Genomic DNA, 144,179 nt, shown 5'->3' on the forward strand with positions numbered 1-144,179 from the left:
CTTCCTGATGCAAAGTGCTTTTCTAAAGGGAACCCTGGCTTACTTCTTAGGGTTCTCCTTTATATACAGTGCCACTTTAGTGCTTTACTCATACATGTACAAGAAATAGATATGAGACTAGTTTTATTGCCACTTAAAACTGGAAATGGGCCATTTATCAGTCTACAGTCTACTACACACACTACTTGATTAATGCCTATTGTCAAAGCTGATAGGCCAACACTCAATAGTTTCGGATATAAAACAATTAATTGGCATTCCTGTATGTTTATCAGGATATGAATTCAAGTAGTTCACATTCGTGCAATTGAAACCCATTGCCTGTTACAAGCAGGTGGTCCCGACATGTATATTCAGTGTATGGGATTGAGAGTATTCATTAGTCTAAAGGTTAAAGATAAACTTGAGTTCTGGTAAAAAAAAGAAAATGAATTCTCACAGAATCTAACGAAACTTACACTGAATGTTCAAGATTACAAAAAAATGTCATGTGCCAAACAATTTGGGAAGAAAATGTATACTGGCTGAGAAATGAGATAAGGAAATCAGGGTAGTACTAGCCCTGACACCATGTGTGTTGGCCCATATACATCTTTCTGTGTAAGTGATTGTTACTTTACCAAGACTCTGCCAAATTTATGATGATTTTGATGACTCCAGAACCTTGCATTACACACCATTACTTACATGCTATATGATCAACTTTTCTGATCCATTCCACACCTTTTCTTTCACAATGCAATCGCATGACCAGAACTCAAGTTTATCTTTAATATACCCAGGGCCCTCTTGCATAAAAGTCAAGCTGCGATTGAACGCAACTCGGATCAAACGCAAATATCATATGCAACTGGCATTGCACTCAGAGAGTTGTGATTGAAATCAAGAGCAACTTTGCGTTTTGGTCATATTCATATATCATCATAAAGTTGCGTTTGATCTGGAAAAGTTGCGTTTGAAATCAAATGCAATTGAAAATGCAATGAAAATGCAATCAAACGTAAAGTTGCGTTTGATATTTAGGACATGCGTTTGATTTTTAGGACATGCATTTGATTTTCAGAGTTGCTTTTAAGAGGGCCCTGAATTTACAGCAAGGAAATGAACTTCACTTTATAGCTGTAAGTACAGGATATATAAAGCAGAAGCACGTTCATACTGCTCTTCAGCAAGGAAGTATCAATGACATGATCATGGAAGAAAAGAATTGACGGGTTATGAACTAGTGAGTAGCATGAAGGATACAATAGAATAACACAGTGAACTGTCGAGGATGATATACTTAACTAGACGCTAGATATGTGTTAAGATAAGAGAGGAATGGAAGAATAACAAATACATGTAGAAATAATAATTAATGGTATTGCATATTTTTACAGCTTCAAGGTGCTCAAGGCATTCCATTATTTACCCTGATTGTAGCTACGCTACAGATTTGGTGCTCACAGCATTCAAGGAAGTCTTTCCTTCAGGTACCCATCTAACACCTGGGTGGAGAGTGGCAAATGTAGATTAATGTCTTGCTAAAGGACACTAGTGCCCCTCCAGGGCTTGAATCCATGACCTTTGCATGCTTAATGCATAATGCAAGATAAACACACAAATACAATGCATTAGAAATGTGAAGAAAACATGAATAGCTTTGTAAAGGTAGAGAGGTGCACAGAATACCGGTATGTCCCGAGAGAGGGTAAACAAAATAAATAACATGTTTAACACATTTAAAGAGAAGGTTGAGTTCTGGTTCTGATTGCATTGTGAAAGAAACGTTGTGGAATCGATCAGAAAAGATTGATCATCTAGCATATAAGAAGGTATGTGTATTGCAAGGTTCTGGAATCATCAAAATGATAACAAAATTGGCCCAGTCTTGGTAAAGTTACAAGCACTGTACACAGAAGATTTATATGAGACTACACAAACAAGCAGTGAAACATTCTGTCCCGATTTTTATGATGTTACATGCCATATTTAGAATATTAAGGCATTTGAAGAGCCATGCTTTTCAGGGAACATTTGTTATCTGATGTTCTTCCACACTTGCATAAACAATGATAACACTCACACATTATTTTTTACCTCTTCCCAGAACTCAACCTTCTCTTTAAGAAATAAACAGTCACATTCAAGGTGGGAAATATTCCTGCGGAATCACCAAGAGAGGCCTTTCAGATTCAGATGCATTCTTCCAGATTTCAGCTTGGTTCACATCATGCCTTGCTTCATAGATGAGACTGACTTTCTTACAGGTTGTCCTCACCAAATCTATCCCACGTGCGCCTTCATCTAGGTGCCCTTCTGCATCCTCCGACAGATGCTGCAAGCACATCTTCAAGCACTTCTGGTGTACTTCCAGAGCCTCCTCCGCCTCACCCACTTCAAAGCACGTATCAGCCAAGGCATCCAGCGATTCCACCGTGCAGAAGTTTGGTCCGATGCCGTAAGCCGCCAGACGCATGTCAACAGCCTTTTGGTAGTGCCTCTGGGCCTCCCTGTGGTTACTGCAGAAGCGATAGACGTTACCCATGCTGTGGTGGAGCAGAGCCATGTCCGGGTGTGTTGGTCCAAGCTCCTCCCTCATCTCCACGGCTTCCTGGAGTAATCTCAAGCTACGCTGCCAATCACCGTTGTGATCTAGTATTGCCATGGCAACCATGCTCAGAGACTGTATGGTAGTGTGTGAGGCACCTTTTGTCAGGAACATCCTCAGGCTGAGTCCCTTGTTGCCGTACCTAACCCCCCCCCAAAATAAAGAATGGAGAGATCCATCAAAGCAAGATCGTTATATTTCCTTCTCTTTTACATCAATTAAAAAATGTCCACTATTTAACAATTTTTTTCAATGCAGAACTGAATGGAACATGAGGATACAATAGATACATGTAAATGACCAAAATCATAGAAACATCCTCAGGCTGGGTCCCTTAGTACCGTACCTATCCCCCAAAAAAAATATGGAATGGAGAAATCCATCAAAACAAGATCGCTATATTTCCTTCTCTTTTACATAAATTAAAAAATGTCCACTTTTTAACCATTTTTTCAATGCAGAACTGAATGGAACATGAGGATACAATGGATAAATGACCAAAATCATTTACCTTTATAGTGTTATCTCTGTAAGAGTTTTTTAATTGGTTCACGTACATATTAGTTTGTTTCATATGACAGAAAATTATTTGGTTACCGTTTTTCAGAGCATGTTTAAAACTAAGAACTAAATTAATCTCTCCCTCCCGCTTCAAAGGACTACTCACACAAAAGGGAGAGTATTGACAAGGGGTTGTACCACTTGGTGGTGGTTAGGGGGGGGGGGGTATTTTCTTTTGTCTAATGGGGCTATGGGGTGTATCCATGGGGTGTATCCAAAAGGTGATTATCCAAAAGGGATTGTTGTCTGGAATCAAGTTGTCAGGGTGGGGTTAGTATTTAGGGGGGGGGGGGGGTACTATCACTTACTTCAGAGCATTAGCAAAGTCTTTACTCAGCAGGTATGTGAGCCCTAGCTTGTGATTGGTCAATGCCGAGTGTGGATGTCGCTCAGTCCACAATGTGTTCTGAAGCTGAAGGTTCTGCTTGAAGTGGCTGATAGCAGCCTCAAAGTTACCTAGAATAAGACAATCATAAAAAATGTTTGATCAACATGATGATGATAGCGATGATGAGAGGAGGAGGAGAAGGAGGAGGAGGAGGAGGAGGAGGAGGAGGAGGAGGAGGAGGAGGAGGAGGAGGAGGATGAGACATTTCTCACAATCTTTACTTGTATTTTGATTGAATGTGTGGCGCGCGCGCTGTATCAATAGAGATTGATATTTTGTTTTGGTTTGCATGTTTTATCGGAATCGCCCAATAACACCCACATGTATATGCCTATGTGGGTGCACTCCGCAGACATGGGCACTAGCTCCAGGGGGCATTTCACAAACATCATAAGATGAAATTAACTCTAAGTTGGACTTGAAAATTAAGGAGAGCCATTTGTAGCCTTAAAATAAAATGTATTCAAAAGCGAAAATTGAAGTATTTTAGACTTTTTATAAATTCCACATCAAGAACATGAAATCTCCTTGAAAATAGAAAATATGAATTATTTGAATCAACATTTTATGCCTTTAAAAAATTACTTTTACAAAATATTTCCATAGATGCTAATGGCTTTCTATAATAGTTAAGTCCAACTTAGAGATAAGTTCAACTTAGGATCTTTGTGAAGCACTCCCCCCCCCCCCCAAGTCTCCAGCAATACTGCTCACTTACACATACACGTATAGATGGTGGCAATGTTGGTGTTGACAGAGGACAATACCCACAGGTGGAGGCTTCCTTTATCCATCATCTTCGCTTTTTCCAAGAGGAACTTGGGGTCCGGAAGGCTCTCGTTCTCCGCCTCGCCAGTAATGATGTGAAGCAGAATCCTTCTTGCTTCTTCGTAAGAGCTGGAATAATTCAAATCAAATAATCAATCAATATCCTAATGAACTATATTTTAGTAATAGCAAATCAATGTATTTACCTGTGCATATACAAGGAAAAGCAAGCCAAAGATTGATTGTTTTAATCAACAGGATGCTTTTTACTTAGTATTCATAAAGAAGAACAATATATTGCAAATAAAAAATGCTGGCTATCATTTCACCGTAGCATTCAAAGTACATAATCAATCAATGATTTCAAGTTTTCAAGGAAAATGATTTCCAATTAGTAAACTATTCTGCAAAAAAACATGTGAAAATCCTACCAAACGTGCAATCAAGGGTACCAAGCACAATTAGGTACATCTTAAAGCTTATCAGTACTAGTTTACAGGAGGGATTAGACCGCTCTGCAAGGTCACTGGACAGGTGGTTATCTCATCAACCCAGCTCTCAGTTAACATAAGAAAAAGAGGATCATGGGGGACCAATGGTCACCGATTCGGCATTTTTAAATACCGGTATAGAGAGGGCGCAAGTAGCTACAAGTAGTGCAGTGGGCCTTTAACAAGTAACTTACTTTCTCATTTGAATAATGAAATAAATCAGGAAGGAAACAGACAAGTCTTCATGACATCCGGGTTGTTGGTTTACATGTTTCAGTTTTGAATCCCTGATTAGCCCATTAAGACAAGTATGATTTAATATTCAATATATATGATTCAATTGAATTGAAACTAAATTACAAAAGTTTTCAAATTTGATAACACATTTCTTGTCCCTATCTTGTCCAGATTGATTAAAGAAAACACATCTACACATTTATTTATAATGGCCTAATGAAATTTGCAAAGTTGAGCAAGTGAAACTGGGAAACTGAAAAACAATGAGATTCATGGGACATACTGAATGCAAATAAAAGAATATCTACAGCACAGTTTATTATAATTAATCTCTTCTATAAACGCTGTGCAATATCAAAAGATGTAGCTTCATACTTTTACACCTACCTCAATGCCTCCCGATGCTTGGCACATTTATAATTGTACCATCCCTTTTCCAAATGAAGTCTGACCGTGTCAAGGGTATCCATCTCACCAATCCTCTCTAAGATTTCCTGTGCCTCTGAAAGGTATCCCTCTACATGATCAAAGTCATTGTGAAGCATCACAACAGCATGTGACAAAGCAATGAGCACGTAAGCTAGCCGACGTTCGTCACTCCTCTGTCGAGCTGCTCTGACGCAGCTCTCGTAGAACGGTATCACTTCTTTCTTCTGAAGAAAGTCGTAGATGATCTCCTGCGAGTTGTGGGCGATGTCCATGATCAACTCGTACATAAAGTCTTCAGAGGTGGCAAATGTTGCCATTTCAAGCAGTTTCTGCAGATTGATAAAATCTGCCTGGTACAATGGGAGGTTGTCAGGTTGATAGCTGTGCATGAGCGGTGTCATCCGCTGTAAGAGTTGTGCGTAGAACAAGCAGAAGCGATTGCGACTCTGCACCAATCCATCAAGGCATCCCCATTTCTGATTCAACGTAAACTTCATCAGCTCGTTCATGCAGAACAACCTTCCACTTCCAGTATCGGCTGTTGCAAAGAGGTGGCTTGAGAGGAAAGGACGAATGCTGCGGACTGCGAGACCACATTGCGATGCATCCTTCCCAGTTATTGCACAGAATGCCTTCTCATCAAAATGGCCATCCACTACAGCCAGAGCCTTCAAGGCCTTCCTGTCAGCATCAGTCCTCACCTTTCGAACCACAACATCTCCAAATCTTCCAGCTCCCGCTTCAGCTTCAGCTTTTGGCAGGATTGATAGAGGGTTCTCCTTCACTGAATCCCAAATGGTAGAAATTGGAACATTGTCCTTGAGCATGTCACCAACTTGGGCCACTAATTTAGGAAGTTGTCCACACTTCTTCAGAATGTCGCTTATTCTGAAGGGCAGCACAGGTACAAGGCATTCTAGATAATTCTCAATGGGCAAGTGTGGTGCAAAGGATTCCAGGTATCTCCTTGCTTCTGCTTCACTGGGTGGCTGCAAGACATACAGGAAGAACTTGGGACCAAGTCTTGCAAATCCACAATCCTCTCCACTGGTCATTAAAACAGTGACATTGGGAAATCTCACCAGACTTTCCGCCTCACTTAGAATCTTTGGTAACTCATCCTCTGCAGCATTGGTGATACCAAAAATGATTATCACTGTCTCTGATGTTTTGTGTTCAAGCTTGTCCAGGAATTCTTCTTGCAAGCAGTAAGACACCGTGAAATCCAAATTCCTTATCTCTAAAAACTTGCTTGCGATATCTTGAACAATATCTTGGTGAGAAGCCCCTTTGGGAGTGTGAATCGTGATGGTGGTTGTGGAATCATTTCTTTGAAGTCTCTTTGCTAACTCGACAGCAAATGAGGCCTTACCGATGCCTGGCAGTCCAGAAATAAGAAAAAGTTGTGGCCTCGTCTCTCTACTTTTCACATCTTGAGAAACTTTGTCCAACTTTCCCTGATAAAGATCAAAGTAGGTTTGTTGAGTCCTGGCATAGTCCAGAGATCTCTCCTTGTCCGGATCCATGATCATCGACCCATTTTCAAGAGCTTTGAAGGGTTACATCATGATGATCTAGAAATGATGAAAAAAGTATTAAAAAATTAGAGTTTAAAGCCCACCTGTACTAGTTTCGACTGGAGGGACTACACCACCCAGCGGGCTCACTGCTCACTGACAAGTGGCTATCTCACCAACTCAGCTCTCAATTAACATAAGAAAAAAAGGATCATGGGGGACCAATGGTCACCGCTTAGGCATTGTTTACTACATACTGTACAAGTAGCTACAAGTTTTAGAAGTACAGTGGGGCTTTAAATATTTACAAAATGAAGTAAGATTGGTCACAAGATAATAATTTGATGATTTGAAGATTAATAAAGTATGTTTACAATCATAACCTCTTAGAAAGCAAACAAACACAATGTGTTATACGGCTGAGAAATTGTTAAAATCAATATTTTTTTTTTTCTTTAATAAAATCATCTTAATTCAATATTGCTTTCGACTTTACAAAACATAACAAAACATATATGAATATACATACATAATATAACCAATAGAATCAACAACAAGAATATAGCTGATTATACAAGATAATTTTTTTTTTTTTTTAATTTAATTTTTTTAAAGCAACACAATCGATTTTGCAGGGCTGCCAACTCTTACGCAATCTGCGTGAGTCTCACGCAATTCACCCAATTCTCACGCTCTCACGCTGATCATAGGAATTCTCACGCTGAACCCCGAAAATAGAAACTAAAAATAAAAAAGTCTATTATATCGGATATTCAATATCCCTGCCGACATTTTTTTAACCACACATGCGCAAAGCTAAACCATCAATGTAAATTGGTTTCGGTTTGCCGCGCAAAGACAAGATAGTGAATTGCGATTGGCTTATCCTGCGTGTGCGAGTGACGTCGTCACTTTACTATGAAGCGGGGTTTTTGTGCGAGACACGACAAGCGAGTGTCAATGCCATGGCCTGTCATCGCTGTACATCGCGCCCGGCCCCCAGCCCAGACCGGCCCGGGTGGCTCAGTGTTTGCGAGCGGATAATGGGCCTGGGCCGTCCTCTTTAGCCCTCTACGACCAGATCGGCCATAGTTATGGTACAGTACTTCGATCAGGCTTCAGCCGGTACAGGTGAGTTTAAACTCTTGTCTTGAAATATTGAAATTCATGGTTTCGATCGTTTATACGAGAGTAATAATAATAATAATAGTACAGTTCTTATAAAGCGCATAAGAATGATTTTGGAAGGGTGCTTGTATATAATTGCAGTTGTATTAACTATGTTCTGTATATTCTATTGAGAACGAAATTTTGATTTAATTATTTTCCAAAAAGAGTGTGTTGAGAGTGTGACTGTGTCTGTGACCAGAGAGTAAGGTCATCCTGAAGTGCAAATTATCTCAAGATTAACTGGATGAGTATTATACTTATTTTGAGGAATGAATGACACCCAGTATGGACAGACATCATAATGATCATTTGTTCTAGTATCATCTTGGGAAGCAGCAGCCCAGCCTTGCTTCAAGTTTGAGCTACCAGCAGAGAGTAAGGTCATCCTGAAGTGCAAATTATCTCAAGATTAACTGGATGAGAGGTATACTTATTTTGAAGAATGAAAATTGTGCAGTATTGATTTATTTATTTTTAGTATTTTTTTATATATTCATTATATATCTATTTATTAATTTTTATATTCTTTTTTTTATATATTACATGTATATATCTATTTATTATTTTTAGTATGCATGTTCCTGTTGAGTGAGGATTTGTCCATTTTGTTACAGATAATCATAGGTTGAGGTTCAACTGCTAAGCTTATAAAGACAGTTGATTTGGAATAATGCACTTACAAAAGTGGAAGTTTGTATTTTTTCAAGGTCAGTGTACTTCATGAAATCAACTAACCTATTTGAATCCTGCCTTATGTATTTGTGGAATCAGGGTTAAAGTATGCACCAGATTGCACCATTTCAATTGCAAAATTGTAAAAGCTCCCTACCGTGGAAGGGGGGGACACCCCCTTCCACACCATCCCCCCTCGGGCGCTTTGCGCCCTCGGGCTTGGTCGCTTCGCTCCCTCGCAATGTCTCACTCCAAACTTTTTCTAAAGGTTGGCAGCCCTGAATATTGATTAAAATAAACAATGCATGACGTCAAATGAAAGCTCAATATCTAAAGAAAGTGAACATACTGGTAGGTGAAATGTGACAACAATCAGACATTCAAAATTGAATCTTGGCACAAAACTTGATTAAAATAAACATTGCATGTCAATGAAAGCTCATCATAAAAGAAATTAAGTGAAAGGTGAAATGTGTCCCACAATCAGACATTTAAAAAGTAAAAAGATGGGCGCTTCCATGAAAATTAGGCGATTGCAATGTCACTTCCTGATTCACACAATGCCAGATTAATTAAGGCATGCTAGACGATAGATAGCCATACAGTATTATCATAAATTTTAATGATTTATTAGGGGGTCAAATTAAGTATTACACAAATCTGAAACTCACTTACCCCCCCCCCCCCCCCCCCTCCCTTTCCATTCAGGATCTAGGAGTTGATAAAAAAAACTAGTCATGCAATGATGCAAGACTTTGTATGAATATGATGTACTTAACATGTATTTTACATGAATTTCAGGAGGTGTGAAAAACTCCTTGACATGAAATGATGTGTTCAGGGAGGAGAGTACGTTGGCTCAGTCGGTAAAGCGTCTGTCTGTCGAACCAAAGATCTTGGGTTCAAATCCCACCCAGGCGAATGACAGAAACTGCGCTGTGCATTAACGTGCCCCTCCCATTGTTTCATAGATGCAGACTATGTACAGTTAAGTGGAAAATACTCCATCCTTTGGATAGGACGTTAAATGGAAACCCTGGTGTAGTGGTCAACATGCATGCTGCACATGCACACTAGGCAGTAGCCAGTAACAATGGCGTCTACTAGTACTCCATTCAATTTAGAAAAAGACAGCAAATGAGCAAGTGCAGTTTAAAAATGAAAAATAGGAAACCACTCATTCACCTGTTCACTCCATGCTCTGTGAAGCGCGACTGCAGCTATTCTAGGGAAACTGCTTAACCGATCCGCCACGGCCCGTTGCACTGCATTGGGATAAGCCGACCGCAGCCCGGAGCAAGAAGCGAAGTCATGCTACCTGGCTACTAGTGGGGCAATATACTTTGGTTTAGAAAGCAATATAGATTAAATTCATTGTACTGACCTGTACTGTAGCTTCTCGTTCTACAGTAAGTTGGTGATCTATACCCGGATCTATACTGTCTTCAACGACAAAAGAATTAATGAATGGTCCCACATCGTCATTGTCTTCAACATGGTCACTCGACACGACCCTCTATATTCACATGTTGTTGTTGTTGTTGTTGTTGTTGACTCAAGGGGGGATTCCCTGAGAGCTTTCCAATCAGTACCTGTCCAGCGCACGCAGTCATGCAGTGTGCAGTGTTTCATCATTGTGCTTGATAATGTTATGATGTAAATAAAGGATTCTTCCCATGCGACAAGCGATCTGATGATTTTGTCAATGGCACATTCATGTCTTTTTTTAGGTGAGGTATGAATAATGAATAATTGCTTATTCTCCAGAGATTCCACATGTTACTCAACAGATTATAAGCACTGGTATATTCAGAAAGGAAGGAAAAAGATAGTCTTCTAGCTGAGTTCTGTCTATTTTGAAAAGACCTTGTACAGAAGAATGTGAAAACTATACTTCCCTGATCAGTGAAAACAAATCAGAATAACATTTCAAGAATAATTGCCAAATAGACTTTTATTCATATTTTTTATCTTGATGCAAAAATCATTTATGTATTAATTACAATCTTTTATGAGGAAATCATGTTAAAGTTTCCTTCAATATATGAAGGGATCGATGGCCATATAACTAAAAGAGATAGTAATCTGCCCTTGACTAGTGCTCAAATCGAGGGAGAGGGGAGGGGTGGGGTGACATATAGCTATAGAGAACCTATATAGGGGCACATGCCCCCCTCTCTCTCTCTCCACTGTTTTTTAAATTTTTAATAAACAGATACTTTGACATATATATAAAAAAAAACCATGGTAACCTTATTTTCTTTGGTTCAAATTACCATCCACCATGGTAACCATGGTATCAAACAATAATAATTGTATAGAATGTCGTTGTTTGACCGGCCATGCTTACGATACATCCCATCTTTAGATTTTCATGTGCATGCCCTGTCTCTCTACACTGGCTTTATATATGATCGCCCCCTCCCATGCACTGAAATAATCCTGGCTATGCCATATGGCTCACAAATCCAATTTCTTATCCTAACTATCACTTTATTCACATGCCACCAACAAAACCTGAATGATACAGTAAAATTAAAGGCTATTAGTATATAGCAGGGAGTTGTCTGAATAGAAATCTGTCTAAGAGTTTGATCAACTTACTCTTTGTTCAAACCAATTTTGCTAAAGTATGTGTATCAACATGAAGAGTTGTTGGGTTCATGGGGTCAGATATCAAAGGTCACAGGGATCATCAAATAATTGAACACAGGTAGAGGAACATTATAGAACTGCAAATGTCTTCATCTTGTTATATTTCTTGCTTCTCCATTTAGATTCCGGGATGTTCTATCCCTCTACATCATACAACCACAATCACATTTAATTTGTCAAAGGTCTCGACCTTCCATATACTTTTAAAATCGTTCTGTTATTCTATCACACTTTCATTTGGTAATTCAAATATTCTCCGCCCGCCCCCTCTCTCTCTAACTGTCTTTCTGAGTCTATTTTCTCTCCCACAACTACCCCTCTAGGATGTTATTTATTTTCATTTTTTTAAGGGGGAGGCTTATCTCTACATGTCACATTTTGTCTACCGGTACTTGCCTCCTCCCCACTCTCTCATCCTTTCTTCCTGTGCCTCTTTGTCGTCATTTCCCTTCTCCATCTCTTCACCTTCTTTCACTCCCTCTCTCTCTCTCTCTCTCTCTCTCTCTCTCTCTCTTTCTTTCTGTCTCTCCTTTAGTCCTTTAGTTGCCTTCATTCTACATGCCCCCCGGCCCACTATACTACACTACACTACTGCCATTGTAGATTATATGCTGATAATACAGATGATAATGATATGATAATAATTATAATAATACTACTTATATTAATTGTCACCATAATCTTCATGTTCATATTCATCATAATGATGATAATAATGACAATAATAATAATATTAACGATAATAATATTTTTTTTATTTTTTATAAAAGTAATGATAATAATTACAAAAATAACATTAGTAACACCACCAACAATAATAATAGTTATAATGATAATTTTTATCATTATTATTGTGATACTGCTGTTAATACTTCTCCTACTAGGAAGAAGGAGGTTAAGAGGAAGAATCTTATTGTTTATTTTCTGTATTATCGAGGCATACAAATACACAGGGAGGTAAGAGAGGGAAAAGTAGGCGATGAAGAAGAAGAGAGAGGAGAGAGAGAGAGAGAGAGAGAGAGAGAGAGAGAGAACGAGAGGGGGTAGCCTATGGGCTGGGTTCAAATTCATTTTATTAGACCCAGTACTGATGATCATAATTGTAGCTACCATGTGATTGCCATGTGCACGTCTATTGTTGTAAAGAACTTATTGACATGCACCCAGTCGATTTTCATCATGTGTTTGATCTTGTATTGAAAACAAGTTCAAACACATCATCATAATCTACAGAGTGCAACCAAAAAATTCTTAACCACAATTGAAATTTCTTTCAGGAAGCCTAACAATAAAAGCTGTTTTTGATTCAAAGAGCATCTTAGAGACGATGAACAAACAAGAATATTTACAACGTCGTTAAGCGTGAGACCGTTCACGTCTATCTCTCCTGTCACTCTCTCTCTCTTTTCTCTCTTTCTTTTTACTCTCTCTCTCTCTTCTCTCTCTCTCCCTCTCTTTTCTCTCTCTCTCTTTTCACTCTCCGTCTGTCTCTCTCTCTCTCTCCTTCTCCTTTAGTCGCCTTCATTTGATATGACCCCCCCCCCCATCTGTCTCTCTCTCTCCCCCTCCTCTCTCTCTCTTTTTCTCTCTTTCACTCTCTCTCTATCTCTCTCTCTCCTTTAGTCACCTTCATTCTACATGACCCCCTCCCTCTCTCTCTTTCTCTCATTTAGGCGCATTCATTCTACATAGCCCCCATCTGTCACTCTCTCTTTTCACACACACTCGCTCTCTCTCTCTCTCTCATTTAGTCACCTTCATCCTACATGTCCCTCCCATCTTTCACTCTCTCTCTCTCTCCCTCTTTTCTCTCTCTCTCTTCTCTATCTCTCTCTCTCTCTCTCTCTCTCTCTCTCTCTCTCTCTCTCCTTTTAATAGTCGCCTTCACTTTACAAGATCTCTCTCCCAATCTTTCATTGTCTATCTTCATCCCAAGCATACCCATAATATGTTACCAAACACACATCACCCACACTTTAGCTATAAAGCAGATACATTCATATCAAAACCCCTTTGAAAATGACAAAATATGCAGGCTGAGGATGAACATCAAAATAATATTTCAAGCTTTGATAGCTTCCTTTATTGCAAAAAAAGGGTCTTAAAGTCAATAGTAAGACTGATAGTTAAGTTGAGAATCAAGTGTCAGCAATCAAAATTACAATAGTACAATATATAAAAAAGTGATAAGTGTTATCATTTGTTTGAATTGGTTATTTGCTATTTTCATTGTAAACATTACTAGTCTTGATTAGCAGACTTTTACCTCCTGAAAATGCATAGTGTCATTTTAACTGACACATATTGTAACTGTCATGTGTAGTTATCTACCCATGCCATTTTTTATTCACTTTACAATACAAGGATCAGTAAAGGGTTCTGGGCTGTTTAATAATTATTGAAAGAAAGTTCAGTCTAAAAAAAAATCAACTTTTTGCCCAAAACACTGTGAAGGGCTTTTTTCGTCATAACTGTCACTATCCAACCTTCACAAAGAGCACAGATATATATAGAGAGAGATTTCAATCTTTTTCAAGTAGCACGGCGCAATTAAAACAATGCTGAATTATATACAGTAGGCGGATACATAGAAATCATTACTTTGGCATATGTATAATACACATAGTACAAGGTCAGTCGTCAACAATAAACAAATATAATTTTCATACATTTTCATTCAAATTGATGCTTTAAATGCTGGCTTGAATACACACAATAGATGAAACAATAATAAGGAATTATGCACTTGAACATTCAATATGGTGGACTCACAACTGGTCAATTTTTCAGCTTGTGGTCGACATTTTTCGACCAGTGCAGCGCAGCAAAATGCTAGCCACCGATCGAATTGACCAAAGCGGTCCGAACTGTGTAACTTTCATTCAATGAGATTCATTGTTCCAATATCCGTCAGTGCACATTTTTATATTGAATTTCGATGTCAACCCCCCCCCCCCCCCTCCCCCAATCAGTTAATTCTGACTGAAAATTTGGCCTGATTTTGGATAAAAAATGATACAAATGGTTGTTTTGGGGTAAAAAGATAACAGAAATTACCATTTTAATAATTGCAGATGGGATTCGATCTGACCACTTTTTTTTAGCACCGGGACATAATTTAACATAAAAGAGCCCTATCAAATCTCCTATGATGATAATGACAATTAGAAAAATTTATCCCTGACCAAAAGTGACCTTAATGATTAGTTCGGGCCAAAAAGTGGCCAAAATGACCGAAACGAAGTGAGTTGACTGATGCTTTTGGAATCGGTGCAATTTTTTCCCCCCTGATAAGCCATTCATTTTAAAACCTTCCCCACCAAAAATTTCTGATTAAATCCCCTCATCTCCAAGGGTATATAACAACGCCCCAGCTGACATTTTTCTTAAATTTTTCCCACAATGAATCACATGAAATAGACCAAACACTGATGTCACCAGATGGGGCTCTGGACTGTGAATCCACCGTATTGCCAAGTCAAGTCTAATTCTGTACTTTTTTCAAAAGTACATGTACAGTCAAACCTGTCTATAGCGACCACCCAAGGGAAACACAAAAAGCGGCCTTTGTAGACAAGTGGTCTTTGAAGACAGGTTCCTTTAGTACATGATTCAATGAGAAACCATTTTCAAGGGAAAAAACAAATGTGGCCTTTGTAGACAGGTGGTCACTAAAGCAGGTTTGACTGTATTAATAAGCAATATGTGATAGTCTTCAGAAGAAGGGAGTCGAAAGGGCAAAATACAAGTAGCAATTCTGCCCCTCACATGTTTTGTTTCAAACAAAATGGAAAAGGACATTATCAAGTAGTTAATAACAATATTTTTTTCAGACCTGTTCACAATTATTCATAAAATATACTTTATGTTTGATATGAAGCGAAATTCCCTTTCAAAAATGGAATAGATTGTTTTGATCAAAAATTCAAATTCTTATATCTTAAAGAATTTAAGAAGTATTTGTGGTGCCAGTTCAGCCGATCCGTAAAATAATTTCATCAAAAATTCAAAACAACGAAGTGCAACTTTGGGAAAGCGTTCTATTCTACATTACAAATGAAACCATTATTTATGTGCATAATCGCATCAATAACAAATATCAACATCAAAAATACACAATGATATACAGTATCGTGCATTTACTAGCAATATCTTGAGTTGCACAGTGCTGGGATAAATCATAAAAGAAAAGGAAAAAGAGTGAAATATACATTTAAATCATGTATATTCATCAATTTAATAAACAGCACACATGGAATGCAAGCAACAATTTGTTTATTTCATTAATAAACCAAACAAACATACACTAAATGAGTACTTCTTTATATCAATTTGTTTTCAGATTAAATACACCATACATACTTACAAGCATTACCTACAGAACTTTTTTGTCCAAAATATGACCAATATTCACATTCCATTATCTTTAAATCTGGTTTTACATTATTATTTTCATCTCTTTCAATATACACAACAAAGGCAGTATAAAAAAGCTAAATCCATGATGTTTTTTTTTCTTTATTTGTGCTATTGTATGTTACACCGTATTCGATACAAACTTGCAAGAATATATACAGCCTCCATAAAAAAAAGAAAATTAATCTTGGAAAATATCTTGTAGGCACAAAAAAGCATTCATAAGACCATTTATACATCACAACTCATTTGAACCTTTCCTTTCCAATTTTAAGAACTGCCCCCATACTTCACGTGTACTGGTAGATAAAATAAGCAATTAAAGGAACCATTTAACTTTTGAAACGTACATGTGGAGAAAAATAATTCCAAAAGTAGATTGGAAGCAAAATCAATAGCTACCATGGTTTGAAATCAGGTCAGTTATGATGAAATCTAAATTGATTTAATAATTCATAACTTGGTTCAAAAGGATTTGATTCATTTTTAATAAAACCAATACAACTCCCCCCCCCCCCCCCCCACCCATATCTCCATGTTTTTAACTTTCAGGGATGGTATTTTTAATTTCTGGTAAAGCCATTAATAATCAACTTTCATAACAATGTCAAAATGTTTAAATAGTACCTTTAGACAACATTCAAACACTGCTTGCCAATCCCACAAAGATGCTGTTTGGAACATCAATATAGACCTTGAAATTCATCTATTTAAAAAAAAAAATTCTTCATGAAAACATGTTCCAATAAAATTCAATTGTCGTGACTTGATATGAAATTCCACTAGTTTTTCAAATGTTTTTTGCAAGGAATATAGATAATGAAAGCATTGCTGATTGAGAACAGATAGAGATCAATGGTGTATCCATTATCATTTCGGAAGGGGGGGGGGGGCATGTACTGGTATGGAAACAAATATCTGACAAACAAAACATGCCTTCTGTGAAACAATCATTTGTTTTTAGAGTTAGTGAAAGGGGGGCGAATGAGTGAGAGAAGGTTGTCAAAAATATATAATATTTATTGAATGGTCAACTTTCATGAATCTGTATCGTAGTAAAAAGTACTGGACCTAACATGCCATCTGAAATTTTAATCGTTCGATAAACAGATAGATATCTTAGTCTGGTGGGGTTGGTTATCTAGATAACGTACATTAAAAAGAAAAGAATTGTCTTTTCAATGATGCAAGCACCATAGAATGTCATGAGGAATTTCATTCTGGAATTGTCATGGTGTTTCAAAATGCTGTAAAACTGTGTTTGATAGTATAGGACAGCAAGAAATGATTCAATAATAAAGTATTATCAAATTTTACAATATCTAGTCTGATATTCACTAGAATGAATTAGGTCATAAACAAGTTCTAGAAAAAGCATCATCTCGAATAGGACTTATCTCTCGTCAAAGAGCATAAGGAATACTCAATAGAAACTGCTTGTCAAAAGCACAGAAATTCTGATGTAGACAATTGCTTTAATATATTCTACTGTGATAGTAGTTTTATGAAACGGGGCCCTGGTGGGTACAGTTGATCATCATCATCATTTCTTAAAGTTAGCATTTTTCCTCTTACAATAAACACGTATTTCCTGATTACATAATCAATATAACTCCCAATGATTGTGAGAGAGAGAGAGATAAAGATTCATCAGAAGTTCTAGTCCTGTCTATTTGTCTTCTGAATATAGTACTTATAGTTTTCTGTTCTCCTTCTTTTCTCCAAAACATTTAACACATTGTCACAAAGAACATCCATGACCAAAGAATGCACTTGTCCAAGATGACATCATCGTTGGCAAAATAACGAGTGGCTATCGGAGGGAGAGTCCCTACAACGACACCGGTGGCTCGTAACCGATATTCCGCGCCTGGAGGAACGTGTGGAGAAAGTCAAACGTAGGTCGCTGGCCGGGTTCGCTGGTCCAGCACCGTTTCATGAGGTTGTGAATGTCTTTAGGGCATTGTGGCGGCTTGGCCAGGTACACGGGCGTGCCGTCCTTCTCGAAGAACTGACCGGTGTTCTCGATGACCTGCTCGTCGGTGAGCCTTGAGTAAGGTTGCTCTCGACATAGCATCATCACCTCCCACAGCGTCACACCAAAAGCCCATACGTCTGTTTTGGATGTGAACTTGCCCTAGTAGGAGTGAATGAAAAATAAAATTACGAAAGATTAGGACTTGATGAATAAGACCGATGGCTTGTTAATAATGCAGTAAATCACAACAGGTGTTCTAATTAATTACGTACGCATAATAGACTTTACTTTTCTATATCTTATAACACAAGAATATTGAGTACAAAATAGGACCTTTGCTCAACATAGAGATGGGATGACTCACTCCATTTTCAAATTCTTTTTTTTGCTCATATCTATATTATTAAACATTTTTAGTATTGAACAATCATTGTAAGTTGGTTTGGATCTCTGACATTTTATTTTCCATCATTTCAAGGCCTCAAGGTCAACGATGTAGCCCAACTTACCAGTAATATACTTTCCCATGCCATCCACCTGATGGGCAGCACGGCTCTCCCTTCTATCCTGTAGTAATTGGACGAATAGAGATTCCGACTCATGCCGAAGTCGGCGATGCGTATCGTGTAAGATTTCCCGACGAGGCAGTTTCGGGTGGCAAGATCTCGATGGACAAAGTTCATATTTGAGAGGTATTTCATACCGGATGCTATCTGGGTGATCATGTAGACAAGGGCACCAACACTGTAAACATTGGAAGAAAAAAATAAATAATAAGATACGATGTAATAATAATATTCAGCTTTTATATAATGCTTAATGTCTCTTAGCGCTTTACAGATATACTATTACCACGTCCATTGGATTCAGTGCTAGCTCGCACACACTCCACTCCCTGGGGAGTATTCCTGCCACGCGTTACTTGACGCTCAAAAACTGTTTGACCAACATTTGTATTGAACCCTTTCAGGAGAGGATTTATTTTTAGGACTGAATAGATCATATTTTGTCCTTCAAATTCGCAACATTGACATTTTTCTTGTATTTGTAGATCATTGAAATCAAATGCAATGTCTCAAAAAACAATATACATGGGTAGGAATGTCAAAAATTTGAAAAATGGCACATTTTCATTGAAAAACAATGATTTTTGATTTCTCAATGATTTGGTGTTTTTCTTAAACATATATTTTTTTTAATTGCTAAGTTTTTAATTAATTAATTTGCCTTTGATTGGCACCCCCACAAATGGGCAAAACAAACATCTTTGACTCACCTAATTGAACTTTTATTACAATTGGATAGATTAGCATTGCAGTTATTGAGGCCGACCTCGAATCCTTCCCTCTCGTAAAGGAACTGATTGAGGTCACCGTTCTCCATGTACTCCACTATCATGCAGTACGGCTCGTCCTCCGTGCATGCCGCCAGCAGACGGACGATGTTGGGATCGCGGAGCTGTGACATGATCTTCATCTCCTTCATGAAATCGGCCCTGTGGATGGAAAGGAAAATGAAACAAAGATTAGTTTAGCATGAACATTGATAAACTCATTAAACTCATTAAAAACACTTGTTAAAACATTTCAAAATATATCTTTATCCTCTAAAATTATAAAAAATACTACTTTTCAATAAGAATGTCTATATTACTGTTATATCGATACCCATACAGAAGTAGGGGTGATGAGTCCGGTATTATCCCATAAAAATACAGTTAAATATTTCCACATTATACTCTTCACCTATATCTTGCCATTACATTATGTTGTTTATGCATGCCATACACTATGTTGCAGTCCTCTTCTTTTCTCTTTCTCCATGCTCTCTATCCTCTTCTCCTCCTTTCCTATCCCTTTCTTCCTTTCTTCTGTTTATAATGTATGTTTTGTATTTGTGTATTAGGGCGTACCCAATACAACCTATGCTTATCGGGATTCGCGCCTTCTTCTTTGTAATACAAGTTCTTTAATTATATTTATGTTCCTACGTATCAATTGTATTGTTTGAACAGATGTCAAATATGTTGTCAAATTGAATGGAAGAAAAAAAATGTTCGTTTAAATTGAATTGAATTGAATAGCTGCCTCTTTGACAGCTCCATCAAACAGCTCTTACACTGAAAAAGTGAAATTTGGACATATTAACTCTTTACCTACCTTAGTCAACTAATGGGACAGATGGTGAATTGCCTCAGTTGATTTTTGTCACACAGTGTGAATATTTACTATTACAGTGAAACCTGTCTATAAAGACTACCCAAAGGAGACAATAATAGTGGTCTTTATGTATAGGTTCCTTCAGTACATGTTTCAATGAGAAAACATTTTCAAGGGAAACAAAGAATGTGGTCTTTGTAGACAGGTGGTCACTAAACCAGGTTTGACTGTATTTGTTTGTTTGTTTTACCTGACTGCAATGAAAGCATGTGTATGCTTGTAAGTAAGCAAACAGGGGCCTGTTTCTTGAAACCGTCATAAGTCTAGTTTCTTGACTATCCCATTGAAACGTGTGTTATACATTTAACACATGTTTAAATGGGGTAGTCCAGAAGTTAGAATTATGACTGTTTGGAGAAAAGGGCCCCAGGGGAATGACGGCTTTAGGTCCTCTCTGAGGGACTTGGTAATGAGGATTCATGCCCTTACTAGAGGGCACCAGCGCATCAACTCGGTTTCGAACCCTGGACCTCCCGGTTACAAAACCACTGCTCTACCACTGAGCAAACCAAACACTGTGGCAGCAGCCTAGAGTGACTTCCAATCCATACCGAATAAAAGATAATTTGCAATGGTGCAGTTATTCAGAAAAAATGTCTCGAGTAAGCTTGGGAAAGGAGGGGGGGGGGGGGATGTGTAAATTTACACAGAATTGAGAAATCAGGAGTTACTTTTGGTGGTAAAATATCAAATATAATACTACTACTACTACCTCTACTATGATCAGTTCAAGCAAAATATGTTGACAATAAGACACAAATCACAAAACAATGATACATCATAAGAGAGGAAGGAATGTAAAATCTTCTCTTCTCGCGTATTTTAAGTTTTTATTATTTCCTTTTTCTTCTCAGAACCCGACTATGATGTGTCTTTGTTACCAATGCATTCCAATTCTCCTCCGTCTTCAAAGCTAAAATTATTTCTACCAAAACCACTGCAACTCTTACTGACAAAAAAAAAAAAAGAGGATCTTCTCCACATTTTGAAAACAAGGGTTGTTTGTCAAAACTTCTGAAATGGTGAGTGATATGGCAAAGCTATTAGCAACACGTTTCTTGAATTTTGCCTAATAAATTAGATCACAGAGACAAATTTGATCCAACTTGGTATCCTAAAGAGGAAATTGGTAGAATGAGTGACATTTATTTGAAACATATTACAACATCAGACAGAAATCGAGGTACATGATCAATGGCATGTAGTTTAGACTTTCGTCTGACCCGGGGATGATACAGAGAATTTCCAGAGAAGGAGGAAGATTAAATGGGGGTCCTGACGGCAGAAAATTTAGAATATATTTACGTCAAAGGACACGTTTCCTTGCATTTAAGTTCTAAATTTGAGATATACTTGTTACCCCATCTTGCTCAAAGGGACATTGTTCAGAAGAATCTCATCCCTGCTGACCATAACCTTTCAATCCATCAGGAGAAAATGGATCAACCAAGAGCATACAATTATATTAACATATCATTTTTGGGAAGAAAAAAACGCAATAAGATTTTCGACCAATCAGGATCCCATACTATACTCAAACTTGAGTGTAATTAAGAGGATCCCATACTATACTCAAACTTGAGTGTAATTAATTCCTCTTAAATGCAACTTTTACTCTGTAAACAACTATCCTTCTTGTCTTCTCTCTCTCAAATTTGATTTGTTATCAGGGAATTACTTATCAATTTCGTCGACTAAAACCAGTTCCGCCGCTGTATGAAAGCACAATAACAAGGATCCTAACCACATCCCTCTATCATAGCTTCTCAATCGCATGTTATAGTCATCATGTTCAGGTCATGCTATCATTCCAGCACGTAACATCCACCAATCAAACATTAACCAGAAATCAGCAATCTTCCCATGCCGGCTGGCCGGGCGGGCGATACACAATGTGCCTTGTGTACTCAGGGATCTGGCTAAACAATCCCATCCAGATTTGAGCGTTTTCACACAAATCAAGCAACGTCTGGATGTCGCATGGTAAAACAATCAACGTTAAAAAAAAGGGACTTGTTGTGATTCAACAACAATTTCCTGGATTTTTGTGAGGGAAATCACGTCTTCTGGGAGAGGAGAGCCTGGTAGCTAAATTGGTACAGATGGGTGAGAGTTGAGGCTAATTACTGGGAGGTGACCCCTCGTAGACCTTAGGATTTAGATTCGTCTAGCGTGTGCAGCCATCATGGTTAACAACACACTTGACAGCTCCTCGTGAGAGATGCACCGAGATGGACAGAAATATAGTCCTGGGGGGTGTTTCACAAAGATCCTAAGTTGAACGTAACTCCAAGTTGGACTTAACAATTATGGAAAGCTGTTAGCATCTTTGAAAGTATTTTGTAAAAGTAATTTTAAAAGGCATTAAATGTTGATTCAAACCATTCATGATTTCTATTATCAAAGAGATTTCATGGTCTAGATGTGGAATTTATCAAAAGGCTAAAATATTTGAATTTTCACTATCAAATATATTTTATTTTAAGGCTACAAATGGCTCTCCATAATTTTTATTACTAAAAGGGGGTATTCTTTGTTTGATTACAAGTATGTACCTAGATTAAAATTATGTATAAGTTGAAGAAATGATAGAGTAAGTAAGTGTAACAACATAAAGCAGCCAGAAGTGTGTGCATATCGAGTGGCAGTGGTGAAAGTAGAAGGAAAGCTGAAATACAAGTGATAGAAAGATGGGGGGGGGGGGGGGGGGGGCAACAAAGAAATTCAGAAGAAGAAACAAAATCGGTAGAAGGCAAAGGAAAGGAATAGTACAATAATGATATGAAGGTATGGAGATTTAAAGGAGGTTCAAACACACATGTATGTCAGGATGAGAAGAAAGTCTGTGTTTGGACCCAGTAGGGCATTATTTCAGTGTAAAATGGTACCCCTTTAAGCCCTTCTTACTTCTCACATCTACAAAAATAATGATTGTACTGGGCCACGTTGCATAAAATTTACCATTGATGGTAACTTTGCCATCAATGGCAATTACCATGGTACAGGGCTCAACAGCCAATCAAAATCAAGGTTTCCATGGTCGTTACCATTGATGGCAAAGTTACCATCAATGGTAAGTTTTTTGCAACGAGGCCCAGGTCTACTGGAGAAATCCTGTGTCACCTTAGTGGCTCAATAAAGTCAACTCACCTGGCATTTTTTGAGGCATCTTTTCTAAGCATTTTCACAGCAACCAGCGTTCGTTCGCCCTTGTTTTTATTTTCAAAAGGAAATCCGTTCCTAATGTAATCTTGAATATCCTCAGCCTCACATAGATGAACCTGCACAGATGACAGAAGAAGACAACAATGCTAAGTACAAGCACATCAGGGGGGCATTTCACAAAACTTGTCATCAGTGACAAATGACAATTTGTGTTATAAGCTACTGAAATCCTTGCTTCTGATTGATTATCAGTAGATTTGTCACTGATTTGTGTTATTTATCATTGAAAAAAGGCTTTGTGAAATGCTCTCAGAATCACTATATGTAACTGGTATATAATTTGTTCAATTGTATGTATGAAAACGAACCCCATTTTCAAGTTGAGCTGGTCTATTTGAAAAATTGGTTCCCAAAGCTGTGAAAATTCATGGAAGTCCAAGAACAGAATAGGCAGGAAACAAGTACAGTAAACATCAGGGATATATTAGAGACGGGACAACAATTTCTTTCTTTGCTTTTTTTCTGTAAGAAGTGGAAGTGTGAAATAAATGCAGTCCCACATTACAATCTCTACATGAAGGATGGATATTAAAGGAGGGTGAGGAATTGGCTTGGCCTAGGGAGGGGCGCATCCCCTCTGTACCCCCCCCCCCCCCCCCCCCCCCCGATCCTGGATTGCCCCATGAACGCTGATAAAGACTTATTTCTTTCATCTATACTAAAGATTAATGGGTCTGAGTACAGGGGTGATAGTGAGCACTAAAAAAATAAAAGAGGATTCGGGAAAAAATGGCATCTAACAACATTCCCTCCTTCTGAGTAAGAAAAATTGGGAAATAATAGGGAAGAATAGAGGAAATAAGGGAAAAATCAGGATAAAATTGGGAAGAAAAAAAAAATTGGGTTAAAAAAAAAAAAAGAAATCAGGAAGGAAAAAAAAAATCAAGAAAAAAAATAATTGGGAAGCTGATTTAATTCTGTTTTTTATCAGGCCTGTGAGTAGAACACATCACACCTACCTCGCCAAACATCCCTTCTCCAAGTAACTCCAGAAAGTTGAGCTGCGATCTGGGATACTCTGGGCAGCATGTTCGACTGTTGTTTAGCTTCTCCATGCACTGTGATGGCACTCCGTATATCGTGTTTCCTGAGACACCCTGTAGTCATACAAGGAAAACATTTGTTGGTCCTCTCCATACCACAAGCAAATATAGATAGTACTTTCCACATTGGCTTAAACAATGATAAAGTCATAGTCAGACAACATTTATCAAAGGTAAAGACCAGTTTTGGAAACGCCCCCCTCTCAAAAATGAATAGGGGGCTCTTATTACCAATCATGGGAAAGAATATGTTTTGACTAATACGTGATCGTACAAATTTTGCCAGGAAACCGCCTTCTAATTAATATATTTGGTAAATTATTTTATCTATTTGGACCGGATAGATATCACGCACGTGTCACGCACGTGTCGCGTAGTCCCATATCAGTGTTTGTAACTTTACCAAACTGGGCCAAATTTCTTATCATTTTGATGATTCCAGAACCTTGCAGTACACACGAATACTTATATGCTAGATGATCAACCTTTTCTGATCGATTCCACGTTTCTTTCACGTGACCAGAACTGATCTTTACCTTTAATTCTTACATACACAAAACCAATTGCGTGCAGCAGTAGGTCTCCTGCAACAACAGAAACTTGTTCTTGCATATGAAATTTACCGATCATGTCTTGTCGACAACTTTCAAAATCGGTCACAAATTCAACCCACCGTGTCAACCAAAGTAAACATGGAATTCGACAACAGCTCTAACTTCTACATATTTAAAAAAAAAAAATTATTTAAATATCAAATACAAAATATTCAAATAACAATAATAGCATAAAATTGATTTACATAACAAGTGACAACTGAAATACATACACAAAAATTGAAAATTTGAAAGTATGAAGGTGAGTCAAAGAATCAAGATAAATGCAGAGGCCAAATATCATAAAGCATGAATACTCGAGTCGATAGCAGGTTATTTTCACAGAAACAGTTTTTAACAAAGGTGGCATTTCAGTCAGAATTTAAGTAGTTACCTGTATATTAATAAGATCCGTTTCAGCATAATGTTGTAGCATGTTGTGTTTGTCTTTGTATGTACAGGTTGGGTTCTCAGGCTCCGCATATATTCTAGATGACTCGGAAACTACGGGGAAAAAAGAAGCGTAACAATTTTTTTATACAAATTGGCACTATGTCTTTCTTCTTAGAAATTGGAGTGATACAGTGATAATTAAAATTTCTCTAAACAAAGACTTTGGAATTGATATAAAAACAGACTACGAAGGAAATAAATCTTCCAGCAATTTAAGAATCATAAAATCATAAGATTGCTATTATAATGAAGAAAAACAATTTAGTTTGACTCAATTAGGCTCAAGAGACCTAGAGATACTCAAGCCCAATATATAGCATGAGGCCTAAAAAATACTGAAAAAAGAATAATTCAAAACCTGAAATCTGTTCAGTGGTCCCTCAAACAAAAGGGAAAATAAAGAGACCTCTCTTTCAAACATGAGAAACTGAGAAACTCTACATTATTAGCTAAGAATATCTTGCTTTATTATACCTCTCTTACACACTTTGGAGGGAAATCTTGTAGATTAATAATTATAATAATAATAATAGGCATTTCTATAGCGCCGTCTATCTAGATAATTCTATTCCGAGGCACATTTATTATTACCAAGAATACAATAAACCTCTCAGAATAAAAAAAGTTATTTCTTGGGGCGAGATTTCCTTTCAAATGTACTGCCTACTGCGGTATTGGGAAATCGTACAAGAATGGGTCGACACTTTATTATTTTCTACATAAAACCAGCATTCACGTCTCAAGATCGCATTCAAAGGGGCTCATCAAGCAGGAAAACGATCTCACCATTATCCAATTCGTCTTCACTTTCCACCATCATGTTATCAATCACATGGTACTGCGGTTCATCATCGGGGTGCGTGATCTGGTACGTCGGGTTGGACCGCCGACTCGGTACCGTCGTCATGGTCGCGATCGTGGGGCAGTTGTTGATGGTGGCCCCGCCCCCATTGCAGTTGGCCTCAAAGGCAAGGGTTGGGAGGCGGTGCTTGAGCTTGATGTACTTGCGTCGGTAGAGGAAGAGGAGGAGGGCGAAGAGGAGGACGAGGAGGAGAAGGACGGTCACGACGACGCTGATGACGGTACCGATCGGTGATCTCTGGGCCGGGGTGTTGGATACTCCTCCTGTTGTTCATAGAAGAAGAGCAATTACGATGTAAATACAGTCAAACCTGCTTTAGTGACCACCTGTCTACAAAGACCACCTGTCTACAAAGACCACATTATTTGTTTCCCTTGAAAATGGTTCCGTATTGAAACATGTACTAAATGAACCTGTCTACAAAGACCACTTTTTGTGTTTCCCTTGTGTGGTCGCTATAGACAGGTTTGACTGTATTACCAATAAACAGAAAGTTATGTGGCATTGGTCATGGCGTTACTTATCTTTCAAAAAATACATTATTGCATTTTGTTTCTAGATGAATAAATCAGAAATAATAATTGTAAACAAAGGAAAAAATATATAGGTCACAAAGGAGATGCCCAGTTCATGACTTAGTCTGAACAATTCAGGGCTTTGATAATCGATTCATTTCTTTAAACTACTGATGTTTAATATCAAATAGAGACCTACGGACCCAGGTGACCCTGTTACTACTGCAGAACAACCATCGCATTACCTATTCAATTGCCGAAGTACTGGAAAATGTTACCCTTAATTTGAAATCGCTTTTCTGTTTCCTTTCATAACATACACATTCATCAAAAGAATAAATTGGAAACGCCGAATGTAAAAGTGAATGAACAGAAATTTTACCTAATTATCAACTTATCTACACCTCTACTAAAATCTAAAATCATATTCTGGCATAGAATGTATTTTTGCTTCGGACAAAACAGGACTTATGTTGGAATTGAAGAAGGACCAAAGAATACCATAATAATAATAATATAATGATAATACAGCATCCATCATGCGCCATTGATCTAGTGAACTATTCCGAGATGCAGAGGGATAGAATTAGAATGAGAAAGAAAAAGAAGGAAAAAAAAGGAAAGAGGATCTTACCACCGGCTTTCTTGGTAGAGCTGATCAGATTTGGTTTCTGGGTTCCATTCCCTGTCTGTGGAATAACATGGTCAGCGTCTGTAGTGGACACTGTCGTGTGGTCAACAGGACCTGATCAATACAAAGTGGACAAACTCTAATTGGATTTCATATCAAAACCAAAGTAAACATCACAATTTTTTCAAGTATTGGCAGGTGCTATTTATCGCTATTTCCTGCTGTAAACTTTAATCTCCATCTTACAAAAGATCGGTTTATAAACATATTTAAATGTTATTCATACTTTTTAAACAAAGGTTATTCTTGACAACCTGAAAGCTTGCCCGACATAGCAACAAGTAACGTTTGCAGACTGGATTTTTTCAAGTATTGGCAGGTGCTATTTATCGCTGTTTCCTGCTGTAAACTGTAATCTCCATCTTACAAAAGATCGGTTTATAAACATATTTAAATGTTATTCATACTTTTTAAACAAAGGTTATTCTTGACAACCTGAAAGCTTGCCCAACATAGCAACAAGTAACGTTTGCAGACTGGATTCCAAGTATTGTAGTTCATTCATTAATTCATTCGTTAATGGATAACTCGTCACAAGGTCCCCAGGAAAGAAACATCCATAAATTTGAATATATGTTAGTAAACTGGTCTATCAAAAGCTACTTCATCTGTCAGGTCCTTTTAATATATAGGTTGAACATTTTATATCACAACAATTGACCACACCCCCCCCCCCCCTCTCCTCTACCTAGCAATGTTCCCCTCTTATTTCTGCACTGCATGTTCTAATTGTCCGTAATTCAATGATGCATGTTTTTTCCACTGTAATAACTTGTGGTCTTTAACAACATTTATCTCTGATTAAACACACTGGCCCAAATTCACAAAGGAGGTTTGTAGACAAACCTAGATTTATGTGCGTCATATGACGCGTTTCAGACCAAGGTTTGTCTGAACCTTGGTCTGAAACGCATCGAAAAGCATCATATGATGCACATAAACCTAGGTTTGTCGACAAACCTCCTTTGTGAATTCGGGCCACTAAATACACTGCTGTACCCAATAGAAGTAATAACATCAAGAAATAAGAAAGCAGGACTATGAAACAACAAATAAAACATGAAGAAGAAAAAACTATATATCTAATATATGGAAATAAATAGACAATACATCATGTTGTGAAATCTGTGTTAGTTTGAAAGAGAAGATTTTTTTAAATAAATAAAATGGTTAGTACAATAACGGAGTGAAAAGAACAGGGAGATACATGTACTAAGCACCCTTTCACCCAAAACTGAAAGAAAAGAATGTGATTAAATCCAAGCACCATTTGCAGAATTAATGGGAGAAAAATCAAACATTTCAATAACTTGTTCATAGCTGCAATGGAAAATAATTTGTGAAAACTATTTGTTATGATTACAGGCGATAAGAAAATGCAAAAAACATGGTTGGTTTTCTTTAATAGAGTTTGGTTTTTCTTAAAGGTAAAGACCAGTTTTGGAAATGCCTCTATTTCAAAATATGAAATGGAAGCTCTTATTACCAATCATGTGAAAGAATATGTTTTTACTAATACATGTACGTCCTTATACAAACTTTGCTGGGACACTAATTGATATATTTGGTAAATGATAATATCTATCTGGACTGGATAGATAAAGGGTAGTCCCATATACATCTTTCTGTGTACAGTGCTTGTAACTTTACCAAGACTGGGCCAAATTTCTTATCATTTTGATTGATATCAGAACATTGCAGTAGACAACAATACTTATATGCTAGATGATCAACCTTTTCTGATCGATTCCACACCGTTTCTTTCACAATGCAATCGCATGACCAGAACTGGTCTATTCCTTTAAGTCGTATATCTAGATATCGGTAAAAGTGCAATATATGTCAGAGATCTGACAGGAACTATGTCATGAACTTGGCATGCTATTCCCAAGGTCACAGCCAATGAAAGTTGGCAGCAGGAATCCCTAATGAAAGATGTCCCATACTTCACATCACCCTGATGGAAAGGTTTCTTTTTGAGTAAAAGTAGAATCATGGGTACAACAGGTTTGTGATGTCTGAGGCAAATCTGTTACCAGATGATTTATAATAGTTCAATTTCAATTATCAATTTCAGGACTGCTATTTGTTATTTCTCTAGATAAGATTCATCATTTCAAAAATGAAATATGCGCAATAGCAAGTTTCTAATATTATATTTAGACTAAAATTTCAGTTACAGAGGGAGCGAGAGAAAGAGAAAGAGGGAAAGAGAGGGATGAAAAGAGGGAGAGAGGGAGGAAGAGAGAGAGAGAGAGAGAGAGAGAGAATTTAAAAATTTAATTCAAGTAAAAATAAAATATACAATACTAATTGCTTCATTTAATTTCATTAGTCTATTGCTTCAACCAATGTCTAAGTTAAAAAGTCCATTTATTTCAATGATAAACAATTATTTAAAGCATGCAGTAAAAGAAGAAGATGGAAAGGGGGAAAAAGAGAAAGTAAGAAAGAGAATGGGAGAGAGGAGGAGGAGGAGGAGGAGGAGGAGGAGGAGGAGGAGGAGGAGGAGGAGGAGGAGGAGGAGGAGGAGGAATGTGAGGGAATGAGAGAAGAAAGATACAACAAAGACAGACACAGCTAACAAAGGCCCTGAGAAAGTGGGACAAAGAGACAACGGGAAGACAGAGACCGAGACAGGGAGACAGAGAATACTCAGGATGTAGAGTAATCCACACAAAACGTAAAATAAATCGTGAAAATGCAGGAAAGAGCAAACAGTTACACATACAATACCAACAAGCTACTGAAGCTATAAACGCAAGTCAGTAAAGTACACATCACCATGAATACACTACCTTTAAAATGTCATTAACAATACTCATTAATAGTGATACATGTACGTCCACCGAACGCAATCAAGAAAAACTCATTACAGTCTACGGGCTAGAAAGCAATTAGCAAATGCACAAACCTGCAGAGGGCGGACCAACTACGGGGGTGTCATAGGTGGCCGTGCTAGTGTCAAAGTTGTCTGGGATATCCTCTGTGTGAGTGAGTTAAGGGTAAGTGGTCATAGCAAAACAGAAACAGGACACGGAATATAGTATGTGGTATCCACAGGTGAAATGCACATTTTGGAGATGGATGCGATTGGGACTTTGAGGTCGCGGATCAGGTCATCCCTGATTTTGGTCTGTAAGGCTTTGACTCTTTGAGAATAGCCAAGTTTAATTGATGAAAATAATCAAATTTCGGCACAAAGGGTTCATCCCAGTACTAAAAGAAATGTCAAAATATGGGGAAATCAAGACCATTGAAATATAAACTTTTTTGGTTTGTACAGGTAAAAGAAATGCAGGATTGATTGCTGAAGAATTGAGACAAGCGATGCACATCAAATGCTGTTAAATTTTGGGCAAAAAAAATGCCAACGCAATGAAATAATTGTCAATTTTCTTCAGCATTCTCTCGGTTGTAAGTTTCCCCTGCTAACACTGACCGTCACTTTTCCGCATCATGATCATTTTTAAAAACTTCCACAATGAAAATGATTCATGATTATATTGACAATGTGCTGTTTAAAGCAACTTTACATAGATTTTAACTTTAAGACAATAACAGCTGACAGCATTCAATCCATTTCATTACAATTTGTGTGCTGCGCAATGTGCATTTCACCATTTCTACATGAACGAGGCAATATATATTCATATTAACAATCACAAAATGCATAATAAAGCAATACAACATCTGATATATATATTAAAAAAGAAGGATAAGATATACGGTAACAAGAAAAATAGCAGTTTAACATGCATACATAATCTAACAAGGATTCATTAAATGGTCAATCACATATATTTCAGATCCAAATGCAATTCAATATCAATTTGTCAAATATCATTTTCTCATAGTCATTTCTTTCTTACTCATATGATGCAATCTATACATAATCATGCCCAAGATAATAAATATCATAAGAAGAAATGATAGGTGATGAAGTAAAAATATTCAGTCTCATCAATTTAATTCTACACTGTGTTGAATTAATTGTATACTGTTAAACGTTAGGATTTTAGTTTGAATACTGTGGTGCATGTACAAATCCTAAACATTAATTATATAAAAGTATCTACATTAATACTACAAATAAAGCAACTAATGTTAAGTTATATAAAAAAAAACAATGCTGTACACAGAAACTTATTGAAATATATATACCTAGGAATATCTCATACATGCTACATTAATTGCCAACTCCAGCATACGTATTATGATCAGTAAAAACCTGCTAGGTTGGAGTGGAAGGTTCAAGCATTCCATGGTATATGTTTTTTCGGGGGATACATTTTCTCTTTCATTTGAAACTTTGTAGTTCATCTATCCTCTTTATTTTTTATTTTTTTAAGTTTATTTATTTTTTCTTCTTCTTGTGAGCAGAGAGCAGTAAAATTATCGGATGAATGTCTCAAACAGATGAAATAGAATTAGGACATAAATTTATGTGCATGTTGTGTAAGTACATGTACAGGGTTTGCTTTCGAAAAGTAAGGTTTTATCTTCATTCGTACCGCCAAAAACAGGTTTTCACGTAGCGATAGTTGAGTCACAATATTAATGCAGACTACATAAATCTAGCAGATGCCCCACCAGGGAAGGTGTTGTTGTACTACTTTTAAGAAGTTTAAAAAAAAGTACAGGGGGGAGTTTCACAGAGAGTTTAAGTTGAACTTATCTCTAAGTAGGACTTAACAATTATGAAAAGCCGTTAGCATCTTTTAAAATATTATGTAAAAGTTATTTTAAAAGGCATGAAATGTTGAAACAAATCTTTCATATTTTCTATTATCATTAGGGGATTTCATGTTCTTGATACGGAATTTATAAAAGTTTAAAATACTTTAATTTCTGCTTTTGAATATATTTTATTTTAAGGTTACACATGGCTCTCCATAATTTTGAAGTCCAACTTAGAGTTAAGTTATACTTAGGATCTTTGTGAAACACCCCCCTGGTCTCTATAATACACTTTTCACTGCATTTGTTATCTGGTACTTATTATCATCACTTCATGAACATACCTGATTCGAACGACACTTCGCTGACCAGCACCCACTTTCCTCGGTGGACCAGCGCGACCTTGAGCCACTGCGCCACGCGGTTACCCAGATTGACCGTTATCCACCGGGCGTCCTGATGGTCACTGTCGGGCCGGATGGTGGTGTAGATGGACCGAGGCGAGAAGTGACCCTTGCGGATGCTGAACTGGACCTCGATGGCGTCGAAGATCTCCACGTTGTTGGTGAAGTAGTTGTTGACGTGGAAACCGAGGCTGGTGAAGTTGCGCAGCGAGTCGAACTCGAAGGTGATCTCGGGGTTGGGGTGGCTGGTGTTCCGCCATCCAACCCACTCGTAACTGAAGGAATAAGAATCAAAGGATCACAAATATTAAGTCGATCAGATTGATTTTGCTGCAAAACTGTGGAACCAGCTACCTACTGCTGTGCAAACGGCCTCATCTGTTGACCACTTCAAGAAACTACTCAAGTCACATCTATTCTGCTAGAAATTAGTTTATTACCAGCCTACATATATTTGACAGATCTTTGAGAAGTGACTAACTTTTTTTTTATCCAAAGCCAAATCACACTTTCCATGGAAACAAGCTGATTTCACCTACATAGGATTCATAAAGCCAGATTCTGTTTGCATCCTTGGCAAAGCTTGGCAAAACAAGCTAAGCTTTCCAGTAGGTTCCTTTTTCATTTCATAATTTTGAACTTGCTTTGTCAACTAAGTTCTTTATTGTGCAAACAATCGATATATGAAATGGAATAAATTTGAATCAATCAACAAGAACAAAACAAAAAAAAGCTTACCCTTGTGGTACGTTGTATGGGCTGAGCCGATAATTACTATGTCCAAGCATTCCATCGGTCAGCTGACCGAGTCCGTTCATCCTCTGACCCTCAAACGTGTAGCCGTCGTATGTGTCGTCCTCAAAGACGTATTCGCCACGAGTATCGCCGGTTGGCATCGAGTACGACTTCAAATGGTCTGCAGTTACAAAAACAAATTTGTACAAAAATTGGACTATCACTGTAAAACCAATAAATGATTGTAACATGAAACTTTTGCAAATAGGTGATAAATGATAATAATAATAATACATAAGATTTGTATGGCGCCAAATCCACTTGACAATCAAATGCTCAAGGCATAGCTTGCGCAAAAGATGAGGTACATGATAAATATATACAAAAGTGCAATAGGACAGGTACGGACATGGAAGGTAATCAATTACAGGCTAAATTAAACAGATATTTCTTAAGATTATTTTTTCGTGTCATAAAATGTGTACATGACTACATATGTCTGATTGTAACCCGCTTTATCAACACCTTGTAGAAAAAGACATTTTTGTTTCCCTTTGACAGAAATTTCCATTGAAACATTCAAGGAACCTGTACATAAAGACCATCTACCAGTACCTATAAACATGCCTCCCTTGTGTGGGCTTTAGATACAGGTTTCAATGTTTTAGGGTAACTCTTTTGCAGTGATTCTTTTGTCTTTCACTTACTCTTCCTTTCTAAATCAAACCAATCCACTTCACACAGCGTCTGTTGTGAGCAAAAAAGGCGTTACCTCTGCATCAAACAATATGAGTTAATGCCCTTCTGGCTCCAAACATGCGACATTTTGTTCAATCTTATTACGCATTAGTCACTCTCAAACAATTTCAGTGATATTTCCCATGTCCTTGTGAGGTGCATTTGCACTATTAGATTACAGTCTTGTTGTAACGGCCTTCTGAAGTAATCATCCTGGAGTCACATACAACCTTGTGCCTCTCCTGTAAGCTCTAACAGGTTCCTCTAGTCCTAGTCTCAAAGTACAGACTCTAATGTGATGCTTGACCACAATTTTGAAAGCCCAGAGACAAGCCTAGCTCTCTCAGTCTATGGTTGTGTCGGGAAAAGCTTAAGCACAGAGCCTATGGAGTGCAGTAGACCATGCGACTGCGTAGTCTCAGTGTACAGACACTTTGTTACCCACAACTGACTGATAAGGGTATGCGTTTGCAGACTACCCTAGCTCATTGTCCTATGGAAGGCCATAAATAATGCACTATGGGAACCAACCAATCCTCCCAGCCACATATATTTGACTTGGATCAAATATTACATATTTCAATGTGATTTAGAGCTCTGGTTCAGAGTCACCCATGAGAGTATTTAACAAGCTTAGTCTACAATCCAGACACAAGTTACAGTGAAGCACACAGGAAAAAAAAAAGGATGTATGTCGGAACTGTAAAGTGTGCCGAGTTTCGACAAATGATGTTGTTTTAAAAAGTTTATATCACAAGTCGAATAAAATCTAATCCCATTTTCATCCTGAAAATTATCATTGAATAGGACTATGAGAAAAGTTTTGTTTTGTCCCTCTCCACTCTGTACCAGTTCTATGAAAATAGTTCAGTAACCGTAGACAAATCATGAAGTGCATCACTTTAATGTCTTTATAAACAATAAAGGTCATATTTGTATAGCGTTTGATACTATGTTACTAAGCTCCTTACATTCAAATGATACACAGTCTAGTGACACATCCACTTGACCACAACATTTATATGAATGACTTAACAGAAATCAAATGACAAACAAGTGCTGTTCATAACAAAAATGAAAAGTATTGTAGATCTTTCAAATTGCCAGTTAATTCAATTCATGAAAGTTTCATGCCTGAAATCAAATGACAAATCAAATACTGTCCATAACAAAAATGTGAAGTATTATAGATCTTTCAAATTGCCAGTTAATTCAATTTATGAAAGTTTCACGCCACAAATTATTCAAATCCCTACTGACACAGCACTGAATTTTTGCAATTTACATAAGTTTCTTCTCAGCAGAAATGGTGGTGCTGTACAATTTAAAAGAGTCTTGAAAGTTGCTGATTTTACAGCGTGAAATGCGGTTTGAAAATGTCATCTCGTCACACACTGCCAACTGAGACTAGCTCCCTAATACATCATCCAATATCACAAAGGCCATGGTTCCTTTTAATATAGAATGCACTTTCACAAGAATGTAAAAATATCATGTTCCTAACAAAATAATTCAATTCGTTTGCAGTTCAAGGCAAAATTAGGGGGGGGGGTGGTGGAAAATGCTTAAAAAAATGACTTTGAACTAGTTCAGAGTATATTCCACTGCTGTATTGTTCACAATAATTATTTTGGGGAATGGGCCAATGGAAAGGAAATTATATAATAACATACTTGTTATATTCATAATATTTTAAATGTTTTCTCTTTTAAAGTAATGTAGATATAATTTTGTTTTTTTAAAGAAGATGAAGGACCAAGAGCAAAAAGAGATAACAAAGTCAAAATATAATAGAGCAAAAACCATGAGATTTCAAAAATGGCCACAGACAAATTATGAAAATGAAGTGGGAAAAAAAAAATGGTTTAAAATGAACAGAAATATGAGACAACTTGAAAACAGAGGTCATAAAATTCAGGGAAAGTTGCCCGAGCCCTAACCCCTGGAGGTCAAGGGGTCGGATAAGGTCAGCTTCATTTCATTTTCCTTGGAGATGAAATATCATCTCCTTTATCATCCCCAGACATAACAACCAGAATGCTTTTCTTTTTCTCTCCCCATATTTGGGTAGGTACGAGAAAACAAGCTGTACAAACTCGACAAGTGCAGCGCGGTGATATTTTCGGTGGTATTTTGGTAGAGTGCTACAGGAGAGTAAATTCCAATCTCTGGTTGGTCCGTGTCAACTAACAAGAGAATTAGGAAAGAGAATGAAGGGTTCTTTGACATGAGAGGGGGGGGGGGTCTTATGTTTCCTATTTCAGATGGTGTTATTTGTAGCGTCCTGTTTTACCTTTTGTGTCCAATGTCATGAGCATTGTCTCTTTTACACTTTACATGATTCTGTATATTCTGTCTCATCTCTGCCTTTATTCATCTTTTCTTTCTCTCTTTGCCCCTTTATGTCTCTGTCTCTGTCTCTGTCTCTTTTTGTCCAATTCCATTCTCTCATTTCTGCTCCCCTTCTTCCCTACCCCTAAAACAACCATTCAAACATTTCATTCAATGAATAACTTCCTTATTTTCATGAAACTTGATCTCAAAATCTCATCATCTCCTAATAACCATCCTCTCCCCTACTTCATCTCTTCATACATGTACCTTCTCTTCATCCCCCCCTCTCTCTCTCTCTCTCTCTCTCTCTCATCCAATCTTCTACCATGTTGACAAAGCCAACTCATATTTACTGACACTCAACATGCACACATCTCCACTAGCGCTCTCCTCCCTCTCCTATTCCATCCTCTCCCCAATTTCCTCTCTTCATACCTTCCCTTCATCTTCTCCTCTCTCTCTCTCTCTCTCTCTCTCTCTCCATCCTCTCTCTCTCTCATCCAATCTTCTACCATGTTGACAAAGCTAACTCATATTTACTGACACTCAACATGCACACATCTCCACTGGCGCTCTCCTCCCTCTCCTATTCCATCCTCTCCCCAATTTCCTCTCTTCATACCTTCCCTTCATCTTCTCCCTCTCTCTCTCTCTCTCTCTCTCTCTCTCTCTCCATCCTCTCTCTCTCTCATCCAATCTTCTACCATGTTGACAAAGCCAACTCGTATTTACCGACACTCAACATGCACTCACTTTCACCAGAGCTCTCCTCTCTCTCTCCCACCTACAATCCTCTCCCTATTTTCCTCCCTTCATACCTTTCCTTCATCTTCTCTCCCTCTCTCTCTCCCTCACTCTCTCTCTCTCTCTCTCTCCCACATACAATCCTCTCCCCAATTTCATCTCTTCATATCTTTTCTTCATCTCCCCCCCCCCCACTCTCTCTCTCTCTCTCTCTCTCTCTCTTTATCCATCCTCTCTCCTCTCTCCCTCTCTCATCCAAAATTCTACCATGTTGACAAAGCTAACTCATATTTACCGACACTCAACATGCACACATTTCCACCAGAGCTCTCCTCCCTCTCCTATTCCATCCTCTCCCCAATTTCCTCTCTTCATACCTTCCCTTCATCTTCTCCCTCTCTCTCTCTCTCTCTCTCTCTCCATCCTCTCTCTCTCTCTCTCATCCAATCTTCTGTCATGTTGACAAAGCCAACTCGTATTTACCGACACTCAACATGCACACATTTCCACTAGCACTCTAGCTCCTCTCATTTCCCCCGAGATTGAGAGACTCCATGTCCAAGGCAGATGAACCTAGCAAAAAAATACCGCGGCTCACTCGAGTCTCTCCGCTTCATTGCTTGCGCAAATGACAGACTATATTTTTAGAAGCAATCGCATGCATCATCTCATTTCTGCATCTTTAAAGTAGTTTTATTGATTTGTGAGGATGCATCACATGTCCATGTTAAATATTTCAATGTTTTTGAACGGCACATATTTTCAATGTGCAGTGTTATATTGTAAAGTATTTCCCCTAAATAATAATTTTGTTTACAAAGCGAACATAATTATTTCTTTCAGGATAGCTTTTTAATATTATCAAGATAGCTTTATAAGTTGATGTATTTGTTAAAAATTTGAAGAAATAACTGAAATATACAAAAATGTACATGGCCATTTCTTGTAGGATGAGAAATCAAGTTTTTCATGAACTCAGAAATACTAAAAATTCCATCACATTCATCCAAAATTCTCTACTAAGTCTTCTACTTGTTGTAAAGAATCTTTTTCACAATGTAACCTTTTCAATATAGTCTTTAATAAGTCTTCCACTTATCTTTTTTTTAATAGGAGACTCAACCAAGTAGACTTCTTTCTTTAAAAAAAAAAAACACTTGTAATCTTTAATAAGTCTGTTAAAACATTGCATCCACTCTTCCAAGTATCCCTTCAGACCTGATATTTGAAGCAAAAAATAAAACCTCCCTTGCCCAGGCAGACAGAGCTACATGTACATTGTACATATGACTTGAACTTGTCAGTCAACCGAAACTACATCACAGGTGGGGCTAATAGTCTGTGTTGCTAGGCAACGCAGACAGGTGAAGTAGGTCAGTCAATCACCTCTGTGTCAAGATGCCAACATTTCATTTTTTTCTTCTTTTCTCCCCTCCCCTAGTCATAAAAAAAAGGGCTGGTGTTGAATGTGATGTGTAAGCACAAAATGGGAGGGAAAATCTGTCCGGCAATTGCTACATGTAAATGTACTTGTAATTGTAAAATTGTCCTTTTATGTTAACTGCAAAATACCAGTTAACTGAAAACTACGGGCATACACATGTATACTGAAAGACTATAAACTTTAGCGAATTGTAAAGGGTAGTCATTTTTTTAGGCAAGAAACCTTTGTGAATTGCAAAACAAATGGTGTTGCGTCGGTTGTGATTCAGTTATTTGTTGCATGAAACTTCCACGTAAAACATAAAAACCACTCATTTTCATGTACTTGTAATCATAAAAATGTCCTTTCGTTATAACTGCAGAGGAATACCTGTCCGATTACAATACAGGCCTATGAAAGCTGATTGTCTTCAGAGAGGCCTATTCAAGTTTTTAGCAACATTTGTCAATAGTAATTTGTGAAAGCTTCAAATCAAGACTAGGAGCCATCTTTACGGTCCTGGAATTACCAAGCCATTTGCATCCTCGTACGGACCAGTGTTTGGACCTGGACTAAATCATGCCTGTACACCGCATTGAATGTGATACAGTCAAACCTGCCTTAGTTACCACTGTTTGTGTTTCCCTTGGACGGTCACTATAGACAGGTTTGAGTGTACTACTTTTCTAGCTCTGGACTAGGGACCATCAAATGGTCTTGGACTTACCCAGCCATTTGCATCCGTAGAGTTCTATCCTCATGCAGACTGGTGTCTGGATCAGGACCACCGGAATGATTCTCAGGACCTGGGCCACGATGGGAGGGCTGATATGGACTGTGATCTGGGAGTTGGTGTCACGGTTACCGACAAAAACCTGAACAGAGAGCGAGGGGAGGCATCCAAAATAAAACAAAATTATAAGACAAACACTGAATGTTTTTTGAGCGGGATAGTTAAACCCTCTCATGAGAAAAAAGATGAATTTAAAAGAAAAACATTAACTATATATGTGTTGTATAATCCTACAGATGTAGAGAAATCTTAGTGCATCAAATGGTAAATAAATGTAAGAGTTTATGGTGATTTCCACATGCAATTGTTTGTGTTGTCAAATCCATGATCAATTCATGAAAATAAAATTCCTGCAGAAATAACTTCTTATAAGGCGATGTTTCAATGCAAATAAAGAGAGAGAAAAGGACAGGAAATGACAGAAAATACATTGTTTCCTCCTTCTTTTCTCTATTTTCTTTATGACCCCCATTTTTCTGTTTGTGTAATATTGATATTATGTAAATTATGTACCAAAGTTATTGTTAAGTTGGATACTTTGTGAGGATTATTTTTAACATGACACTTCAGTTATCTCATAATACATGTTTGTATTTTGAAGATTATGTTATATTGTTTTTATCTTGATGTGGATATAAATAAATTAATAAAAATTATAATTAAAACGTACCTCCTCTCCTGTCATCTGTACATATCGGATCCACGTCTTTCCGCCGTCTCTCGATAACTCCAGCCTGAAACGACTTGTGTATTCATTCCCGAAGTTCGTGTCCCATCTACCCTGTGTGGACAGGGCTAGGATGACCGTTAGGTTGAGAAGGTCCACCTGGAGGTACTCGTAGTGACCACTGGACTCTGGCTGGGCGTTGACCGGGCACCAAGCTCCAGCACCCTGGTTCAGGTGCAACCTGCAAAGAATCAGGGTAAAAATATTTTTAAAATTTCGGGGGGTACTTTTCAAGCTTGCTTGCATGAAAATAACTTTCTTTTATTTGTTTTGCATGGAACTCTATGCAAATTTTTGGTGGCTCTTTTATGACTTTCAGGTGTAACCGGCAAAGATCAGGGGAAAAAATGTTTAAAAATTTGGGCGGCTACTTTTCAAGCTTGCTTGCATGAAAATAACACACTTTAATTTGTTTTGCATTGAAATCTAAGCAAATTTTGGGGGGCTCTTTTATGATTTCAGAGGCTCTTTTTAGCATTTCGGGGCTACTTCGTGGGCTACTTCGCCCTGAGCCCCCATGTATTATTTTTCCTGGCAAAGATTGAACATTTGAAATTCTATTGGTGATTATGATTAGAAGGAAAGTGGTTTCATAAAGGCACATACATGTATACAGGACATCTGTTTTGAGTTTGATAATCACAAGTCTATATTTCAAATATCATGCAAAAACATAGTTTGGGATGTCTCTCATTCAATCACACAAGAACCATTACAAAATGAAAACAAATGAAGAAAGCCTTCCTCGTGTACATATGTAGCACCATGCATGTCAGGTCTTAGCTGTGCTCTTTCAAAAGCAACAACATATATCAACACTTAAAGTAATGTGATTGGTTATGTAAACAAATTTAATGTAAATTTTGCATGTTTCCTGTAAAATATTCTCAACTTCACACTCCGTGATGCATGATTCTTTGATTCTGATTCTGATTCATTTCGTACAGTACATTGGCACCATTTGTGCCCAACAGGGAATGAAAAAGTGGGACGCTTTTATTTTCAGGCTACCATGAATAGTGCAGTATACATGTGCCTCACTTATCACGCAACTGAGATGGCTTAATAATCCAATCTAATTTGTGGAATTAGCACATTTCTCAACAGTGCCTTGCCTGTACTTCCTCCTATCCAAATTATCCAATTACGCTCTAACACGGGCAGATTAGCCTAGTACTGCTGTCATATTGCATCAGCGTTGCTGTCAGGAGAACTTAACCCTGGTTCCTCTCACTAGGGCGAGTGCCCTGACATACTACCTGTTTGGAGCCAGAAGGGCGTTACGGCAATCCAACCCCATGTAATATATAGTTCATTTGAATGAAAGCAGAAAAATCAGAGAAGCAGAATGGCTAAAGTTTGAAAAAATCGGACCATTGCGGGACCAATACGGTAATAAGAAAGTTATGAATGTTTGAAACATGAGATCAAGTCTATGTAAATCACAAAAATATTGTCAGTGGATTGTCCTGATTTTCATGTACAAAATATCACTAATTTCTGTTTTTCTCTCAAGTGCCTTCACCCTTGAGGCACTACTCAAAAAATATTATGGAGAGTATATTGTTATAGGTCCTCTAAAAAGAAAAGACCATTCCGAGTTATACATTTATTTTGTTGTTGTTGATATTTAAGTTATTTTGTGTGTTGGAAAAAGATTGGAAAGTTGTCCGTTACCACTTCACAGCAACATTAAACCTATTCAGCTAATTTGAAGGGCCTAAACCGATAGTGATTACAACTTTACAAAATTCAGAATTTTCTCATTTTTTGTCCGACTTCATTCAGAACTTTTTAACCAGTCTACTTCTCTAATATTCTTCTTTCCTCTACAATATAGTTTGCTATCAAGGTTAGATTTCCCTTTAAACACTTAACAGCACTCGGAATCCCACATGAATTTCATATTTTTAGTTGGCAGGAATAGCAATCATCCTTTTTGATCTCAGAAGCTTGATAACATTTCCTTGCCCTGGGGTTTTCTAAAGTGCTACACTTCCTTTTCTCAACACCTTCCCTGTGATTTGCACTATTCCAACTCGACTACAAAGAGAGACAATCCGGTAAATCAAATTGCTTCATTTTGCACAATTTCCTGTTAATAATAGAGGAATCTTTACATCTTCCACGCCTTGCACAATACATGAGCAATGGAAGTAAATTGGTTTAATATCTAGAGAACATTGAATAAAAAGAAAAAATGGGCTTTATAGGAAAAAGAGAAACACAAAATTACCCTTCGGTTATTTCTTACAACGACTGAAATGCCTAAAGGAGCTTTTTGAATAAGAATGGATTTATAAAAATTACCCTTTATAGAAAAACTTTTATTTCTATCAAAAATCCCAAAGGAGCTTATGGAATAAAAACGGATTTAAATACTTTATAGAAAAAGAGAAAGAAGTATTCATAAAGTCTAAATGACAATACAGCTGGACTGATGCTCATCAAAATAGTGCATCTTTACCTCATATTTCTCAATTTGTTTTAAATAGCACTACAAAGTTTTTAAATTTAAAATGATTTATAAGTTGTTGAGGTTTCCCTTTAAGTCTTACTCTTTTCCTTCCTTTCTTTCCTTCCTGCATCTTGATGTGGAGAAGAAACTGACCCTCTATCTCTCTCTCTCTCTCTCTCTCTCTCTCTCTCTCTCTCTCTCTCTCTCCCTCCCTCCCTCCCTCCCTCTCTCTTTCTCTCTCTCTCTCCCCCTCTCTCTCTCTCTCTCTCTTCCCCGTACATCATTCTTTTTTTTCTATAAGAACCTTGGCCCTTTTAGATTTACATGCCCTTCAGGAAACCGTAAGCTTTAGGCTTATTAGCTTAATAATGAGAACTTAGAGGCCTGAAATATATCTGGAATCATATCAAATTCTTCTTAGAAATTCTTGAAATATTTAAAAGGAATGGTTATTTAGGGCAGTATGACAAATCAGTCAGAGTTAACATGTTAACGTACCAGAACCCTGTTTCATAAAACCTATCGTTATTAAATAACAACTGTCCCACTTCTATAACAATTTTGCTCACAGCCAATCCAATGCAATGATTTCAGTAGCTCATAAAAGTATTACTGTAACTTATTATTTAAACAAGTTTTTATAAAACAGGGTCCAGGGCTGAATATCACTATTGTTCAAAGAGAGATAATAGTGACCCTCTAAAGTACAGTGTACATCCCATTTATTTCAAAATCATAATTCTATTGGAAGAAGTAACACGATGACAAGAACCTTCTCCACCTGCTGAAAGCCAGAAGGACGTTAACACCACCAGATAAATGCCCTTCTGGCTCTGAGTAGATATGTCTTCATCAGCTCGAGATTACCAAATAGCTCGCTATTTCTGATTTGGGAAATAAACCTGAAGTTACAAATCACGTCTTCATCAGCTCAATACTCGACCTCGAGAAATTGGCTCTAGATATGTTTCTCAGCGTTCGCGCATAGTGCGAGTCTTCGCACTGGTGAAGATGCATCAGACAAATAGCGGGATATTTTGCAAACTAGCCCAAGTTATCTTGGAATGATTATCTGGACTAAATATCCCGCTGATTGCGACTGCGGGCTGATGAAGACACAAATTAGCTGGATAATGGATAATTTGCGATAGGAATAGTTAATATAGCAGGTTATTTGGCAATCTCGAGCTGATGAATACAGGCCTAGTGGGTGTCTTTGTAACTCTAACTTTATATCCCATTCTTGGTTTTTTTATAAATGAAAGAATAAACTTAATATAGCATAAGTGACAGAACCTACTTCATTACAATAAAATCATAACATTCTAACAGACCTACTTCCCTCTAATTGCAATGCCAGGGATACAGCACATACACGTCTCTTCATTTCGATCCAAAAACAGGCAAATTTGCTGATTATCTAATCTAATAATCCCTCCTCCCACTTAGTCTAAATCATACCCCATTCATTGTTACAATAAAATCATAATGTTCTAACAGACCTTCTTTTACCCTCTGATTGCAATAACAGCACATAACAATTTTTCTCATTCAATCCCAAAACAGGCAAATTTGCTGATTATCTAATCTAATAATCCCTCCTCCCACTTAGTCTAAATCATACCCCATTGTTAGCGCCAACAATGATGACAAATACATCCTACATATAGACGTACACGTTGATTGCAAGACTGGCTGCAAACCCAATCAGGACCAATCTATTCTCCGTACAACGCTCCAATCATCCTACTCTGGGTTTAGACTAATCAATTAACGTTTTGTTGATGCGTCTCCTCATTAGTATTCACATCTGTGTAAGGGATTGGAGAGGATACCACTCAGTCTGTACTCACTGTCATTTATCTTGCGTTCAGACTACCAAAATCCATGGTATATTGTATAGCTACATGTATACGATAAGTGATTAAAATCTTCCTAGTCTGAAGTTCTGAACGTCGCATAAAGAAATACAGCATAACAAAACGTTGTATAGCGAAACGCTTGTTTGAGCATCATTTTGAAATGAAACTTTATAAAGAATCAGCCTCCCATTCTAATCTAAACGTTGTATCGTACAAACATGGACCCTACTACGGTACAAATATTGTATAACTGGGCGGGGCTTAATAGTGTGACGATAAGCACGTGATTGGCTACCTATCTCGTCAACACCTATTTCTCGGTACGTTTCTTTATACAATATTGTTATCTAGTCTGTACGTTCCTTTTCGCTATACGTTAATTCTTTATACAACGTTTCATTATACGAATTAAGTATAAATTCCCTGTAGTCTGAACGGGGTATAACATTTGTTCATATAACTCCTCATTAGTAGCCCCATCTGTGTGAAGGATCATTGGGAGGGAGGGAGGGAGGTTTGACTTCAGTCGCTATTGATTTGATCATTGGAGTCATAACCCCCAACGATTGAATGAAGAATGAATTACAACTAATTACCGCACTCTTTAATGGGTCGATCAGGCCCAACTGGCACGTGCATTACGATAACCGGGATTCACTTGGCTTTTTGATATGATGATGAGTAATTATGGGCACATCAGATTTGATGTCACCTCTGGATCAAGCATTTGGATATTTCATGATAAAAAGTGCTCGTAATCAACAGTTCTGAATTGTAAAGAGAATGTATACACTTGTAGTGTTCAATTGTAGCATTTCCTTTAAATAAAGGAATCCTAAAATGAACTTTTAAATTTACTGTACTTTATTTATTTTTATTTTTTTGAGTGCGAGGGTCGGGGTAAATTTCTAACCTTTTTTTCCCCAAGTGGGATGAAAAACATTGTGAATTATAATATCCAAATGGACAATTAAACAAAACAAAATAAAATATCCTACTACTGGTATTCTAAACAATGTTGCCATAATCTTATAGCATTCCCACAGTACCTGGAAGAATTATAACTGTCTCAAATTCTGGAGAATTTTTTTAAATAAAATCCTTAAGGAACCAAGATAGCAGAAAAAACACATCACAAACCTTGCATTTTGTGGTCCAAATGAGAGCGTGTTGTTCTCATAGACAGAGCTGGCTGAGAGTTGCTCATCCTTGATAGCCTTGTCATTCATGCCCAGGGGATAACGACATGTACCTATAAAATGATTAAAAATGAGAAAGGATTAATTCATATGAAATATACACGTGATCAATTTCATTTATTCCATCATAATTTACATTACTGTCGACTGATATTGTAATTTATAAAATAGTTTACAAGTATACACAATGTTCATCAGAAATACAATTGATTCAATAAATACATTTATACAATGTTAAACAAAAATGAGTATGTTATAACAATTTGTTCGTTTGAGGCTGTGAAAACTATTATAATTTAATGCCCAAATATGACTCCTAATATGGTAGATATTTTAGCAACAATTTTGCAGAGAGAGAGATGCAATGTTTTATTTATTTATCAAAACATAAAATCTTTCGAGAGAATATATCTTCAAAATGTTTATTTACAAATTATTCACATTATTTTCAATTACAATTCCAATATCAATTTTTATTTGAAAAATGTGTATACCACTGTAGCTATCATTTGAGAGAAAATCATATAAAATCCCATCAGAAAGTTGGCATTTGCCAAGTTCCGCAATCTCCCAATTTATTTTTATATGGTCTGGGGTAACCATGGCCTTTAAAAAAGAATTAAAGTCTGTGATCTCATACTTTTAGCAAATTAAATTTAAAGTTTTGGGCCATAATCTCATCTTCACATGATTAATCAGAACTGAAAGAACTAGTTCAGATAGGGGAAGAGGAGGGTTTAATCTATCCCAAAAGCGAAACACTTATACTGAAAAGTAATTTGTTCTTCTTTCTATTTATGGAAGTCCTGAGAACTAGATTACAGTAGTGGATTTAAGGATTTATACAAAGCCACACTCAAGTTTAAGGATGGTAAAAGAGGAACTAATCCAAAGCGTCAGATTGATAAAGAAGAGGAGCGGATCAAATGTCACATGATATGTGAAGATTTCGGAAAAGAGTTCCTCAAAAATCAGGATGTGATTAAAGGAGGCTCGGGGTCCTGAACCTAATGCTAAACTGAACATTCATCCATGATGTATGAAGTAGAGCAATGCTCTTTTAAATTCATAAATCTTATTTATGATATAAGAAATAAATCTATTTGATGCCTAGTGAACGAAATTAGGGAATTATAGAAATAAAGATAGGTACAGGCCAAGGCTGATCAGCTATCAAATGATTTTTTTTTTATTGATTTGATTTGATTTGATTTCTGCATTTTTCTAAATATAATAACTGAATAACAAAGAACATAAAAACGGAAAGTCAAAAGAAAGAAAAAAAAGGCGACTGGCGTAATGCCGTAAACCCGGACCTCGCTCAAGCCCTGTAAATATATTAATCAAACATGACTGATGAAACTGTACAGCTATTTAATTATAATCGTATCAAGACATGAATGCATTGATAGTGTTATCCACTACGATAATGAAATGAGGCAAACGGCAGTGAAAAATGAGAATTGGCTATCATTATTAAATGGCACAGAGATAGAATGAAGCTAGTGCTTCCTGAAGAGTTGGATGCAGATAATTGCAAGTGTGATGAGGCAGAGAAGAAAGCCATCAGGTACCCTAGATAAACCCGTGTCCACACACAACACTTTCCGTGATTAGAGGTGATTAGTTATACCGTTTTGGGATAGTTATACGATGAAATTGTGTGTGTGGACGCTTACTAACGACACGTCATGTATTAACGAAATGTCGTACAATGAAACGCCGGTTTGGGCATCGTTTCGAACTAGAACTCAATAAAGAATCACGCCTAATCATGAAATGTGTTGTGTGTGGACGTAACTAGTATAACTAGAAGGGTATAACTGGGCGGGGCTTAATGTGACCTCGCGCGAAAGGAGACCTGACCTCTCATTTCCGCTTCCATTTCATGACCGCAATAGCAAACTGCGCACCTATACGACGGTTTGCTGTACAGAGTTTCGGGATTACTTTCTTGTGTGTGTGGACACCCTGGAATTTATACATGTACAATGATTCTTTATACAACGTTTCTTGTGTGAGGACACCCTGGAATTTATATGATGATTCTTTATACAACGTTTCGTTACAGAGTTTCGGGGTAAATAATTTTGTGTGTGGACACGCTGATAACCTCCACAGAGCTCATCAGACTCTGGCACTCTGCGGTGAATCGCAGATGAGTTAGCTCAGTCATTATAGATAGATCATTACGGAGGAAAGAAAGAAAGAGATACTCGCGCAAACACACATGAGAGTGATACAAAATGGAGAGAGTGGGGGGGGGGGGGGTACCCAGAGAGGATCATGAGAAGGTGAGACAAGCGAACGAATAGAGAGAGGATTAGATTGGACAATATAGAAAGAGGGGATGGGAAGAACTGACACAGGGAGAAATGAGAGAAAGGGGTGGTAGAAAATATAATATTACTGGACAGAAAGTAGGATAAAGAGAAAGGGAAAGGAAAGTGTGTATTTATAGCATTGCAATACATTCAAAATATGATTTCAACACATGTACATTACATCAAAGGGCAAGTCGAAGTGATTACATATGATAATGAATAAAGCATCAAATATCCTGAGTTGATACATCAACACACTCCAATGCAATATCATTATTAATATGAAATGCTCTCACATTGATGTATGCATGAAGACAAAGTAAGTAGATTCTTGACAAATTAATTTACCGATCTACGTCTTATCCAGGAACCCGGAGCTCCAGCAATAAGCTATTAGATAACTCAACATGGATTTACATGTAATAGGAGCTGTATTTCTCCCTAGACTTCAAATAATGAAAAAATGAATTATATATCAAAAGTAAAGGAGGGAAATGTTCTGAAATATTGCTGGATTACTCTGATATTCAGTTGGATTAGAGTATTCCTGGTAAGCTGTCTTTATCTTTAAGCCGCAGAATCAATCAGAGGATTCGAGGGATGCTCACACAGAATCGAGGCCCATTTTGGATGATTGGAAACCAAAGCAGTATAGATTGTACCATGGCGCATAGAGTAACAGTACATGTCCATGTACAATGTAAGTACAGAATTATCATGTTTTATATTGTCTGCCGGGAGCCAGAGGGACGCTAACGCTGTGTAAAAGCATAACAGCAGATGAGTGAAGGCCCTTGTGGCTATCAAGAGACAATATGTAAGTTGCAGAAATTTTGATCTACTCTACAGTAGGTGCACAAACTGCCTGTAATGACTAAAATCCTAATATTATCGGGTGAGAGCCAGAGGGAGGCTAATGCTGTGTAAAACAAAAGTATAAAGGCAGATGAGTGAATGCCCTTCTGGCACTTAAAGGATAATATGTATAAAGTTGCAGTTCTGTTCTACTCTAGGGGCACAAACTGCATGCGATGACAAAAATCCTAATATAATCGGATGAGAGCCAGAGGGACGCTAATTCTGTTTAAAAGCATAAAAGCAGATGAGTGAATGCCCTTCTGGCACTGAAAGGACAATATCTTAATTGCACTTCTGTTCTACTCTAGGTACACAAATTGCCTGTAATGACTACAATCCTAATATTATCGGATGAGCGCCAGAGGGACGCTAACTCTGTGTAAAAGCATAAAAGCACATGAGTGAATGCCCTTCTGGCACTGAAAGAACAATATCTATGTTGCAGTTTTGTTCTACTCTAGGTGCACAAACTGCATGTAACGACTAAAATCCTAATATAATCGGATGAGAGCCAGAAAGGTGTTTAATAACTCTTTGTTAAAGTACTGTATATGACTTATCACCCTTTTGGCTGCAAACAGACAGTATATAGGAAAGCCCTCAGAGGGCCCTAAATCCAATTACCATCGCACTCAGGGACCTAAACATATTCTCATCAAAGTTAAATTGCTTGCAAGACTGAGCTATAAATATACCTTTATAATAATTCTGAATTTTTCCCCAATGATTTCAGCGACATGCATCTTTTATCGTCAGCTTCTGTTACTTGATGACTCATGCCCACGGCGATTCGGCAAAGGATAATTGGAACAAAATCCCCCATCACATTTATTTGCTAAATGACAACCTATTCAAATATTTAGGTACAGGGTACAAGACAACGATAAATCTGGTAGCTTAATGACTCAGTCATTACTATTTGGTATGGGGAATATATCATAAATTGGGTGAAAAGGGCATCAAAGAGATAGAGATTTTGAACACACTTACTAACAAAGATGGGGATTTAGAATAGAGATTTTAACAAAAACACATTTTAAAAAGTCTGAGGGAAGAATGTATACATGTACGTTGGGAGAGAGAATGAGATGAGGCCAGAGATGGGTGGAAGGAGGGGCGGAAGGAGAGTGGGAGGGATCATAATCAAGCAAATTTTGCCAAAATATTTCAATCCTTCCTTTTAACTACCGTAGCACTCCCAAATTTCCATCTCTGAAATAATCTACCTGATAAAATCTGAACTCTTGAATCCCATTAGAGGTACATCATGTCATCTCAAAAGGCGTGACTTCATCAGCTCGAGATTGCCAAATAGCCCGCTATTTCTGATTTTGGAAATAATCCCAAGTTACAAATCGTGTCTTCATCAGCTCAAGACTTGACCTCGAAACTCGAAACTCGAAACTCAAAACTCAAGCTCAAGAAATTAGCTCGAGATATTTTGCTCAGCGTTCGCGCATAGTGCGAGTCTTCGGGCTGGTGAAGACGCACCGGACAGATAGCGGGATATTTTGCAAACTAGCCCAAGATTTCTTGGGATGATTATCTTGACCAAATATCCCGCTAATTGCAACTTCGGGCTGATGAAGATGCAAATTAACTGGATAATTTGCGATCGGATTAGTTCAAATAGCGGGATATTTGGCAATCTCGAGCCGATGAAGACAGGCCTAAAGAGCATCACAAGAGCATTCCTGATTGTGCAGAAGATGCCCTCCTGATACCAACCCAAGCATCCTCATGTTCTCTTCCTCACATACCATCATGTCATCGGAGCAGGAAATCCCTATCCATTTGCCTCGATCATGGAAAACAAGGGACCACGGTAGTCCCCATGTACACAAAAACATCTCAGCGATTCAATGTTTTCCGCACAAGATGTCACATCGCGACTCCTAACGCATCGAACATGGGAGCATTAACACATTTTGGGGTGCATTATCTTTGGGTGGCATCTTTAAAGGTTGGATGGAAAAGTTTAGAAAAGTTTAGAATGAATATTGAATAACCTCTCCTCTTCTCTCAAAATGCAGCTATCAAATACAACTGAAAGTGTGTGCATGTATTTGATCTTTAAAATGGTGTTTTGAAAAGCAGGCTATTATTAGAGTTAAGAATGTTATTTTAAACATTCAACATTCTTTACAGGTTTCATTCCTTTCCAAGTGCACATTAATCGGCGTCAGTCACAACAATAATGTACCTTCTAAATCTGACAAGTTGATTTGCTATCAAATCTTGTTATTCTGCATGACCTACAAAGCTTGGATATATGTTTTTTTCTCTTTCGACATTAGATTTTTTAAACCACACAAAAATAATGTATTCTTCATTCATCATTTTTCATTTCATTACAAATTGTAGATGTTTGTGGATTCTCATACATGTGTACATGTCGGTGTCACTTTAGGCCAGTCTTCATCAGGACGAAGTTGCAAAATAACCCGCTATTTTCAGACTCTGGATATTTTCCTGAAGCTCGAAATTGTGTCTTCACCAGACCGATACACTCATCACAAACTAGCGCAAATTAGCTCGCTATTTCCCAAATAGCGGAATATTTTGGAAACAAGACCAAGATTTCTCAGGATATTTTCTCGACAAAATGTCTTGCTAATTGCAACCGCGTGCTGATGAAGACGCAAATTAGCTGGCTGATTTGAGATCGGGTTATTTTGCAACTTCGGTCTGATGAAGACGGGCCTTTTGATCCGGCTTCTCTTGTGAAAGCAGGATGACAAACACGCATCCTGGCAATGTTATGTTATTGCAGAGACATGACAAACTGGATCTCGAAACTAAGAAAACATGTGAAGACATCTTGCTGGCAAACACATACATGTACTGTACGCTTGGAGCCAGAAGGGCGCTTACTCTGTGCAAAATGATATACATATGAGTTAATGACCTTTTGACTCTAATTAGGTGATATCATGTATGAAGAAATCATTTAATATTTTAAAGAACTTTATATACATGTAAATTGAAGTCATCAATGTACATGTATCAAGATATTACATCTTTGTTTGGGGGATCTTTTTTAAGAAACCTAAAATCTACAAGCTGAGCTTTTCAATAGGTTCCCTTCATTTCACCCTGTATAACCTACTTTTCACTACAATTAATTTTGACGTTAAAGAATTGATTATATAATGTGACAGTTTTAATATATTTCATATTATGTTCTAATTTTGTCAATTATGTGAATTCTTTTTTGTGAAATGTGAAACAAAATAAACTTGAAACTTGAAGATGGTATCATCTCTGCATCACTCTTTACATTTTTTTCAAAGAGTTGTGAGGGGGCCTGGGGGCCTCATAATCTCCATAACTAGTATAAAGGGCCTATTTGACTTTGAAGAAGAGAAACTAACAAAACCAAATGTGACAATGTGACACAACTAAACCAAACAAGCTGACTAAACCAAAGACAACTTTACCCTCCCCCAGTCTCTATCAACACAATATCCATTTTCGCAAGCCTTGGTTTCATGTAACAAAATGAGGCTTCAGGACCTAATAATCCTAAATTGGGCACGATTGAGTCACTCTTATCAGCAAACTCTTGGGGGAAACTATAACTCATCTTTCAAAAACGTACATTGCTGTCCAGGTTTACAACATCAATACGAACTAGACACGATGATGAGTGATGACTGGATGTTTTTACTTCTTCAGATGTTGTGGTGATGGAGCTGTTTCTATAGTGACTGACAAGTTGACAACTGAAAAGAGAACTATTTGTTTGAGAATACATTAAGCGGATGTAACCTTGCTTTTATTTAGAAATGATGTTGTTATTCTATTAATGCTTTAAAATGTAAAATCTCATTTGTTCCAGACAAGCCTTCAAAATGGGAAACAGAGATTCGATGCTGCATTATGATAAATTGATAACCATTATCTGTGTTTCAAAACTTTCAACATTTGCTCCGAAAAGTTCCATACAGACAGCAATTTGAGATGTTGATATCTGGACAAAATTGTCAAACCTATTTTTGTAAATAAATATATCAAACCATGTTCACACAGCAATGTGAACTCCATGAACATGTATGTTAAACCATGGTTCATATGTGTCTAAAGCTCAATATGAACAAGCCCTCTGAGGTATTTGCTATGGATATGCCATCCTCTCCTCTCGCAATCATCCCATGTTTCCTGAAAACTTAATCACTGTGTACTGTTGACACTGTTCATGCCTCCTTTCTTCCAACAACCCCTAGTGGCCAACATCAAATAATAGACTATTCTGATTGCTCAAGTTACAAGCGCAATCCTTCCTGTTTTTCTTCCATCTCTCACCGCTTCCCAAAATATCAGGTGAGATGTGTCAGCTAACTTCGTTGAAAACATGTTTATTTTGGGATCTTCTGATTACTTAATAGCACTTACAATGTAGAGCACTAAGAGCAGGAGAAGAAGATTATTCTTGACTGACACTATCAGCGTGTCCACACACAAAACAATTTATCCCGAAACTCTATAACGAAACGTCGTATAAAGAATCATAGTATAAATTTCAAAGTGTCCACACACAAGAAACGTCATATAAATAATCATCGTATAAATTCAAGGATGTCCATAAACAGCAGAAAGTAATCCTGAAACTCTACAGTCTGGTCTCCTTTCGCTCGAGGTCACGTTAAGCCCCGCCCAGTTAGTTACACTAGTTACACTCCCCCTGTCCACACACAACATTTTCCGTGATTAGGCGTGATTCTTTATTGAGTTTCAGTTCGAAACGATGCCCAAACCTGCGTTTCGTTAGACTAGTTTCGTTATACGACGTATCGTTAGTGAGCGTCCACACACACAATTTCATTGTAAAACTAACGCGAAACGGTATAGCTAATCACGGAAAATGTTGTGTGTGGACAGGGGGTATAAGTGACAGCAGGGACAATTCAATCCAAGTCTAAAAAATGTATTTTTGAAAGAACGTGGTCTCCCATAGAGGGGCATCAAGGCTTTGTTGGAAAGTACATGTATTTAGTAAAGCTACTGTACCGGGTACATGTATTTTCGCACTGCACCATTGTGGTCTTAACTTCAAAGTTTTGAACAACAACAATGCAGGTTCACACTGCATTTAAACAACGACTGCTCAACGTTTTAAACTACAAATGTACATGTACAAGACAGGCAAGGAGTTGCCTACATCTACAATCTTGCAAAACTATGAAGTGCATCTGCATGACACAAAACATTGCAGGAGAACCCAACCCCCTACCCCCTCCCCGTTCTTCAGAGTGTACATTTTAGGGGTTGGGAAACATGGTTTGGCTCTCTTTTTCAAAAACAATGTCTGTTTGACGAAGACAAAAAAAAAATTAAACAACGTTTGCTGGTTCGCACTGCACTTTAAAAAAAAAAAAAAAAGTTCGGCTCAAAGTTTTATGTACATGTACATGTATAAAAACATGTTTTATACTACAACTTACAAGCCAGCAGTATTCTACAAGCTGATGAAACCTCAAAAGTTAATTACATCTGCACACCACATACATTTAGCACTAAAAGAGCCCCCCCCCCCACCTCTTCCAATTTCTTCAGTCTAAATTTAGGGGTTGGGAGACAAGGCTTGGCTCCTGTTTGGCCTTGTAGAGGTCAAAATGAGGACACCTGGGCCAACATCAAGGGAAAAAACAAATTCAGAGAAATATGGGTAAAAATGACCGGGTAGAGATTTATTAAATGAGAAAACAGGATACCAGTAAGTATATAAACAGGCTGGTAGAATGTGGAATAACAAATTGATTGTGTTCCATACACTTGAAATTTCACTTCTTGGCCAATCTTTTTGCAAGAAATATATGTGGACTGCAAAAAAATGTTACTAGTGAACTTGTGATTCAATTATTTTGCAAATTTACATTAACCACTTTTGAAATTGCAAGTTTCTGTTTTTGTTAGAGCTCCCGTCTTTTCTAAATTCAAACAGCAATAATAATAATTATGATTTTGTTCGACCAGCTTCTAAACCACAAACTTGCAGGAGACGGCCATTTTCTCTGCACAAAATATTCATGGACTGCAAAAAATACATACATGTATTAATCTTTTGTTCCACTCCTAAGGCCATGATGGCACTGCTCTCCGACTCAAGAGAGAGACTACGAAAAGTGCATCCTTTTGTGGACATATGGCAGCCGGCAGTCCTTCAATAAAGTACACAGCACGAGACTGAAATCAATTAGTTGGATGATGGGATGCTGTACAATCAATGCTGAAGGCAATAACACTGCCCCCTGGAATTAATCAGAAAATATGATCACTCGTCTTCTGAAATGGGGTCCAAGACAAAGAGGTTTCCTAAAAGCTTTGAATAGGATTGAGAATGGGACAATGATACATTAAAAATCTAATTTAATTGCAGCCTGCTTCAGAAAGTGCATTGTTATAGGTCTACGTGACATGCATTCACAATTATTTTCTCGGTAAAGCTGGAAGGGCGGCTTTGAATAGCATTGAGAATCAAAAAATGATACATTAAAAATCTAATTTGATTGCAGCCTGCTTCAGATAGGGCATTGTTAAAGGCCTACGTGTATATTCAATTCACAATCATTTTCTTGGTATTAAAGCTGTAAGGGCTACACTGAAAAATAGATGTAATTTTGTTGAGTATATTTCTCTATGGATATGGACATACAATGCACATGTACAGTACATGTAATGTACAATACATGTAGGCCTTAATATTAACATGAACATGTAACATATATATGCTAAACAAGCTTGCAAAATTTCCCTATTTTCAAGTTGTTAAATCTCATAATACATATTCAAATTCAGCACATGTTTGTAAACTCTGTTCAACGTTATCTCAGAAATCTAATCTTCCTGAAGCCCATTTACACATCCAAAACCATTTTGAAAAATTATAGATTATTTTGACTACCAGTATCTTGCTGGAAAAACCCTTTTGGGTAGTGCACATACATGTACGCTACTTGTCGGTGCTCTGTATTCGTCAGTACGGACGTGAGGAGGGGCACGTAAGCATATCGGTATCTTACCGAAGCTTGGATTTTTCTATGTGCAACTACCGGCGAAACACCGGAATGTGAGAAAAATCAATGATTTTTGGTTGCAGAGTAGATGAAACTTTTGTCTATAATTAGGATAGCGTAATCTTATGGTGGCCCTGAAGGGACATCGCGAATAGACTAAATCGTGAAAAATATGCGATAAAATTCACGATATCGTCAATTTTATCGCATATTTTTCACGAAGAAATTCACGAAATTGACGATATCGTGAACTTTATCGTGAACTTTTCACGATGAAATCGACGATATCGTGAATTTTATCGTGAAAAGTTCACGATATAAAGTTCACGATATCGTCAATTTTATCGTGTACTCTATCGTGTACTCTATCGTGTACTCTCCTGACGGGCGCTTCGTAAACAAAACCAGCCCTAGCTGGGGGAGACAGAGAGAAGGAAAAAAGGGAAAGGGAAAGAGAAGATAAAAGGAAAGAAAGAATAATAAGAAGAAAAGAGGGAAACGGGGGGGGGGGGGGCGAAGGGCTCTTGCCTCCTCCTCACTCCCCCCCCCCCTCCCCGCCAAAAAATAAATCAGAGAGAGAGAGAGAAGGGAAAGGGAAAGGGAAAGAGAAGATAAAAGGAAAGAAAGAAGAGGAAGAAGAAGAAAAGAGGAAAACGGGGGAAGGGCGAAGGACTCTTGCCCCCCTCCCCCCCCCCCCCGCCAAAAAATAAATCAGAGAGAGAGAGAGAGAAGGGAAAGGGAAAGGGAAAGAGAAGATAAAAGGAAAGAAAGAATAATAAGAAGAAAAGAGGGAAACGGGGGGGGGGCGAAGGGCTCTTGCCTCCTCCTCACTCCCCCCCCTCCCCGCCAAAAAATAAATCAGAGAGAGAGAGGGAAGGGAAAGGGAAAGGGAAAGAGAAGATAAAAGGAAAGAAAGAAGAGGAAGAAGAAGAAAAGAGGGAAACGGGGGCAAAGGGCTTTTGCCTCGTCCCCCCGCCCCCCGCCAAAAAATAAATAAGAGAGAGAGAGAGAAGGAAAGGGAAAGAGAAGAAAGAAAGAGAAAAACGAAAAAGAGGGAGAATAGGAAAGAAAGGAAAAGAAAGAAAAGAAAGGAGGCAAGAGCCCTTCGCCCCTGTTTCCCTCTTTTCTTATTCTTTTTCCTCTTCTTTCTTTCCTTTTATATTTTCTTTCCCTCTCCCTTCTCTTTCCCTTTATGGCGGGAGGGGGGAGGGGGAGGTAAGAGCCTTTCGCCCTTCCCCCGTTTCCCTCTTTCCGTCTTCTTCTTCTTTCTTTCCTTTTATATTTTCTTTCCCTTTCCCTTTCCCTTCTCTCTATCTCTCTCTCTCTCTCCTATTTATTTGTTGGCGCGGGAGGGGGGAGGAGGCAAGAGCCCCTCTTTTCTTCTTATTCTTCTTCCTTTCCTTTTTTATTCTCTTTCCCTTTCCCTTCTCTCTCTCTCTCTCTCTCTCTCTTATTTATTTTTTTGGCGGGGGGATGCAAGAGCCCTTCGCCCCCGTTTCCCTCTTTTCTTCTTCTTCTTCCTCTTCTTTCTTTCCTTTTATCTTCTCTTTCCCTTTCCCTTTCCCTTCTCTCTCTATCTCTTATTTATTTTTTTGGCAGGGGGTGGGGAGGGAGGAGGCAAGAGCCCTTCGCCCTTCCCCCGTTTCCCTCTTTCCTTCTTATTCCTCTTCTTTCTTTCCTTTTATATTTTCTTTCCCTTTCCCTTCTCTCTCTTATTTATTTTTGGCGGGGGGGGGGGGGGGGGAGGAGGCAAGAGCCCTTCGCCCTTCCCCTGTTTCCCTCTTATTCCTCTTCTTTCTTTCCCTTTCCCTTCTCTCTCTCTCTCTCTTTCTCTTATTTATTTTTTTGGCGGGGGGGGGGGGGGAGGTAAGAGCCTTTCGCCCTTCCCCCGTTTCCCTCTTTCCTTCTTCCTCTTCTTTCTTTCCTTTTATATTTTCTTTCCCTTTCCCTTTCCCTTCTCTCTCTCCTTATTTATTTTTTGGCGGGGGGGGGGGGAGTGAGGAGGAGGCAAGAGCCCTTCGCCCCCCCCCCGTTTCCCTCTTTTCTTCTTATTATTCTTTCTTTCCTTTTATCTTCTCTTTCCCTTTCCCTTTTTTCCTTCTCTCTGTCTCCCCCAGCTAGGGCTGGTTTTGTTTACGAAGCGCCCGTCAGGAGAGTACACGATAGAGTACACGATAGAGTACACGATAAAATTGACGATATCGTGAACTTTATATCGTGAACTTTTCACGATAAAATTCACGATATCGTCAATTTCATCGTGAAAAGTTCACGATAAAGTTCACGATATCGTCAATTTCGTGAATTTCTGCGTGAAAAATATGCGATAAAATTGACGATATCGTGAATTTTATCGCATATTTTTCACGATTTAGTCTATTCGCGATGTCCCTTCAGGGCCACCATAAAAATCAATGATTTTTGGTTGCAGAGTAGATGAAACTTTTGTCTATAATTAGGATAGCGTAATCTGTTGTGCACATCAATCACAGGCAGTCACGCTGGTGTAAGCCCAGGAATCTTGGGTCTCAAATTTGATCCCCCAAAATCCTCTTAATCCATCCCCCTTGTCAAGTCCAGACATCAAATCATGCTCTTCCGACAACTGATATCTCAATCGTCAAGTCATTCATGTTGAATTTTAAACGCTATCTTGACTTTAGAAGAAGAAAAAAAGGAGTTGGGAATTTAATGTAAAAGTGTCGAAATAAAAGAGTTTTTTGAAAAAATATAATGATGGTACGATTCTGATTTCACTCTGTAGTCAGATCATCTTTTAAAGGTAAAGACCAGTTATGGTCATGCGATTGCATTGTGAAAGAAACGTTGTGGAATCGATCATATAAGGTTGATCATCTAGCATCTAGCATCTAGCATCTGCAAGGTTCTGGAATCAACAAAATGATAAGAAATTTGGCCCATTCTTCGTAAAGTTACAAGCATTATACACAAAAAGATGTATATGGGACTACCCTATATCTCTCACAGACCATGAGAGAAACAAATTCACCAAATAGATCTATATGAATTATTAGTAGGCGGTTTCCCGGCAATTTTTTTATCATCATGTATTAGTCAAAACATATTCTTTCACATGATTGGTAATGAGAGCTTCCATTTCATTTTTTGAAATTGGGGCGTTTCCAATACTGGTCTTTACCTTTAATCAAATACACACTCTTGTATACAAATGTTGGCCTCCATAGAGAATCAATCTAATATTTCCTATTTGAACGTGGACCAATCTTCATATATTTCCTGATATGTATCGATGAAACCTATTTGCATCCTTTTATCTAATTTGTAGAATTTACAAACATTTTGAAATGCTGAATCACATGTACTATTTTGCTAATGGTTTTTAAGGCTGTGAAGGGTAGTCGAATGCTCGAGTACCCGCACGGTTGACTACTCGGGTATTCGCTTGTAAGCATAGGAGTGTACTCGGGTACCTCATTACACTGTTGTGCACAGCCTTAATGGTTTTGATTCCTTCCTACCGGTATCCATTTAACACCCGGGTGGAGAGTGGCAAGTGTGGATTAATGTCTTGCCAAAAGACATTAGGGTAACATTGTAACCTACATGTACATTTACATTGTATCGCAAAGGAAAGATCCATCTGACTAAGAGTTTATCCATATCAATGGTTCTACCATAATGTTATGTTCTTGTATCGTCTGGAAATAAATGACTCTTGTAATGATGTCTGGGGCATGCTAACTTTGCTAGTTGAACTTTCACGCTCTCCTGCTCTCTCTAGTTTGACCCTACCCTCTCTCTTGTACTTCATCAAATCTTAAACTTAAAGAGAAGGTTGAGTTCTGGGAAGAGGTGAAAAATAATTTGTGAGCATTATCATTGTTAAATGCTAGTGTGGAAGAACATCAGATAAAATTGTTCCTTCAAAAAGCATGGCTCTTCAAATGCCTTAATATTCTAAATATGGCATGTAAAAGCATAAAAATCGGGACAGATATTTACGCCACATGTTTAAGTACATGTAGTCCCATATACATCTTTCTGTGTACACTGTACAGTGCTTGTAACTTTAACAAGACTGGCCAAATTTCTTATCATTTTGTTGATTCCAGAACCTTGCAGTACACACCAATATACTTACATATGCTTCAACCTTTTCTGGTCGATTCCACAACATTTCTTTCACAATGCAATCGCATGACCAGAACTCAACTTTATCTTTAAACATGAAAGAGCATCAAAGTCAATTCTCTGTCATTAAAAGCCCAAAGTGAGAAACTGATCATCAGAGTCATCAACTTCATTTCTGCTTCTCCCATTTCAATAATACACCCCAGTGGTTGTGATAGATGGCAACCATTTGGTATTAAGTAAAGGACCCTTCTCCACTCAACTCAAGTACGTTCCGCGGGTGATAATACGTTGACAGATGTGGGGGCTCATCTAAATATCATCGTCTGTTTCAGCAGCAGTGTCTTTCAGAGTGCATCGAGAGATACATGTACACCACATTAATCATATCAATGGGAAGAGAATTCTGCAGGCACTCCACTCTGCCTCGCAAATTGTCATGTTATTGCATTCACAGAGAAGTGCAAAGACATAAATCATACAAAGTAATGATTAAGAGTACGTAATGATGCATACATTTTCACTCTGTGACTGTGGCTTGAGAACAAAAAGTACAACTCTTCAACATTAATTGATATAACATTTACCAAATATTTTTATCAGTGCAAGAGTATGATTGTGTACTAGTATCATAATTATACAGATCAATAAACTATCTTCAATATTAAACACAAGCGAAAGAAGCATACTTTTGTTTATTCTACAACTTGAGAGCAAGACATTATACTGTAGGTCTCAAAAGTGACACCTGATCAATACTAGCATTGCTTTTCAAAACACAATTTTCTCCTTGACTTTCACAAACTGAAACTTATTTACAAACAATTCCAAGAAATTCTATGCAGGAGGCCATAAGACGATAAAAAAAGCCTATCACCATATTCAGCCTTGGCAAATAAAAATACTACATCAAGTATTAAACCTGTGGGTATTACAGTATTCCTCTACTTGAGTGAAGAGATAAAGATTTGAAAATGTGCTCTTGGGATAAATGTGTGGTGTTTGGTTCTTGGAACTCCCAAATGTTGATACCCCCAGAGTCATGACCGTGTGGTCAACGAACCCAAGAAGCCACACAAATTGCAAATATTTGGGATTCATGAAATTCATGAGAATGGGTACGCAGCAGAAAAATGTGGGATATTTTTTTCTTTCTGTAAATCATGAACAAAGTATTTTCATCTGAAGTTTTGATAACAGTCCAAATTCATTTGATGTCTAAATACAGGCATCCTTTAAGCCCCACTGCACTACGTATACATTTGTAGCTACTTGTGCCCTCTATATAGCAAACCATGCCTAGTCGGTGCCTGTTGGTTCCCCATGATCCCTTTTTCTTATTATTGAGAGCAGATTTCATGAGATAACCACCTGTCAGTGACCTTGCAGGAAGGTCTAATCCCCCTGGCCAAACTAGTACAGACAGGCTTTAAAGGGAGCGGGTGACTTTGCCTCGGATTGAAAACAAAATCAATGATTTAACTCATGCTGCTATCATAATTACAAACCTTTAGCCAGTTTAGGTCAGTCAGGAATCCCATAGCTTTTACAAACCAATTGCATGTTTGAATATCAAGACATTTCTATTGGAATTCAGAAATTTCAAAACCGTAACCTCGGAACAGTTTCGAATCTGTAACGGTCGGCAATGATACCTCCCTTTAAAAGAAGGGAGCTGTATTAAAGATGGCAACTTCATTCAGACATTGATGAAGGAAATTATATGGTACGCCAAAGAAAAAAAGTGAGACCCCAAAACAGACAGATACTACAGAAAGAAGTATATGAGCTGTATGATTGTTTTTCCTTGCTTGACAATTGTCATACAGCAAAAGTACACATGCTTTCAAATGATACAATAATACAATGATTACATTAATCCATACCTGCTTTAATGAGAAACATTGTTTTGATTTTTCTTCAAGGATGCAATAAAGTCCTTAATACTGTCCTTTTCTTTTCTAATGTACAAGCAATAGGATCAGTAATATTATATCTTCGTAATATAATAACGCCTCAAATTACATGTAAACTAATAATACAATGAAGAAGGCCAACATGTGTATGGACAAACCAGCAACTGTTCCCAAAAGGTAGGTCGAGGATAACAATGGCTTGTATTTTTAATGTTAATCATTACACAATGGCCTATAAAAGATGAAGTTGAGTTCTGGTCACGCGATTGCATCGTAAAAGAAACGTTGTGGAATCGATCAGAAAAGGTTGATCATCTAGCATACATGTTGGAGTGTACTGCAAGATTCTGGAATCATCAAAATGATAAGAAATTTGGCCCAGTCTTAAAAGTTAAAAGCACTGTACACAGAAAGATGGGACTACACAAACACGTGGCATAAAAATCCATCCCGATTTTTCATAATGTTACGTGCCATATTTAGAATATTAAGGCATTTGAAGAGCCATGCTTTTCAGGGAACATTTTTCATCTGAGGTTCTTCCACACTTGCATTAATACAATGATAGCGCTCACAAATTATTGTTCACCTCTTTCCAGAACTCGACCCTCTCTTTAAATGTCTTCTGTAAAATTTTGCAGTGGTCTTCCTAACGATGAGGCCATGTTTGCACGCCTCCAATTTAGCAATAGAAATTAACTCAGCACCTGAGAAACGGTAAGAAACTTGGCCAGCACTCACCAACGTTCGACCCGGCCCCTCAGTAAACAATGGGCTTTCATTGCATACCAGAATTCAAAGTCATTAGGCCAATTTGTTTTGATCTAAGAAGTGATTACCGAGTGCGAAACATGTTGGCAAGAGGCGTGTGCAAAAGTACATGTACCCATTGTGAACCATGTCGTAAGTCATGTAAACAGCATTTAATTGTTATTTACAAGTAGATAAACTGCCAACTATTTTCCATCAATATTTAAATTGAAAATATAAAATACATAATTGAATTCAAAATGTATTTTGATATTTTTTCGCATCTGGAAAACTGAATTGATGACTCCTTTGTCCATTTGAGACACTGTAAAAATGGATATTGTGGTGTCTAGCTTTAAATCTAAATCAATCACAAGGACTTGTAGGTTCTATATTCTTGGCAAATTTATTCAACCTTCAATTTTGAAAACATGTTAATAATAATAATTTTAATAATAATTTTAATAATAATTTTAATAACAATAGCAATAATAGAAAAACCTACTGAGTGCATAATATCTCACAGAATCTACAGTGTATGCATTATACATTCTCATGTTCTCTTTTATCATTTATATCTAACATTATTCCCGTGCTGGGATGAAACCAATTGCTGTGAATGAAATGATATTCTAAGGAAAGGGAAGTGCAACTAAGGTAATCAAATCATCTAACTCTAAATTTTCCCAAACGCAAATGCCTCAAGCGAATGCTTTCTGGATCATTACCTAAATGTATATCCTGTGATATTTGCCAAAAGATATATCAAGACGCCATCAAGGAAATACAACCCAAATTTAAGAAGCAGGAGTTTATGAAATACAGAAAATATATATCGAAAGGGTGGTGGGATCTGAGATCTTGGCAAAATTTCATGTCGGCTTTACGTTTATGCAGGTTGATTTCCTCACTCGGAAAGTTGGAGTAAAGCCCAATTGCAGGAGGGGAAGAGAAGTTGAGAGAGAATGAAAGAAAGAATAAGAATACTAATATTTGAATACCAGATTATGTATAAAGCATGGACCCTTAGAGCTGGAGAAAATGGGAAAGAGACATGCAGGAAAAAAAGAAAGGCATAGTATGTATGAATTGAGAGGGAGAGTGTGAGAGAAAGAGAAAGAGAAAGAGAAAGAGAGAGACAAAGAGAGAGACAGAGAGAGAGGGAGAGACAGAGAGAGACAGAGATGGGGACAGAAAGAGAGACAGACACAGACACCAAGACAGAGAACACAATTTCCAAAGTCTTCTCATTTCCAATAGAGAGAGAGAGAGAGATGGAAAGGGAGAGACAAAGAGAGACAAAGAGAGATGGGGACAGAAAAAAAAACAGACACAGACAGACAGACAACACAATTTCCAAAGTCTTCTCATTTCTAATAGAGAGAGAGAGAGAGAGAGAGAGAGAGGAAGGGAGAGACAAAGAGAGACAGAGATGGGATCATGGGGACAGAAAGAGAGACAGAGACAGACATACAGACAGTGAACACAATTCCATACTTGCATGTCATTCAGCTCATCTAATCTGCGAAATTTTCAGTATAAAAGATGATTTTAAAAGACGAAAATCCAAAATGCAAATCTCATAGAGATGTTTTTCTAAAATTCTCTAAAAATATGAGTGGAGAGCATCAACAACCAATTGAGCAATAACATTGTAGCCTGAAATCTGAAAATACATAAACAAAGGAAAAGAAGACAAATGTCAAAATGAGCAGTGTACTTACTTAAATCTATTGATGGTTCCACCGATGGCAGACGAAGTACTGTTAAAATCAGGAATAGTAGTACTGATAGAGCGATGAAATGAGCCATTCTCCCTGAAATACTCTTGTTTGCTCGTGGAGAATGAATTTAACGGTGACCTCAAGAGAACCGCTAGCATAAATATAAATATTTCCTACACTGAATATAAACCGTCCAAGGTCCAACACTGTTGTGGCGGAACGTGAGTTGTATGAAGATTATCCAAATATTTTGGCTTTGAGTGTTCTTGCACTTTGATAAATCACAACTTTCCGCCACAAGGTCGTTAAATGTTAAGTAAATAAATATGTGACCTTGCGACAGTGCAGAAGGGTGTAAAAGCCAATTCAAAATATTCAGGCTCTATTGTACACAGATCTCGTGGAGAGGTCAGAATGTCGTTGTTTTCTCCGTAAATTTCTCAGCGTGTCCTATGGAAGTCATTTATATCCATGATAAATCCAAGATATTCCAAACGTGATGAAAATTGATGTTTTTCCATCACAAATCCGTATTTTCAGCATGCAGTTTAGAAGTACAGTATCTAATCATCCACCGTAGCATCTGAGGTATGGGGTGAAGGAATGCACATCAGATCATTGACAATTTCAAGGCACAGTCTGAAAAACAATCACCACTTGTGCACCTCCTCACTGTCACAGGCAGACGGCGGATGCATAAACGCAGGCCAACTTGTAAGAGCGATTACGACACGGTTCCCATTCTGCATCTTGTAATGCTGACTGTAAGAGCAATGCAATCCCACTGAAGCCAGGCAACCAGGCTTGATGTGCATACAATCGTCAGGGTAGTAGTGGATGGATGCGTTGGGCTGCGAAGAGTCGTCTGCTGCTATTCAGCGATGCACACACACACACTACGGAGATCTACACAATGTTATTTATCCCAGCCAGGCGCACTGATGGAGTAGATTGTATGGAGTGTCAGCATCACCAAGCTAGCTCCTCTCTGGTTCTCTCTACCTCGCTCTCCAATATTACACAGCACTGCTAATAGCTACTTGAGCAGTGACCGACTGGTGATCCTTTCTTGCACGTTGCCCATACAGAGGGATCCTGACTGGCGGCTTGACACAATAGGGTTATGAGGTCACCAGTCAGTAGACACTGATATCACTCACTGACTGAGTGGGCTGTGGTTGTATTGTAGTGAAGCTCTGTGTATTCTATTGAAGATTCGATTCATTCCTTGTTTGAAGATTTAGTGTCCTTCCTCTCGGGTTTTATCAAACAAAGCCCAGATTCTGTGAACAGAAACAGGAGAAGAGAAAAAAAGAGAGAATGAGAAATCCGTTGAATCCCACTTGATCTTTGTGAATAAGAATAGAACGGTGACTAAAGGAGATTCAAAGTGAATGATTCACACATCTAATACATCCATCAAAATAAAAACCCTTTATTCATTGTGGGTGGATTAATTAAGAATGGCTTCTGAAAATTTGGGTCTATTCATGTATATATCCAGTCATGACGTCTTCCATGAACTGAATGAAAAAGAAAATATTTTGTGGTTTCCTGGCATGAAAAATATCAAACAAACAATGAAAGAACAACTGTTTTACAGGTGTATATGACAAATAATATGCGAGATGAATTCAATTATTTCAGTCATTAATCTAAAATCAACAACAAAAAAACAGAAACAAATTTAATAGTGCATGGACTTCAAGTCAGAAGTATGATTAATATCCATGTAAGTGTAAAAAAAAATGAAGAAAAACAACAGATGTTCATGTGTTACGAGAATATCATGACAATCACATTTATCAGAGTTTACATTCTAATCTAATAAGTCTACCTTGGAAACTAAACTTTTCAATACATAAAATTTCATGTAAAATGTATTTGAAAAAGCTAGTTTCATAGGCAAACTTTGGCCTCTATTCTTTATAACAGCCTGTGAGAGAGATGGGGGATGAGAGAGAAAGAGGGGGGAAGAGAGAGAAAGAGAGAGGGCAATATGGTAAAGGGAAAGAAATGTTGGAGGTGGGATGGGGAAAGGGAGAGAGAGAAGGGGAAGAGAGGGGGAAGGAAAAGAAATGAAGGGTGATGGGGAGGGGTGATGGGGAGGGGGTTGGGAGAGAGGAGAGGGAGAGAGAGAGGGAGAGAGAGAGAGGGAGGGAGGGAGGGAGAGAGGGAGAGAGAGAAAGAGAGAAAGAGAGAAAGAGAAAAAGAGGTGAGATGTGAGAGAGATTTTTTTTGTACCCGTTAGAAAAACTACACCGTAATAATGACTGGGCAAGTATAGCATGCCTGCAATTTTGTGCGCATATACCGCATGCTTGAGGATTATGCATAATTTAGACAAATTTCACCCATCTCAAAAATGCTGCCAGCAGGGCGACACTCAAGGATTCTTACACCATCAAGAGGAGACCTTGTAATGACTGGCAGTTCGTCATCAGAAATCAAGGCCCTAGGAAAACGGCTTGGGCCTTCGAAGGCATCTACATCTACATTGTACCATCCATGTAGGGTCCATGATTGTACCAAGATGCAAGGTGCCAAGCATTGAAATGACATAATGTCACTATAATTATAATAGTATTATTATCATCATACAGCAAAAGTTACAGTAGGCTATTTGTGATAGGAACATATATTATCAGTTTTACTTTTGTTCCCATCAATTAAGATAGATCATTTCCACAAAACACAAAACTTGAAAAACACTAATCGCTATATAATAAATAGAACTACCGTACATTTTTAATTAATAATTGTATACATGTACATAGTTTGTAGTTTCTGTGTGCATATCGATCATTATCTTCATCATCATCACCATCTTTATCACCTTCATATCATCATCATCATGGTCATGATCATCATTTTTATTTATTTATTTGTATTTATTTATTTCTGATATTTATACAGTGTGGCACATATCACCAATTTGGTGGTATCCGTGAGGCCCTGTATTATTATCATCATAATGATATATTATCATCATCATCATTGTCTTCATCATTATTATCATCATCATATACATGTATCATCATTATCACAATTGCATCACAAACACAATAACTTATTCCATCTATCTTCTCCCATCCCAGCTCGCTTTCCTCCAAAACATCAATTTCCAAGTCTCTCTATTTCCTTGATAGTATAGCAAATAGTAAAATCAATAGAAAGCACTCCAGACTAGTATGAAACAGGATTCCGATTTTCATTATGAAACTCATTTTAAATTGTCCTCCCTGGCGGGATTGCATCATCTATGGCCTTGGTTGAGAAATAGGCGATGGAAACTTTCTTTAACAGCCTACAATTATTGATAATTGAACAGGCACATGACTCACTCCACTCCGGCCATTCACTCAAACCCTTGAATATGAAACAAATGTCACTTTATCAAATTTGGGAACTGAGCGTATGAAGGTCCATCTAGTTAGCAAACATGCTTAACGCTGAATTAGATTTTACATGGGTGCTACGTTGTCAAATACAGCACTGATGCTCTTCTGGTATCGAACCAAATCTAATTTGATTACGAGCCCAAAAGCATTCTCAACAAAAATGTGAATGTACACGTTTACTCAAATTATGTTGTTACACTGCTCAGTCTACGTGTATAACAAACATACCGGTACGTATGTATAATGGAGACCCAAAAAATGTTTGGAAAATAAATGTCCATAAAAAATTGCTTTCTAGAATATAAAAATTGCTTTCTAGTTCAATATCTACCCTCCGAACCCCCTTAAAAAATGTATCCCCCTGTCTGAGATTCATGAACTACCCCCTGCCAAGACTGTATGGATGAAAATGATAGAAAATATAGGGTCTTATTGAATTGAATATTCATTTCCTACTCTAATTCATACTCTTGAATCAATGATTGTGTTGTAAATCTAATTTGGTTGGTTTTGATATGATTCTAAATTGAGCAGGACTTTTTGATGTTAGCTTCATGCGGAACATGAAAAGTAGCAAATGAACCAATCTATAATGTTGTAAATTTGTTGAGTTCCATTTTAAGCATGAATTGGAAAATAATATGGTTTTAGTTTTCTCCTCAATTTGGATTGCATTTTAAAACTGGGTCACTTTCTAGTTTTAAAGGTTAATACAATCTTTTGAAATGAACTAGAATCATGCATCTCTCCCTCAAAAGGTTTTCCACCAAGATGCCAAATTGACAATGTACACTTAACTCCCTGACTGCTGGTTAATCACACTCACATAGGCTTAATACAGGAAACTCCTAGTTCCCTGCAGGCAATGGGTTTAATACATAATGCCTGCTGAACCTGAAGTGGATCAATGAAAGCGATTAAAGTACCTTTTCAAGTCTTACAAAACTCTTCCCTTTCAAATCATTTCACACTTCCCTCTAAACTCAACTTACTTTTATTCTTCCAGGATTACGGAGCAAACTTATCCTCCAGCTATAAGCCCTTTGTTCCCATGTTGAATACCAAACCCTAAACAGGTACACACTGCCTAAAAGTAAAACCAAGCTAAAGATTTTAACACCCTTTTATGAGCCAAACTTCTGTTTACTTTGGCACTAATCCTTTAAGATGACCCATTTACTTGTTTAATTGCCAAACTGATACTTCATGAATATTCACTCAACTGCCTGGTAGAGCAGAAATAGTGTTTTCTGTTAGTATTAACGTAAGTAGGAGCCCATGTGGAGGCTCTTCCATTTAATACTTACATGTAGCAACGCTATTATGAGGTCATTAGGTTAACTTTTCTATACAGCTGAGCTATCTATACCTGACAGAAAACAACGAGGCTTTTCTTTTTCTTTGGGGAATGCATATTATTATGCATTCATTTTGGGAAATTATATGGAGTCAAATTATATATTAATACATATATTATCATATATTCATATTATGAAATGATATGGTTTTTTTGAAAGCATACATGTACATTCATGTCAATATTAAAGTGAACCAATATTGTATGAGAATAGTGTACAAAAAAGGATATATACATATTTGGGAAAATATATGGAGTCATTATATATTGATACATATAGTATACAAATATACGAAGCTGTGAGAAAGAATAGTGGAAATTATTTATCTGAGGAGGGACTGGCAAAGTACTATTTTTTCCAAGGGGCGAAGCCCCGAGGAAAAGAATAGTAACTATTGCAGTCCCTCCGAAGATATATAATTTCCACTATTCTTACAAACTAAATGCTTGGTATATTTGTTTTATATCACTTCGTTACGATTCGAACGTTTGATTAATGATTGGCTGGCATTATGGTTTTTAACTTTATTTGTATGTCACCCCGGTATTGGCGAGGTTTATAATCAGCCTAGTTTAAATTTGTCGATTTAACCTGCGCACAATTATTAAATGCGCATTTAATGAGACGCACTAATTGCGCATTATTTTTGACTGAACATGATGTGACGTCACAATGCTTTTCTACCTGAAAATCTCATAGAGCATGCGCAGTTCTGCCCATGAAAAAATAGTGGAAAATATTCGGAGCTCTGGCAGAGATTTGTTTCAAATAGTGAAATTATATTTTATCACGTGACCACCAATTGACCAATCATGTATTTAGAAAACTCATGAATATTCATAGAAGGGATATAATTTAATATATTCATATTATGAAATTAAATATTTTTTGAAAGAATAACTTCATATCGGAAATATACATATGATATGGCAAAGAGAAATGGGCATGAAATAAAACAAGACTGGAAATATTAAATAACTGCCATTTCCGAATACACTCAGCAGTGATACTAAGATATTCTTATGAAAACAATGCTGATAAAAAGACAATGCTGATAACAGAACAAAGAGGCAATAAAGTAACTTCCTCACCTATACAAGTTCCTTTAATTTAAATTTTAATTAAAAACATGTCTGATGTGTAAAAATTACGAATTTGATACCCAATAAAAATCCACACATCAGATGTTTCGTTCCCTCCACAATGCAAACACATTCTATTATTGATTGTTCTAAGAGTGAATACACACCCTGGTATTAAAGACAATGAAACGACTGCTTCATTTCTGCCACCTCCCCCCCCCCCCCCTTCCTTCCCTCCTCTCTCTCTTCCTCTCTCTCTTTCTCTCTCTCTCTCTTTTCTCTCTTTCTCGCTCTCTTTCTCTATCTATCTCTCTCTATCTTTCTCTATTTCCCTCTTTCTCTCTTTGTGAGCACGTGCCTGCATGTCTTCTGACTTACATGTACGAGTGTCTCTCCCTTTCTTTCTTGCTCTCGATCTCCTCTTTCTCCCTCCCTCCCCTTTCTCTCTCCCTCCCCTTTCTCTATTTAATTTTCTTTAGTACAGTCCCTCTCTCATCCTCTCTTCCTTTCTCTCTCTCTCTCTCTCTCTTCCACACACATGCCACACACATACACACTCAGTACTACTAGCCTCATTAGCATGAATTATTCATTTTATAAATCATGTGCTTGTTTTCAGCACAAATACATGCAGGACAATCTTTCTAACAAAGAGCAAATAATAATAGGAATGAGCATCACCGACAATTGTCAAGACAAAGGGTCTTTTCCACACTCATTGTACCGGTATACGGTAGGTTGGTGAAATATGTGCATGTATATTGTAATAAAAGTAAAGCAAAATATGCACAAAATGTGGTTAGATATTGAATAGAGATGTGGTGAGGGAAACATAAGGTGATAGTGCCGACAAGTATTTTAAAACAAATTAGCAGTTCTGCTGGAATAATTTTATATCATGAATATAGCCTACATGTACATGAGCATATACACATACAGTTCACTACTGAATTATTCATACCCTTGTAAATTTGATGGTTTTTTTTTTTGGTGCTTTTCCTAACTCAGTAACGACAGGTGGGCTGGTTGAACTAAGGCCTTTCTTGAAAACAATATAGATATCAGCTTTAATATATCACTTTCATAAACTGGGAGAAATCAATTTTTCACACTCATAATTTTTTTTTACAGTATAGAGCGAATGGGAGGAAACCTCACAAAATACGTCACAGAGTTGCCAATTTGTCTTTGATTTATTGCAACATGAAAAATTCATAACTTTCTTATTGTTAATCAGATTTTGCTCAAACTTTCACTGACCAGATCCTCTCATTTTTCTGTTTCTATTTCTGTTTCAACTTAAAGATGAACTTGAGTTCTGGTAAAAAAAGTAAAAATGAATTCTCACAGAATCAAACGAAACTTACACTGAATGTTCAAGATTACAAATAAATGTCATTTGCCAAACAATTTTGGTAGAAAATGTATACTGGCTGAGTAATGAGCATAGAAAGATTTATAAGGAAATCAAGGTAAGTATAGACCAGACACCATTTGTGTAGTCCCATATACATCTTTCTGTGTACATTGCTTGTTACTTTTCCAAGACTGGGCCAAATTTACTATCATTTTGTTGACTCCAGAACCTTGCAGTACACACCAATACTCACATGATACGTAATCAACTTTTTCTGATCCATTCCACACCTTTTCTTTCACAATGCAATTGCATGACCAGAACTCAACTTTTTCTTTTATCAGGGTGGACTTGCCCCTTTAAGGCGACTGGAGCCCATCTCCTGCTGGTACACAGAGCAAATGAACAAGTGATCTGGACATGAAGTCACGTCTGATCTGACAGCCCTGCACCATATGAAACGTTCCTGGCAAGTCAAAGTCATCCATTGGTATCTCTTCCTTTTAAATCTCTCATGACACTGAAATTTAGTATACAGCTCTGAAAATCCCTTTGTTTAGCAGGGGAAAAAATACACGGGGGCTCAGGGCGAATTAGCCCCCGAAATGCCACAAAGAGCCCCCGGAAGTCATAAAAGAGCCCCCCAAATTTGGAAAGAGTTCAATGCAAAACAAATTAAAGAGTGTTATTTTCATGCAAGCAAGCTTGAAAAGTACCCCCCAAACATGTTTAAACATTTTTTTCCCTGTTGTTTAGGTACATTCCTTTTAGATATTACAAACTTTGTCAAGTTCATGATGGAACATGGAATGGCATTGATTTTGTTGTGGATCAAACAGTAAAACAGTAAGATTTTGAATATTTTATGAAGTATATAATGTAGAAAGATTTAATGTTTATTATATTAGTAATATTGATTTTCTTGAAGTAATCTTGATGTACAGCGCTCTGAAACTTTTATGTCACAAGCGCTATATAAATTAATTGTATTATTACTATTATAATATTGATTTTGTTTTGGATATACATACAGTGTCTTTTCTCATTTGGCTAATTTCATCAAGTTCATATTTTTTTCATAGAAATTGCACTACAATCCCTTTGGTTGTAATGATAATCGTTCACAAAAAATAGATTAAATTTTTTACGAAATTTAGGCCCATCATTCTCTGCAAGTCACATTCATATTCTTCATTTTCCTTCTTTCCCTACATTCCCTTATCAATGAATGTTGATAGAGATTTTATTAATCATTTTAACTCATATTGAATTTACATGAAAATTTGATTCCATATTCATTGAATGAATTATGCACATCTACACCAATACCTCTGTAGGATAACAAAAGTAAAGTCATCAAGCTAAATGAAATTGTATATATGCGAATACAACATGGTGCCAGTTCCTGTGTAATTTATAGGCCTATACAATTTATCAGGAAACAAAACTTTCTAGTAAATATGCTATGAACCCCTCCACTTTCTTTCTTTTTCTTTTTTTCTTCTTTTACAGCCTGGCCCCCATGCTGGTCTGACATGGAAACCAAGTCAGACTTCCCGCTGTTCGGCCAAATGAAATTCTGCTGTGCGAGAGATGGCCCAAACAAATCAAGTTCTAGAATGCAAAAGGCGTGTTTTCACACAAACTTTCACACTGCAGTCGAAAGTGTGAACAGCAAATTCTCCTCATGCTCAAGTACAAAAACATTCTGAGGACATAAGTATTCAAAATGCATTCAGCAATTAAGTCTCCTCAAAAAGTATCAAGCCCCAAAGTCTCCTAAATTTTCAAAAAGATGTACACATACATGTACAAGAATATAGAAAATTTGGAGGACAACATCTAAACTTTCTTTGGAATAAATAAGAGAAGTTCTGAGCTCATTACCCTCTTAATTTTGTTTTTATATAATTGACTGCTAGGAAAGCATGTGTATTGCTTGTAAGTAAGCAACAAGAGGACCAATGGCTTTAAGTCCTCTCCGAGGAACTTGGTAATGATTAATGCATTACTAAAGGGCACTAGTGCATCGACTTGGTTTCAAACCCAGGACCTGCGTAGCACATATGCCAAAATATTATTAACAGAAAACACAGTAATATGTACAAGTAGCACACATAGGACGTTGATACCCATTACCTTCATAAATTAGTATTGTTTTAGCATCATCACAAATACACAGTTAAGAACATGAACACAGCCTGTCAGACGGAGATTGCACTGACACTTACAATTAGCGCCACCATGGGTTTGGGAGGGTTTGCAGCTAGGGCTGATGCAATCTCGCCAATTTAGGCCGGGACCAGATTGTTCAAATTACTGGGGAGACATACGGGTACAACATCCAACAAAGATTGCATATGTGCCCTCCCCAGGATTTTTCCACCTACTCTGCCCCCTCCCTCCCTCCCCCCTCCCCTCCCCCTCCATTGTTCACATATATGGGAGATGTGTGACATCCCAAACGATTGCATATATATATGCACCTTGAGGGGATCTTTCTCCTTCTACTTCGTCGTCCCTCCCCCTCCCCCTCTCCCCCTTCCATTATTCAAAGAAATTACTAGAGAGATACAAAATACATCAGAGACAACAATAGGTAGTCTACATCTTGAACAGGATTCTTTATCGACCCCCTCCCCCCCCCCCCCCCTTCAAATATTTGGCTTTAGGGCACCGAGGCCTTGACAAGGGTGCGTCATGGAAGGGGGAAAAAGTTGCCAAAAATGTTTTTAACAGAAGCAAATCAAAAAGATGATAATCAATAAGCACATAAATAAATAAATAAATAAGGAAAAGCCATTGAAATTGATTTTGTGTGTGTTTATTGAATGTATTGATAATAATGTCAATTATTAAAAGGGCATTTTGATTATGATACCAATGTCGTGGATCAGTAAATTGAAGGTTAATACATGTATATGAATGTGGGAGCTTTTACCACTTACAATTAAGGCTATATTTTTAAAATGGGATCCCATGAGAAATCAATCTCCATTGAAAATGAAATGTATTTCTAAGAAACCTGTACACATCCAACAAGAGTACCATCAACTAGATAAAGGCACTAATATAAACAAATCATGAATGATACCTCAGAAAGTGTTCTGAATGTGGTACAGTTCTCATGACTCACTACAACATCGAATTCCCTTGGGAAGGGGGTTTGAACCACAGGTCTTCCTTCCACAGAAGGCCTGTCCTCACTAACTCGAGATTGCCAAATATCCAGCTATTTGAACTATCCCGATCGAAACTATCCAACTAATTTGGTTCTTCATTAGACCGAAGTAGCAAATTAGCTGGATAGTTGGTCAGGATAATATCCCAAGATATCTTGGTCTAGTTTGCAAAATATCCCACTATTTCCCAACTAGCGGGATAGTTTGCGACCGTCTTTAATAGACAGAAGTACGGAGTCAAATATCCCGATCCCATCATGCACAACGATTTCCGGTTTTCCGTGTTTACTAGTTGTACTAGCGCGCTGAGCGGTATAGATCGTATGTGCGCCGGAAATCGTTGTGCATAATGGGATCGGGATATTTGACTCTGTACTTCTGTCTATAAATGAAGACGGTCGCAAACTATCCCGCTAGTTGGGAAATAGTGGGATATTTTGCAAACTAGACCAAGATATCTTGGGATATTATCCCGACCAACTATCCAGCTAATTTGCTACTTCGGTCTAATGAAGACGCAAATTAGCTGGATAGTTTCAATCGGGATAGTTCAAATAGCTGGATATTTGGCAATCTCGAGATAGTGAAGACACGTCTATAGGCAACATATCACATGCCCTTGAGAAGAGAGAAAGTATAAAGATTTCAGAGCTATTCATCATGACCTTTGACCTCCGCCAACCCTCACAGTCCCATTGTTGGGACGCTGACTGATGTCCCCTGTCAGTTTCTATGAAATGTGCAGTCAGACCTCAGGCTGAAGTGGATTATTTTCATGTCAAGTTTGGCTTAGCGGACTACGACTCAAGGCATGCTTGGTGTAGTTAGTGTATTGTTACATCAAGTTGTTGCTTTAGTTGAATAGCCTTATTTTCTAGAAGTAACATTTACAAAATAAAGCGCTAAGTGTAAATTCAGTATTCTGTTTAAACTGGGGTGGGGTCAATTTTTCTTTCAGATATCCAGCTTATATCCACTCCAATCCAAAATATATTTCATAAAGCGTCTTTTCCTTGCAATTGCAAAGCTACATTTCTGATAATTTTACCCATTTGTCTATTTCAGTTACTATTTGTTATTGTTGCATAGCAAGAAACTATCTCTTTCCAAGGTAATTAACTCTCCTTCACTGACAATTAAGGGGAAAACAAATATTCAAATTTCAGGCTTTACATGTAAGTAAGCTTATTTTGGGCCATATTTTGAGACGGGAAATAATTAGTTTTACTCATACACTGTAAAATGTCATACAGTGTATCATCATATTGTTCATGAGGACAATTTCAAGTCAAAACTTCCCAGTTTTAATGGTAAGTTGTGAAATATGTGAGAAAATGTAATCATACAACTATGCCTCTTTCACTTTCCCAATCCAACTGCCTCTAAATAAAGAATGAACCTTGCGTGTAAAATGAAATTGGTAATATAATTTATAATCTTGTTCTGGCATATTCAAAAAGAAATTGAAAAGCATGTTGAAACAAAAGAGTAGCAAAGTGTGACCGAGGTTATCAATGTTCAATAGATTTAATTGTATACAGCCAGCAAGAAATAACTCAATACAAGACAAAATACAAAATGTAGGCTACAAAAATTAATAACTGTTAACTGCATCTACCAAGAAAACTTGATTGAATCGACTTCAGCCAACCTAATTTTCAAGACAAATTAATTTTCAAAAATACATTTACTCATAGTTTCAAGAGTCAGTAAGTGTGTTTGTTTGTTTCTTATAAAGAGGTGTTATGTACATGAGATATTTGTTGTGGTCACACAAATAGTTTTGATAATTCCTGACCCAAGATCAAATTCCAGAGCTGTGACGCTCAACTCACCAAGTGGTCAGACCAGGAATGCATACTCCCTGATGTCCATAATTTGGTAGGAGAAAACTTGATTATAATTGTTTTCAGTCACAAGCTGTAATAGCCACGGCATTCACTTTCAGTTTGTGATTTCCTATTAACACAGAGAGTACAAGTTAACAAATACCATACAAGATTGTTTGTCCACCTCCTTTGTTATATATATAGTATATTGGCAGGAAATTAGGAACCTTATTATGTTCAGGATATTGTATCTCAAATTTCAGAATGAGATATGTCTGCCGAGAGTGAGGAGGGTGTTCGCTCTATGTGAAAGTATAGGAGATAATGACCTTTCGGCTCTCTGTAAAAAGTATAAAGTTCCTCGATACTTTGTACTTTAAACTTCTCGAAAATGATTCACATGTAAACAATACTCTCATAACAATCATATAAAGTGATATTTGTATTGTCTAAATACAGAGAACAATTGAATTACAGAATGAAATATACTGTATGCTGAGAGAAAGAAGGGAGTTCATTCTAAATCTATGTAAAAGTATAGGAGAAAATGACCTTTTGGCCCTCTGCAAAAAGTATAGAGTTCCTTGATACAGTATTGTACTTTAAAGGTAAAGACCAGTATTGGAAACGCCCCAATTTCAAAAAATAAAATAGAAGCTCTCATTACCAATCATGTGAAAGAATATGTTTTGACTAATACATGATGATAAAAAATTTGCCGGGAAACTGCCTACTAATTCATATATTTGGTAAATTTGTTTCTCTCATGGTCTGTGAGAGATATAGGGTAGTCCCATATACATCTTTCTGTGTATAGTGCTTGTAACTTTACGAAGAATGGGCCAAATTTCTTATCATTTTGATGATTCCAGAACCTTGCAGATGCTAGGTGCTAGATGATCAACCTTTTCTGATCGATTCCACAACGTTTCTTTCACAATGCAATCGCATGACCATAACTAGTCTTTACCTTTAATGCAGTCATACCAAAGAGGTACTATCTCCTTGGTCATACACATAAAACAGGACCCAACATTTCAAAAATCTGGACCCTAATTAATGCAAAAAGGGAGTGTAGAGCTGCCATGTTTCATATATCATAATTTACATGAACTAATTCTACGCAGAGAAGTCTATCTCAACACTTTTATCTCTTATTTTCAGAGCCACTTTGGAAAATTAGACCAATCCAGAGATGGCTTCTTTGTTATCGTGTATCTTATTATTACTAAATAAAATAATTAGGGCAAGTTTCTAATGTATTTTTATGCTCATAAGTGTTTTGATTCTGTTTCCTAGTGTTATAGCTTAAAAGTAATCAATACTGTGTAAATGAAGGTACTGTAAATACAAATATGGAAGTATAGACTTGCAAAGTAATTATCACCTTTTCCTGTTTTGAAGTTTAAAAACACAACACACTTCAACAGACCACTCGAGAATGGAAATGACTAGGAAAATTCACAAAGAGATATTACGTATTTCCATCAGTGTTTGATTTTCTGGGTAAATTTGGCTGGTAATGACTGTTTTATAGATTTTATGTTTTAACCCAGGCTGTTTTTAAATTATACTTTTAAATGCAAAGTAATGATGAGAGAAAACTTGAATTTTAACCTATACTGGATATTAAAGATTATTACCTTTGAATACATCAATAAGATGGGAGAAAACTTGAAATTTAACCAACATGTACATGCATACTGGTTTAAATTATACCTTTAGGCATATGCAGCCCAAAAAAAATGAAAATGTTAAATTCCAACGACATTTGAAAGACAATTTTAGAACTTCCATCAAAACAAAAGGGCTTGAGAATGGCTAATGGTGGGATAATTACAACCTTTAGAAAATGAAAAGGTTAAATTCCAATGGCATTTGAAAGACAATTTTAGAACTTCCTGAAAAACAAAAGAGCTTGAGATTGGCTTTTAGTGGGAAAATTACAATTCTGCAGAATCACGAGACAAAACGCATCTTTTTCAGCGTTTCCGTTTTTAAACATGTTTATTTTTACGACCGGTGAGAAATCGCTTGAACGCAACCGTGTTTTAAAGGTACTATGTCCCTTTTGCAGCCAACCTCAAATTATGTAGAACTTTGCAGGAATTGTTAATATGTCATGTATGTCCTATCTGTGAAATTTAAACGTTAGCAGTGTCCTCATATTCAAATTATCCAAGGAAACCCGTTTACTTGCTAGACTTCACTGTCAGACACTATTGAGTGACTGACTGGCTTTTTTTCTTCTTTGGTAATAACATACATGAAAAGAGTTGTAAAGGGTACATGAGCATTTGTCTACATCAATAACTCACTTCTTGTGATTGCCAAGATTAAACTGATTGAATCTTTGCGCAGCATAAAACGTATGACCATTCGGTACAATTGTCTGAAAATCAAGACTATTACTTTTGGGCTCTATAGCCCTAAAGTCGATATGACAACTAATAGTCATTATTTTCCCACTTGAAGACATTTTCAAGCCCCACCTTTTTTAGGGAAGTTCTAAATACCGGTAAGTATTATCTTTCAAATGCAGTTGGAATTTAACTTTTTCATTTTTTGGGCCTGCAAATGGAACATAGTACCTTTAAACTAAACGTCTTTGAAAAACGTGTTTTAAGGGTGAAAAAGTGTCGATTGAACGCACCCTAAGTTGTCGAATTGACTTTAAGTGAATGCAATCACCTAAGTAATAGTCTGATTTTCAGACCCTTTTACCGAATGATCGTACGTTTTGAAGGAAAATTCACATAGGTTTTTAAACTCCATTAGTGTTCGATTTTCTCGGTTAGTTTGGCTTTAATGATCAGTTTTTATCAATTTGATGTTTAAACCCAGCCTGCATGGATCAAAGTATATCTTTGAATACATATTGATGATAAGAGAAAACTCTGAGACTGAAAGAGGAACTTGACTTGGTGAAATTGAGCGGCTCAATAACATCTCTAGGAATGACTGCAACAGGACATTGGTATGCAAGTAACATCACCAATAAGACATTCCTGTAATACTCTGATGGATATGGTGATACGGCAAGTGGAATTTAATCCTAAAGGGAAACTAAAATAAAGGAGATGTGATATCGATATCTCTACAAAACATAAGATCATTGTCCTCGTTTTAAACTTGGGATGATAGATAACCTATCACGGAAGTATAGGAGGTAAACATACATTTTGTAATCGTATCGACAGTTTTGCAATTATATATAGGTTCCTTTTATCTTTTGTAATAGTTCTTCATGATTTGTTGACCCAGGAAAGCAGACAATCTATTTGGGGTCAAAACTTTCTGTAAAATGACAAGTAAACATCCCCATGGCTCTAATATCAAGAGTTTGGCAATAAAAAGATTATCTTTCACGCAAAAAATAAAGGAAAGAGAAATCGATACTCTGAAAATAAGATATCGTTGCCTGAATTTTGTTTTATTTGGGGAAACAGATAACGGAGCATTATCAGAATCAAAGGTAAACATAATAATGTGATTAAGTATCAGACTGAAAATGAATACCAAATTTTTGTGCACGGGGACTTGTTTTGGAGAGCGTCCGCAAAAATTTGATTTCCTTTCCAATTGCATCATTGGTATGCATTTTTCCTTTCCACTTTAAAAAAAACTTTTTTTACGTTTAAAGATTTTGAACAAACACCTTTAAAAAAAAACATATGGCAGATATTAAATGTGTTTTCATCAGCTCAAGCAATCAGCACTGACAGTCTGCCTCCAAATTCACCCCAAACATGGAAATACACAAGAACATGGGAATATATTAACAATGGAATGCTGCGGATTTTGTTCACAGGTTGAAAGAAACATGTCTTTGCATTTTGAGCCAGACTAGGGTTAACCACAGACTTCTCTGCCTAATTTGGAACATGTTGGTTGCACGCAGGTTGAGGCATAGTAACCGGAACCTGTATGCTTCCAGAAATGAAATGAAATATTTATGACTACAGAAAGCGTACAAGTACAGTTAGTGTAGATTTTATATTACATTGAAAAACCTGTTTGCTTGCTAGCTCACTAGGGCTGATATTTGGCAAGTGAACTACACTTGAAACATTTTTTGGACATTTAAAGGGAAAATTATTGTTGTTTTCATTGTTGAGTCGATTTGTAAGCAAGTTTAATCTTCATTTTAAGTTTTTAAACAATCAATCATGCATTGGGACAAGTTTTTATCGCATCTTTTCACATGAATTTTGTTTTCCTTTTCATTTCAAGGAACTAGCTAATTTCTCTGAAAGAAAAGAGAAGAGAATTTCGAGGATCATTTCATTTTGGCCATGTCACCCTGCGACCCCCGCCCCCCCCCCCCCCACCCCTGAGCCGTAGAAGGTCAGAAATTATTTGACCCAAGCAAATCCATGAAAGCTGGAACCCTGATCCCAAATTCCATAGAATTGGAAGCATCATTGTCCGGGTGAAGGTCTAGTAATATCTATTGAGAAATGGTGACAGAGTGTTTCGCAAGCCTGTTCTTGAAGGAAAAGCACAAGAAAGGTGTAGGTCTGTGACTCTGTATCGCCTCCATTTTTGTTTTAGTGTGTGCATAAAACTTCAAAAGCAGATCACTTATCAAAATATCGCTTGTGAGAAAGTGTATCCATACCAGGTAAATGTCATGTTGCTATATATATACATTGCAATGCAAATTGTTATTTCTTGTAATCAAGTTTTAATCGTTTGCTTCTATTTCTAAGGAAGAGGATGGCTGTCTGTTAAAGGAAGCATGCCTTGAGAAATGTCAAACTAATGAGATAGTGATTAGGGTCTAACCGGTACCTGATGAAGACACTGTTACAAACGAGCGTTGACGAGGCTGCCTTGTTTATACACAATGGGTAATCAGAAGCGCAGTGAGACGTCACGCCCTGCCAACAGAGATAGGGGGCGACTGAGAGACATACTCCGTAGACTGCCGAAGATGACAAACGATCTGTCAACACTCCGTATAGCCTGCCAGCGCTTCTAAACCCTACGACTGATACCACTGCGTGTCTTTTTAAAAATAAACACTCCCGGTGTTGGAGATACGATGCGGTGATAACAGCATCATTAGGTTTACAACCAGGAGAAGAGCTTTAAAGATACTATGTCCCTTTTGCAGTCAACACCAAATTCTGTAGAACTTTGCAGGAATTGTTAATATGTCATGTATGTCCTATCTGTGAAATTTAAACGTTAGCAGTGTCCTAATATTCAAATTATGCAAGGAAACCCGTTTACTTGCTAGACTTCACTGTCAGACACTATTGAGTGACTGACTGGCTTTTTTTCTTCTTTGGAAATAACATACACCTGTACATAAAATGAGCTGGAAAGGGTACATGAGCATTTGTCTACATCAATAACCCACTTCTTGTGATGGCCAAAATTAAAATGATTGAATCTTTGCGCAGCATAAAACATACAACCGTTTGGTACATGTACACTGGTCTGAAAATCAGACCCTTACTTACTGGCTCTATAGCTCCTAAGTCGATTCGAAAACTAATAGTGATTATTTTCCCACTTAAAGACATTTTCAAGCCCCCATTTTTTGGGCAAGTTCTAAATTAGTATTATCTTTCAAATGCCGTTGGAATTTAACCTTTTCATTTTTTTGGCCTGCAAATGGGACATAGTACCTTTAAAGTTTTTTCCAAATATGTCGTAGAGCGACGTGCCAGTGACGAATCTGGGTGGGATCCCAGACATTTGTATGTTCGTGCTCATCTGAGAGTACCACATTTGGGTTAATGGATGACTCCAACATCATTTATCAACAATATAAATTGTGAGATCTTTAAAAGAGATCCAAACACGATATGGCTCATAGTCGTCGTAAATTTGTGTTTATTTGAATTCTTGATGGAGTTTGAAGAAACAGGAGAGGAATGAGGCATCAATAATGATGCTCGATGAATGAACTTTTTAAAATGTTGGCATGTACCTCTCTAGTACTCTTTTCACACTGGTTTTGCTTAACCCCGTACTTTGCTTAGCCCCGTACTATTTTTTTTGGCTTTTCACACACGCTGTTTTTAGTCCTGTACTAGCGCCTATTCCGGAATAAGAAAACTCCCGCTGTTCTCACTGCATTTTGTTAACCCCGGATATCGTGAATGTTATGATTGGACATACTTCGCATCTGGCCAGCTGCGATACGCTTCATTGCGTAGTACCGGACTATTTTTTGTTTCTGTTGTCATTCATTTGCTTAGCACCGCAATTGCGGGGTTAGCAGGAGTTAGCACCACAATTGCGGAGTTAGCCCTGCTATTTTGCAGGGTTAGTTAACCCCGTACTATAGGTGGGGTTAGCCAACTTTAGCCCACTTTGGTAAAAACCAGTCTGAACAGAAAGTGGAATAGGCTTAACCCCGTACTATAGGTGGGGCTAAGACCCCCCTTAACCCCACCTATAGTACGGGGTTAAGCAAAATATTGCCAGTGTGAAAACAGTATAAGGTTACCAATTTGTCAATTATATAAGCAGGGTTTGACAGAATTATGCAGATGGCATAAATCTGTAGGCCTACAATATGATGCCTCCCAATAAATATACAGAGAAGGTGAATGCACGGAAATCAAACTTACCATTTTGCTCCAAAAGTGTTTATACATGCATCTCTCCTTTCAGATCTACAGAGAAAAAGAATAAAGTAAACAGTCTGTAAATATCTTGCACAAATGTAAAGTTTGGTAATGTAATAAGAGCTGAATGTGACTAAATGATTAAAATGTGACTTAATGTGGTCCAATGCCTAGGGTTCAGGCTAGTGTTGGGGTTAGGGTTAGCTATGAAACTTAAGTCTTTAGATTTAGCTTCATTGGTGAAGCATTGGTCAACCTAAAAAAGGTCCAGTCAACTTTTTGTGGTGGGGTATTCTAAAGACAAGGTTGTTCCAAAAGTTGTAATCAAATCTTCTTGGTACACATGCGTAATCAATAATATATATTTGGAATATAGATAGACAACATGTACACCCTTTTCAAAGTTGCACAGGGCTCCGTACATCACGTTAGGCCTGTTTTCATCAGACCAAAGTTGCAAAATAACCAGCTATTTTTATAACTAGCCCAATCTCAAATTAGCTAGCTAATTTACGTCTTCATCAGTTGCAATTAGCGGGCTATTTGGTTGAGAAAATATTCCAAGAAATCTTGGTCTCGTTTCCAAAATAGCCCGCTATTTAGGAAATAGTGGGCTAATTTGCGCCCGTCCGAGCTACTTTGTGATGGTCGAGTGCATCGGTCTGGTAAAGGCTCAATTTTGAACTGCGGGAAAATGTCCGGAGTCTAAAATAGCAGGTTATTATGCAACTTTGGTCTGATGAAGACAGCCCTATGGGTATTATGTTTTTAATGGAATATGTGCACCTCAGTGTTACACAAATATTGAAGGAAGGGGGAAGGGGGAAGGGGGAGGGGGGCGTTGTGGGTGGGGATAGTGCACCAGATCGCTTTTATTTCATGGAGCACTATATACATGTCAGCTTTTATCATGAAATGTATCCCTACACTTCTTTACAAAAAGCACAATCAATTCGTAAAGATATGCAGATCAAAGTTCCAAGGTGAACTTCCGTCCTCCATCTCAAATAACATATATGCCTAACCTTTTGATAAACATGCGTGCCTTCTAATTAACATTTGAATGGTCTGAAGGCACGAGATGGCCTTCGTGCGACCCCTATGCCACTTTCACTTTTCGGTAGTCGGTATAAAACTTGTCTAGAAAAGGAATGAATATGGACCGACAGTCAGAGGCTAGACCACAAAGCACCCAACTACTCAGAAACCCTGCGAGTGTTGTTGGATGAATTCGGTGGAAAGCTGAGTGAATGAACAGGATAACCTTCATCAAAGTCCTAAAACGAAAAGCTTTTCAGGCTTGTTGATTGAAGATGTGATAGATGTCTGCATGAGAGTAACTTGCAATGTACTCTCTAAAAAAAATTGAGTGATCACAGAACGTCACTCCTCTGGAGAGTGAAATGTAGTGAAAATAGAGTGAACATTCACTCTTTTCTTCTTAGAGAGCACTCGAAAATCAATCGATATTCACTCATAAACAAGTGATCCCTGAGGTCACTCCCAAGAAAGTGAAAATAGAAATAAAATTCACTTTTTTTTTTTAGAAAGTACAAACTGGTATAGCTCTTTTACCATCTTCTGTACAAAAGCACCACTTTTTCAAGAGAAAACAAGGATCACAAAGATAGTTCCAGCTCCTTTTTACTACATTGTATTAATATTCTCATAACTTTATGGAGCACTTTTCTAGCTATGACTTTTGAAGAGCCCACTTAAAAATCTTTCTAGGGATTTTGAGTTACTTATAACGGGTTGTCCATAGCTATACGAATATAGGCCTACATGTTTTTCTATATTAGCACCTTCTCTTCCTGGGCCCATGTGTCTTGACTTTTTTCTTGTATTTTTCCTAAAGAATGTCTACATATTGTTGATCATAACGATGTCTCCCCCCCAAACACAGACAGACAAACAATAAATAGACCTTAAAGGTAAAATTGAGTTCTGGTCATGCGATTACATCGTGAAAGAAATCGTCTGGAACCAGAGGCAATACTGAATAGAGAAAGATTTATTATGCACACACACACACACAGTACAAAAGAAGCAAGGAAAGTCACCTGACAAAAAAAAATCGGAGTAATTCACCAATGTTTTGAGAGCAAGCATTTACACTGCAAAAACCGGTGAAGTTTCTGCTGGTGTTTCAACAAACCACACTCCAGGTGGGTTTTATCGTTTTTCAATTGTGATTTTTTGGGTTTTTTTTGTTGTTGTTGTTGTTTTGTTGTGTTTACCGGTAGTTGCCTAGCAAATTCCGACAAAACACCGGAACGTGAGAAAAACCGATGTTTTTTTGCTTGCAGTGTAAATACCTCTTCTTATGACATCACTGGACTGTTCATGTAACACGGGACACCAAGCTAAGGCAGGATACATTTACAAACGCAACTAGGAAGATATTTATGGCTCGCTAATTCTCCTTGTCGTTCAGGTTCCAAACCAATTTAGAAGATTCAATGTCTTTCAAATCCTCCTGCCTTCACAAATCCTTTTTCAATTGCGTGCCCAATATTACTAACACACATGTACTTTTGAAACATTGCGATAGAGGAGTAGTCTGCAGATACAAACCCTTGCCAGTCGCTGTGTGTAGCAGTGTCTGCACCGTGAGACTAGCCTGACACCATACTGCATAGGATCTGTACTTTAGCTGCTCCTTGACACAGCCAGAGACTGACAGAGCTAGGCTCTGCTCAAGGCTTTAGGACTTTATATGGTAAAGAGTCAAATTAGAGCAGAACAATACAGGAGAGCTCTCGGGTCATGAAATGATGAAATTTTTATATTATTGAAGTACATAGTCTTATCATGGATCCTACTCATATCCAGGCCAGCATTTTGAAGGGCCTCAGCTCGGCAGTCTGCAAACATCATGCATACATGTAGTATTTCCAAGATTCTTGAATTTTATAAGAGCATATTGTGAATAGGGTGTTCATGTAGCATAAATCTCGTGAAATTTATTTCTTTAGTTCCTACATACACTTTTCTGGATAAAGGAAAGCTTGAACTAGTCCATATGAAATTGAGGGTTCAGTGACACAAAGACATAACTCCATATTTTGCCAAAATGAGTATTCGATATCAAAATGTTCAGAAAAATGCGGGCTTTTCAGGAAACACAAAGACTTCACCCAACACCCTGTTGAAATCAATGGCTAGTGAAACATAGACTTAACACGTATAAAGGCCCAAGCGCTCAGTGACACATAAACCACTTTTTCTCAAAATGGCCAAAATGGAGCTACGTCTTTGCGTCACTGACCCCTCAAAATGATAAACAGGGCTCCGCACCAACTCTTCTTTTTTTGCACTAGGGGTCTGGAATAGGGGCCCTTGGGTAGTAAAATGCAGGGGCCCATATGCACTGACGGGGGGTCCATATGCACTGACAGGGCACCCATTACTGTCCAACCTTGTGATAGCTACATGTATAATCAAATAGATGAAAATGAATACATGATTTTTCAATATGTTTTTTCTTCAAATTGGATTTCAAAAGAGATCTGCAATTATCAAGACCACATACCATGAGGTGAGTGTGGAAATATTATTATGTGGCAGCATGTGTATGAATCGTATGAATATTTAAAATCTACCATGTGTTCAGGGTAACTGTGGTAAACAAAGATGAGCAATTTCAAGTTTCTTTTATACACAGCGCTGAAATTTATGATTGATCTAATCGTGATTTAGGCTAATACTCTAGCGATTCATCCTTTGTATGTTTTTGTATTATAATCATGAATCAAAGATTTTTTTCCAATGACTTGGAGTAAAAAGATGGAATTGCAGTTTTTATGAGATTGTGTGCTGCTCCAGAGAACACCAACACGTGTCATTCTCTGGCTGGCTTTGTGTATGGCGTTGTTGGAGGATTTGTCAAAACAAGATGGTGAGTTTTATTAAAAGTGACTGACAGAACGGGCAAGTATCAACCACTGTATCTCAGGCCACTTCTATCACAGAGAAAATATTGGTTTTGGAGGCATTGAAGCTCAAGATGTGAAAAATATGAAACCAAATCACAATATAAACAAAGTTATTCATGAAATTTAAAAAACTTTCACATTGGTGACCGACGAGCAGGAGCCAAAATATTCAGCTCATTTGCCTCGTGCAAATTGAATTGAATTGCACATGCTGATTGGCTAACATGCCTAATCAGTAATTTTATCGGTAATGTAACTGAGCAATTTATTCAAAGGGTATATAGAAGATTGGGCATTACTAGAAAAACATTCATCGTCCTATACACGTGTGTACCAACAAATAAAATCAACAGAAAAGAAAATGGCACTAAATTCAACACAATTGCAGCATACATGTGTAGCCTGGTCTTTGAAAAGTCGAAGTGAAGGGTGTCACCCCCTCCCCCTAACCACACCTCCCCTAACCTCCATTCCCCTCCTCTTTTCCACCCTAGACATTGGGAGTATTTCATCATGATCCAGCAGGAGCTTGTTCCAGAAATTCCATGTTCCCCAGAGATACAGTACCTTGCAAGATGCAGGTTGCAGACACCTGTATCACAGTGGAGTATTATAACAGAGTCTGGCCAATTTACAAGGGGTCATTAGAGGTCAAACTCGTCTGGCAATCTGTGGTGACTCATTCATGACAATATCATAAATCATATCGCGACAGCCAAGCTATCAGAGAGAAAATCCTCCATTTGACGCCCCATTATAGGATTCCTCAGACTGGTTATTTGTTTGGTGGTTTTTGGCAAGTCTTTTGGGGTTCAGGAGTCCAGAGCGAGCCTCCAGAATGTTTACGGGTTTCCGACTGATTTATGGTCTTGCCAAACGGATTGGTACAGAATTCATGTTGTATGACTTCATGGTCAACTGAGTAGATTTTGGGTTGCTTCAAGAGCACCGTTTATCATTGTTTGACATATGGGGCAGACTCTTCCAGAAAAATAATACAGAAGTTTTAGAATTATAAAAATGTTTATATCATGTCTACATTTATGTATCTTGTTATCATGTCTTACCGGTACTATGTTTTACATATCTTTCTGTATTATATTATAAATATGTTGTGCTCTCATACCCCTGAAGGGGGTCGATAGAGTCAAATAAAAGCTTATCATATGTCCAAACTTCTTCTCAAAAGGAACAGGTAATGTGATTTCTGTAAGAATAAGATCAGAAACATTTGCGACTTATTAATTGCAAATAAGTTTTGCAGAAGTCAGTTGGGATGCCACTATATTTTAATACATAAAACTTTTTTGTGATTATGAACCACTCACAGCTATCATAACAATGTGCAAAAGATTTATTCACATGAAAGTTTCTTGATTTGCAACAGGGCTTATGTTTCAAATTATATCAGCCAATGACAACAAGCAAGTGACAAATAAAATCATATTAAAAGCAAGTAAAATGTCTTCCTTGCAGAAGAAGGGTATGAGGCATAGTCAGCTATGTAACAAAATACAAGATTATTTTAAAGGTATTACAAAGTTTTGGTATGGGGTCTTGAATTTGGTTCAAATGAACATATTGGAAGCATATATATGCGATCCTATAATATTCAGTGATCGTTGTCGCGGTTGAAATCGAGTCTTCAGTTACGAAATTTTGAATAATAAACTCTTTATGTTGTATAGCTCCCTCTCAAGGTCAAGATATTAATAAGGCTATAAAACAATATTCCTTGACTAAAATCGACCGAATAGCTCTTCCCGTTTCGAAAATTATATATCACAACTACATATCTGAGATATTCATGGTCGCAGCTACCATTGTACGGCCGTAGGCGCTATTTGAAATTTATCAAAATTTACCGGGAGCACTGGTAAATTTTTATATTCAATTTTTCTCGAAAGCAGAAGTGTTTTTGGAGCTAAATTTTCTAGTGCTTATAATACATCTGCAGGGGAATCCAAATATATCAAAATTGAAAAGAATCACTATCCACCCAATTTTCAAAATTTCCAAAAACTTTGTAATACCTTGTGAAAAATTGTGAAAGCACAGAGCAATTCTGCAGATATGTAAGATAGTCCTGATTTTTTTTTGCGAAAAATAATTCACACAGAAAGAGCAAGAGTGAGTGAGTGTGAGAGAGAGAGAGAGAGAGAGAGAGAGAGAGAGATCTGATATTGAAGAAGAAAAAATCAACAAATCAAGCAATATCTCTACCAAACACAAATCTAAAAAGAACTCCTTTGAACAAAAATCTATATGCTATACTGCTAGCTTCATATGAGAACTACACATGTACATGTAAATATATCAGCCAAGTGACAACACGCAGCTGTCATCAAAATGCAGTGAGCTGGGGCTCAAGGACTGTAGTCTGTAGTGGATTAATTCAAAGATGATGACACATCCCTTCCATTTATCCAGAGCAGGTTATGAATTAAAGAATTTATGGATGACATGCAGCTCAAATGGTAGGAGGATTGGATCAAATTATGCCACTCTGCACATTTTTATTGATTTATCCTCAAGTGGAAAGCGTGAGAATTCTGGTTGGAGGGGGATAATTTATATCATAGAGCATCAATACACATACAGTATATCTTTGGATTGCATGTAGGCCCACATATTTACAACCATATCACTGAAAATGACGATACCAGTGTGACATGTCACTGTCAGTCCTCTCGATATGAAATGATTTGCTGCTAGCTAAGCTCAATCAGGAATCCAAATTTATTTTCATTTTCATTCAAAAGGTTGACACATGTTGTCATTCTGAAGACAGTTTACTAGAATGAATTTATTGAGAAGTTTAACAAATGTAGAATATGCTAGAAAATAAAAGTACCCCCCCCCCCTGGTACAGTATATCATGAAATAGGTTTTAAACATGTACAGTTCAACTCAAATTCTCTCACTACACAACAATTGTTTAAAATTGTAAGTAGAAATCCCCCCCCCCCCCAAAAAAAAAACAAAAAAAAAAAACAATCTGCGCTGAACAGATTAGAATGCTTCTTCCAAAATTGATCTCTATTGTCCAAGACTTGTCCGAACCAAGTTCGATGACCCAACATCTACTAGTATTCATTCCCAATTATCTTTGAAGCCCCTGTCTGTCCGCCCACATAGAAACAGGATTCAGGAATCATTCTAATGTCTCTGCATATACAGACAAACCTGCTATGGAGACCGCCCAAGGGAAACACAAAAAGTGGTCTTTGTAGACAGGTGGTCTTTGTAGACAGGTTTCAGTACATGTTTCAATGAGAAACCATTTTCAAGGGAAACAAAAAATGTGGTCTTTAAAACAGGTGGTCTTTAAAACAGGTGGTCACTAAAGCAGGTTTGACTGTACACACAAGCAAGAAGTGCAGCAATTTCAGACTGCAGGAAATTCATATGAAAGTCGTACCAGAGAAACGTCATATACCGTATACAGAATAGTGAAAGGAGAGTTCAGACGAGAAAACAAAATTGCATAAAGAAATGTACATAGAAATGAATTTTGAAGAGGGCAATTGACATGATACAGCTGGCCAATCATATACATGTAAGTTTTGAAAATACACAAAGTCAAGGCAAACATTGCCATCACGTCTCTGGGAAATAATAGAGTCAGATATGAAGTAAGATATTACATTTTATGATTCTACACATATACAGTACCTAAAATTGGAAATGAACAAAGAGACAAGAAAGGCGCAATTCTGATAGTATTGTCATCGTTTTCTGAGAAATAATCCAGACAATATATCAAAGGCATCGTTTAACAATATTAAATCTGATATGCATGACCCTATATGTTATGTCTGTGATATGGTGTAATATTAAAGGCCTAAAAAATTGCACTTTAAAATGATCACGAAGTGCCTCAAAAAAGTAAAAATCTTTGAATGACAGATTTTTCCGTACTCATTTTCCCCAATAAACTGTTGTGTAATAATAACTGTTGAAAAAAAAATTACATTTCGATTTCCAATCATAAATATCTTGATAATCAGACAGGCGATGGGCTTGTAAAGAACTGAAAGGTTTATAATTATCATTGCAGCATGAGCTAAATCAAGCATTTCTTTCAGAATCTGAGACAAAGTTACCCAATACCTTTAAGGGTAAACATGAGTTTCGTACGAAAACTACAAATGGAAAACAGGATGTAATTTGCAGTAAAGCTCTTTACCACAAGCCCTCATTAGTTCCAGTATACCACTTCTGATCTTACTTTCACAAACACATTCTCGAAAACTTCCAATTTTCCCTGAACAAATCTGTAAAGAAAAGTCCCACATGACAATGTTTACAATGTAGGAACAATAACAAAAACAGCAGGGGAAAAACAGCCCCCCAAAAAACTTGTCAAACTTTTCCAGCTTCATTCTAATGCCTCTAATACCTTTTAAGTATTGATTCACCACAACTGAAGATGATCCCTAATAGGGATGGATGTGTGACTACATCAGGAACAATAACATGAGGGTATTATCGATTCTGAAATAGGAAGCATTTGCTAGAAGGTGTTTACTTTAGAATCTCTTATTAGTTCCAGTATACCGGTTCCGATCTTCCTTTACAAACACATTCTGATCAACTTTCATTTTCACCACTGCAAGCAAACAAATGAAGAAAAATGACTCATTAATTACAATGTTTAGCGTGTTTTTAAAGAATATCACATTAACATTTATAACAATGCCAGCTTTGCTTTTTTAAACGCCTACTACTTTAATAGGGGTTTATTGGAACTTGAAGAAAAATCCTTGTTAGGGGTGATTATTATAACATACATGTAGGACTGAATGGAAAGTACACCGTATTCAATTGAGAAATGTTGTAAAGTGGCATTAGAATTCAATAACCCCATGGTTAAAGAAAAGGTTGAGTTCTGGGAAGAGGTAAAAAAATATTTGTGAGCGTTATTGTTTTTATGCAAGGGTGGAAGAACATCAGATTAAACATGTTCCCTAAAACATGGCTCTTTAAATGACTTCATATTCTAAATATGACATGAAACATCGTAAAAATCCGGGGTAGGTTTTTTTCACCATGTGCTTGTGTAGTCCCATATGCATCATTCTGTGTACAGTGCTTGTAACTTTGCCAAGAATTGGCCAAATTTCTTATCATTTTGATGATTCCAGAACCTTGCAATACACAATACTTATATACTAGATGATCAACCTTTTCTGATAGATTCCACACCATTTTTTTCACGATGCAATCACATGACCAGAACTCAACTTTATCTTTAAGATTCCTTTTCTCCTATCTACAGTAAAACTGACAGAAAATCAGAAAAAGTGTACTGTGTGATATTTCAAAATGTAGGCCTACTCACTGATCATTCATGCTGACAAAGTTCTTTGTTTCGAGCCAACAGATTTCCCTAAGAGTGCCCCATGAAGGAGAAATGCCATCATATTGACAGCCTATGAGAACGGCAAAAAGCCATCTAGAAACATGGAAAGTTCTGAAACTTTAAATGTACACAAGACCGATTGTCCACAAGACTGACTGATAGCCAACTACCCCGAAAAACAGATACGGTGGTCAGACATTTATGATATATTCTCCTCAAAGAATTGACAATCCAAAAAAAATAGAGAGAAAGATAAGAAAGATAAAAAAATCCTTTTCTTTATATTCAAACTTCATGTGTGGCAGCTCCCAAGAATAAAATATGAATGGAAATTATTGACAGCAAACAATCTTTCTAAAGCTCCAGTAACGGCTAACCAAAGTTATGGTTACATAGCCACATCTTCACCACATATTATTCTCCAGATCTTGTGGTACTGAAAAACATTTAACCTCCTTTCCAAAGGCCACCCACACAGGAAAACTTAGTTTATGAAAAGCATTCAATATTGAAAAAAGATTGATGCAAATCTTATATACCAGTAAGAAAATAATAATTTATACTTTTTCTGCATGATTCCTTAATTTTGTTCTCATTTATCTATTAAACATTATTTCTACTTTATTCTCACAAAATAAATGTATGCATCCGCAAGTTATTTGGTAAATGATGAGAAAAAAATAATGGATAATTTTTTTTCTTCAAAGAAATGTAGTACTGTGGGGTGATTTTAATAGAATCTAAATTTCTGAGTTCAAAATGCGCTGTTGTACTACATGTGACCTTGCACTGTCATGTGAAGCAAGAAAAATAACCCAAACATACAAATACACTGCATTCGGAAACCTGAGAAATATTGTGAAAATGATTAAATGAGTGACCTCGGCTATAGAGTACATCTCTATCAAACTTTGACGACGGACGGACATAATATCATCCGTTGAGAGCCAGAAGGGTGTTAACCCGATGTAAGATTGTTTGGGCTAATGCCCTTCTAGCCGTCAGCGGAAGATATAGGCAGCTTTGATGAGGTCAGTTTCCTTACCAATACAACAACACCGTGAAAACAAACAGTTTGCAAGAATCAAAATTTCAGGCTGGATGCAGGCATGCGAGATAGGCCTACAATAATATTGCTCTTGAAATGGATTCCAATGACGATGTAATTTTTTCAGTGCAAAATAACGCTCAACGCTTTTGCGACAATAATTCCACATTCTGTGGTGAACATGGCTCAACAACTTTTGATTCAGAGCCTTAAAAATGTGTCAAATCCATGAGAAGAAAGGACAAAAATGTCTGCACATGTACACTGAATTTTAGTGTCATAACTACATGTATATTGCGTTTGATGCCAGGCGTTGTTAAGAGAGAGGGGGAAAAAAGAGCTTTGAATTCTTAAATTGGCAACACATTTAATGATTCATTGTTTCTCAATCAAGATAGGAACTTTTTTTTATTCTTCAACTTTTCAACATCATTCTTCCCATGAATATTGTTTTCATAGACATTAGATTATATTTTAACTATGTAGCGATAAATGTAATTATTGTTGCCAATTTGAAGAACATTAACATGTGACCATTTTAACTATAAAAGATGAATCCTGTCCAGAAAGGGTGAATGGGGCAATTCCACGGTAACGGAAGGACACTCAGACAAGATTTTTGAACTTCAGGTTCATACTAAAAGAACTGTTTTATTAGTATAAGATGTGAAACAGTACAGATATAATACCTATATAAGTGCCTTTAATTCTCCCCAAAAAAATTGTCATTATAGTTAAGTAGTTTAAGAATGTGCATATTAATTATCTCGGTAACGGAAGGACATAAAAATGGACATGGTTTTTCCAGTTAATTAGTGTTTATCCAAACTTTGTGAAGTTGATGAAGCTTTCCACTTGACTGAAACACATTTTGTTCCCCATAGTTTAATACATACTAATAAAACATTTCTTTTAGTATGAACCTGAAGTTCAAAAATCTTGTCTGAGTGTCCTTCCGTTACCGTGGAATTGCCCCATGGTGATTTTTGTTTTGATATTGTTGTTCAGTATGTTTTTACAAGAAATATGCCCATAAATGTACGCTGATCTCTGAGGTATATTTTGTGCCCAGCACCGTCAAGATTACATGTATATCAAACTGAATAAGCTCCAAAACATATGGTCAGCAACTCACTGGTCAAACTCAACGCCTAAAGGCCTCTGTGTATACAACGCAGGTAATTACAGTCATAAAAATCTCATCAAACTAGCTCTTTATTTGGTGGCAACTAGATCTAATTGCCCATCAGTGGGCTAAACCTGTCTCAATTATCACCATCGTCCAGGCAACCCATCACTCGGTTGCTACCCACTTTGCATAGGTAAGGTTGGCAATGTGAAAGAAAGACCTTAAAGGTATTAGGTAGCGTTGCCTCTGATTCTAAACAAAATCATGTATTTAGCTCATGCTGCAATCATAATTATAAACCTTAGGGTCAGAAATGAACCCAGTGAATTTTACAAGCCAATCGCATGTTTGATTATCAAGACATTTATGATTGGAATTCGAAATTTTGGAAACAGTTTTTGAACGGTTTTGAATGTTTTTTTAAATAACACTACAGTCTATTGGCGAGAATGAATGTGGTAAAACCAGTCAGTCAATTATTTTTTCTTTTTTGAAGCACTTCATGATCATTTTGAAGCACAAGTTTGTTAGGGCTTCAATATTACACCATATCACAGACACTGATAACATATAGGGCCATGCATCTCAGATTTAACATTGTTAATAAACAATGCCTTTAAGAGAGGGTCCGAGCTAGAATACCATACATACAGAGACCGCAGTCCATAGGCCCTACTGCTCCTGACAAGGCATAGTCAGTAATGGACAGAGTTAGGTTTGGGTAAAGTTCAAGATAAACTTGAGTTCTGGTAAATATAGATAGGCTTGTAAAAGCCATGAGGTTCCTGACTGACCTAAAGGTTTATAATTATCACTGCAGAATGAGCTAAAGCCAGGATTTTGTTTCAGAATCTGAGACAAAGTTACCCAATCCCTTTAAGTGTTATGAATATCAGACAAGTAACAAGGGTCCTTGCCTGCAAATGAAGTGCCTCCTCCCCCTCATCAAAAAAATAAAATAACTTGGGGTCTCAGCCAGGGTAGTGGTATAGAGTGATTTGCCAACTACTGTGGCTTTGAAACAACTAATCCTTTCCTAACTGTTAGACCTTACCAAAGAATTAAAGATAAAGGTGAGTTCATTTGATTGCATTGTGAAAGAAAAGGTGTGGAATGGATCAGAAAAAAGTTGATCATGTAGCATGTAAGTATTGGTGTGTACTGCAAAGTTCTGGAGTCATCAAAATCATAATAAATTGGCCCAGTCTTGGTAAAATAACAAGCACTATGTACACAGAAACATGTATATGGGACTACACAAACATGTGGCGTATTTGGCGTAAAAATCTGTCCCAATTTTTAAGATGTTACATGCCATATTTAGAATATGAAGGCATTTGAAGAGCCATGCTTTTCAGGGAACATGGTTTATCTGATGTTCTTCCACATTTATTTGCATAATAACAATGATACTGCTTACAAATTATTTTTCACCTCTTCCCAGAACTCAACCTTCTCTTTAAACACAGCCCCATTTTCATCATCATGACCACAATATGTAAAGTGCAGTTAATAGACGGTCCAACCACATCAGAGTGCGACCCGCCTGTTATCGAAAGGCATGTGATGGCCCTGAAAGGAACAACACACATGCCGACAGTCCGCAGATCAGGGAATAAATACAGACACAATCAAATTTTGTGTTTACCTTTGGCTTTATAGCTAAGAATTTCTTGAGTTGTGTTTGTTGAAAGAAAGGACAAAGAAAAAGTTTACACCCAAGTTGTAGACGACACACTGTGTAAAGCCCATTGATTTAAGTTTGTTTGTTGATTGTAATTAATGGTGATGAACTGTAATTACAAGAGCTACACAAATTATGACTGAGAGAAACCCCCTGTTCCTTATTCATATTTAGAGAAATTCTAAAAGCAAATTATTTGAAATCAAAGGTTTTACAACAGTTTAACTTTACAATGGTTCTGATTAATACAAATTCTTTGTATTTTGCAGCCATCAATAATTCAAGAAAATATAATGGCATAAGGAATGTTACAAGCTGGTAATTCAATTCACTGGTTCCTGCTCCTAGTACTGTTATATTAGTACAGTTAGACATCGTTCAGACAGGCAAGACCGAATTCACACTGACAATGGACAAAACTACAAACGGCAAGAACCCCAAATGAGCTTAATCAAGATTTTGTAGATTATTAGTCTTTTTTGGAGTCTGTATGATGTCATAACTAACTTACGCATTTCTTAGTTTCAGCCAACAAGCATGTAGCTTGTTAAAGTCTGAATATACACTGTAGACGGCCGCCTGGACCATTTACATGTAGCCCAACATGTACATCGTAGACCACGATGGTGTCTCGACCAGACTCCACATTTCGTACAGACGTGTTAAAAACCAGCAGGGTCAGTGAATCGTATTGTGATAGCCAAAGAATCCTCAACAAAAGCCACAAGGTGCTTGAATATCCCACTAGGCGTGTCTTTATCAGCTCATGTTTGCCAAATAACCCGCTATTTGCAGACTCGGGATATTATCCCAAAGCTTGAAATTGCCTCTTCGAATCACCAGACGGATACACTCATCACAAATTAGCTTGGATGGGTGCAAATTAGCCAACTATTTCCCAAACAGCAGGATATTTAGGAAACAAGACAAACATTTCTCTGGATATTTTCTCGCCCAAATATCTCGCTAATTGCAAATGCGGGCTGATGAAAATGCCAATTAGCTGGATACTTTGCGATCGGTATAGTTAAAATAGCGGGTTATTTGGCAAACTCGAGCTGATGAAGACAGGCCTACTGTGTCTGGTGGTAGTAGTGGTTGTGTTGGTGGGGTTGTGGTGGTAGGGATGGGTGGGGCTCATTGTAAGTAAATAGTGAAATCCAAACCCTTTTGTTACTTTCATATGTATACATTGTACTTAGCTTAATACATGTAGTTGGATTTACAGGTCATTCATTACATTTTTAAATTATGTCCGCCGGTGGTCTTCACCGACTTCAAATTTGCATTCAGTTGATAAGAATAAAATTTTAGATGGAATCAAGGCTATAATTATGATTTGAGGTTTAGGACAATTACTAATCTCTAGAAGGCTGTTTAACCTTTTTTTTTAAAGACTGACCCTTTACAGGGAGTGGAGATTGTGCACACAATGTGTGCGGGCAAGCACTGAATCCAATGACCGGGGTAATAGTATATTTGTAAAGTGCTTAGAGACATTTGTATTAAGCGCTATATAAAAATTAAATGTTATTATTATTATTATTATTACAAATAAAAAGAAAAAAAAGGCAGCACTAGACCTACATATTAGCTTACTATTTTTAGTCTGCACTATATACTCCTACATCTTTAATGGGTCATGAACTTCAAGGTCCATTTTTAAAGTAAGCTATAAACTCGAACACAATAATCTCCAACCAACTGTAACTGTGCCTTGTACAGGTGTACAAAAAAAATACCCCTTTCTTTTGTCAACAGTGAGAGTGATTATCCTCAACATGTTCAAAGACATACAAAAAACCACCTTGGACAACAGGGGTTCCAGAAAGAGTGTGCATAACAATAGGAAAATTGCACAGCTTTCTATAAGGGGCAGGATGTGTGGATAAAGTGGCTTCATAGTGGGTTGTTGCTTGCTTGTATTAAAGATGAAGTTGAGTTCTGGTCATGCGATTGCATTGTGAAACAAACGGTGTGACATCGATCAGAAAAGGTTGATCATCTACAATATAAGTATTTGTGTGTATTGCAAGGTTCTGGAATCATCAAAATGATAAGAAATTTGGCAAAGTCTTGGTAAAGTTTACAAACACTGTACACAGAAAGATGTTTACGGGACTACACAAACATGTGGCGTAAAAATCCGTCCCAATTTTTTACAATGTTTCATGACATATTTAGAATATGAAGGCATTTGAAGAGCCATGCTTTTCAGAGAACATGCTTTTCAGGGAACATGTTTTATCTGATGTTCTTCCACACTTGCATAATAACAATGATAATGCTCACAATTTTTTTTTTCACCTCTTCCTAGAACTCAACCTTCTCTTTAAAGTTGTATTCTATATTCTTTCATGTAAGGATTCTAAGGAGGTCTGAATTGGTCTAGTATTCATCTACTTATTCTACTTCAGCGAATGGACTTGTTTCTATCAATTCAATTCTCAGACGTAGACACATGAGTTGTTCAACACAATGCTCTACCTGTATGTAGACCCATATATAAGCTCACTGATGACTCATAATAAATGATGTAACGCAAGTCGTTGTATGGAAGAAAATAGCCACTTTATCAAGACTGATTAGGAGAGAAATCTGGAGTAAAATATTGGTGCTCATAGGTCTACCTGTGAGGCAGGAATGTGGTGTTCTCGTACAGAAATGAAACTTAAACTTTAAACAAAAAATGAGATTAAAAAAAAATTACAACTTTGAAAGATGCAAAACATTTTACAGGTACAAATGTAATGCAAGATATTAAATTTGGAACCACTTAAATCTCTTGAATGCTATTTCTAGTTTTCTACAAGTGTTGGTCATGACTGTATTGTAGTAGATTGACACTGCATGAATTTTACATACAAACATGTTTATAAAATGTTATCTCTCTCTCTCTCTCTCTCTCTCTCTCTCTCTCTCTTTCATACAGTTTACTTCTTTTTTCCTTTCATCCTATAAAAAGTAATAACAAATGCATTTTATATATATTTTTGTTAAAACAAGCCCATATTAATGTTCCACGGGTCTGATGTTCCATACATGTTGCTGTACATGGAATGATATGGAACCCATATCGTAGAGAAAAACAGTACCGGTATGAAAACATTTTGTTTGGATGATACAGTGTACATAATACATATATAGTCCTAAATATGTAAAACATTTTGATGAAATGGTGCAACTTTAAACATCTACTTTATAATAGAGTGGTGAAGTGTGACATCATCAAAAATCTATTTTTAGAATTTCTCAATTTTTCTTCATTTTCTGAAAGAGCATCAAAAATAATGTACAAATGTCGAAAATCAATTGAATATGTTAAGTATTGGCTGAGATATGACCATCTGAATAAAAAGATTTCCTATAGGAACTCAGTGTTATTTTGCTTTGGCTCATAATGGTTAGGAGCCAGAGCAAATAACACTGAGTTCTTTAAATGGGGAATATATTCATTCAGATGGTCATATCTCAGCCGATTCGACATTTGGACATTATTTTTGATGCTCTTTCGGAAAATGAAGAAAAAATTTGAGGAATTCTATAAATAGATTTTAATGATGTCACAGCTTCGGTACTTTATTGTGGTGTTTATCCTCTGACTGGTAAACAGGACTGGTAAACAGGTGACGGTGCATGTCAATTGGTCAATACAAGTTATCACCGCTTCACTGACTCAACATGGGCAAGAAATCAATCAAGAGGATCGACGATTAGGACACCCACCAAAGTCAGAGAAAGAAAAGAAAATAGTTGAAAAGAAGAAGGAAAAAAATCAATGACAAATTTGAGAATGGGGAGACAGGTGCAATCCCCGCTTAAGCTGGCCGTTTGTTGAAAAGGAGCGTTGTAAGCAAAACAGGCATTCCTCAGGTGTAACATCATACATGGATTGTTGACTTGTTTTTGTTCTTTGCTAGCTGAACTTTGGAATAATTTTGATACAATATAAAAAGGCTGGGTCTAATTCTTTAGGATTACATTATGAGGAACCAACAGGGGAGGAAAGGGATCAATATCGGTCAAAGACAGTCCCCAGAATTCAAAATGAATTGAAAAATGAGGTACATGTACATGTAAGCTTGGCAGTGGAGGTGCAAGCCTTGCATCATCTCATCCCACATACAGTCATACATGTACATGTACATGTATGTGTGTATGGAGCCTTCATGCACACAAGAAAACATCTATAGAGACAAATTATCATTAAAATCGTTTCCAGGTTTTGAAAGATTCTGGTCATCACTGATAAAAAGATTATATAGCAATCCCATCTTTATCATCTGACTTTTCTACATACCGGTAATCACTTTGGGTAATAAATTGTAGTCGATGCCATTTCCAACGGAACATGCAGCCTTTTCACAGTTTCACACACAGCTAAAATTCATCGTATCTAGAGATGATTAGTATAAACATGTTTAACTCAACAGTTTTAAACACCTTTAAAGAAATTTTTCCCTGTTTGAACATCGTATAAACGATGTTCGGATAGATACAAAGTCGCGATTCATACGCCCCTCAAAGCAGGCTGCAGATACGAAGTTCGTATCTAGAGAGCTTGACATTTTGTGTGTGAACGGTTTAAACGTGTTTAAACTGGATGGAGTGTGTGCTTTCTTTTGATTTGACCTGACCTTCAATGCGCAATGGCACTACTGCACATTTTAAGAGCAGTAGTTAATCACGAAACGATTAACGATCGCACCGAAATTTCTGTGTGTGAATGATGTCTTATGTACAGCTGATTAGTTTAAAGCCCTTTAATGGTAAAGACCAGTTATGGTCATGCAATTGCATTGTGAAAGAAACGTTGTGGAATCGATCAGAGAAGGTTGATCATCTAGCATCTAGCATCTGCAAGGTTCTGTAATCATCAAAATGATAAGAAATTTGGCCCATTCTTCGTAAAGTTACAAGCACTATACACAGAAAGATGTATATGGGACTACCCTATATCTCTCACAGACCATGAGAGAAACAAATTTACCAAATATATGAATTAGTAGGCAGTTTCCCCGGCAAATTTGTTATCATCATGTACATGTGTATTAGTCAAAACATATTTTTTCACATGATTGGTAATGAGAGCTTCCATTTCATTTTTTGAAATTGGGGCGTTTCCAATACTGGTCTTTACCTTTAAACTAATCATGTTTATAGAATTTTAGCTGTGTGTGAAAAGGCTGTAATTGATGAAAATATGGCTTGTAAGGTACAATAATACATTACCAAGTAATACCACTTTAGGCCAAGAATGAGTGGGGTACATATAGGTCAGGGGGTTGGGGGTTAGGGAGGGGGAGGGGGGAGGGGGAGGGGGAGGGGGTTGGGGAGGGGGGGGAGGGGGAGGGGGAGGGGGAGGGGGAGGGGGAGAGGGGAGGGGGAGAGGGGAGGGGGAGAGGGGAGGGGAGGGGAGGGGGAGAGGGGAGGGGAGGGGGAGAGGGGAGGGGGAGGTGGAGGGGGAGGGGGGAGGGGGAGGGGGGAGGCAAAGGGCCACAGATACTTCCTGGTAGTCAAATGTTGCCTATAATCAGAAAGGTACAATGTACAGTATAGCAGCAACGAATTTGACTGTACGTACTGGTTGTCACCGCAACACCATGCAGTCAAACTGAAAGTACATGTAAATGTACCTACCATCAAAGTGGAAAGTCTGGAGATAAGTACAGAGATTCATTGCACAAAGCTCCAAAAGACTTCCTATTTAAAAACAAAACAAAAAAACAACTACACTTGATATTACAACTGATTATCTAAACTAATTCATCATTATTCTAAAAGTAATTTCCTTGGCTGACTGATCGTACAATCTGTAATCTATTCTATAAGTTGGCTAAATGCTGGCTGGATTTAAATCAATATCATACACTTTGACTACTCGTAAATGTTGCAACTACATGGTTTGTTATTTAAACATATTTGTGGCTTACACCAAGTAAATAAGATCGATTGATCGATCTGTATTGAAAAACAAGTCAAAAAGTAAGCCACAAATATGAAATTTCTCCCAGGAAGCATTTCATATATAAAAATACATGGTTTGTATCTTGCACCTACAGTTGTACATTATACGTAGGCTTGCATATGGTTGGCATGGCACCAGGAAGCTTTTCATAGACGTGACGGTATATAAAGTGAAGAGGAAAGCAGAGGAAATATCAAGCCCACTCTACCACATCAACGACTTCCTGAACTAATCTTAGCGCTCTCGATCAAGCTCCCTCTCAAAACCAGGAACTGACCCTTCATCTGCAGAGCGCCAAAAGGATGTTAAAACTCGAGTGAATTGACTTGAATTGATGCCTTTCTGCCTCAAAACATAGGCCTACATGTAAGCTTTACAATACACACAGAGCTTTGGATTTGTTTCCATAATACATTATAATACAAATAAATAATTTGACATTTGGAGTATAATAATTTGGTGTATTGGCATTTATGCAAGTTTTCTGTAAATGTTGCACTGAAAAATGTAGGCCTACTACTTATCGTCACCATATATCAAATAATCTCAATTTAGGCCTACATGTATACTTGTGCATCATGGACACACTGTACATGTAACATGTATGTACCTGATCAGAAATTTCATTCTACATGAATATTACAGTTGGCATAAACTTAATTAGTTATAAGTTAATTAGCTCTTCACTAATTATCGCTCATGTCAACACAGAAGCATTGTTATATGTGTCTACATTAAGTACAATGTAAAGGGCATTATAATATGCAGATAACATACATAACTTGCCCTTTTCATGTACAGGTGTAAAACTGTTCTGGTATGTGAGCCATCAGCCAACACATGTGTTATATTCGTGCATGACTCGGTTACATTTTAACATCTTTGATGGCTTTAGAGTAGGAACATGGGGCATGTCCTCATCAGCTCGAGATTGCCAAATACCCCGCAATTTGAACTATCCCAATCGCAAATTATCCAGTTAATTTGCGTCTTCATCAGCCCGAAGTTGCAAATAGCGAGATATTTGGTCGAGATAATCATCCCAAGATATCTTGAGCTAGTTTGCAAAATAATCCGCTATTTGTCCGGTGCGTCTTCACCAGCCCGAAGACACGCACTATTTGAAACGCTGAACAAAATATCTCGAGCTAATTTCTCAAGCTCGAGTTTCAAGGTCAAATCTCGAGCTGATGAAGACGTGATTTGTAACTTTGGGATCATTTCCAAAATCAGAAATAGCGGGCTATTTATAGGCAATCTCGAGAATTTGGCAATCTCGAGCTGATGATGACAGGCCTATGGTGAGCCAGGCAGGCAGGCCTAGGCCGAGGCCAGGTAGATTCTTTCCCACAGTTCTCACTATCTGGCTGCACTTCAGCTCTACGTCAAAGATGAAATATGAACCTCCCAGCCAGGCACAAACAAGGCATGCAGGTGCACCGTGTCAGAGAAAATACAGTCCAGACCTGAAAACACAGTCCCATCACTGATTTCACTTGTACTAGTTATAAGTCCATGGTCCCATCTATCTGACAACTATGGTGACAAAAATATATACATGTTTAGCGTCCCCGCCCGCTTCCTTTTGGGGGGCCACCTCCTTCTTTTTTCTTATCTTTTTAAAATAAATAAATAAATAAAAAAATAAAAAAATAAATTTTAAAGAAAAAAAACATGAAATCGCTGCTTAAATGGATATATTTCTGAAAAATTGCCGGACTGTCAGGGAAAATCTACCGAGCAGCCATTTTGAAAAAAGAAAAGAATAAAAGGACCTCCTGTCCTCCTTCCTATTTTTCAAAAAGGCAGGATGCTAAACATGTTTTTGTTTTTTGGGGCCTAAGCCTACATATTTGTACAAATAGGCCTACTGGTAGGCTATATACGTAGTAGGGTTTGACCGAATGGATCTCTCAAGTAATTCAAAAAGAAGGCTGACTTGTTATTATATTTATGATATCCACATATTTACAGAGCAACTTCAATTTGAACTGTAATGTAAACACTTCTCATGATACAGACATGAAAATAAAGGGACCAAAAGTCAGCGAATCATAATGAAATACCAGCTCAAAAATCAGAATGACCTCTGCTGATAACAGCATGGGGTCAATGCAAGTCGGCTTACAGGAGCTAGGCTTCAAACACAGACGTATACATGTAGATATCCCAAAGCACTATCCAAATACCGACAGAAATTGAAAATTATGAAAGCCGATTGCATGTCTGATTATAAAGATATTTATGATTGGAAATCAAAATCAAATTTTGCGTTTTCCTAACAGTTTTCATAACACTACAGCCTATTGGTGAAAACGAGTACCGGTATGGTAAACCGGTCACTCAAAGATTGTTACTTTTTTGAGGCACTTCTTGATCATTTTGAAGCGCAATTTATTTAAGGTTTCAATATTACATCATATCACAGACACTGATAACACGTAGGGCCGTGCATCTCAGATTAAGCATTGTTAAATGATGCCTTTACTGTATTAAGTGAATTTAACTTCATACACAAGTGGTAGTTTACTTGTTTTCCCAATACCAGTACTTGCTGTAGCATTACTTTCTTCTACCATGGTTTACCATTGCATAACACTCAATTTCAGTTGGGACACTGGATGAAAAGCAGGTACATGTATATTATTTTGCCTCTTTATCTCATCCTTTAAATTTTTCTACATAAAACATCTTTTGTGGTACACGTACATGGATGCAGATAAACGTTAATAAAAAACGAGAGTTTAAGCTCAATTTTCAACTCAATACAGATCTAAATTCTCAGCAAGAAACCAAACTAAGAATAAAGTCTGATAATAAAGACCATATGCATGTCTAGTGGGAATAAGAATTCTGATCATTTACCATGGTAACCAGAAACCTTAGGTCAACCTGTTTGGCTTGGAGTTTTACATTACTGTAGTAGGCCTGTCCTCATCGGCCCGCAGTTGCAATTAGCGGGATATTTTGTCGAGAAGATAACCAGAGAAATCTCCTGCTATTTGGGGAAAAGCTGGCTTATTTGCACCTGACCGCGCTAGTTTGTGATGAGCGTATCGTTCCGGTGAAGACGCAATTTCGAGCTTTGAGATAATATATATTTCGAGTCTGAAAATAGCGGGGTTATTTGGCAAACTCGAGCGGATGAAGACAGGGCTACTGAATTTGAGAAAGAATGTGGAGGAGAATGAATTTGTAGGGAAAAAGAGATAATGCAGAAACACATCATGCAATCTCAAGAATGTCTGCGTGGGTTTACAGATGAGGAAAAAGTGATTGGGCATTCAAGAGCATCAATACAAATTCTTCCTTAGTGGTTTGATTTGTGTATGTAAACTATCAAATTCTTAAATGGATTGTGTATCTATGCCTCAGATTCTAAACACAATCCTGGATTTAGCTCATGCTGCAATCATAATTATATTTTTGTTTAGGTTAGTCAGGAATCCCATGACTTTTACAAGCCGATCACATGTTTGATTATCAAGATATCTATGATCAGGCGCGGATCCAGGATTTCTTAGGGGAGGGGGCCCAACTTTTATTTTTTCTTGCTCCTGAAAATTTGAAAATCGCGCCGGCCGAAAAGTCGCTCAGTGGGGGGGGGGGGGGGGGGGGTGGTACAGAGCACAATTTTTTTTTTTTTTTTTTTTTTTTTTTTTTTGCTCCCGAAAATTTGAAAAACGCGCCGGCCAAAAATTCGCTCAGTGGGGGGGGGGGGGTAGTGAGCACATTTTTTTTTTTGATCTTCAAAAAAAATTCAATTTGCACCCCCCCCTTGAGCGCCAGGGGGGGGGCCCAACCCCCAAAAATCGTAAAAATCACGTGATTTTACATGATTTTTTTCTCAAGGGGGGGGGGGGCCCGGGCCCCCCGGGGCCCCCCCCCCTGGATCCGCCACTGTCTATGATTGGAATTCAAAATTTCGAAAACCGTTTCCCCAGCGGTTTTTTTATAACACTACAGTCTATTGTGGAAAGTGAGTATGGTAAAAACCAGTCACTCAAAGATTTTTACTTTTTTGAAGCACTTCATGATCATTATGAAGCACAATTTTAGGGCTTCAAGTTCAATATCACAGACACTGATAACCAGACAGGGCCGTGCATCTCAGATTTGTAAAACTGGAAAGATTAATAAACAATGCCTTTTAAAAGTGATTTGTCACAATAATATCCAAATATGCAGGTCCCTACATGTACTGTCGTCTACTGATTGTACATGTAGGTCAATTATTTGTACACATAACAAGCTGTTAAAGGTGAGTTCTGGTAAGAAAAAAAAAAAAAAAACTAATTCTCACAGAATCAAACGAAACTTACACTGAATGTTCAAGATTACAAATAAATGTCATTTGCCAAACAATTTTGGTAGAAAATGTATACTGGCTGAGTAATGAGCATAGAAAGATTACGAAATCAAGGTTAGTAGCCCCAACACCATTTGTGTAGTCCCATATACATCTCTCTGTGTAAAGTGCTTGTTACTTTACCAAGACTGGGCCAAATTTATTATGATTTTGATGATTCCAGAACTTTGCAGTACACACCAATACTCACATGCTACATGATCAACTTTTTCCTGATCCATTCTACACCTTTTCTTTCACTATGCAACCAGATGACCAGAACTCACCTCTATCTTTAAAATGTGCTTTAAAGGTAAAGACCAGTATTGGAAACGCCCCAATTTCAAAAAATGAAATGGAAGCTCTTTATTACCAATCATGTGAAAGAATATGTTTTGACTAACACATGATGATAAACATTTTGCCAGGAAACCGCCTACTAAATGATATATTTGGTAAATTAGTTTTTCTTTTGGACTGTGAGAGATAAACGCATGTGTTGCGCACGTGTGCGTAGTCCCATATACATCTTTCTTATCATTTTGATGACCTTGCAGTACACACTGATACTTATATGCTAGATGATCAACCTTTTCTGATCGATTCCACAACGTTTCTTTCACAATGCAATCGCACAACGTTTCTTTCACAATGCAATCGCACAACCATAAGAGTCTGGATTTGATTAATATTCCATGTTCTGGTATCTTTTTTACTACACCATAATTTCAACTTTTAAATTTCAACACCTATTTTATATATGAAATCAAACATTTTCTCTGTAACTGCCAGACACACAAACATACTTTTACTGTACAAATAGGCCTAATTTAATTTTTAATTTTTTACCTTTAGAAACAGTAAATGTCGAAAAAATGACCTTGTATATCCTGAAAAACAAAAGTCTTATCCATGTGTAAAAAATTGTAGAGAGTGACTAGAGACAATACTGTATTATTTCTTCAGAGTTGACAACTTGAAGTTTGAACTCTGACAATAGCCTACTGTCTCTCTCTCTCTCTCTCTCTCTTTTCAGATTAAACAGCCTGAAGCCCACCAACGACAACAACTGTCTCAGAATCAGATAATTTGACTTCAACTTCAACTCCAGCTCCACACTTCCCTCGTTTTCCTCTAAAAGGCTCTGGCTCTCCTCTCACTCTCACTCAGTCTCAGTTTCATCCCACTTTTCTCTCACTTCTCAATCAACCGTCTCACTCAGCTTCATTGACAATGACAGAATGACAGATATTGTAATCTAATAAACATATTTCAGTGTTTAAAAGTTGACTTTGACTAGCAAGAGCAAGAAATCTCTCAATGCATCAGTGACTATTTTTTCGCTTCCCTCTACATGTAGTATGAATTAATAATGCAAACGCCTCAATAAAACCACAGCTCCGAGCTTCACTTGCCGGTGCTTGCACCGAACCACCCGGACAGGAAGGGGAAGAAAAAGGGTAGCGCTCCGAATGAACGGAGCTGAGAAAACCCGAGCCTGGCTGAGACCCGAGTGGTTCGGAAGTCGGCTCTTCATCAATTCGCATGGCACAGATATATTTGTTTTCATATTTTCATTAGTCTAAATTTTATTTGTACTTACGTTTATCTATTCATCAAACTGTTAGCAAAGAATCGAAACATCCTGCTGTCTTTGAGATATAGCAGATTTGGCTCAGATCAGAGGATATACATGTACACGAAGTTGTTGGCGTTGGCGTTTAGATGGCGCTCTTCAATCTTTGATGTTTATCTTTTCAAACTTTTGATCTTATGGCTCACTTTAAATGATTTTTTGTTTTTGTTTTTGAGGGGGGTCTGTCTTTCCAGACTCCTGTTTGCGAGTTCAGAGTTGGTTAAAGGTAATACAAAGTTTTGGGAATTTTTGAAAATTAGATAGTGGTGATTCTTTTCAATTTTGATATATTTGGATGCCCCTGTAGATGTAATATAAGCACTAGAAAATTTAGCCCCTAAAACACTTCTGCTTTCGAGAAAAATTGAATATAAAAATTTACCGGTGCTCCCGGTAAATTTTGATAAATTTCAAATAGCGCCGTACAGCCGTACAATGGTAACTGCGACCATGAAAATTTCAGAATATGTAGTTGTGATATATAATTTCCAAACAGGAATAGCTTATCGGTCGATTTTAGTCAAGAAACATTGTTTTATAGCTTAATTAATATCTTGACCTTGAGAGGGAGCTATACAACATAAAGAGCAGGGGGGTGCAACTCCGCTTCTGCATCCGTCTAGCCATGGGGAGATTTTGGAGGGTCAAAAGTGCACACTGCTTCCACTTATCGTGTATTAGCCTATGAAGACAACAAATTTTTAGTGCACCAGCGAAATGGGGATTTTGGACTGCGCGCAGCGCGCAAAATATTTAAATTAAAATTTGGAATATTCATGAGCTCTTTTCCACTTATTAGCATATTATCGCAATGAAAAAAAGACAATGCGCATGCGTTACTATATCGACAGAATCCTAATTAGGCCGGATAAATGTAGAACAAAGGTCAGAGTTGGAGAGGTGTGTGCGGAGGGGGGGGGGGGGGGGGGGGGGGGGGGGGAGAGACTTTTAAATGGTTGACTTAGTTGGGGCCACAAACTTCACTGTCACCAGGATGGAAAGTACATTTTAAAAAAAATCAGTTCAGTTAAAAGGCAAAAATAATGACCCCATTTCACTCAATTCATTTTTTACCTCTTTTTTTGTTGTTCGTTTATTAACTTTAATATTTTTTAAATCAGACAAATTGCACTGATCATTTAGCCCACTTAACAAGTGCTATTTTCATATTTTTAGTGTCCAATTAATGAATCATTCTCACCTCGACTTCAATGATCTTCATATTGTGCCCCATCCCCAATGAAATTTCAATTTTGTCTCGTTCTTTTTATTCTTGCATTCGTCGCCACTGATTTTTTTAAAATCCCCCCCCCCCCCCAACAGTAACATTTTCAATACAGGGACCCCTTCTAATAGTGACATTTCCATAGGCTCTATTACCCCAATTACCTATGCTTTCATCATTTCGGCATCGACTTATTCTTTATTTAACCCCCCCCCCCCCTCATCTTTATTGTAAACCATTTTTTATACTGCGTTTATACATTACATTAGTCTTGCCCACTCTCTTGTTACATTCTGCTTTCTCTCTCATTAGGAAAGATGGTTTAAACCTATCTCGCTGATGCCAGATATAAACAAACATCAAAAGGTTGAACACCATACTCAATTCTACACAAGACTGCATCAGCCCCATCTCACCTCAGTCATACAGCATTATCATTACAGAGTGCCTACATCATCATAATCACCAGCATCATCACATATATTTCATAAAATAAGAAAATGAAAAGAACAGAATTGAGCAGTATTAACTGATTTATTACATTTATGAACTCATTTATCAACATATTTTGTTTCTATAAAGTCTTTTTAAATCCAACATGACATCAACAAAAGGATGACAAATGGATAGGGGGAGGGGGGGGGGTGCTGTCTCTTGAATTCAAATCTGTCAGTTGTAAAAATTTACTGTAGATTTTGAAGAAAAAAATATTCAATAATATCAACATGCTATTTTATTATGTAAAGCACAGGTATATACTGAGTTTTATGAGTACTTTATCTTACATTGGACATTATTGTTGTTGTTTTTACTACTACCTGTATTATCATTATTATTACTGCTATTATCATGATCTTGTCATTATTGTTACTATTTTTAATATTGTTATTATTATTAATATTAATTATATTAATACAGTCTTAATTACTATTGAACTACATCATTTTATTCCCCCCCCCCTTCAATTTACTATCCAGTTCAGCATCCCTCATATTTTTGTCAGAACTTGACTTAAGATTAAATATCAAAAAACTATGTTACATGTACACGCATTTAAAAGAACAAATGATTACTTTCATGATCCTCAATATATCTTCTTCTTCTTCTTCTTCTGGTAATCTTCAAAAGGCGTTGTAGCCTATCACGAAGATGAACTAATACTAAAGATTACGATTACAAGTGGTGTGAGGAAGACAGATTGTTTCTAAGTGGGATAAGGAGAGTATATGCCTCAGAAGTAGTCCCTGGCAGTTCTCTGGACTGTCAGCATGCACTATATTTGCTGGAAGTCAGTTCCATTGGGACAGAGTGTTGGGCAAATACAAACTTGTCTACCTATGTCGCTTCTGGCTTGGTGCAACTGGAGGGTCATGTCATGGTACTTCCTGCTCGTGATTTGTTAAAGCCCGTCTGTACTAGTTTGGCCAGGGGGATAAGACCACCCTGCAAGGTCACTGACAGGTGGTTATCTCATCAAATCAGCTCTCAATTAATATAAGAAAAAGAGGATCATGGGGGACCAACAGGCACAGATTAGGCATTGTTTGCTATAATAGGGCGCAAGTAGCTATAAGTAGTGCAGTGGGAAAATTTTCAAGGGAGAGCGGAGAGACCATTGACTATCTTGTGCACCATTCCCAGTCTTCTTGCAGAGTGCCTTGTAGTTGTAGATATACTTCTACTTCTACTTCTACGACGATACTCAGCAGGATCCATAAGTCAGGATGTAGTGCTGAGGAATAAACTATCTAGTTCTTGGTCTAGATGCTTGGTGGAAGCGCTCCCTTGAAGCCCTCCAGTGAAGTAGCGTCAAGGGTGATCTTTGAAAGTGCATTCCACGCAGTTACTGTCCGAGGGAAAAATGAGTTCTGGTAGAGCTGGGTGCGGGATGGGACAGCCAGCAACTTCTTTGAGTGATACTGTCGTGTGTTGCTGGCAATCATGGGGGCTGTGTAATGGTGTGCATCGATGGCTACTGTGTCGTTTTGGATCTTGTATAGTAGGCAACTAAAAGGTGCTGATCATCTCAGTCAAACTGCTGCTTCTCTTGTGGTCCCCATTGTGAAGTAGCGTCCTGGACATCTGAGATGTTGTAGGGATCCCAGACACCGGAACAGTTCTCAAGATGAGGGTGGACTAGGGACTTGTACAAAAGAAGCCTGGGTATCAAACCTTCTGCATGGGACAACCTGAATAATAAAAACAAAAAGAGAGGAGAAATCAAATAAGACTAAAACTGCTGCATAATTTTATTATATTGGATTTTCAAAAATAGTACCTCCCCACTTTTTTTAGGTCTTGCCTATTATTTTATTTAAAAAATTATAAACTTATGTCCATCTGATAGGGCCTTTTTTAAAGAGAAGAGTAAAGGTTTAGATGTATTTCCAATTATTTTAAAAGTAATTTCCAATTTATTTTAAGTTATTATTTGCTAGACTTTTGTGAACAAAAGTTTGTTAGATATAATGTAATATTTAGGGAAAAATGCCTTTGAGTATGTCTTTAATATGCTGAGAGAATAAACACCATAGTTTGTCAACACTAGTACCGTAGGTCTACTACTAGTGGAGCAAAAACGAGCCTAGACCCATGGCTATGGAAGTCTTTGCTAGGCTATGGCATAACACAAGCTATAGATCTAGATCTAATTGCCTATTTTTAATATTATTAGTAGACCATAGGGGGCTCTAGACCTAGATCTAGACCTGTCCCAATTCCACATCTGAATAAGGGGGCACAGAATGATTGTGCACCCCCCCCCCCCCCATTACTTCCACATTGACCCACCTAAACCAGGCATTTATTTTGTCTTTTTTTATTAGAATGCATTTAGGCCTAGGCCTAGAATCTAGCCCTAGATCTAGGCCTATGGCTATAGGCCTGTTTATACTTAAGTGCTAGATCTAGACTAGACCTAGCCTATATTATTATTATAGTCTAGAGGTATAGCCTAGGCAGTAGGCTCTGCTTAGCCTTAGCCCGTCTGTCTCTTTCGTTCGTTAGCCTCTGATTTGGGAAGGGTCGGCTATTAAAAGCCTAAAGAGAGGAGCCGATCGACCTACCCAAATCAGAGGCTAACGAACGAAAGAGACAGAAAATTCAGGCTAGACTATGCTATGTATACTAGCCTAGGCTACAGTAACACACTGTAAAGTTATAGCCGCGCCAGCTCAGGAAACGCAGTCGCTTCTTGGTGGAGTGTTACAGCCGGCTAGCACCGGCGAATTAAAAATCATAAACCGCTCGACGAGATCTCGTCGGCTTGGACTAGCAATGAGCCATTTGCGCAGTCTACAACAGGTCCACATCTACGACCGATTACTATCGGTAATCAAGCTATGAACTGAACTTAAAATTATGAGATGTGCTTTAATGAAATAACCTACGGTAAAATCCTGATTGTTTCTAAAAATATTACCGTCGATGACTTATATTAGAGTTCATTCATTCTTTGGTCAGAAGAAAGAAAAGAGGATGGGGTAGGGGGTTAACCGGGTAATACGTTGTGACAATGCGGAGAGCCCCTCACTGCAATGACGAACACATCACAATCATTTCAGAGACCTTTACACAAAATGGATCTTTACTTACTTTTCTTGATATCATAGGGTATCACTTCGATGTCAATGTTCGCCTGAAGATTTTCTGCTTCACTGAGATGTACTTCACAAACTTCTATTACAATAGAAATTCACTTAAAAGAAAAATGTTTCATTGTTCGTAATTGAATAACTTGAAAGTTGCAGTTCATACAACCGCCATTTTCGTGCTCAAATCGTAGGGAATTCTGGGAATGCAAAATATGTTTTATGCATGACCTAATACATAAAACATTTTGTCGATGACCAATCAACAAACAGTAGTTGGCGTATTTTTACGTCATTGCTCATGAATATTCATTGACCCTCCAAAACCGTCGTTCAAATCGGACAAAACCCCCATAATGCATCCAATGCAAAACCTATGGAATGTCAAAGGTCACGATTTTAGTTGGCCCTCTAGTCCTCCTACGGAGGACATACTGTGTATGATCGAATCTCTTTGATAAAGAGTTTATTATTTATAATTTCATAACTTTAGAATCGATTTCAAACGTGACAACGATCACTGAATACTGTAGGGTCGCATATGCTTCCAATATGTTCATTTGAACCAAATTCATGACCCCATACCAAAACTTTGTATTACCTTTAACCTGTCTCAGTGAAGTGCTACTGGGCAAGATAAAGTATAGCTAATAGTGCATTTTAATCATATAAGGATGTCATCTCTATGAGTTAAATACTGATGATATTCAAACATTTCAATCATAATCATATACTCACAGAGGAAAACGCACTAGATTTATAACATTTCAAATCTGTTTGAAGGGACTCTAAAATCCGATAAATTCCCTAACAATTTCACTCTGAATCTAATGTATCACATTTCAATCGTCTTTGCATGATCCTTAACTTTATATCTTTCATATTTCTTGCATTGCAGTAAAAATAATGTATAGTTTTTTAAACCTTTCAATTGATACATAATCCATCTTCATGTTGGTTAATAATGTGCTGATAATAATTTAATTTGCATTTCCCTAGTCTCAACCAGGCGCGTACGCAGGGGGGGGGGGGATTGAAACCCCCCTTGGTATTTTTATGTGTGTATTTTTTGAGGAAAACCCCCCTAAAAACCCCCGTTTGTTTTGTTTTTTTTGTAATAAAAAAAAATAATAATTATGCCCATGGCTGACCCAAAAAAGGTTACCTCCCCCCTCCCCCCCCCCCCAACGAAGAAAAATGTCAGATTTTCAAATTTCGAGACCAAAAAAAGAAGAAAAAAAGTGTGCTCTTACCCCCCCCCCCCCCTCCCTCCCAATTATTTAATGAATTAGGAAATAAAATATAGATTTAAGATAGCGACAGGGGACAAAACAGTTGAGATACCAAAAAATTACTTGTAAAATACGATTGTGAGTATTTCATTTCATGACGGGTGAACTTTTTTTTTTTAGATGGGTTTCCCAGGATATTTTCATTTGATAGTTATTTGAACAAAAGTATCCCATTATTTTTTGTAGTGTTAATATACAATACTACGAAAGTTTGTACCAATGTATTCAACAAAATATTAAAATAATAAAATATAATCCCTTTTTACGTTACTCGTGTTTTAAACCATTCAGTTTACACATTTGGAGATAGGATTTGTCGTGAAATTGATTGTCATTGATCTGAAAACTAGACGATAATTGATACTTATGACTAGAGTACATGTAGTCTACATGTTTATAGTTTGCCTAGAAAGACACCTCCCTAATTTGCCTACCAGAGTTGATTACCCATCCCTTCGAGGATTGTATTGGTTCCAACGACACAGTTGTAGAAACCTTTTACCAAGATCATTTAATATTTTCTTTTCATATTAATATTGAATATCACAGTCCACTTTCATTTTCACCTGTAACTTTACAGGCCTATCTAACATTTTGTTTTAAATAATATTTTGGTGGTTGGGTTTGTCAGTTTTTGTGATGCCTTTGAAATGTAATTATTAAATGACGATGTGAAAATAACCCGTAGAATCAGTTTAGTTCAGTGCAAAAAGACCTTAGATGTGAAATTACACATTATTATAAAATGTTCACGTATGAAGAAGGACTGTGTAGAAAGATAATAGCTGGAGATTTTCTAGTCCGATTTTTTGCCAACTACAGTCTACCCCCCCCCCCAAAAAAAAATACACGTGATGGCGCTGCACATCTAATAAAACTCTCTATGATAGGGTCGGAGCACAGAACTGAAAAAATACTGACGTATGTAAAATGAAATTTTGAAGAAAAACTCCGTTTTGAGGTTACCCTTCGTAGGTGCCCCCTTTCATATATATATATATATATAAATAATAATATATATATATAATTATAATTAAAAGTTATTCCAAAGCACCTTTTTGTTGGAGCCCCCGGCCGGCCCCCCCCCCCCCCCCCCCCCCCAAAGAGAGAAAAACACACTTGGAAATACGCTCCGGCGCCCCTGCGATGGCCGGGGCAAAGTCGACCCATGTCAAGTATGATAGGAACATATTTGGTCTTCAAAATTGAACCTAAAATGCAACTAAAACTTGATATTCAGATAGGACAAAATACAAAATGTCCCCTTCCCCGGGAGGACTACACTGTCACCTCGGTCGCGGTGCGTTCTTAAAGCCACACTGTACTACTTATAGCTACTTGCTCCCTCTATATAGAAAACAATGCCTAATCGGTGACCATGGGTCCCCCATGATCCTCTTTTTCTTATGTGAATTGAGACCTGAGTTGATGAGATGACCTGTCCAGTGACCTTGCAGGGTCGTCTAATCTCTCCTATTAACTAGTACAGATAAGCTTTAATAACTCAATAACTAAACGGTCCTCCCCCAGTCAGAAATATATATTTTAATTACGAACTGATATCTGACTTTGGTTTGTAGTTGTGTATCAATATATCTTTGGTTATATAACATCTCAACTTTGGCATGTCGGAATTCATTTATATAATTAGTTTTTTTACAAGTTTGCAGATTTATACTTTTTGAACATCAAGCACATTCCTATTTAATTTAACTGTTGGATATTTGAACATAATCTTCACATAAACAACTAGTATAAGCAAACTGTTATGCTTACAATAACTTGAAAGCAACAATATATAAGTTTTACATCTCAACTCCGTCTACGAGTAGAGTACTATTACCTATTTCATTTACATTTATTTCTTATTCCGTATTATCATATGAATATTTGATCGTATTTCAAAACATGATGCGTAATAGGCCCTACTTGTTTACATGTGCCATACATAGTACATTATTTGTATAAAAAAAACAGCCATATTTGTAGTCTATTGGGGAAAACGAGTATGGTAAAATCGGTCACTCAAAGATTTTTTATTTTTTTGAGGCACTTCTTGATCATTTTGAAGCGCAATTTTTTGTTAGGGCTTCAATATTACACCATATCACTGACACTGATAGGACCGTGCATCTCAGATTCAACGTTTTTAAACGATGCCTTTAATTACCGAAATGAGTTTGGAATTGAGTTCATTTATTTGTACCCTTCATCAGCTTGGAGCTACTTTTCTACTCTTTGAACACCATGCACTTTCCTATTTAAATTAACTGTTGGATATTTGAACATAATCTTCACATAAACAACTACCGGTAACATATGTAAAGAAACTGCAACAATATCAGATAAATTTTCCCTCAGAGTACTGTTACCTATTTTATTTACATTTGTTTCTTATTACATATAATCATATGGATATTTGATCGTATTTCAAAACATGATGCGTAATACTTGTTTACATGTGACATACATAGTACACTATTTGTAAAACATAAACTGTTTAAGAGGGGGGGGGGGGGTTACAGGGAACTGGTAGTATACTTATATTTTGACAAATTTCCAAAGGAAGTTGCAAAAATAACCATACAAAACCATATATGAATGGACAGGTTATATATCAAGGACGATTATGATTGTAAAAATTGTCACCATAAAACGCTTATTAGCATTAACTTATGCAAATTAGCCAATATTTTCAAATCTTAGGCTCTACTCAGTCTACCGAATACCATTCACACTAGAAAGCTGATTTTTTTTTCCCCCACAGATGTTCTTTTTTTTAATGATCTCATGATTTAATTTATTTTGTTTGCAATTGTTTCGGAGCTAATTATCTATTTATGACATCATTACAAGAAAATTAAAACATTCAATGGAATTCTAAATAGATCACCTCCTAGAAACACATTTCATCAACAAACATGCAAGGCTTGAACAGAATCGGAATTCATTTATATAATTAGTTTTTTTACAAGTTTGAAGATTTATACTTTTTGAACATCAAGCACATTCCTATTTAATTTAACTGTTGGATATTTGAACATAATCTTCACATAAACAACTAGTATAAGCAAACTGTTATGCTTACAATAACTTGAAAGCAACACTATATAAATTTTACATCTCAACTCCGTCTACGAGTAGAGTACTATTACCTATTTCATTTACATTTATTTCTTATTCCGTATTATCATATGAATATTTGATAGTATTTCAAAACATGATGCGTAATAGGCCCTACTTGTTTACATGTGCCATACATAGTACATTATTTGTATAAGAGGACACTTTTTTTTTTTTTTTGGTATCGAAATTTGGTATCGAAATTTGAAAATTTGACATTTTGCTCCGTTGGGGGGGGGGGGGGTTTTTAGGGAAATTTAGGGGGGGTTTACACACACAAAATTACCAAAGGGGGGGGGGTTTAGTCCCCCCCCCCCCCCCCCCCCCCCCCCCTGTGTACGCGCCTGGTCATCCCTCATCATACAGGAACCTCGTATCATTCATGAAGCTGGCAAATCGTTTGTTAAATGGCCTGAAGAAATCTTGTAAGAGATCGCGAGTTGTGTTCCACATGGAACTTCGGGCATTCCTGGCATTCACGTTCTTTGGCTTTCTTCTGGTTATTCGCGAGATTTCATCTTTTGGAAGAGCAGCTGCGAGAGAAGACGAGATCAACAATTTATTTAAAAAACAAAATGATCAAGGTAGCAGAGGTTGCCCTCCGGGTGGGGGGGGGCTCAGTGCCCCCCCCCCCCTCCGCTTTTTCACACACCCGAAAAGCTTGGTAAAAAGTGTCCTTTTTTTACATAGGAATGGTGCCCCTATTAATTTGTAAAAGTGCCCCTTCCCCTTTTCAACTCTGATAAGTGCCCCTTTCATTTGGACACGTGCCCCTTTTCCTTCGACATTTCCATTTTTCCTTTGCAATAAGTGTCCATTTGCCATTATCATAAGTGCCCTTCATTAATCTCTAGAAAGTGCCCCTTTTCAAGTACGAGAAGTGCCTCTTTTTGCTTTTGATTAGTGCCCCCTTCACCTCTGGTAATTGCCCTATTCAAATCCGAGAGGTGCCTCTTTTACTTTGACAAGTGCCCCCTTTCCTCTGTAATAAGTGCCCCTTCCCCATTTAATAACTACCCCATTTTAACTCGGATAAGCGCACCTTAAATTTTCGCATGTACCCCTTTTCCCTTCTCATAAGTGCCCCTTCTCTGGTAAATGAACCTTTTCAGGTACGAGAAATTACTCCTTTTCACCCCATAACCTCCGATAAATGCCCCTTTAAAATCTGATTGGTGCCCATTTTTTCAACTAATGCCCCTTTTTCTTTCTAATAAGTGCCCCTTTTCCTAATAATAAGTGCCACATTAAAAGAAGAGCCCCTTCCCCTTCTCATAAGTGCCCCTTCTCTGGTAAATGAACCTTTTTCAGGTAAGAGAAGCTACCCCTTTTTCATTTCAGACAAGTGCCCCCTTAACCTCCGATAAATGCCCCTTTAAAATCTACTCGGTGCCCATTTTCTTTCAACTAATGCACATTTTCTTTTCTAATAAGTGCCCCTGTTCCTAATGATAAGTGCCCCATTAAAAAAGAGCCCCTTTCGCTTCTCATAAGTGCCCCTTCTCTTATCTGGTAAATGACTCTTTTCAGGTTCGAGAAGTTACTCCTTTTCATTTCAGATAAGTGCCCCCTTAAAATCTGCTCGGTGCCTATTTTCTTTCAACTAATGCACATTTTCCTTTAACATAAGTGTCCCCTTTTCCTCTCATTATTAAACACGCCCCAAATTTCATGCGACTAAGAGCGCTTTCTCCCAAAGCTTGCTCGCTACGCTCGCACGCATCTATAGATGATATACTTATGTTACTTATCAAAGGTCTGTTCAGTCTTCCGTTATGAGAATGTGCTTATAACCCCATCATGATTGGTTTTTTCCTCTTTATAAGATGTAATTTTTTGCGCTGCGATCTCACAAATAATTAAAATTTTCCTTGCTCGCTTCGCTCGCTCGTAAATAAATTTTCGGACCATCACACCCAACTGCAAAGCTATAAAATGAAAAAATATTGAAATCATCCCTTATAATGTAATCACAATGTAGGGGGATATACCAATGTCTAGAGGATTGTATATTTTCGCTTTACCTTTTGTAGGTGCCCTTTTTTCTTGGTGCCCCCCCCCCCCCCACTTTGGAAGTCGCTCGGCCGCCCCTGCAAGGTAGTATACCTATCAAGCAGATGTATGCGTTGCTTATGATACCCGTTGCACAGCAGACATCATTTCGTATTCACGTCAATTTATGTTTACTTTTGTACAATCTCACACATGGTACGCCATAGACCATGCCAGTCGCTGACGCATTCGTATACGTCAGGTAATTGACGTCACATGTGCAATGCACATAACACGTCACCATTATCGTCGAAAAGAATTATTACTTTATAGATCTTATAGCTGTCCTTTTCATCGTCTCCTTTATCTTCCTCATTATCACATGCAATTTAGTTTCTCGAGCAATTATTCCGGAAATTGATATGTTTGTAACTTTGTATATAGATTTGGATTGCAATTGATATCGTTATCATTCTCGAAAACGTGCAATCATATCGAAATTTCTAAATATGCTACTTGCTAATAGAATTTGTCACGATCGACATTTATCATGTCTTTTGATTTCTGTATGTGACTGAGAGTGAATCTTTCCTTTTATTTTGAGTTCTGTGAATCAATTAAGCGTTGTTGAATACAAGTTGATTGGGATAGGCAAACAGTTACATTACGCGGCGACCAAGACTAGGGGCGGATACAGCATAGGGAGGGGGCCAAATAGGGGGCCCAATTCGTGAGAAAGTGTTGAGCGGTGAGTCAGCCAGCCGGCGAAAAAGCGAGGGGGGGGGGGGGAGGGTGGAGGGGTAAGGAGCACTAATTTTTGTTTTCTTCCTAATTCGTGAGAAAATATTTAGCGCCGAATCAACACCACCTCCCTTGCGCCAGGGGGAGGGGTCCGTCTTCTTTTTTTTACTTGAAAAAGGTTAAATCTAACTGTTTTTTGGCCAGGGGTGGGAGCCCGCGGGCCCCCTAGATCCGCCTCTGACCAAGACAAAGCAACAGCAACAACAACAAAACAAAAGACAAACAGCTTAAAGGGAATGTAGCATGGCAAATACTGGTTAGCGCCATCTACGACTTCTTTTGGACAACTGCACGTAACTGACGAATGGCCTTGATTAACGGTTAGCGCGCGCTACCGTTCGCGAAACACACCGAAATTCTCATTACGCTTCGGTTTCACATAAATTATGTTGCACGCACGTTAATACTGCGGTCGCGTCTTCCGACCTGATTGGCCCCGAGTCAGGCCATGAGAAAAACACGTATAGCCTCGTTATGCGACACCCCCTTTAACAAAACAATACAAACAAAACAAAAACCGAAATGTGTATACTTACGAAGTTCTAAGAATTTTAGGAGTTTCTCAAATTCTTTTCCGGTATTTCCATACCAGTCCTCTAATGTTAAGATATAGACTCCATCACGGCCATATACTCTCATCCAGTCTTTCGCGATTGCTATGTAAATAGCGTTCAACATACGCTGTAAACCATAAGCATGGATAAAATGAAAGAATGATGTCAACAGTTGAATACCTAGTTTGAAGTAGGAAAAAAAAAAGTTTTCAAACAAATAAAATGGAAAACATTAGGCTTTGTCTGGAGCAAAGTTTTTTCTGCATTCTATATCTTCGACAATTGAAGAAAAAATTAAATACTACAAAATGGCAATTGTTTTCGAAAAATCAACCTCATCAAACTTAATTGTAAGAAACACATTAGACAAAACTTCATTTCATCTTAGCATTTTATATGCATCGTAAGAAGTTATGATTTGCCTTTTTCAAAGTGACCGGAAGAACAAGTAAAGTGTTATTGTTAATAATGCAAAGCATCGATTATTCTCGAAGTGGCGAATCAAGGGGGGGGGGGGCATGGGGGCATAGCCCTTGCAAATCCTGTCCTGACACACCTTTACTTAATGATTGTCAGGGTATTTTTTGGAATAAGAAGCATCTAAAAGTGCAGTGACCCTTTTTCTGTTTGTTTTGCTTTTATTCTAATAATAGTCGCATTTGTAAAGCGCTTGATACTATGTTTCTTAGCGCTTACATGGTAATTATTATTACTTGGTAAATGGATTCAATTGCTACTCCGCACATGATAGTGCACACGCTCTGCTTCGTGGGGAGTATTTCGGCCACACCCCAATTTACAAGCGCACACAATGACAATCAAACATCCCACCGAGTACCCATTTAATATACAGAGTGGCAACTGGAGATTAATGTCTTTCTAAAGGACATTACCTCTCTTTATATGTTGAATAAATCTAGTCAACTGATTGGTCGAAAATGGAGTCGTGATTATAGCCATGCCCGCCTACCGGTCAATATTTTTTTAAAAGATGCCCGTTGCCCCGGGTAACGGGCTGCGTAAATAAATTTTGCGGAGATCCCATTGGTTTACGTGTAAAAAGTTTCTTTGTGCGAGTGCGGATACTGCAGTGTTTGTGCGATTTGGTCGCTACACTTTAGGTCCCCATTGGTTTAAGTTTCATTGTGCGATCGCGGATACAAAATACAGTGCAGTGTATGTGAGCGATTCCCGAATGATCGTAAATTTCAGGCAACTTTCCAGCGAAGATTTACAGACAGTGTCTCAGATTTTTTGCGATGTTTTAACCAGTTTACTCAAGAGAAGGATAAGGGAAGAATTTTTTGTAGATTTGTGTGTGAATTCGGTGTATAAAAGATATGGACTGCTTTAATATTCGAAGCATATAGCAGTTTCTATACTGGCTGTTGGGGTCATAGTAAGGATGTAATGCCCCGGCGCGCCTCGTGGTCATAGCAGGATGTAACGTCCCCTCGAGCTTATAGAAACAGCGATGCCTCTCATAGCAGTCAATATATATCTAAATTAGTGCCACGTTGGGGACTCGAACAGCGAACCATGTGATCCACAGTCCGGTGACATTATCCATTTCACCACGACACCTCAACAAAATATCTTTGTTTTCTTTTCTTTTCTCTTTTGTGTGATTTGTGACTTGTGATTACCCCCTCCACCCCCTTCCCCTTCCTACACCAGAGAATCCGGGTTCCTCCACTTTGTTACTTTCCACTAGAAGAGAATGGAACTCGATCAAGATGTGACCTCATCGGGAGATGATAAAGTAGGGTGGTCAACTTACACATGACCTTCTAAAAGTGCAGTATCTTTCCGAGTGTTCTTGTAGACAGCTGGTGAAGCAGCTGATTTCTTCTTTGGCTTTATGGTCAAGAGCAGCGGGGCTATCTCGGAAACCGTTATAGTGAAACTGCGAAGAAAATCTGATGAAGGATAAAATAGGAAAATCGGGGATTTATTGATGTGATATAATTAGGTTTCTATATAGTATGATGCTACAATGTTATTGTCTTACTAAATGTCAAGTTGTCATCGTATAACATGAATATATCAACGCAGATGCGTAGCGTGGCTCCAGCTATCGCGGGGCCACTGGTGTCATGAATGGGGAGGGGACGATGGTGCAAAAAAATGAAATGCGAATTAAAGGGATAGTTGAGTTCTGTTGCAGAGGGCGCTACACAAAATAATTTTTTGTGAGATAATGAAAAACTGAGTGTCAAATTTGAAAGAACATAATATCTAAATGACAAAATCATCTTTGTTTGATCAAAATCGGTTCAGAGACGGCTGAAATATAACGATTTCTAATACTTGTGTACCACCACAAATATTAGATATTTTGAAAAATTTGAAAAAACCGTTAAAAAAAAACGTAATTAACGCCTTTTACGTCGTATTTCAGCCAATGCCGATGTTGCTTTTTTTGTTGCAATTTTCGTGTTGCTTATATTACGCACAACCAGCTGGCCCATGTCCCCCATGTATTGTTATTTTTTAATTAAATAATCAATTAACGGTCACCGTGACTTGAAACCTGCTTTACACAGATCAATAATTGTATGTGCATTGTGTATAAAACAAATGCAAGTCTCCATTTACTTCAAATAAAATCTTTGTTTCTCCCTTTCCTTTGACACTTTGCCTCGGAACAGACAGATAAACCACAGACTTTAACTGAATCCCCCCCCCCACCAAAAAGAGAAGTATATTTAACTAGTTCCTATGTAAAACATGTATCATTCCAGGAAGCCCCTACACTTCGAATTAATTTCAGGCACAAAATTCAATAGATCGGGATACCTTTGAGTTGGATTTCTGACGATCATGATGATTTTAGCCTGTGGTTGGACCGCGTGGATAAGGTCAGCATTGGTATAGTTCCCTTCTTCCCAAGTTTTCCCAATGTCGAAAGACGTACTGATCGATGCATCGCCTTCCATGAAGAAAAGGAGTACAGTAAACATTATTGAGAAGCGGATTCAGGCTTTTCAAAAAGGGGAGAGGCACAATGGCATTTTTTTCTGACAAGCACATAGAAAAAGAAATGGTTTTGCCTGGTGCCCCCCCCCCCCCACCACTTATTCCACAACCGGGAAAAGTGCCCATTCAGCAACAAAATGTGATACCCTTCCAGAGAACTACTGTACATGCCCCTCCCGCAATATATTAAGTGCCCCTAATATCATAAATTTCTTCATCTGTTGTATCCTAAGTTTTTTAATAAAAACACACATGACAAAGCAGATTCCCTATATTATGCATGCCTGCATCTATTTTATGCGTATTGTTCCGTCATTACAGTTTTCCCTCTTGCACAGCCAAGCTAAATGCGGCTATTTATTTTAAAACTATGTTAGATCGTAGCCCTCCAGCGGCAAAAGAATCCCCTTAGCAAGAGAAAATATTGTCCCTCCTGATCCGTGACATAAGCAAATATCCTTTCTGCAATAGGTAAGTTGGCCTAACAATGCTTTCTGCACTTTATTCCATCTTAGCAGTTTTCCCTAAGTTTTATGATGCGAAATCAGGACTGTTTTCCTTCTGGGCAATGTTAAATGCTTTTCCTTCTCCTATGACAGTTGCCCCTTCCAAGCATAGAAACGCCCCTCCTCCTAGCTGCTTCCGCGATAGAATTCGAGACACAATGACCAAACACAATGTAGAGTAGAACTACAGAAACGTCCTGACAGCTTACCGAACACCTTGGGGAAAGTGACATCACCGTCAGCGTTCTGAGATGGACTTGACTCAATCGATTTAACTCCAAAAGTCTTGTACCAGTTGAGATACCAGTCGATAGACGAGTCTTCTTTCTCTCCTATCATCTTGCTTATTTGACGTGCTGTTTAAAATGGTAAAGATACGGGGAGGGGTTAAAGAAATGCTTCGGGAGTAGAAGAACGGGGACAAATGAGTCTCCGATCTCGTCATTCGCGTCACGTATACCTCAGTCACAACGGCAAACCGACTCAACGCCGACTCCAAACAGACTGATTTATAGCCACTGGGGGTAATGCAATCGTTTGTTCGATCTGTTGTTGGTCTCGGTAGTGTGACTGAGGTATTGACGTTCCTTAATAATTCCATCAGAACTTTAATCATGTCGTCATAACTATATAGATATTGATATTAATGAACATCAGTCTTTGTATATTCAGCTTGTATGTAAAAGGGTAATAAAAGCGGGGGGAGGGGCGGGGGTGCATGGAAACAATGATGCTTAGTCTGACGAAGGCTTTATTGAATGAAGTCGTGGATATGACAGTACATTATCATGTGCAATAGTTCCTTGTATAATCATGACGTATTGGTATTAATCCAATGAAGAATAATGTAAGCCTAGTTCTGAAACCTACCTTCCTTTTGGTGAATTGGTATGTTACGTGTATCAATTCCACGCCTACGTCTAGACCACCAATGTGGTTCCTTCGGGACGCTGGCCAGGACATGTGGGTGTCGGGTGATCTTATCCCACAGATCTGTTGTACCGCATTTAGCCATACCAATGATATAGAAATATGGCAAGCAGTAGAGTTTATTCTGTTTGTTGAACCAACATGGACTCTTGTAATTCGGCAAAAACTGACGAGGAACTGTTTCGAAAATCTGCGATTTGGGAGAGTAAAAAGTGTACGTATAAATATTACTGAGGCCTATAATTCTTTGGTAATCTTTGAAGACTTTATAATGTGAAGATAGATTTGAGCGAGGTTTGCTGTAACACAGTGTATTCTTTTGACAGGGTTAGATGGTCCTGAACAAGGCTCACTCATGCTTTATCTCAATATTTCTATAGATATAGTCTAACTCTGGGACAGAGGCAGCGCTCCAAGGGGCAGGGAGGGGGGGGGAAGTCCCCCATTTTTTAAGTGCCCTTTTATTATATAGGAAAAATGACTTTGACAGATTCTCCTTTGAATTTGTAAGAAGTGCACCTCCCCTTCTATTGAGTGCCCTTTTCCGTTCGGATAAGAGCCCCCTTTCTTTTACACGTGCCCTTTTTACTTGGGATATGTTCCCCGCCCCGCGTGTACTTGAAAGAAAAGTATCATGATTTAAGACCAGTTAGAGGAGCAGTGAACCCCAAATTATGACAATTTGTGTGATATTAGATTGGTTATTAAAGAAGTGGACATGAATCTTGCCAAACTTTGAAAAGCACATATTCTTTATTGTCCTATTACCTTCTATTCATTGGAAATGGATAGGATAAGTTTAAAATCATTGTGTTTCAGCCAAATTTACAGGTTTCTCTTGTAAGCTACTTCTAATTTCCTATTGGAAACTTCATATGCGTCAATATTCATAATGTACGCCACAACTACACATGCATTTCCGTGATTTTAAGAGATTCAGTTTCTTTTGCGCAGGCATTTTGTAGATTCTTCAAGGCACAGTTTGGGTTTTTTATGGCTGACTGGCGGCGGTCGTGATAAGATCAAAGCTTGGAAGCATGTTTGGAATGTCATTATGATACTTTTGACAGAGTCAGGTGCATGAATGCATTATGGTATCGACCAGTGTCCACTTGGAGTAGGTCCATGGTTGTACGGAGGGGAGTTGGAGACACGATTAAAATCCAAACTTTATAAACAGTTTTGTACAACACATTTGCCATAAATAAATATAGTGAATGGATAAATAAATTATACTCACATCAGGTGCCATGCTGATGACACCAGAAGGAATATGGCGTAACAATGGCGTTTGGATTTTGGGTGAGGGATGTGCATCCATTCCTCTCTCATCATGGTCTTCCTCACTCAACTTTTCTGACATGTCTGAGTCAGCAATAGGAGAAATTCGAACCAGTGTATCACGCCCCTGGTCCTGTGGTTCATGTTCTTCCCATACGCCCTTGGTATACTCCTGGTTGTTTGCTTGGTGCGGAATCGCTCTCGATGATTCATCTCTGAATTCAAGGTATACCAAAATTAATACCACGCAGAATATGATCACCAAAGTGACAATATTCCTCATTTTGAGCTGTTATGACAGGGGGATACAATGATGAAAGTTGGGTGACATAGTGTCTGCTTCAATTTTGACATACGCATTGGACATTGCGATTTTGTACCCGTTGTTCTACCATACTGTTTAGTGATAATGATAATACCCTTACACACACACACATAGAGAGAGAGAGAGAGAGAGAGGGAGAGAGAGAGAGAGAGAGAGAGGGAGAGGGAGAGAGAAAGAAAGAGACGTGGGAATGGTTTTAGATGATAAAGAACGTAGCTAAAATTCAACTTTAACAGTTTGTATATTTTCACCACAAGTTTACATTTTTATGGAATGTATATTTCACTGACGTGTAAGAATACATGCCATATAATTCTACGGTCAACGCACTTATTATCTAAATGATCATGTCTCTAAAAGATGGATGGTAAGTTTGGTAGGCAAAGAAAGTAATTCAAATTCATGCATAGGAAACCATCGCGTGTGAAGAAAAAATAAAAGTCAATATTTCATATTTTTACGCTAATGATTATTTTTCTTTTCTATATAACCTTCCACAATGTTTCTTTATGAATTATCAACATAATCATTTTCATAACATATCGATACATGAACTATTCAATGACTTGTCATATAAAATATGACAATATTACAAAATAACCTCGGCCGCACAGCTACATATAAGATATGGACCACTTCAAAGCTTCACTCAAAACTCACATCTTCCTTCAAACATTTAAACGCCAACTTTATTGGAGGAGCTCGCGCCTTTGAATGTTTTTTAAACAGATATATGGTGGCATACAAATGCTGTAAATCATCAATCATCATCATATTTAACTTGATAAAGAACAATTTTTGCACCAATTCTATATAACATAAAAACAAACAAGCAAACTAAACATAGACACTCAGAAACATGTGGTAAAATGAAACAATTTTTCCAGGAAATCATTTTCTTTAAGATTTGTTTTTGCTATGAATCTTTCCATAATATTATATCATAATACGTTTTAACAGCTGAAATAACTTTTTTTTTCAAACAGTGGTATCTGAGTTCTGCATTTGGCTGAATATATTTCTTATCTTGTTGTGACCTCCTTTCAAGCCAAACAATTTATTTTGGCTTGTGAGTTTTGCCTTAATATTGATCTTACTGAAAAATCATTGCCCAACGTTTTTATCATTTTGTATTTGAATACCGGCAGTAACAAAAAATATGCATTAATTGTCACTTCACTGCTGTTACAAAATGTACAATATTTGTCAGCAACTATTTGGAATTTCAGCAATGAATCTTTCATTTAAAATATTCTGTCGAATATCTAAAACCGGAACCACCTCATATTTATATCAACAGTTGACAGATAGGGAATCAGACAATACGAACACCATGCTTTATCTTAAAGATCTAAACCCTGTTGTCATTTGGTGAGGCTGTTACGTTCTTTCACATAATTAAGACCGACTTGTAATGCTTCAGGCAGGGGCGGCGGATCGACTTCCAGAGTGGGGGGGGGACCAACAAAAAAGGGCACTTTCTGTATTAAAAAAGGAGCACATACAAAGGTATATCTCAAACCGAAAATACTTTTTTTTTTAGACATTGGTATATACCCCTATATTGTTATTACATTATCAGGGATGATTTCAATATTTGTTTCTGTTTATATACCATACAATATATTGCTTAAGCATCATACTTTTGCAGTTGGGTGTGATGGGGTGAAAAAATAAAGATCACAGTGCGAAAGATACATCTTATAAGGAGAAAAAACAATCCTGATGGGGTTATAAGCACACTCTCGTAAAGGAAGACTGAAAAGACCCTTGATAAGTAACATAATTATATCATCTATAAATGCAAGAGAGGGTAGCGAGCGAGCTTTGGGGAAAATTGCTCTAAGTCACTTGAAATTAGGGACGTAGTTTAATAATGAGAGGAAAAGGGGACACTTATCGAAAGGGATAAGACACTTATTAGATTAGAAAAGAAAAGGAGGACTTGTCAAAGTATATAGGGTAATTATCAGAGGTGAAAATTGGGGAACTTTGAAACACAAAAAGAGGCAGTCATCAGGATTGAAAAAAGGCAATGGGAAATGGGAATTTTTCGTCGGAAAAGGGGCACCCATCAGATTTTGATAGGAGCATTTATAAAAGGTGGAAAGGGACATTTTTTTAAAGGGATAGGTCCCTTATTCTAGAGGAAAAGGGGCAAGAATCATTGTTAAAAAAGCAATTATCAGAGGTGAAAAGGGCCCTGATCGCACATGAAATAGGAACTGATCAGATATGAAAAGGGGCACCTAAAGTTGTTGTTGTTGTTTTTATTTCCGTATAATAAAATCAGATACAAATACATATAAAATAATCATACAGAGAAAAAAAAGGACCGTATACGGCTGGTAGCCCATATTCAGCTGCAACTATAATTGTTGCTGCTGGTCTTCCATGGGGCCAGTTTACAATATGCAAAATATACATAATATTACAAATTAACAAAATAAATAATTACAAAGTATCAGTCGAAAACATAATACAAATACTTAAAGGAAAAGAAAAACAAACAAACAACAAACAAACAAACAAACAAACAAACATCATATCAACATACATAAAGAGGTACAACAACAAGGTGATTATAGTCTGTTTAGGTTAGTCTTAAGGTGGCAAAAGTGGGTAGTTGACGCAAATCAGGGGATAATTTATTATATTGAAAAGAAGCTCTGTACACAAAAGTTCTTTTACAATAATTAGTTCTTGGCTTAGGTAAAGAAGGTTATGTGCATTACGGAGGGAGTATGGAGAGGATTTAAACTCAAACATGTCTTTCAAATATTCAGGGGTCATGTTATGTAATGTTTTGTAAGTTATAGGAGTAATAAATGGATTTGTTGCCTTTCACGTATCATTTGCCAACCAAGACAGCTATGAATTTGACTGGTAGAAGTATGCGAATAAGGGTTAACTTTTAGTATGATTCTACCGGCCCTATTTTGAATTTTTTGGAGTTGTATTAAACTTTTACTGCAGGCAGATTGCCATACTACATCCCCGTAATCAAAGTGAGGTAATATGATGGAATTATAGATTAATTTCAATTCAGACATAATTATTCACAAATTGTCTTAGTCTACATAAATAACTAACCATTTTACTTAGTTTGTTACACGTCTGTTTAATGTGAACATCCCATTTTAATTTTTCATCCACATGTACACCGAGATATTTAACGCTCTTTACTTGGGACAACTGTTGTTCTTTGATTTTGATATTCAAAAGCGGTTGTTTTTTAAGCATGTTATGTGTTCCTAGTAACATGCAAACAGTGACCGTATAAATGACCGTATCATCTGCATAAAGATGGACCTTGCAGGTGTTGAAAGCAGAATTGATGTCATTTATAAAAATAATGAACAACAGGGGCCCCAGTAAAGAACCTTGCGGCACACCTTTCGTAGTTAATCTTTCATCAGAAAGGACATTATTTACCGAAGTTCTTATTCTTCTGTTTGATAAATAGTGTTTGAACCACTGTAATTCTACACCAATTACACCCATATATTCAAGTTTATATACAAGGATTAGGTGATCAACCATATCAAATCATTTTTGCAAGTCTACAAAAATTGTTCCAATGTAATTACCTTTATCGATAGAGTAAAACCAATCATCTGTGACTGCGGCTAGTGCTGTCACAGTGGAGTGTTTTGGACGAAAACCTGACTGATTTTGGGAGAGCAAGGAATGACACTTTAAATAATCAAGCAATTGTCGCTGAACGACTCTTTCCATAACTTTAGAGGCGCAAGGCGGCCTATAATTATTGAAATCAAGTTTATTTCCTTTTTTGTGTATCGGTATTACTTTTGCGACTTTCCATTTGTCAGGCAAAACCCATTCCGATAAAGATTTGTTGATTAAAAAGGTAAAAGATTCAATCATTTCAGATATTGACTCTTTAAGAATATACATAGAAATTTCGTCTAACCCGACGGACTTTTTTGTTTTCATTGACATTACTTGTTGCAAGACATAAGATTGAGATACATTAACACATTTAAATTTTCTGTCAGAAACCTTTTCACCATGGGAATAAAGCCGGTTATTAGCCCTTGTGTTATTTGTGCATACATTTGTCGCTATATCTGCAAAGTGGTTATTAAACTCATTCGCTATTACACTTGAATTTTCTTTCGGAAAAGTGCTGTTAGAAGAATTACAATTACCCATTAAACTTTTGAGTGTTGTCCAAGATTCATTTCTATTGGTGACTTCAGATAGTTTATCACATATGTGTTTACGTTTGGATTTTCTTATCTCGGTGGTAACTTTATTTTTCATGCGTTTATAGAGTTTCCATAAGTCATCACTGTTTCTCTTTTTGGCTTTCAGTTTTGCTTTATCTCTCTGTTTCATTAAAGTAAGTATTTCACTGTTCATCCATGGGGAGGATTTTTTCTCACTCGTCTTGTCTTTAATGGCATATGCTTGTTAACTACTTCTAACAGCAACTTTTCCCATTCACTAACTGCATCATTTATATCACTAAACTCTTTTACTTTCTTCCAGTTTTGATAACGCAAATCAGACCTGAAAGCTTCTAAATCTACATTTCTCGACTTTCTGAACGATACAAATGTTTCACTTTGGGAATATGTTTACATTTCCACACCAAGTAACTGATATAATGGTCACTCATACCATTTTGAATAACACCAAACGATTTCACCTTGTCGGGATAATTATGGTCAACAAGTGTGCAGGATCTATCGGTTACTCTTGTATACAATGTATCATTTACCTGTTTCAAACAATATATATCATTTATTTGATTATAGACTTTCGTATTTCCTTCAAAAGGTTTTTTCGTGATATCACAGTTAATGTCACCCATAATAATGAGTTGTCCATTGAGACCATTTGCAAAAACCAAAAAGTCCTCATAGTGATTAAAAACCTCGACTTTTGAATTTGGTGGTCTATACCAGTCTAAAAAAATAATTGGCTTCGTGTTCTTCAAACAAACTTTTATGCACAATGCTTCTAAACGTTCAAGAGAATCCTGACTATCTAAGTTGATATGAATAGACTCATGCATGGACCACCTAACCCTATGGCCACTCCACCCCCATTTCTATCCCTATCTTTTCGAAGTAATGAGTAATGGGGTATGTACATTTCACTGTCTGCAATAGAGCTGTCTAATCTAGTCTCATTCAGAGCAAGAACTTGTATTTCATTTTCAAACATGATTTGCTTGATTTCTTCATGATATTTCAAAAGACTTACAATATTCCGGTGGACAAATTTAATCCCTTTACTATGATCATAATTATTTTAAAGATATGTTCTCACCAGATTTACATGAGGGATCTATGTTATTAGAATCGTCGACGTCGGACTCTGAATTATTCACAATATAATTTGGAAGATGGTTTAAAAGACATCTTGAACACTCCCAATTTACAAAATGCTCATTAGGGTCATCGTAACTCTTTACAGAGATTTCTGAACATGATATGTGTACCCAGTTTCGGCAAGAAGTACAGAGAAGTGCTTTCTGATTTGCTTTAACACATTTACTACAGCGAATGCATGTAAATTGTTGTACCATTTCAACAACAACAAAACGAAAACAAAAAACAAAAGTTTTTTTTTTTTAAAGTATAAAAAATACACTAAAATACTACTAAACAAAACTTAATTATGTAAGATACGTCTATAAGAAGCTTGTACTGTGCACACCACAACAAGACGCATGAAGTTTAACCAACATTAATCATAACGCACAATTGATTAATTAAGCAACCGAAGAGAATTAAGGTTTAAAGCTGGGCGTAGAAAAGATATTTATAGGCCAGGAATTGCTCTGCAAGTCTTCATCGAATACAATCACATGCTCCCAATACAACCGTGAGGCAGTGAGAGACAATTATTTAACATAATATTATAGTCCTGAGGGATAAAGTGGATTGCCAACAAAATGTAATTGTATTGGAATAAGCTGGTACCAACAATGATTTAACAATATATATAACGGAAAGTCATACTAAAGAAAGAGTTTAATACGATGGCTTAACTTTAAACAAAGTGTAGAGAAAACAAACCCCAACGCAACCCGATGCATGGCCAGTCTAGTGCTTCCAACATAAAGAAGTTTCAGCGAAGCGTTCAGCGTTCCATGTACAGTAAGACGCTTAACGAGATGGATTAGTTGCTACTTCCACTTTCTATGCAATTAAAATTCCAGGTACAATACACGCGATAATAATGTCTCCCAACTAATTAACCATCGACTGAACATGTTCAAAAAGACGCTTAACGAGATGGATTAGTTGCTACTTCCAGTTTCTATGCAAATAAAATTCCAGGTACAATTCACGCGATAATAACGAACCATCGACGTAAAGGAAAATTAGTTAGTTAAAAGAAAAGGGGCATCGATCAGATTTTAATGGGGGTCTTTATCGGAGGTGTAAATGAGTCATTATGAAAAGGGGAAGGTGCACTACGCATCAGGATACCAAGTATTTTATTCACCAGCAAAAAACAGGTACGGCGACCAAGGGTCACCCTGAGAAGAAAAATTAATCTGTACAGTGCTGTGTAGTAGGACACACGAAGAAGTATTTTCATAAACTATGTAGGCCTAATCTATTTGTAAAAAGATGGACCAAATTGAAAGAAATCCAAAACTTTATAGAGGAATGTATGAGACACAGAGTCGAATGCCTTTTCGAAATCAATAACGAGTAACATGCCAGCTATATTCGTTATATCAGTGTTATGTAATATGGCGTAATCATAATAAACATTTATTTTCCCCAATAAAACAACGTTTTAGAAATCCCTTTTGATTTTCGTGCATAAAAGGAGACATAATATTATTACCTAAACAACCGGAAGCTATAGTTTATAAATAACGTCAAAAAAGGAAATCAAGCGCCAGTTTTTAAGTAAATCTCTAGACTTGTTCCCTTTTAGAAAAGTCCCCAATTTTTGCGATTGTGAAAGGTGTCCTTTAAAATAAGCATGGTTTAATGACTTTACTATGAAATATTTTATATCTTTCCTAAAGAAACAGTAACAGTCTACAGCCATCTTGCCCAGGGGATTCATTGTTTTCCATATATGTTTTAATATAGTATAAATTTCATTAATACTCAGTGGACCTTCAAGCAATTCAGACATTTCTGAAGACAATTTGGGGATGTCAGAATAATTCAATAAAATTTCCACATTTGTTTCTTCTACTTCTGTTGCCGCATAATTTATAGAGATTCGAATAAAAATCAATTGTGAAATGAAACCCTCGTTTTTTGACAAGAAATTATTGAATTTCCAATGACCGGTACGTCGCTTTATCTGATTTAAGCTCAGACTAAGTCCGTTCGATAACCCGGCAAAATATCCACTTTGAAAACTAATGAAAGAAGTTCTGAAGATATCAAAAAGAAGTCTTACCTGCTCCGTTTAAAAGGGCTTAATAAAAAAAGGGCTTAGAAAAAACAAACATTTGCCTGCCCATTCCCTTCGTATTTCGATCTCTATAATAATTATCTGGTACAAAATGCGTATCCTGAATGCAGCACACGTCACATTTTTAAAAACTTTAAATATAACAAAATATCCTGTCTTTTCCGACGAGTAGGCCTACTCACCCAGGCCACAAAAATTCATGGAAATAAACGTAAATTATGTCATCTTGCACCATACATGAGTTTGTTAAGGAAAAGGGATAATTAAGGAACTACCTGTGGAATTATTCATTAATGTACTTGAATAACCAGAACAAAAACACCACCAATAACACAACAATATTAAGGGACTCGCACTGTGAAGGGGATCATAGTACACTAATCCATCAAAAAAATGCTTGAACCTTGGAAAACCCTTCACTCCCTCTCTCCAATAACCGACATTATTTTGTTTAGCACAGAACCTGTAAATCAACAAACGCAACAGCAACCATTGCAAGTTATGATTGCAGAGAGAAGTCCTGAGTGAAATTGAGATATACATGCTATCCTGTAATGTGTTATGTGCTATAAAGAACTGAGTATTATTATTATTATTATTATTATCATTATATAAATGAAGCCTAAGATTATCAGCAACCCAGATGCTTTTCGCTATAGTGTGCCTATAAAAGGTCATACTATTGCCATACAGGTGACTGAGACTTAGCAGGGAAAAGGTAGTGGTAAAGAAATGCTATTTAAAATCAATCCAGAACAGTGCTTCTAAAGAATTCAAGCATGCAGCTTCACTTTCAATCATTCCTCATTTTACATACTTAAATGATTTATAAGGAGACATGTGTGACAAGAAACTTGGATGATCTACATATCCAACATAAATACACTCTTTACATACAACATACGCAGACAGTAATTCTTCATGAATAGGAAAACAACGCGTGTATTATTATTAAACAAAAATAACATTCTAAATGTCTTATTTCACGCTAACGATGATTAATAGCACTGCTAAAAACCAAACAAATTTACTGACAAGAATTCTGCCCACGAACTACTGAACATACCAAATAGTTTGAGCCTATGTAATAATATATACTCACTACTGTAGTCATTTTCACGAGACTAGATGTGACGGCTCTCTCTCTCTCGTGTCGCTCTTTTTCTATTTTGTTTATATTCTCGTATCACTATAATGTATTTTTTTGTGTGAGCAGGCGCGCACGTCGCTAAGACCGTACACCCTTAAAATGGATCCATTTTGTGTAGGAGGAAACAAGTCGGTGTCTTCATATTGACCGCTTGGCTTGCATACGACAATGATAAATACGGGCGGTTTTAGTGCAGCGGCGTACTGACTGGATCGGATCGATCGGATCGATTTTAAGGCTTCATGACAGCATCCATGTGCGCATGCGCTGATTTCCTTTTTTTTTTTTTTTTTAGATTTGGACGTATAGTGGACTGTACTACTTGTAGCTACTTGCTCTCTCTATATAGAAACAATGCCTAATCGGTGACCATGCATTGGTCCCCCATGATCCTCTTTTTCTTATATTAATTGAGAGCTGAGTTGATGAGATAACCACCTGTCAGTGACCACCCTGGGTGCATGGTCTAAGTACAGTCGGCCTTTAAAAGGACGTCACACGTACTGCCAGGGGGGGGGGGGAGGGCCGCCCCCTCCCCCCGGCAAAAAAATGAAGGCAAAAACAAAGTGTTCCTCCCCCCCCCCCCCCCCAGCCACTAAACGAAATATCTGACGACGTAATTTCCCAATATCCGGGGCAAAAAAAAAAAAAAAAATGACTTCCGGTGGCTCTGCCCACTGGACCCCACCTAGGGCCCTAAGGCGGACCCCTGCATGTTTGTCTAACCGTTATAAAATGCCTAAAACCCCTGAGCTTCTGGGTGCTCTGCCCCCTGGACCCAATGCCAATGTATTCAGCGGCGGATCCAGGGAAGGGGGGGGGCCCGGCCCCCCACCCCCTGGGGAAAAAAACCATGTAAAAACAGGTGATTTTTAGCTTTTGGGGGGATGGCCCCTCCCCCCTGGCGCTCACGGGGGGGGGGGGGTGCAAATTTTCAAATTTTCGAGAGCCCAAAAAAATTGGGCCCCCTCCCCTGAGAAATCCTGGATCCGCGCCTAAATGTATTAGTGAACTGCCAGTGTCACACATAAGGTATCTTTATGCTTACCTGACGTATTTAAATGCCTAAAGCCCTGAGCTTCCGGGGCTCTGCCCCCTGAACCCAATCAATGGCCCTAAGGTTGGCCCCTGGATGCTTGTCTGACCCTTATAAAATGCCTAAAACCCCTGAGCTTTTGGGATCTCTGCCCCCTGGACCCCATGCCAATTAGTGAACTGCCAGTGTCACAAATAAGGTATCATTATGATCATCTGACGTATTTAAATGCCTAAAGCCCTGAGTTTCCGGGGCTCCGCCCTTCGGCCCCACCAGGGGCCCTAAGGCGGGCCCCTGCATGCTTGTCAGACCGTTATAAAATGCCTAAAACCCCTGAGCTTCTGGGTGCTCTGCCCCCTGGACCCCATGCCAATTAGTGAACTGCCAGTGTCACAAAATAAGGTATCATTATGCTCATCTGACGTATTTAAATGTCTTAAGACCTGAGCTTCTATGGCTTTGCCCCCTGAACCCAACCAATGGCCCTAAGGCGGGCCCATGGATGCTCATCTGACCGTAATCTATTGCCTAACATCCCTGAGCCTCCGCCCCCCCCCCCCCATCCCACCCCCTGGACCTTACGCCGATTCGGGACCTGCAGTGTCACAAGGTATCAAAATATGTTAATCTGACCGTAATTAAATGCCTAAAACCCCTAAGTTTCCGGGGCTCTGCCCCCCTCCCCCAACTGAACGACTTTTCGGCCGGCGCGATTTTCAAATTTTCGGGAGCAAAAAAAAAAAAAGTGCTCACTACCCCCCCCTGTACACTGTACACTGTATACACTGTACATGTGCCATTTCAATAAACAATAAATTGTGGGCAATTTCTGGTGTAAAAAGGGATTTTGACTCACTTTTTTAATTTTCTTCATAACCTTTTGTGACTTTAACCTTTCAGCCTATAAAGATATTTCCCTTTCCCCCTCAAAAAAATACATAAATTCTGTTGTAATTTCTCCAGATCTTTTTAACTTCATTTTTTAACGTATAGATGTGTGTGAATGCCAAGGCATTTGACATATGGACTGATTGAGGAATACTCCCACCACACACTCGCACACACACACACACGGCCCGCCAACCTGTGTACTCCACAAATCTTAGGACTCTAGGAGATTTTCTTTTATAGTCCTATGTTTGCTCCACCGTTACCACGCTCTTGACCTTTTAATGTATGTTGGGGTTACTGGGGTATAATTTTCTGCATGTAAACAATCACACGCCAATGATGCAAATAATACAAGATCACACAGATATTTTTTTCGTTTACAAATAAGCTATTGCATAATTTTGTTTATTTATGGACTGCACGATTTATCACATGATTTATTGTATTTTTATCATCTGTTTCGAAGGTATTAAAAGACCTCTTGATCAACTTTGTAAATATCCAAAGGTAAACTAACTTATCGATCTGTCATTCTGAAATCAAGCTAATCAACAGTCTTTTTTTTATCCAATAAACAACTAACAGTAATTCGTAAATGGGTTTCGTTTGGGCATGCAAAGACCCAGTGTGTGTTTCATTATTTATTGAAATTAAAGGCAAAATATTGATTCTCATAACGGAAGACTGAAAAGACCTTTGATAACTAATTACATAAGTATATCATCTATAAATGCAAGCGAGCGAGCTTTGGGGGAAATTGCTTTTAGTCGCTTGAAATTAGGGGCGCGTTTAATGATTGAAGAGAGGAAAAGGGGACACCTTATATCATAAAAAAGGAGCATGTGTCAAAGTACAAAGAGTAATTATCAGAGGTGAAAATAGGGCACTTCAGATTCTTACACAAGAGGGACTCACCAGAACTGAAAAAGGGCACTTATGAAAATAGGAGATGGGCATTTGTCGACGAAAAAGGGGCCCCCATCAGATTTTGATAGGGGCATTTATAAGAGGTGAAAAGGGGCATTTATAACAAGGGGATAAGTTGCTTATTAGAAAGGAAAAGGGTCCTTTTGAGAATGAAAAAGGGGCACTTATATTGAGATAAAATGTGCATTAGTTGAAAGAAAAGAGACACCGATCTTAATAGGGGCATTTATTTGAGGTGAAGGGGGCATTTATCTGAAGTGAAAAGGGGTAACTTCTTGTACCTGAAAAGGGTCATTTACCAGAGAAGGGGCACTTATGAGAAGAGGAAGGGGCTTTTTTTAATGGGACACTTATCATTAGGAAAAGGGGCACTTGTGAATATGTGCGCTTATCCGAGTTAAAAAGGGGTTGTTATTAAAAGGGGAAGGGGGTACTTGCCGAGTTCCAAACAGGCGCAGATCCAGGATTTCTTAGGGGGCCAGATTTCCCCCTCCCGCGCAAAGCGCGGAAGCTTTGACGTTTCATTAAATTATTAGATAAAGAAGACGATTCGTTGTACTGTTCTCGTCTCATAATCCTCGTCTGAATTCAGTTTCACCCGTCCCGCGCGAAGCGCAGAAGCTTTTACGTTTCGTTAAATCATTAGAGAAAGAAGACGATTTGTTGTACCATTCTCGACTCTTAATCACCGTCTGAATTCAGTTTCACCCCTCACTCGCGAAGCGCGGAAGCTTTAACGTATCATTAAATCATTAGAGAAAGAAGACGATTTTGTTGAACGGCCGTTCTCGACTCTTAATCCTTGTCTAAATTCAGTTCCCTCCCCCCCCCCACGTGCGCGAAGCGCAAAAGCTTTTACGTTTCATCCCCCCCCCCCCCCCCACTCCGAGAACGGACGGACCCCATGCGTGTTACCGGTAAAGGGGTACTGTTCGTGCGACAAAGTCCGGCCCGAGAATTGTAAAAAAAAAAGGTGTATTAACTTTTCACCCAGAGATTTCTTAAAATGTTTTTTTTTCTCTTTTCTTTCTCTCATCTCTTTGGACTCCTGAGAAATTATTCCGAAGTTTAGGGGGTACATGCGAAGCGCGGAAGCTTTTACGTTTCATTAAATCATTAGAGAAAGAAGACGATTTTGTTGTACCGTTCTCGAATCTTAATCCTTGTCTAAATTCATCCCCCCCCCCCTCCAGTGCAAAGCGCGGAAGCTTTTACGTTTCATTAAATCATTAGAGAAAGTAGACGATTCGCTGTACGTTCTCGACTCCTAATCCTTGTCTAAAATTCATTTCCCCCCCCCTCCTGCGCGAAGCGCGGAAGCTTTTACGTTTCATTAATTAGAGAAAGAAGACTATTCGCTGTACGTTCTCGACTCTTAAATTCTTGTCTAAATTCAGTTCCCCCCCCCCCCTCCTGCGCGAAGAGCGGAAGCTTTTACGTTTCATTAAATCATTAGAAAAAGAAGACGATTTTGTTGAACGGCCGTTCTAGACTCTTAATCCTTGTCTAAATTCAGTCCCCCCCCCCCCCCGCCTGCGCAAAGTGCAAAAGCTTTTACGTTTCATAAAATCATTAGATTAAGAAGACGCTTTGTTGTTCCGTTCACGACTCTTAATCCTTGTTTAAATTCAGTCCCTCCCCTCCCCCTCCTGCGCGAAGCGCGGGAGCTTTTACGTTACATTAAATCATTAGAGAAAGAAGACGATTTCGTTGTACCGTTCTCGAATCTTAATCCTTGTCTAAATGCTGTCACCCCCCCCCCCCCTCCTGCTTGAAGCGCGGAAGCTTTTCCGTTTCATTAAATCATTAGAGAAAGAAGACGATTTGTTGTACCGTTCTCGAATATTAACCCTTGTCTAAAATTCAGTTCCTCCCCCTCTACGCGAAGAGCGGAAGCTTTTACGTATCATTAAATCATTAGAGAAAGAAGACGATTGTGTTGTACCGTTCTCGACTCTCAATCCTTGTCTAAATTTAGTTTCCACCCCCCCCCCCCCGCCCCTTCCGCGCGAAGCGCGGAAGCTTTTACGTTTCATTAAATCATTAGAGAAAGCAGACGATTGGTTGCAGGCGCGGATCCAGGATTTCTTAGGGGAGGGGGCCCAACTTTTTTTTTTTTTGCTCCCGAAAATTTGAAAATCGCGCCGGCCGAAAAGTCGCTCAGTGGGGGGGGGGGGGGGGGGGGGGGGGGGGGGGGGGGGGGGGGGGGGGGGGGGGGGGGGGGGGGGTACAGAGCACAATTTTTTTTTTTTTTGCTCCCGAAAATTTAAAAAGGCGCCGGCCAAAAATTCTTGGGGGGGGGGCGGGCCCCCGGGCCCTCCCCTGGATCCGCCAATGCTTTTATAAGTCAATTTTGCAGAAAATTTAGATATTTTACGGATTATTTGATTTTTGGCATCATATTTCTTCACATTTTTAGATTTAAATCTAAATAAAATCATCAAAATAGAGTTTTTAACAGGACTGTCCATTGTCAAATGGTAACTTGCAGATATGATCGAAAATTAGTTGAAATTTGTCGACTTTGTGTTAACAAATAAAATTGTGTAACGTCCGAAACACCATTCTTGTGATTACAAACAAATTACGGATTTGAAAGACCTGATTTGTGATTTGACTTGTGTTAAGATTTAATATTATATTAAGTCTTAACACAAGTCAAATCACAAATCAGGTCTTTCAAATCCGTAATTTTTTGTATTTATTTCATAATGATTTATTCACTCTAAATACCTTAAAATATGGATTATCAGCATTTTATTGGTATTTTTTGTTTCGGACGTTACATTTGTTTCGGACGTTACAACTGTTAACGGAAAATTGGTTTTAACTATAAAATAGTATTGTAGTAATGTATTGCAAATTCTTTGTTTTGGTGGGTAGCTGCCATGAGATGTTAACAAAATGTTATGATAGATATATCCTGCTGTTCATATATTTTCTGCTACTTCAAATTGAAAATTGTTTCGGACGTTACAAAACTGTTTACGGAAAATGAGACGACTTTTTCAAATTTTGAGTATATTTCTAATATAAGCGCTACTATAATTAAATTGTATTTTCTTTTCATATAATTACTTGGAGCAACTAATAAACTCACTCAAATCATATACAATCTCATTAATTTGTTGTTCTGGTGGGTTAAATGAGGGTCTACATTGTTTACGGAAGATGTAACGTCGGAAACGCCATTTTCAATTGCACTTTTCCATCAAAATAGGGGAGTTGATTCAGATTACTGTTAAGTTTCTTTAAGATCCACTCATGCTCATTAATCATCAATAGAAAAAAAAACATATTGTTTGTGGCTATATATTTTTTTCAGCTCCGACCAAAATGGCATGTCAATTTTGTTACAAAATTCCGTAAACAATTTGCTGTTCAGGGATACCTCATGCGCATAAATTAACGATGAAAATGTTTCGTTAAACTATGGGAGGTTAACCTAGGTCCATGCTACAAGAAAAAGTTGTAACTGATTTCTAATTCTTTATCTTTGTAAAGTTTCAGGCTCTCAAAGGGCCATTTATAGCTATTTGGTCATAGTTTAAAAAAAACCCAGTGCCATTGCTTTCGTGGCCGGGACTTACTAGCCGTCACTTCGTGAAAACAGGCTATCCTTTTTCTTGTTTACGTCATCGTCACAGTGACATAATTAGATATTATTGTGGTTCGAAATTTTGTGAGGTTCAAGGTGTTAGTGAATGATCTCCAAAAATGCAAAAAAAAAAAAAAAAACACACAAAAACTGAAATTATATGCGATTTTCCTCATTAGTCACTTCGTGAAAAAAGGGACGAATATTTATTGGTGAATAATAAGATCTTGGCTGTGACTTGTTTTATTTATATGACATTGATTGTCACTATATCCTGGCTGTGTAGTAAAAGCTGTGCTTTTGATTCTCAACATTTCAAACACCACTGTACAACTGATTTCACTCAAAATCGGTACTTTATTGATGACACCTAAATAGCAGTAAAATATATATTTTTTTAACTTACTGATGTTAAAAAGAATAATTTAAAAATTCAAATTGTAAGTCTAGTGTCAAACTTTGTTTACAGCTTGCATCGACATAATTGTGTAGACTCTATGCGATGTTGTGTGGTGTGTATATTTGTGTATAGGTCTAATAATACCTGCCTCACAGCAAGCATGCAGCTAGAGGTTAACATTAACAATACGCATTAGCTTTGCTGGAGTGCCTGGAGCTGGTTCGTGCTGCTGTAAATCCAGATCAAGTATTTTTCCCCTCGCTCCTTTCTTTAAATTGAAGTTTTAAAGCTTGTAGTTGTACGGTTCTGTGGTAAGTCCTAGCGTTTCAGGATTAACTGCTATTAATTTTGAATGTCTAGTGTATGAAATAGAGCTTATAAAGGTCTATTACTAAGTAACAGTACCAACTCAGGTTTATACAGTCCCATGTGTTGAAAGATATGTTATCATAATGCACTCGGTAAGAGTTCCTTTTGTATGGACTAGTATGGTGGTGTGACCAAAGTTCGCACGTGACCTAAGTTCGCTAAGAACAAGGTTTGTCCGTCAAATTTGTGACCGAGGTGTGCGTCATAATCCTATCCATATCAGTCAAAAAATGACTTAGGTGGCCTTAGGAGACTTAGGGTAGGGAGGCTAATATCAAAATCTAACTTTTTAATTACTCATTTATTTATAATTAAACAAAGTTTAAAAGAAAGTATTTTTGTTAACTAAGACAACTCACCCATCCGTCGACTCCAGAAGTGTCATAAAATAGGAGATATCCAGCTCCAAAGTTGGGGGTTCCTTCTACGCTAATCCGTCCATAAGAGCCTTGAAACAATCATATTTCATGTCGCGTAATTACGTTCATAATTAGACAGGCCCAAGGGGATGGGCGTGTCATTGCCTGGACAAAGTCCAAAATTACATTTAAAACTTTGCGCGAAAGTACACTCACTGGTCAGCGGCTAGCCTTGAATCGGTCGCACACGTACACACCGACACAGGCAAGCCCCAATTCTGAAAATCGAGCCATGGAGGGACAAAACAGAGAGAGAAAGCCAACGGTGATTTTAGTCAATCAATATAAACCCAGAAAGTGATTAACATTGAGTGAGTTGTATTCCAATAGCATTTCCTCATGAGTAAAGATTTCAGTCTACTGACACTGTATTATCAACGAGAAGTTACGAAATCCAATTAACATCCATCTTGCCGCGAATACAATCCGGAATCAACGATATAACGTACGCACACGTGAACAGTCTATACAGTACACGTCTTTGAATCATGGCTTTCCATTCCAACTTCTCAATTGGAGTATAGGCTGCTCGCGTAGACTTTTTTTTTACTGAAATATCATTTTTAACTCTTCTCATACATTACTGCACGACACTTGTGTCTAGTGCTGTGAAAATAAGGTACATTGTACTATGTGTGAGACTACGCTACATTTGTTTTGCACGTGATCTGACCGGAGCTCATACATATTCATATATTGTTTGGCAAAAGCCTCTTTTCTTGGCTCGAACAATGACGTCACTGTTCACAGTTTTCCTTCTCATTTTGAGATGCATGTAGCTATGGGGCTCAAACCAATGCAAGATTGACATAAACATCTACCTTCGAATGTGCAGTTTGTAAAAATCTGTATTTAAAAAGATATAATAAAAGAATAAAAATATTTTCTAGTTGCTAGAAGTGGCATTTGTGCACATCTGAAATGTTAATCTCTATCAAAAGTTCTTTGACTTAAGTTGGATTCCATATTTTTAGGGTCTACCTTCTGCCGATGAGAAGGATTTTAGTGAGCAAACCTCTGCGCCCTCTAGTTTCTCTTGTGTGCGCGTCATGTTCGTCTGCTACCACAATTATTGGATTCAAATACGTCAAAATCTGCAAGATCGTCAACAAATGGTGAAAGACTGTTCCGTGATTATAGGTATGTTGTGGAGTGTACAATTGTATTTTTATTATATATTTTA

At 37.6% G+C, this 144,179-nt stretch overlaps 4 protein-coding genes and 1 long non-coding RNA gene across 9 annotated transcripts in view; 1 reads left to right on the forward strand and 4 right to left on the reverse strand.

Moving 5' to 3' along the window:
- Nucleotides 1-1,820: 1,820 nt before the first annotated feature.
- Nucleotides 1,821-10,455, reverse strand: LOC100889976. Of its 3 annotated transcripts, none has more exons than XM_030997887.1 (5): nt 10,208-10,455; nt 5,423-7,038; nt 4,264-4,436; nt 3,460-3,607; nt 1,821-2,732 (listed from the first exon to the last, which is right to left on the reverse strand). In XM_030997887.1, exons 2-5 carry the CDS (start codon nt 6,994-6,996, stop codon nt 2,126-2,128), a joined length of 2,502 nt encoding a protein of 833 aa, XP_030853747.1. In that variant the 5' UTR covers nt 6,997-7,038; nt 10,208-10,455; the 3' UTR covers nt 1,821-2,125. The 3 variants fall into 3 exon arrangements, with proteins under 3 accessions (XP_030853747.1, XP_030853745.1, XP_030853746.1); XM_030997885.1 differs by having other exon boundaries at nt 4,258-4,436; nt 10,208-10,454; XM_030997886.1 differs by lacking the exon at nt 10,208-10,455 and adding an exon at nt 10,009-10,191 and having other exon boundaries at nt 4,258-4,436.
- A 5,087-nt stretch (nt 10,456-15,542) lies between these two features.
- LOC578737 (discoidin domain-containing receptor 2) lies at nt 15,543-65,162 on the reverse strand. The gene is made up of 15 exons (XM_778892.5): nt 64,272-65,162; nt 45,512-45,623; nt 39,995-40,232; nt 39,259-39,406; nt 33,296-33,473; nt 32,498-32,832; nt 30,388-30,459; nt 27,417-27,527; nt 26,192-26,530; nt 25,347-25,456; nt 24,276-24,413; nt 23,242-23,372; nt 19,149-19,367; nt 18,382-18,616; nt 15,543-18,031 (listed from the first exon to the last, which is right to left on the reverse strand). The coding sequence occupies exons 1-15, from the start codon at nt 64,357-64,359 to the stop codon at nt 17,726-17,728; spliced, it is 2,760 nt and encodes a 919-aa protein (XP_783985.3). The 5' UTR covers nt 64,360-65,162; the 3' UTR covers nt 15,543-17,725.
- Nucleotides 65,163-65,253: 91 nt separating this feature from the next.
- On the reverse strand, nt 65,254-108,476 carry LOC115929248. Its single transcript, XR_004066399.1, has 3 exons — nt 108,151-108,476; nt 83,071-83,115; nt 65,254-65,554 (listed from the first exon to the last, which is right to left on the reverse strand). It is a non-coding gene; the product is annotated as an uncharacterized LOC115929248 (long non-coding RNA).
- A 9,237-nt stretch (nt 108,477-117,713) lies between these two features.
- Nucleotides 117,714-135,516, reverse strand: LOC100890467 (carbohydrate sulfotransferase 15). 2 transcript variants are annotated; one of them, XM_030997609.1, is made up of 8 exons: nt 135,309-135,516; nt 126,416-126,745; nt 125,116-125,365; nt 124,455-124,601; nt 123,560-123,692; nt 122,541-122,679; nt 120,743-120,887; nt 117,714-117,946 (listed from the first exon to the last, which is right to left on the reverse strand). In XM_030997609.1, exons 1-8 carry the CDS (start codon nt 135,318-135,320, stop codon nt 117,762-117,764), a joined length of 1,341 nt encoding a protein of 446 aa, XP_030853469.1. In that variant the 5' UTR covers nt 135,321-135,516; the 3' UTR covers nt 117,714-117,761. The 2 variants fall into 2 exon arrangements, with proteins under 2 accessions (XP_030853469.1, XP_030853470.1); XM_030997610.1 differs by having other exon boundaries at nt 117,715-117,946; nt 126,416-126,671; nt 135,309-135,478.
- Nucleotides 135,517-142,397: 6,881 nt separating this feature from the next.
- Nucleotides 142,398-144,179, forward strand: part of LOC762953 (queuine tRNA-ribosyltransferase accessory subunit 2) — a 31,669-nt gene continuing 29,887 nt past the window's right edge. For both annotated transcript variants that reach the window (XM_030997148.1, XM_030997147.1), the window contains exon 1: nt 142,398-142,519. The gene's annotated coding sequence lies outside the window, so the exon portion shown is untranslated. The remainder of the gene's footprint in view (nt 142,520-144,179) is intronic.

Source organism: Strongylocentrotus purpuratus, unplaced genomic scaffold, assembly GCF_000002235.5.
Source record: "Strongylocentrotus purpuratus isolate Spur 01 unplaced genomic scaffold, Spur_5.0 spur5_scaffold_4, whole genome shotgun sequence".
NCBI classification, from domain to species: Eukaryota; Metazoa; Echinodermata; class Echinoidea; order Camarodonta; family Strongylocentrotidae; genus Strongylocentrotus; species Strongylocentrotus purpuratus.

Coding starts and splice junctions, on each gene's coding strand:
- LOC100889976 (XM_030997885.1), bottom strand. CDS start 6,996: ATGATCATGGATCCGGACAAGGAGAGATCTCTGGACTATGCCAGGACT. Junction 4,437..5,422: donor AAGCATCGGGAGGCATTGAG/GTAGGTGTAAAA, acceptor GAATTATTCCAG/CTCTTACGAAGAAGCAAGAA. Junction 3,608..4,257: donor CACCATCTATACGTGTATGT/GTAAGTGAGCAG, acceptor GTCTTATTCTAG/GTAACTTTGAGGCTGCTATC.
- LOC100890467 (XM_030997609.1), bottom strand. Junction 124,602..125,115: donor ACCAATTCACCAAAAGGAAG/GTAGGTTTCAGA, acceptor CATTTTAAACAG/CACGTCAAATAAGCAAGATG. Junction 120,888..122,540: donor GCACTTTTAGAAGGTCATGT/GTAAGTTGACCA, acceptor TATGGTTTACAG/CGTATGTTGAACGCTATTTA.
- LOC578737 (XM_778892.5), bottom strand. CDS start 64,359: ATGGCTCATTTCATCGCTCTATCAGTACTACTATTCCTGATTTTAACA. Junction 40,233..45,511: donor TTTGGACCACAAAATGCAAG/GTTTGTGATGTG, acceptor GATTCTTTGCAG/GTTGCACCTGAACCAGGGTG. Junction 24,414..25,346: donor CGGATCTTATTAATATACAG/GTAACTACTTAA, acceptor GTATGACTACAG/GGTGTCTCAGGAAACACGAT.